Source organism: Oncorhynchus nerka, linkage group LG9a, assembly GCF_034236695.1.
Source record: "Oncorhynchus nerka isolate Pitt River linkage group LG9a, Oner_Uvic_2.0, whole genome shotgun sequence".
In the NCBI taxonomy this organism is placed as follows: domain Eukaryota; kingdom Metazoa; phylum Chordata; class Actinopteri; order Salmoniformes; family Salmonidae; genus Oncorhynchus; species Oncorhynchus nerka.
The window spans coordinates 45,885,340-46,029,518 of NC_088404.1; the positions used below are offsets into that span (position 1 = coordinate 45,885,340).

A 144,179-nucleotide genomic window follows, 5' to 3' on the forward strand; every position below is an offset into this window, starting at 1 on the left:
CTGGTAGGAGCGACCTGTCAGGTAGGACGCAATCAAGCGTGGGCCGCGCCGGAGATGCCCAACTCGGAGAGGGTGGAGAGGAGGATCTGATGGTTCACAGTATCGAAGGCAGCCGATAGGTCTAGAAGGATGAGAGCAGAGGAGAGAGAGTTAGCTTTAGCAGTGCGGAGCGCCTCCGTGATACAGAGAAGAGCAGTCTCAGTTGAATGACTAGTCTTGAAACCTGACTGATTTGGATCAAGAAGGTCATTCTGAGAGAGATAGCGGGAGAGCTGGCCAAGGACGGCACGTTCAAGAGTTTTGGAGAGAAAAGAAAGAAGGGATACTGGTCTGTAGTTGTTGACATCGGAGGGATCGAGTGTAGGTTTTTTTCAGAAGGGTGCAACTCTCGCTCTCTTGAAGACGGGAGGGACGTAGCCAGCGGTCAGGGATGAGTTGATGAGCGAGGTGAGGTAAGGGAGAAGGTCACCGGAGATGGTCTGGAGAAGAGAGGAGGGGATAGGGTCAAGCGGGCAGGTTGTTGGGCGGCCGGCCGTCACAAGACGCGAGATGTCATCTGGAGAGAGAGGGGAGAAAGAGGTCAGAGCACAGGGTAGGGCAGTGTGAGCAGAACCAGCGGTGTCGTTTGACTTAGCAAACGAGGATCGGATGTCGTCGACCTTCTTTTCAAAATGGTTGACGAAGTCATCTGCAGAGATGGAGGAGGGGGGGGGGGAGGAGGATTCAAGAGGGAGGAGAAGGTGGCAAAGAGCTTCCTAGGGTTAGAGGCAGATGCTTGGAATTTAGAGTGGTAGAAAGTGGCTTTAGCAGCAGAGAGAGAGGAGGAAAATGTAGAGAGGAGGGAGTGAAAGGATGCCAGGTCCGCAGGGAGGCGAGTTTTCCTCCATTTCCGCTCGGCTGCCCGGAGCCCTGTTCTGTGAGCTCGCAATGAGTCGTCGAGCCACGGAGCGGGAGGGGAGGACCGAGCCGGCCTGGAGGATAGGGGACATAGAGAGTCAAAGGATGCAGAAAGGGAGGAGAGGAGGGTTGAGGAGGCAGAATCAGGAGATAGGTTGGAGAAGGTTTGAGCAGAGGGAAGAGATGATAGGATGGAAGAGGAGAGAGTAGCGGGGGAGAGAGAGCGAAGGTTGGGACGGCGCGATACCATCCGAGTAGGGGCAGTGTGGGAAGTGTTGGATGAGAGCGAGAGGGAAAAGGATACAAGGTAGTGGTCGGAGACTTGGAGGGGAGTTGCAATGAGGTTAGTGGAGGAACAGCATCTAGTAAAGATGAGGTTGAGCGTATTGCCTGCCTTGTGAGTAGGGGGAAGGTGAGAGGGTGAGGTCAAAAGAGGAGAGGAGTGGAAAGAAGGAGGCAGAGAGGAATGAGTCAAAGGTAGACGTGGGGAGGTTAAAGTCGCCCAGAACTGTGAGAGGTGAGCCGTCCTCAGGAAAGGAGCTTATCAAGGCATCAAGCTCATTGATGAACTCTCCGAGGGAACCTGGAGGGCGATAAATGATAAGGATGTTAAGCTTGAAAGGGCTGGTAACTGTGACAGCATGGAATTCAAAGGAGGCGATAGACAGATGGGTAAGGGGAGAAAGAGAGAATGACCACTTGGGAGAGATGAGGATCCCGGTGCCACCACCCCGCTGACCAGAAGCTCTCGGGGTGTGCGAGAGCACGTGGGCGGACGAAGAGAGAGCAGTAGGAGTAGCGGTGTTGTCTGTGGTGATCCATGTTTCCGTCAGAGCCAAGAAGTCGAGGGACTGGAGGGAGGCATAGGCTGAGATGAACTCTGCCTTGTTGGCCGCAGATCGGCAGTTCCAGAGGCTACCGGAGACCTGGAACTCCACGTGGGTCGTGCGCGCTGGGACCACCAGATTAGGGTGGCTGCGGCCATGCGGTGTGGAGCGTTTGTATGGTCTGTGCAGAGAGGAGAGAACAGGGATAGACAGACACATAGTTGACAGGCTAGAGAAGAGGCTACGCTAATGCAGAGGAGATTGGAATGACAAGTGGACTACACGTCTCGAATGTTCAGAAAGTTAAGCTTACGTAGCAAGAATCTAATTGACTAAAATGATTAAAATGATAGAGTACTGCTGGGGTAGGCTAGCTGCGTTGTTGACACTACCCTAATCAAGTCGTACCGTTGAGTGTGAAGTTTCTACAATGCTGCTTATCGGGAGCTAGCTGGCTAGCTAGCAGTGTTGGTTACGTTACGTTGCGTTAGGAGAACGACAATAGCTGGCTAGCTAACCTAGAAAATCGCTCTAGACTACACAATTATCTTTGAAACAAAGACGGCTATGTAGCTAGCTATGTAGCTAGCTACGATCAAACAAATCACACCGTTGGGACTGTAATGAAATGAAATGAAAAAGTGATACTACCTGTGGAGCGACGGAATGCGACCGGAATGCGAAAGTTCTATTCAGTAGACGTTGGCTGGCTATTGGCTAGCTAGGAGTGTCTCCTACGTTAAGGACGACAAAATAGCTGGCTAGCTAACCTCGGTGAATTAAGATAATCACTCTAAGACTACACACTCTAAACTACACAATTATCTTGGATACGAAGACAGCAAAGACAACTATGTAGCTATCTAATACTACACTAATCAAGTCGTTCGGTTGAGTGTGATAGTTACTACAGTGCTACGGTAGCCGGTGAACGTATGCTAGCTGGCTAGCTGCTAGGCAGATAGGAGGGCGACGAAATACGATAATAACGCAATTATCACTCTAAGACTCCACACTCTAAGCTACACAATTATCTTGGATACGAAGACAGCAAAGACAACTTCCCTTGACCAGCACAAAAACATCCTGTGGCGTACTGCATTACCATCGAATATCCCCCGCGATATGCAACTTTCAGGGAAGTTAGGAACCAATATACACAGGCAGTTAGGAAAGCAAAGGCTAGCTTTTTCAAACAGATGTGCATCCTGTAGCACAAACTCCAAAAAGTTCTGGGACGCTGTAAAGTCCATTGAGAATAAGAGCACCTCACCCATGCTGCCCATTACACTGAGGCTAGGAAACACTGTCAACACTGATAAATCCACAATAATTGAGAATTTCAATAAGCATTTTTCTATGGCTGGCCATGCTTTCCACCTGGATACCCCTACCCCGGTCAACAGCCCTGCACCCCCACAGCAACTTGCCCAAACCTACCCCATTTCTCATTCACCCAAATCCAGATAGCTGATGTTCTGAAAGAGCTGCAAAATCTGGACCCCTACAAATCAGCCAGACTAGACAATCTGGACCCTCTCCTTCTAAAATTATCTGCCAAAATGGTTGCAAACCCTATTACTAGCCTGTTCAACCTCTCTTTCGTATTGTCTGAGATCCCCAAAGATTGGAAAGCTGCCGCGGTCATTCCACTCTTCAAAGCGGGAGACACTCTAGACACAAACTGCTACAGACTACCCTGCCTTTCTAAGGTCTTCGAAAGCCAAGTTAACAAACAGATCACTGACCGTTTCGAATCCCATCGTACCTTCTCCGCCATGCAATCTGGTTTCCGAGCTGGCCATGGGTGCACCTCAGCCACGCTCAAGGTCCTAAACAATATCATAACCGCCATCGATAAGAGACAGTACTGTGCAGCTGTATTCATCGACCTGGCCAAGGCTTTCGACTCTGTCAATCACCACATTCTTATTGGCAGACTCAACAGCCTTGGTTTCTCAAATGACTGCCTCGCCTGGTTCACCAACTACTTCTCAGACAGAGTTCAGTGTGTCAAATCGGAGGGCCTGTTGTCCGGACCTCTGGCAGTCTCTATGGGGGTGCCAAAGGGTTCAATCCTCGGCCGACTCTTTTCTCTGTATACATCAGTGATTTCGCTCTTGCTGCTGGTGATTCTCTGATCCCCCTCTACGCAGACGACACCATTCCGTATGCTTCTGGCCCTTCTTTGGACACTATGTTAACCAACCTCCAGACGAGCTTCAATGCCATACAACTCTCAAACTAAATGCATGCTCTTCAACCGATCGCTGCCCACACCTGCCCGCCCGTCCAGCATCACTACTCTGGATGGTTCTGACCTAGAATATGTGGACAACTACAAATACCTAGGTGTCTGGTTAGACTGCGTTCTCTCCTTCCAGACTCACATTAAGCATCTCCAATCCAAAATTAAATCTAGAATCGGCTTCCTATTTCGCCTCCTTCAGTCATGCTGCCAAACATACCCTCGTAAAACTGACCATCCTACCGATGCTTGACTTCGGCGATGTCTTTTACAAAATAGCCTCCAACACTCTACTCAGCAAATTGGATGCAGTCTATCACAGTGCCATCCGTTTTGTCACCAAAGCCCCATATACTACCCACCACTGCGACCTGTATGCTCTCGTTGGCTGGCCCTCGCTTCATATTCCTCGCCAAACCCACTGGCTCCAGGTCATGTATAAGTCTTTGTTAGGTAAAGCCCCGCCTAATCTCAGCTCACTGGTCACCATAGCAGCACCCACCCGTAGCACCCACTCCAGCAGGTATATTTCACTGGTCACCCCCAATGCAATTTCCTCCTTTGGCTGCCTTTCCTTCCAGTTCTCTGCTTCCAATGACTGGAACAAACTGCAAAAATCACTGAGGCTGGAGACTCATATCTCCCTCACTAGCTTTAAGCACCAGCTGTCAGAGCAGCTCACAGATCACTGCAGCTGTACATAGACCATCTGTAAATAGCCCATCCAACTACCTCATCCCCATACTGTTATTAATTTGATTTATTTTGCTCCATTTCACCCCAGTATCTCTACTTGCACACTCATTTACTACTGCACATCTATCACTCCTGTGTTTAATTGCTATATTGTAATTTTTTCACCACTATGGCATATTTACTGCCTTACCTCCATTCTCCATCCTACTTCCATCCTACCTCATTTGCACATGCTGTATATAGATTTTTTCTATTGTATTATTGACTGTATGTTTGTTTGTTCCATGTGTAACTCTGTGTTGTTGTTTGTGTCGCACTGCTTTGCTTTATCTTGGCCAGATCGCAGTTGTAAATGAGAACTTGTTCTCAACTAGCCTACCTGGTTAAATAAAGGTGAAATAATCGTGCTTTTTTTAATAAACGATGTAATCACCACCACGATGTACCCAGGCAGCAGGGCAGACAGAGGAATCCCACCAGCGCAATGAATGAATAATAGATGTGAAAGGTTAGCCGTGAGGATGTGTACCTCTTACATGCTGTGACTGCTGGTGTCACATCCAAGATGAGCTCTCCTCTCCTTTAACACGCTTTCAAGCTTACATATGTTTTGACAGGACCTCACTCTCACCTCACTGTCCTCATCACAGGAAGTGGGGATGTCTGAGAAGGCAAAGCTCAAGCGGTTTGTCATCATCTGTGTTGATTGAAGATTCAGGTCAAGGAGACCTGGGAGGAGGAGTTTTTGACATTATTGTGACCACAGAATGTGTAGTAAGAGTAATGCTTGGAATCAAATGGATATCAAAGTTCTAGATGAGCAATACAAGAATGTCATGAAAAAAGACAAGCTCAAACAAACTCAATTAATGTAAATGGAAATACTTTATTTCACTATTACACAATAACAAGCCTTGAAATAAATACAAAATGGAAAGTAATCCTACAGAGGACCACAAAATATAGACAACTTTCATAATGTGGCAAATTAAAATGAAGACTAAAACGATCACTACCTAGGATATCATTTAGAGATTAAAAGTTTAGAAATCAGCTAAATGTTTCTACGATGAGCACAGTCATGCCAGCATAATAGTATTTTACAGTGTCATGTTGCAGATGATTCGGGGGTGTTCCTCAATGCACATGGGTCACCCTGATTGGTGAGGCTGAACACAGAGAGGGGGCATGTGGGAAGGCCTACTGTAGTTCATCATCTGTGTTCTATGATACATGTTTGTATTTGGTATAAAGAAGTTGGACAGGAGGGTGGAAAATGCAGGTTGTTTTTACATGGATAACAATGTACAGGGAGGTGCCTTCAGAGCTTCAGGAACTAAAGGCACATGGGGTCCACTGAGCAACAGATATGTCCATTCTGAAAGAGGCGGAGGAGAGAGAGTGAGTCACTGTTAGAATTCAACCACAATACAGTTGTTCTCTTTGAATTGTCTCTACTTCAGAATGAGCTATTTCTACTTTTCTCACTGAAAGGCAAATTTGGTCTGACATTTAGAACTTTGATAGAGTCATGGAGAGTTTGGTACCAATATGGAGGATAGTTGGCCGAAGTCTGCATAGATATAATAAATACCCATGGCTGTTACCTTGCACTGGCAGAGGGTGCATTCAGTGCCATGTTTGACCCAGGAGGAGCCGCTGAAGCGCTGGATGCCGTGCTCGTCCGTGCACGTCTTGGTGATGTCGTTGCGGATGGTGTCGGCCTGGCAGGGGTCGATGATGCAGCGGGCACAGCACTCGCCTTCGGGCACCACCGTGAACTCACAGTCCACTGGCGGGCACGACAAGGGCCAGCAGTCCACCTGACCCTGCTGTGGGAGGGAGAGACAGACAGATATACTAGAGTCATATCACTGGGACAGTAATATATACAGTCAATTATCCCTACAATTTTATAGTTCCTGTCCCTTGTCAAATATTTCAGTATACTTATATACTACCTTGAGGCGACAAGAAATGATCATGTAAAGATAGAGATTTTCGACTCCCGGGTGGCGCAGCGGTCTAAGGCACTGCATCTCAGTGCTAGAGGCGTCACTACAGACCCTGATTCGATTCCAGTCTGTATCACAACCGGCCATGATTGGGAGTCCTATAGGGTGGCTCACAATTGGCTCAGTGTCGTCCAGGTTAGGGTTTGGCTGGAATTATGGTGAGATCATTGTAAATAAGAATTTGTTCTTAACTGACTTACCTAGTTAAATAAAAGGTTAAATAAAATAAATACATTAATACTTGTAAGCAGGAATCAGGCGGATAGAATTATGGTGAGATTTTCCAAATGGATGTGGAGGGAGAGCTTTGTATGCATCTATGTGTGTGGAGTAAAGGTGGTCTAGAGTTTCTTTTCTTCTGGTTGCACATGTGACATGCTGGTAGAAATGAGGTGAAACAGATTTAAGACTCCGGCCTCTAGGAGCGCCGCTTCTGGATGAGCCTTTTCTCGTTTGCTTATGGCCTTATACAGCTTGTTGAGTGTGGTCTTAGTGCCAGCATTGGTTTGTGATGGTAAATAGACAGCTACGAATAATAAATACAAAATGAGTTACAAACAATGTGAAAAAACGAACTAAAATAGAAGCCTGTAAAATGTCAGCCATCCCCTCCGGCGCCATAACTTTGACCAAATACACTATATATACAAAAGTATGTGGAGACCCCTTCAAATTGGTGGATTCTGCTATTTTAGCCACACCCATTGCTGACACGTGTATGAAATCGAGCACACAGCCATACAATCTCCATAGACAAACATGGGCAGTAGAATTGCCTTACTGAAGAGCTCAGTCACTTTCAACATGTCACAGTCACAGGATGCCACGTTTCCAGCAAGTCAGTTAGTCAAATTTCTGCCATGCTAGAGCTGCCCCGGTCAAATGTAAGTGCTGTTATTGTGAAGTGGAAAGGTCTAGGAGCAACAACGGCTCAGCCAAGAAGTGGTAGGCCACACAAGCTCAGAGAAAGAGAGCACAGATTGCTGAAGCCCATGGCGCGCAAAAATTATTTGACCTCGGTTGCAACACTCACTCCCGAGTTCCAAACTGCCTCTGGAATCAACATCAGCACAAGAACCGTTCGTCGGGAGCTTCATAAAATGGGTTTCCATGGTGACGCATTGCCAAGCGTCACCTGGAGTGATGTAAAGCTTCCTGCCATTGAACTCTGGAGCAGTGGAAACGAGTTCTCTTGAGTGATGAATCACGATTCACCATCTGGCTGTCCGACGGACAAATCTGGGTTTGGCGGATGCCAGGAGTACGCTACTTGTCCCAATGAATAATAATACCAACTGTAGTGTTTGGTGGAGGAGGAATAATGGTCTGGGGTTGTTTTTCATGGTTCGTCCTAGGCCCCTTAGATCCAGTGAAGGGAAATCTTAACACTACAGCATACAATGACATTCTCAACGATTCTGTGCTTCCGACTTTGTGGCAACATTTTGGGGAAGGCTTTTTTCTGTTTCGGCATGACAATGCCCAAAGCAAGGTCCTTACAGAAATGGTTTGTCAAGATCAGTGAGGAAGAACTTGACTAGCCTGAACAGAGCCCTGACCTCAACCCCATCGAACACGTTTGGGATGAATTGGAATGCCGACTGCGATCCAGGCCTAATCGCCCGACCTCAGTGCCCGACCTCACTAATGCTCTTGTGGCTGAATGGAAGCAAGAGCCCACAGCAATGTTCCAACATCTAGTGGAAATGTCACGTCCTGACCTTAGAGAGCCTTTTTATTTCTCTATTTGGTTAGGACAGGGTGTGATTTGGGTGGGCATTCTAGTTTTTCTATTTCTTCGTTGGCCGGGTATGGTTCCCAACCAGAGGCAGCTGTCTATCGTTGTCTCTGATTGGGGATCATACTTAGGCAGCCTTTTTTTCCACCTTTAGTTGTGGGATCTTGTTTGTGTGTAGTTGCTTTCTGCACGTAGAGTTACGTTCGTGTTTGTATTTTGTTGTTTTTCGGTGTCATTCTAATAAAAGTACAAATGTACACCTACCACGCTGCACCTTGGTCCAATCCCTCTCTAAACGACCGTGACAGGAAAGCCTTCCCAGAGGAGTGGGGGCTGTTATAGCGGCAAAAAATGGACCATCTACATATTAATGCCCATGATTTTGGAATGAGATGTTTGACAAGCAGGTCCACATACTTTTGGTCATGTAGCGCATCTCTATATTGCGCGTGAGACCAATTTGGAACAGATTTCCAAAATTAAGATAGTAATAATAGTAATAACAGTAATAATAAAAAATATAATTTTTTTTTGCTCAGAAAACTTGGTGGGGGTCAAATGAAATCGTAGTTGGGGAACCCTTATTGGATTTCTCCAGCAGCCGTTTCAATAAGCCAGTGAATACAGGTCATAATGTTGGCCACCTTTCTAGATATGACTCCGCATAACCCAGTTCTGATAACATTTTCATCCCTGAAGTGAGTGGTTTACACCTCTTTGGAAAATGTAAAAATCAGCATGCGCAAGAAAAACACACACACACACACACACACACACACACACACACACACACACACACACACACACACACACACACACACACACACACACACACACACACACACACACACACACACACACACACACAGAAACTCAAAACTGCTTATGAGTTTAGTTTGCTGTAAGTCTCCCATCGGGTTATTTAATATCGCTGGAAATCAGCTAGCTCTGCATTTTACTGATATTGTAGTAAATTAGTGGGCTATAAAATACAGGCACATGCTGTGCTAATGTGTGCTCCCTGCCTTCATTTAGTGAGTAAACATTTTAAGTGTGATTCCCCTGAAGCAGAACTCTTTCCCCATTGCCAGCTTTAGACTATAGGTATTCATGACACAGTTTGGGATGTCATTTAATCACCTTCACATGGGCCCTGGAAGGTGGGTCACAAAAACCTTTTTTTCTAGATCAGAAACTCATTTCTTCAATCTTTACTTTTCTAGTTCAGAAACAGTATTATGAATCTCAGTACACGTCAGAGTCCGTCAAAAAAACGTCTGCGAAGAATGACATTTACTGGTGACATTTGGTTTAGTGAGCCTTGCCAGAGATTTGCCTTGGCTAGACAACCTTTTTTTTTTTTTTTTGTAGGCTAGTTGAGAACAAGTTCTCATTTGCAACTGCGACCTGGCCTACTGCAACCATGTTTCATGTCTCCAGATCTATGGCTAAAAGAGTATCCTATACCCATAACATTCTACACCTATTGTAGCGAGTCAGAGATACGCTATATGACCAAAAGTATGTGGACACCTGCTCATTGAACATATAATTCGATATACATATCACCAACTCCATATTAATGCCCCAAATCATGGGCATTAATATGGAGTCGGTCACCCCTTTGCTGCTATAACAGCCTGCACTCTTCTGGGAAGGCTTTCCACTAGATGTTGGAACATTGCTGCAGGGATTTGCTTCGATTCAGCCACAAGAACATGAGTGAGGTCGGGCACTGATGTTGGGCGATTAGGCCTGGCCGCAGTCGGCGTTCCAATTCATCCCAAAGGTGAATTGGAACGTTGCTTTGTGAACGAGGGCATTGTCATGCTGTTGCCACAAAGTTGGAAGCACAGAATCGTCTAGAATGTCATTGTATGCTGTAGTGTTAAGATTTCCCATCACTGGAACTAAGAGGTGTAACCAGAATCATGAAAAACAGCCCCACACCATTATTCCTCCTCACCAAACTTTACAGTTGACACTATGCATTGGGACAGGTAGTGTTCTCCTGGCATCCCGCCAAACCCAGATTAGTCTGTCGGGCTGCCAGATGAAGAAAGCTTGATTCATCTTACCAGAGAACGCATTTCCACTGCTCCAGTCCAATGGCGCCACTCCAGCCGACGCTTGGCATTGTGCATTGTGATCTTGCAACCAAGGTCAGACGATTTTAAGGCGCTATGCACTTCAGCACTCGGCGGTCCCGTTCAGTGAGCTTGTGTGGCCTACCACTTCGTGGCTGAGCCGTTGTTGCTCCTAGACATTTCCACTTCACAATAACAGCACTTACAGTTGACGGGGGCAGCTCTAGCAGGGCAAATATTTGACATGCTGACTTGTTGGAATGGTGGCATCCTATGATGGTGTCACGTTAAAAGTCAATGAGCTCTTCAGTAAGACCATTCTACTGCCAATGTTTGTCTATGGAGATTGCATGGCTGTGTGCTCGATTGTATACCCCTGTCAGCAGTAGGTGTGGCTGAAATAGCCGAATCCACTAATTTGAAGGGGTGTCCACATACTTTTGTATATATAGTGTACATACGTCAAAGAACATATTCTGTCATTCGCTTGAGTGCACAAGTAAATGTAAAGTAAAAGGTGGCTTGTATCTTTGTCTAAGATTCTAAGCTTGTCCGTTTCCCTGGTGAGCGGAGCCCTATGGTTCTGGCTCTGATAACTATGGAGGCATTCAGGGTCCATTTCACGTCCCTGTCATGCTACTGGATCCCACGCTTATCTCTACGCACCATTCTCCTCCGCTCCTCTCTTTCAAGCGCTGCTGTTTATACCATTTTGACTGGTGGCTGTGTGTGTGTGTGTGTGTGTGTGTGTGTGTGTGTGTGTGTGTGTGTGTGTGTGTGTGTGTGTGTGTGTGTGTGTGTGTGTGTGTGTGTGTGTGTGAGTGTGTGGATATGAGTGCCTGCCTCGGGGAGGGAGAGAGGGAGCAGCCTACATCTACCTGCCTCTCCAACACTTTTCCAGCCCTATAATGGCCTGCTGTAAGTAATCCACCCAAGGCCCTTAAGGACAGCATCACAATGGGAGAAGGGAACAACATTATGCTGCCTACTACTCTAGCTATGGATCTGACTTATGCTGTTTTTCGACTGTAACACCAGTGTATACACCCTTATGTTATATTAGGGAAATTGTGTTTCCATAGCTAGGGCTGACAGTGAGGATTTGTAATGAGCAGAATCATCAACCTCTGCATAATAAAAAACAGTTGTTTTGCGGGCAGGTATTAAAGTTCACAGTTAGACATTGCTACATAAATGACAGTTGAAAAGTACCAGTGCCGTGGTTTTGACCCCAAGTGAGAGCAGGTCCACCGCAGCTATGGCCCAGTGAGAGACGGGTGACAGCCCGCGTAGATGGAAATAGAAAAGTCTGAGCCTTTTGGGTAAAACACCGGGTTAAATCCTGTATGGACCTGCACCATTTATGTCCCTGTATTCATATGCTAATCAGAGAAGGAGAGTGATGTGGCATGGCTGTCTGTGTGTCTGTTCTACAACACTCTGTTTGATCTGAGGGAGAAAATGACCAACAGTAATACCACTCTTCCGGAGGGGACTGGCGGGCGGCAGAGAGAGAGCGCTGACAGAACGATGATTTGTGGGTCGACGCAAAGGCATAGTGACACAAATGCAGCTAAGTGTTGCTTCTCTCTGGGAGCAGAATGGCCAGAGAGAATGCCAACCGTGACATTTGCATTTAATACAAATATATCTGGTTGTAAAGTGCGTCTGAAAGGCGTATCGGAGGGGGTAGGTAGTGATGTTCTGTCAGATTTAGTGTGAAATCCTCATAAAAAAAGCCTTCCTGTTGTTTGAACAGCAGGGATGCGGGAACCTTAGAAAAGGTCGGCACAGTGGAGAGAGTCGATGCAAACAGTGCACATTTCTTCATGGGAGATTCAATAAAGAACGCTCTTGACACGTCATAATTCTGTTTTATATATTGCCAGGACAAGCTAACAAGCTTATCCACAACACTTCTCCGAGGCCACCCACTGTGTGGACACAGGGACCTGCACATGCCCGTAAACACACACCGTTACTATTCCCCTGGCCACCACTCTGATGTCCAGTATCTCCCGTACATTAATTCCTAAAGCGGAGTACAGTGTGTCCTATCTCTCTATAGGCTGTGTATTGTTGGTACTTACCAGACACTGGCACTGCTGGCAGTTCTCCACCCAGGACTCTCCACTGCCGTAGGTCAGCAGGCCGTTCTGGTGCAGACACTGGCTGCTGAGGCGAGGGTCACACTCTGGACAGCAGAACAGGTCAGCTGTGGGGTTCTCACAGTCACACACCATCCTCCTGCACATCACCTGGCCAGTCTGCACAGAGGGGTGGGCAGATGCATGGTCTATCAATCGACACACGACTCGAGTACAGTCTCAAAGTACTGTATTGAGCTCTATAACCCACAAACAATCTTTGCTAGTTGACCTTGGTTATTTGTTAATTACACACACTCAAAATGACCATTGCTCCCTACTAGCTGACCGTGACCGCTCCAAAACAACAACATGTTTATGCTCTCTGTTCACCCAGCCGTTCAATACTGCTAATTTTGACAGGCAGGTTCTCAATTTTTCCAATCAATTAAAATGACTCGTTTCATTTCAACTTAATTTCTGCCCTCCTCCTCTGTAATCAAATTAATAATGTGATGCTTGATCATTCAATACCCATACTAATCCTCTATAATCACCTGCTAGCATTGCCAGACATTATCAAAAATTGAAACACTGAATTACTAAACGTTTCAAGACTGTAGACGTAGAATCATGAGGGAAAATATAGATATTATTTTGGTTCATTTAAAACCAAGTTTTCCAAACAACTGGTTGATGCATTGACATGTTCAGACCTCTGGGTTAAACATATATCAAACTGAATTGATAACCAATCATCATATTGTTTAACATCAACTAATAGAACACCACTGATCTGACCATTGTTTGTGTTATACCCATCTACCTCTCTGTCTCACCTGACAGGAGCAGACGGAGCACCTATCATTGTCCAGCACCCAGATCTGCCTGTTGTGTTTGACTTTGTTGTCAAGGATACAGTCTCCAGTGCAGTTCCTCCCATGGGGGCACCTGCAGTCATAGCCCCCCTCCAAGTTGAAGCACACTGTGTCATTGGCACAGGTGTTCCTCCCCATCTTGCATTCGTTGATATCTGTAGGGAGCAAGAGAGATGACTTCACACATATGCTCAACGCAGTTCAAATACCGTAGCTTATGCATAAATTCACACATCTTACTGCTTAAAAAAAGACAAATGATTCCAAACTAGAACTGAAAAGCTGTAAAAACGGATCACGTGACTCATGACGTGTCTTTGTGCTAGACCTGCTCCGTTGTCAAAGAGCGATTGAGAAATCCGCAAATTGTGGATAAATTCTTTGTTTTATTGAAAGTGTATGGCCAAATGACTTACTTTTATCAAAAGTACTATTGGTTTTGAGTCAGGAAATGTGTACTTTTCCACCTAAAACTATTGCGATTATTTGATATCATTATATTATGTGGCCGACTGCAACAACAGCGGACATGGGTAACAACTGCGCTCTCGTGGGGCAACTCTGTGAGGTGTATGCCGTTATTTGGAGCTTGATGTAACATGTGAGTTTTATAGGAGGGAGAAGGAGCAGGCACAAAAGTTAAAAGATGTATCACAGGTAGCCTAAAGAGATCGGTCCCTGGCTGTACTTGTGTAATAAATCTAGGAAAGAAGGCACATTTCACTGCTTTCCATTGAAAGATACAGACACATGCAGAAGATGGCTACTAGCGATACAAACAGGAAATACGATGTAAACACTCCTACAGCCACCTGTGTGAAGCTAACTATAATAATAAATAAATAATTATATTTTGTTGGATTTAAATAACAACATTCCTACCTCCTATCTTGTTTAGCATTATCTAGTCCAAATATGACATGATTCCACAACTTGTATCCGTTTTAAATCATTTTCAATTGAGGACTTTTATTTTGAAGGCGAACCGCAAATTCCCTTTTGCGGCTAATCCTTATTGTGGCTAGCTTCACACACGTCCTCTGAGAAGAGAAAGCATCAAAGCGAGCGTGTGGACGTATGTATAGTCTAATCATTGCATTTTGAGTTGATCTTATTGTGTTGTAGTCTAGGTGTTCTACCAGTTAGCATATGTTGAGGAGCTAGACAGTAATTGTGTCATCTTACATTGTTATGGACAGTAATTCTTACTTTTTAACTCAGCATTGTTGGGAAAGGGCTCCTAAGTTAGCATTTCATGGTAAAGTCTATACCTGAAGTATTCGGCGCATGTGACAAATACAATTTTATTTTATTGTGCCATTTATCCCGAGTGGCGCAGCGGTCTAAGGCACTGCATCTCAGTGCCAGAGGCGTCACTACAGTCCCTGGTTCGATTCCAGGCTGTATCACATCTGGTCGTGATACAGCCCGGAGGGCGACGCACAATTGGCCCAGCGTCGTCCGGGTTTGGTCGGGGTAGGTCGTCATTGTAAATAAGAATGTGTTCTTAACTGACTTGCCTAGTTAAATAAAGGTTCAATAAAAAATAAATACGTTGAAGAATAGACAGAATAGTGGCCATGAGTATCCTAACAATAGAATTACTTTTAGCCCCATAGCCATAAAAAATGTATTACAGATTATAAGTATATGTTTGTAGGTTGCTGTTTTACTTCATATAACTCATTTGTAATGCTTGGCTACTGTCTTCGCCTCTCCCCCAAAATAGAATCGGGGAAACTAGTTTCAATATATGGGCTCATTTGCGAAATGTTGGATTTTAGGTAAACTTCCCCTTTTGCTGTCTTCGTACCCAAGATAATTGTGTAGTTTAGAGTGTGTAGTTTTATGTCGTCCTTAACATAGGAGACTCTGCTAGCTAGCCAACAGCTAGCCAACGTCTACCGAACAGAACTTCTGCACTCAACAATCCGGTCGCATTTCGCTTCGCTCCACAGGTAGTATCACATTTTTCATTTCATTTCATTACAGTACAACGGCTTGATTTGTTTGATCGTAGCTAGCTACATAGCTAGCTACATAGCCGTCTTTGTATCAAAGATAATTGTGTAGTCTAGAGCGATTTCCTAGGTTAGTTAGCCAGCTATTGTCGTTCTTTTAACGCAACGTAACGTAATCAAACACTGCTAGCTAGCCAGCTAGCCCCGAATAGCAGCACAGTAGAAACTATTACACTCAACGGAACGACTTGATTAGTGTAGTGTCAACAACGCAGCCAATGCCAACTAGCCTACTTAGTCAACAACGCAGCCTCTGCCAGCTAGCCTACTTCAGCAGTACTGTATCATTTTAATCATTTTAGTCAATAAGATTCTTGCTACGTAAGCTTAACTCTCTGAACACTCGTGACGTGTAGTCCACTTGTCATTCCAATCTCCTTTGCATTAGCGTAGCCTCTTGTGTAGCCTGTCAACTATGTGTCTGTCTATCCCTGTTCTCTCCTCTCTGCACAGACCATACAAACGCTCCACACCGCGTGGCCACGGGCCACCCTAATCTGGTGGTCCCAGCGCGCACGACCCACGTGGAGTTCCAGGTCTCCGGTAGCCTCTGGAACTGCCGATCTGCGGCCAACAAGGCAGAGTTCATCTCCGCCTATGTCTCCCTCCAGTCCCTCGACTTCTTGGCACTGACGGAAACATGGATCACCACAGACAACACTGCTACTCCTACTGCTCTCTCTTCGTCTGCCCACGTGTTCTCGCACACCCCGAGAGCTTCTGGTCAGCGGGGTGGTGGCACCGGGATCCTCATCTCTCCCAAGTGGTCATTCTCTCTTTCTCCCCTTACCCATCTGTCTATCGCCTCCTTTGAATTCCATGCTGTCACAGTTACCAGCCCTTTCAAGCTTAACATCCTTATCATTTATCGCCCTCCAGGTTCCCTCGGAGAGTTCATCAATGAGCTTGATGCCTTGATAAGCTCCTTTCCTGAGGACGGCTCACCTCTCACAGTTCTGGGCGACTTTAACCTCCCCACGCCTACCTTTGACTCATTCCTCTCTGCCTCCTTCTTTCCACTCCTCTCCTCTTTTGACCTCACCCTCTCACCTTCCCCCTACTCACAAGGCAGGAAATACGCTCGACCTCATCTTTACTAGATGCTGTTCTTCCACTAACCTCGTTGCAACTCCCCTCCAAGTCTCCGACCACTACCTTGTATCCTTTTCCCTCTCGCTCTCATCCAACACTTCCCACACTGCCCCTACTGGATGGTATCGCGCCGTCCCAACCTTCGCTCTCTCTCCCCCGCTACTCTCTCCTCTTCCATCCTATCATCTCTTCCCTCTGCTCAAACCTTCTCCAACCTATCTCCTGATTCTGCCTCCTCAACCCTCCTCTCCTCCCTTTCTGCATCCTTTGACTCTCTATGTCCCCTATCCTCCAGGCCGGCTCGGTCCTCCCCTCCCGCTCCGTGGCTCGACGACTCATTGCGAGCTCACAGAACAGGGCTCCGGGCAGCCGAGCGGAAATGGAGGAAAACTCGCCTCCCTGCGGACCTGACATCCTTTCACTCCCTCCTCTCTACATTTTCCTCTTCTCTCTCTGCTGCTAAAGCCACTTTCTACCACTCTAAATTCCAAGCATCTGCCTCTAACCCTAGGAAGCTCTTTGCAACCTTCTCCTCCCTCCTGAATCCTCCTCCCCCCCCCCCTCCTCCCTCTCTGCAGATGACTTCGTCAACCATTTTGAAAAGAAGGTCGACGACATCCGATCCTCGTTTGCTAAGTCAAACGACACCGCTGGTTCTGCTCACACTGCCCTACCCTGTGCTCTGACCTCTTTCTCCCCTCTCTCCAGATGAAATCTCGCGTCTTGTGACGGCCGGCCGCCCCTACAACCTGCCCGCTTGACCCTATCCCCTCCTCTCTTCTCCAGACCATTTCCGGAGACCTCCTCCCTTACCTCACCTCGCTCATCAACTCATCCCTGACCGCTGGCTACGTCCCTTCCGTCTTCAAGAGAGCGAGAGTTGCACCCTTCTGAAAAACCTACACTCGATCCCTCCGATGTCAACAACTACAGACCAGTATCCCTTCTTTCTTTTCTCTCCAAAACTCTTGAACGTGCCGTCCTTGGCCAGCTCTCCCGCTATCTCTCTCAGAATGACCTTCTTGATCCAAATCAGTCAGGTTTCAAGACTAGTCATTCAACTGAGACTGCTCTTCTCTGTATCACGGAGGCGCTCCGCACTGCTAAAGCTAACTCTCTCTCCTCTGCTCTCATCCTTCTAGACCTATCGGCTGCCTTCGATACTGTGAACCATCAGATCCTCCTCTCCACCCTCTCCGAGTTGGGCATCTCCGGCGCGGCCCACGCTTGATTTCGTCCTACCTGACAGGTCGCTCCTACCAGGTGGCGTGGCGAGAACCGTCTCCACACCACGTGCTCTCACCACTGGTGTCCCCAGGGCTCTGTTCTAGGCCCTCTCCTATTCTCGCTATACACCAAGTCACTTGGCTCTGTCATAACCTCACATGGTCTCTCCTATCATTGCTATGCAGACGACACACAATTAATCTTCTCCTTTCCCCCTCTGATGACCAGGTGGCGAATCGCATCTCTGCATGTCTGGCAGACATATCCGTGTGGATGACGGATCACCACCTCAAGCTGAACCTCGGCAAGACGGAGCTGCTCTTCCTCCCGGGAAGGACTGCCCGTTCCATGATCTCGCCATCACGGTTGACAACTCCATTGTGTCCTCCTCCCAGAGCGCTAAGAACCTTGGCGTGATCCTGGACAACACCCTGTCGTTCTCAACTAACATCAAGGCGGTGGCCCGTTCCTGTAGGTTCATGCTCTACAACATCCGCAGAGTACGACCCTGCCTCACACAGGAAGCGGCACAGGTCCTAATCCAGGCACTTGTCATCTCCCGTCTGGATTACTGCAACTCGCTGTTGGCTGGGCTCCCTGCCTGTGCCATTAAACCCCTACAACTCATCCAGAACGCCGCAGCCCGTCTGGTGTTCAACCTTCCCAAGTTCTCTCACGTCACCCCGCTCCTCCGCTCCCTCCACTGGCTTCCAGTTGAAGCTCGCATCCGCTACAAGACCATGGTGCTTGCCTACGGAGCTGTGAGGGGAACGGCACCTCAGTACCTCCAGGCTCTGATCAGGCCCTACACCCAAACAAGGGCACTGCGTTCATCCACCTCTGGCCTGCTCGCCTCCCTACCACTGAGGAAGTACAGTTCCCGCTCAGCCCAGTCAAAACTGTTCGCTGCTCTGGCCCCCCAATGGTGGAACAAACTCCCTCACGACGCCAGGACAGCGGAGTCAATCACCACCTTCCGGAGACACCTGAAACCCCACCTCTTTAAGGAATACCTAGGATAGGATAAAGTAATCCCTCTCACCCCCCCCCCTGAAAAGATTTAGATGCACTACTGTTCCACTGGAGGTCATAAGGTGAATGCACCAATTTGTAAGTCGCTCTGGATAAGAGCGTCTGCTAAATGACTTAAATGTAAATGTAAATGTAATGTGCTCTTCCATTGGCTACACACTGAATCAACGTTGAATCAATGTTGAATCAACATTGTTTCCATGTCATTTCAATGAAATTACGTTGAATCAACGTGGAATAGACGTTGAATTGACATCTGTGCCCAGTGGGCTGTGTCGATCAGGTAGACTTGACAGGTAAAATTAGGCTATATAGCAGGCAGACAGACAGAGCTGCAGCACTGTTACTGCTGAGGTGCACTGCTAGATTCAGGGTTTTCTTCCATTTTGACAAGCCCTTGACAGGTTGCTTTAGACTAGAGAATGTTTCAGAAAGATTCCATGAGCAGTAAAAAGGAGACAGGGATTTGGAGGAAAATGAACCAGTAATGGTATGTCCAATAACACTATTACCTGTACCAGACATCTCTTCAATGGTTAGATATGCTGCTATGATCAAAGTTAGAATACACTAGAATAATGGAAACACACAAACTAGTGTGCTAATATACTCTATGCATGGAATTTCAATAGGCATTATCATGTGACGAGCTGAATGAAGTTTGCCTACAACCACGGAGATTCTTTAAGTATTGAGAGAAAAGGGGCAGGTCAACTCACCTATGCACGACTCCCCATTGGCCGAGAACAATCCATTGTCGTGGTAGCCATCACGACACTCGCAGTGGTACCAGCCGGGCAGGTTGACACAGATGGCTTTGTCATTACACTCCACGAACCCATCAGAACACTCATCAATGTCTATCAGGAGAGAGAGAGTGAGAGAGAGAAAGAGAGAGAGAGCGAGAGAGAGAAAAAGAGAGAGAGTGAGAGAGAGAATGAGAGAGAGAGAGCGACAGAAAGAGAGAGCGAGACAGAAAGAGAGAGCGACATGTATGAACATACCTCAATCTCCAATAGTTTTTTTTCTGAATCATGTCAGCAGGAACCGCATACAGAACTTATCTTCATTCTTGCCTGATAGGCTTTTCAACATTCACTGATCCATAATTGATACAAAAGCGTGTCCAGGATTTGATAGGATATGCACGCTGTATCGATCTGGCATGAAAACACAGCGAGAGACGGGTACATTCATCAATAGAAGAAATCAGTTTGTGAACATGGCAATTGTAATGAATCTTACATATTTACTTGATTTTGTTTCATTACAGCACAAAACATATGTCCCCTGAAGAGGGGTGTTAAAAACCCTTGGAAGACCTTGGAAGCTTGTGAATCCATTCTTGCTGTAGGTCTCATTGACAGTAAAGAGCACAGGAGCCAGGCCTCAACCCTGACTCTAATTATGCTCTCCACAATACAGCATTCGTCACATGCTCACAAGTCTTGTATCCCACCCTCTATCTCTCCCACTCTTCTCTTTTCTCATCACTAGCCTATTGTAAACCAATTTATTTCAACGAACAACGAAGGGAGCACCAATTTCTTACAAAGGAACGAGGTGTAAATACATTCAACATCTGAATCAACTGCACCGTATGAGAAAATGCCCTACTATTTAAACCCATATTTAATTAGATGAGAGATGCTAGTGAAAACGGGGTGGGGGCTAAATATGAGGACCCAGGTTTTAGATTGATTAAATGTGTCTGTGTAGGCACTGATGGCTTCTTTATGATTGTGTGCATGTGTGATGCATTATCAGAGTTCCTCATTATGAAAATGGCCCTGCACTGTCAGTGACCTTCCCATTCGATTCCCCCAGACAAAACAGAACCCAGCAGGATCCCCTGGAGAGCACAGCTCAGGCCTCCTCTCCTCATCTTCCCCTCATTCTTTCCTCTCTTCTCTCTCTGGCCTCTCCCTTCTTCTTGTCCTCGTCTCCTCTCTAATCCTTCTCTCCTTTCCACCCCTCTCATCTCTCCTTCTCTCCTTTCCTCCCCTCTCCTTCTCATCTTTTATTTTTTTCTTTATTTCACCTTTATTTAACCAGGTAGGTTAAATAAGTAAGTTCTCATTTACAACTGCGACCTGGCCAACATAAAGACCTGGCCAACATAAACACAAAGCAGTGCCACAAAAACAACAACAACAGAGTTACACATAAACAACCGTACAGTCAATAACACAAAATAAAATACAAATAGAAAAATCTATGTATAGTGTGTGCAAATGTAGAAGAGTAGGGAGGTAGGCAATAAATAGGCCATAGAGGTGAAAATGATTACAATTTAGCATTAATACTGGAGTGATAGATGTGCAGATGATGATTTGCAAGTAGAGATGCTGGGGTGCAAGAGGGTAAGTAATAATATGGGGATGAGGTAGTCCGGTGTGCCATTTACTGATTGGCTGTGTACAGGTACAGTGATCGGTAAGCTGCTCTGACAGCTGATGCTTAAAGTTAGAGAGGGAGATGTAAGACTCCAGCTTCGTTCCAGTCCAGTCAGTCCAGTCGTTCCAGTCATTGGCAGCAGAGAACTGGAAGGAAAGGCGGCCAAAGGAAGTGTTGGCTTCAGGGATGACCAGTGCAATATATCTGCTGGAGCGCATTCTACTGGTGGGTGTTGCTATGGTGACCAGTGAGCTGAGATAAGGCGGGGCTTTACCTAGCAAAGTCTTATAGATGACCTGGAGCCAGTGGGTTTGGCGACGGATATGTAGTGAAGGCCAGCCAACGAGAGCATACAAGTCGCAGTGGTGGGTAGTATATGGGGCTTTGGTGATAAAATGGATGGCACTGTGATAGACTACATCCAATTTGCTGAGTAGAGTGTTGGGGGCTATTTTGTAAATTACATCGCCGAAGTCAAGCATCGGTAGGATAGTCAGTTTTACGAGGGTATGTTTGGCGGCATGAGTGAAGGAGGCTTTGTTGCGAAATAGGCGATTCTAGATTTAATTTTGGATTGGAGATGCTTAATGTGAGTCTGGAAGGAGAGTTTACAGTTTAACCAGACACCTCGGTATTTGTAGTTGTCCACATATTCTAGGTCAGAACCGTCCAGAGTAATGAAGCTCGTCTGGAGGTTTGTTAGCACAGTGTCCAATGAAGGGCCAGATGTATACAGAATGGTGTCGTCTGCGTAGAGGTGGATCAGAGAATCACCAGCAGCAAGAGCGACATCATTGATATATACAGAGAAAAGAGTCAGCCGGAGAATTGAACCCTGTGGCACCCCCATAGAGACTGCCAGAGATCCGGACAACAGGCCCTCCAATTTGACACACTGAACTATATCTGAGAAGTAGTTGGTGAACCAGGCGAGGCAGTCACTTGAGAAGCAAAAGCTATTGAGTCTGCCGATAAGAATGCGGTGATTGACAGAGTCAAAAGCCTTGGCCAGGTCGATGAAGACGGCTGCACAGTACTGTCTTTTATCGATGGCAGTTATGATATCGTTTAGGACCTTGAGCGTGGCTGAGGTGCACCCATAACCAGCTCGGAAACCAGATTGCATAGTGGAGAAGGTACGGTGGGATTCGAAATGGTCGGTGATCTGTTTATTAACTTGGCTTTCGAAGATTTTAGAAAGGCAGGGCAGGATGGATATAGGTCTATAACAGTTTGGGTCTAGAGTGTCTCCCCCTTTGAAGAGGGGGATGACCTCGGCAGCTTTCCAATCTTTGGGGATCTCAGACGATATGAAAGAGAGGTTGAATAGGCTAGTAAAAGGGGTTGCAACAATTTCGGCAGATAATTCTAGAAAGAGAGGGTCCAGATTGTCTTGCCCAGCTGATTTGTAGGGATCCAGATTTTGCATCTCTCCTCTCTCCTTTCCTTTCCTCCCCTCTCATCTCTCCTCTCTCCTTCTCTCCTTTCCTCCCCTATCATCTCTCCTCTCATCTTTCCTTTCCTTTCCTCCCCTCTCATCTCTCCCCGTGTCTTCTCCCTCTGCCACAGCAGTAATAGGATTCAGATCTATCGGCTAATGAGCCTTCAACCCTTTAATAGAATTTCTCCAGCAGATTAACCATTGATCAAATGTCGTGGAGATTAGGCCCTTATCTATTTAAGAGATGTGAACGTTTGTCTAAGTCAAACACAGCAGGTTTTCTGTGCTCCTATACATGACATATTTCAACATGGCTTTAAGGGAACTATATGCATTCATGCTGGGACTCAAAAAGGTGGTGAAACGTTACATGTATACAGTCCTACAGCAGGTAGAGAGATATAGACATCATGTTTAAGTCTAGGGGATGGTGATGTTTTTCCTTCAGGAAATAAGTATTTCGGTCAACTGTGTTTTCTGGATAAAAGCATATCATTTGGTTACACCAAAAGGAATAACTATGCTTGAAATTAAGCATATTCTCTATTCTCTCAGTCATAGTGAAATCTCTCATGCTCTTTGTTGCCAGTGAATGTCAGTTGACAGAGCTTCACACGCTTTGAAATAGAGAAGCAGCATGTGGTCTCGAGCCAAGAAGGGGAAAAAAGCTGAATCTATTTAAAGGCCCAATGCAGCCGTTTTAAATCAATATCAAATAATTTCTCCGTAACAATTAAGTACCTTACTGTAATAGATTTCCATTAAAATGGGCAAAAATAGCTTTTTAGCAAAAAACTATTTCTCAAGCTAAAATTTTGCTAGGACTGGCAGGGAGTGGTCTGAGTGGGGAGGGGGAAACTGAAAACCAGCTGTTATTGGTAGAGAGGTTTGGAACTCTCTTTGTTATTGGCCTATTAACCAATTTACTGCATGGTGATGTCACCATGGAACGCTGAAACTCCCGCCCATACAAACCTGCACATTAGAAGGTCCTATGTAGATTGTATTTTCAACCAGCAACTATAAAGGAAATAACACTGCTAAAAAGCAGCTGTTGCCCAATATGATACAAAATACAGGAAAAACTGAATGTTTACTGCACTGGGCCTTTAAATCATAGTTTATCCAATCTGACTGCATGGAATTGTTCACAGAAAGACAGAGCGGTTAGTCACTACTTATAAACTAGAGGCAATGCAGTTCTAAATATACACAAATGGAACTATTTTCAGCGTATATTCATTAAAACTGTTCTGTTGTTAAGCTTACATGCCCAGGAGGTTACGTTTCCAATGAAACGTTTCACCCTCTACTTCCTTTATGTGACACAGCTGTTGATCACAATTACAGCAAAGTACTTCTGAGGCCTTTGGCAAATTGACAGTGGCTTTAAATATACCTTCTAAAATGGCAAACGCTTCTTATTTAACTGCTTCCTGTCACATCTGAATTGAGATGTCATCACAAATGCAAGGCACGTATTCACAGCTACATCTTTCAATTTTCAATTTACCATTAAGAGCAAAAACAACATGGTGGTTGTGTGTGTAAATTGAATGTACACTGAGTATACCAAACATTAGGAACACCTTCCTAATATTGAGTTGCACCCCCCCCTTTTGCCCTCAGAACAGCCTCAATTCTACGGGGCATGGACTCTAAAAGGTACCGAAGCGTCCCACAGGGGACCATATTGACTCCAATGCTTCCCGCAGTTGTGTCAAGTTGGCTGGATGTCCTTTGGATGGTGGACCATTCTTGATACACACAGGAAGTTGTTGAACGTGAAAAACCCAGCAGCATTGCGATTCTTGACACAAACTGGTGCACCTGGCACCTACTACCTCCTACCATACCACGTTCAAAGGCACTTCAATATTTTGTCTTGCCCATTCACCCTCTGAATGGCACACACACAATCCATGTCTCATTTGTCTTGAGGCTTAAAAATCCTTCTTTAAACTGTCTCCTCCCCTTCATCTACACTGATTGAAGTGGATTGAACAAATGACATACATAAGGGATCATAGCTTTCACCTGGATTAACCTAGTCAGTCTACATACATGTATGTCAGGGAAAGAGTAGGTTTTCTTAATGTTTTGTATAGTCACTGTATAAGAAAGCGTGAGGAATTATGACTGTGAATCCCAATAAGCAGCCAGATTCCAGTCTAAAAATCACATTCTTACAGCTTGGCCGTGAATTGTATAATATGTTATTTTCAGTGAAAAACAGCAACACATAACAGAGAGCTGAGAGTTCCATCTCTCTCTCCAAGCAGGTCAAGGCCAAACACAGGTCTCCTTGGCTACTGAGAGAGAGATAGTGGTGGAGACAGAGAAACAGGGGGAGAGATGGGGATAAAGAAAGAGAGAGGAGAGAGAGACAGGGAGAGAAAGAGCGAGAGGGATGAAGAAGCGAGAGAGAGAGAGAGGGGGAATAAAGAAAGAGAGCGGAAGGGAGGTGGAGAGGGCTGATTGGACAGACATGGTTATTTAGCTCGTTATGGTGAGCGACAGGCTGGAAATAAAGGCTCTATTAAAACTGCTCTCCAAGGACACTCAAATAGTGGGTTGACGTCTTCCCTTCCCTCCTTCTGCTTGTCCTCCTTCTCACCCTCCCTCTCCATCTCTCTCTCCCTCTCTTTTTTCTTTCTTTCTTTCTTTCTTTCTTTCTTTCTTTCTTTCTCTCTCTCTCTCTCTCCTCTCTCTCTATTGCTCTCTTTTCTCACCATCTCTCTCTCTATATGTGCAGAGGCAGATACAGAGGTAGAGGCTCTCTCCTCTCGTCTTGACTGACAGCAGTACCTCAGGGCCTGGACAGTCCTCTATAGGATTCTATCACCCAGAGCACCAGCTGCAGACAGAAGATCTCACATACTGTTCAATATAATTACAATATTCTATTTTTCACAGGGAAATGAAGGATAATCCTGATCTGCTGAACTTGGAGTACATATTATTTGTTACACGTCACTTCCTAATCCCTTTTCAAATATGATTCTGCTGTCGTCTCCTGTATACATGTTTTGGTGTTAAGTGGATTTAAAATTTGGCGTTGACTTGAAAGATTACTGATCCAGGCGAGGTGTCGGGAGAATAGAGTGGTGCGTTAAAGTAGTCTGTACGTACAACGCAACAACAGTAACATCCAGTGGAGGCTGGTGGGAGGGGCTATAGGAGGACGGGCTCATTACTCGGTAACAGGAAAAGCAAGGCGAAGTGAAGTCTATAGATAGATTTCCAGTTCATTATCTGACTGAACACTAACTAGACTTTTTTTTTTAAATGGTGAAATTGACCAACTTGTTTAAAATTCTGGTTCTGCTTGTCTGAGTGCTATGACTGTGTCTGTGCTGAGAAATGATGCTATGCTTATAGCACTGACAGATCAGCTGCTGCTGCAGAAGACAGTGCATTCGTGGTAAGGAGAAAAAATAAAAAGTCACACACTCTGACACAGATTTAGTCTGCTACTGCCAGTTCATATTTTGGCTGTATATCATATGAAATAGTCGGCTAATTAACACTCGGGGGAACTCATATGACAGGAACTAACTTACAATAGCCCAAAAATTATTTTGATCGGCTTTTATAACACATAAGCCAATAGCCATCTATTATTAGACATTAATTACAGTGCTACTGCTTTTTATTAAATTACAAGTCATGTATTACAATGAAACACTGAATTAATGCATAATAATTTCTAAGTAATCCTCTGTTAAAGGTCAATTCGGGGACTGTCTGTGTATTTGAATTGTTTTTATCAATGTTTATTCACTTCTAATTTCTAAATCTCAGTCTCTTTAGTCAGTCTTAGTTTATGAGCTGTAGTAACGAGTGACTCTGTTGTCGGATTACATTGCATAGCCACCGCCACTGGAGGCTGGAAAGTCCCGCCTATTTCATTCGCTGGAACAAGTTGGCACGCCACTGGATGGCCGCCGTTTTGCTCCGGCACAACTATGCTGTTTTGTGATTATGTTGTTGTTTATTTTTACTCTATTTTCACAAAATGTATCCGCTATTATTTCTTACAACCGACAACAACTCTTGAACATCAGATCAGCGGTTACTTACCCCAATAACGGCTTTTACTTCGACTCATCTGCTCTGCTCTCTCTCTCTGTAATACCAACCCAATTTTCGGGCTACCCAAGAGGAAACGGCGGCGTTACAGAGGCAAGCGAGGGGTCATCCTGGTGAGATTAAGGCGAAGTGAAAACCGGCCACCTCTTCCCTCCATTCTACCGGCTGATGTACAATCACTTGATAATAAAATGGATGATCTCCGACCAACGGAGCTCTCGGAACTGCTATATTCTTTGCTTTTCTGAAACATGGCTCTCAGACAAGATACCCCCCACGGCTATCCAACTCAATGGATTCTCCGTTCACCGGGCGGACAGGTCAGTGGAGTCGGGGATATCGATGGGGGGAGGGGTTTGCGTCTTCATCAACTCCAACTGGTGTGCTAATTCCAGCGCGGTGGGAGTGTCAACCCACTGTTCACCTATCCTGAAATATCTATGGTCAAAAGCTGACCCTTCTACCTCCCAAAGGAGTTGTCAGCTGTTATCGTGACTAGGGCTGTGGCGGTCACAACATTTAGTCAGCCGGTGATCGTCAAGCAAGTAACTGTCGGTCTCATGGTAATTGCCGTTAATTAGCATAAACACATTTAGCATCTCCTGGCTTCCACACATTTTAAAAAGTCTAATAAATCCATGTAATATAGCCTACACCTTCACAATAAATCCATATTTATTTTAGACAGGTCTAAAGAAGCATGATATGAAGAAAATGTAGTATATTTCAGAAGAAAATAATAGCATACTCTGAGTTGTCCTTATGTTAGGTCCCGATGTGGTTATGCCAAATGGCTGTGGGCTACACTAGTTGCAGACAAGATTTGCTTATCATTTCCGTGGCATTATTTTATATTATTTTATAGTATGAAGAATACAATTGAACAAAGCTGAATAAAATATAAATATTTTCACCAAACGATTTGAGGGAGTGCGCACATGTGGCTATTCTATGTTGAGCGGTTAAAGAAATAGGTACTCCTATATCATTAATTTAGAATTATTAATGTAACTTTAGTTGTTCCATAAATGGTGGGCTATATGTTTTGATGTTTAATACATTATAAGGCTGCATGATGAGACTTCAATGATGATTTGAAAAAAGTTGCTTGAAAGGCATGAGCTCTGCTTTGTTTTTTTTGCACAGGCTGTACACATTCCAATCGTCTCTCATTCACAATTTGACAAGCACTTGATACTGCCTCGACTTTTACAGCAGCATCCCCTTTGTGGTCGTAATGCACCCTAAAAATATCCATGCCTTTTTCAGCCCGGAGTGCTGCGTTGTGCCCTTCTTCCTGAGTGTGCTGCGCAATCCGAAGTGCGACCCACTCACATGGCTCTCATACACATGATCAAGTCTTTCTCACAGGCTACAAGTGAAGACAGACATGTCGGGGACGCAACTGCACGCATCCTAATCCAAGAACTGTCCAAATATACTTTTCGTCAGCCAAAAAGATTTGTAGGCCTAACGAACAGCAAAAGCACTAGCCTATGTCAATCTACTATCCCTGATAGTCCAAAAGACTATTAGACTATTTCTTCACATTATAAGCGCAGCAATGCGCACATGGTAGTAGGCTATAAGCGCAAGTGCTCCATAAGAGGAAAACACCGTTCTCAAAAGTGACCGCAAATGCATTCATGAATGTAAATGCTTTTATTATAAAGGTGCATTTTTATGGTGAAAATGATCTTCCACAAACTTGAAACTTATTAGTTGTGATACAAACCTTATTAAAATATATAGGCCTATAGGCTAGGCTACATGAGGTGTGCAACTATGATTAGAAAAAGTCACACAAAAAAAGGCATTTCTTCTTATGCTGGGCATCATTCACAAGTGATAATATATTATGATATTATTATTATTAACATTATGCCTTCTAATTGCAGGGCCTGTACTCATAATATACAGGAGAACATTTGCCTTATGGCGAGGATAGCCGTGCTGCAAGCCCAGCTTCAGACACAATCGTTAGTCGAGGGTAATTTAAGTTTAGGAAAGGATGAAACAGAGTCTGTGTCACCAATAAGTACAGATAGTGGTAGAAATCCTCTCACACAGTCCCTGTTGCCGGACAATTTTCTCATGGCTTCTGGAAGGAAATGCTGTAGGAATGCTCAACTGGTGTCGCTCATACAGCCGACAGAAACTTTCAACCGGTTCTCCCCATTAAGCAACGAGTCGGAGTCAGAGTCCGAGTCTTCTCTGGTCTCTCCTCCACCTGTTACAGGGTCATAGACGCCGAAACCTCCCACCATTAGCTCTGACAAATTGAACACCCCATGTCATTGGCGACTCCATTACCCGTAGTATTAGACTTTTTTAAAATCATTCAGCAATCATACACTGTTTACCAGAGGGCAGTGCTACCAACGTGAAGGCTAATCTGAAGATGGTGCTGGCTAAGGCTAAAATTGGGGATATTGTTATCCACGTCGGCACCAACGATGTTAGGATGAAACAGTCAGAGGTCACCAAGCACAACATAGCTTCAGCGTGTAAATCAGCTAGAAAGATGTGTCTGCATCGAGTAATTGTCTCTGGCCCCCTTCCAGTTAGGGGTCTCACAACTCAATCGCTGGTTGAAAACTGTTGTTTTCTTCCCTTCCCAAAAGATAGAATTTATAGATAATTGGCCCTCTTTCTAGGACTCACCCACAAACAGGACCAAGCCTGGCCTGCTGAGGAGTGACGGACTCCATCCTACCTGGAGGGGTGTTCTCATCTTATCTATGAACATAGACATGGCTCTAACTCCTCTAGCTCTACAATGAGATGGGGTGCAGGCCAACCAGCAGGCTGTTAGCCACCCTGCCAGTTTAGTAGAGTCTGCCACTAGCATAATCAGTGTAGTCAGCTCAGCTATCCCCATTGAGACCGTGTCTGTGCCTCGATCTAGGTTGGGCAAAACTAAACATGGCAGTGTTCGCATTAGTAATCTCCCTGGAATAAAGACCTCCACCATTCCTGTCATTATTGACAGAGATTGTGATATTTCACATCTCAAAATAGGGCTACTTAATGTTAGATCCCTCACTTCCAAGGTAGTTACAGTCAATGAACTAATCTCTGATAATAATCATGATGTGATTGACTTGACTGAAACATGGCTTAAGCCTGATGAATTTACTGTGTTAAATGAGCCCTCTCCTCCTGGTTACACTAGTGACCATATCCCCGTGCATCCCGCAAAGGTGGAGGTGTTTCTAACATTTACGATAGCATATTTCAACTTACAAAAAAATGGCTGTGTTGTCGTCTTTTAAGCTTCTAGTCATGAAATCTATGCAGCCTACTCAATCACTTTTTATAGCTACTGTTTACAGGCCTTCTGGGCCATATACAGCGTTCCTCACTGAGTTCCCTGAATTCCTATCGGACCTTGTAGTCATGGCAGATAATATTCACATTTTTGGTGACTTTAATATTCACATGGAAAAGTCCACAGAACCACTCCAAAAGGCTTTCGGAGCCATCATCGACTGAGTGGGTTTTGTCTAGCATGTCTCAGGAACTACTCACTGCCACAGTCATACTCTGGACCAAGTTTTGTCCTGTGGAATAAATATTGTGGATCTTAATGTTTTTCCTCATAATCCTGGACTATCGGACCACCATTTTATTACATTTGTAATCGCAACAAATAATCTGCTCTGACCCCAACCAAGGATCATCAAAAGCCGTTCTATAAATTCTTGGACAACCCAAAGATTCCTAGATGCCCTTCCAGGCTTCCTCCGCCTACCCAAGGACGTCAGAGTACAAAAATTGGTTAAACACCTAACTGAGGAACTAAATGTAACCTTGCGTAATACCCTAGATGCAGTCGCACCCCTAAAAACAAAAAACATTTGTCATAAGAAACTAGCTCCCTGGTATACAGAAAATACCAGAGCCCTGAAGCAAGCTTCCAGAAAATTGGAACGGAAATGGCGCCACACCAAACTGGATGTCTTCCGACTAGCTTGGAAAGACAGTACCATGCAGCTTCGAAGAGCCCTCACTGCTGCTCGATCATCCTATTTTTCCAATTTAATTGAGGAGAATAAGAACAATGCTGTTTTGGACTCTCTCTCTACCGCACCTGCTGTCTCTAACTCTGAATGATCGGCTATGAAAAGCCAACTGACATTTACTCCTGAGGTGCTGACCTGATGCACCCTCTACAACCACTGTGATTATTATTATTATTTGACCCTGCTGGTCATCTATGAACATTTGAACATATTGGCCATGTTCTGTTGTAATCTCTACCCGGCACAGCCAGAAGAGGAGTTTTTCCTAGCCACTGTGCTTCTACATCTGCATTGCTTGCTGTTTGGGGTTTTAGGATGGATTTCTGTATAGCACTTTGTGACATCGGCTGATGTAAAAATGACTTTATAAATACATTTGATTGATTGATTGATTGATGGATATAAACAAGCAAGAAACTTGTTCCTGTTTACAAGCAGAAGCTGAAACAGGAAGTACCCGCGATTCACTCCGTTGAGAAATGGTCACCAGAATCAGAGGGTATGCTACAGGAATGCTTAGCTAGCGCTGATTGGAATATGTTTTTGAGACTCCGACCATGACATTGACGAGCTAACCACCTTCTTGACCGGCTTCATTAGAAAATGCATCGACAACGTTGTACCCATGGTGAGGGTTCGCTGCTTCCCCAATCAAAAGCCAGTCTGTAATCCCCACATGTTTTAAGATGACCACCATCATCCCTGCTCCTAAGAACTCTTAAGGCTTCATGCCACAATGATTACCGCCCTGTACCACTCACTTCTGTAATCATTAAGTGCTTCAAGAGGCTGGTTATGGCACACATTAACGTCACCTTCCCAGCCACCCTAGACCCACTCCAATTTGCATACCGCCCCAACAGATCCAGAGATGACCCAATCTCAATTGCTCTCCACACTGCCCTTACCCACCTAGATAAGAGGAATACCTATGTGAGAATGCTGTTCATTGACTAGAGCTCAGTGTTCATCACCATTATCCCATCCAAGCTCGTCACCAAGCATAGAACTATGTGTCTGAACACCTCCCTCTGCAACTGGGTCCTGGACTTCCTGATGGGCCGACCCCAGGTGGTGAGGGTAGGCAACATCCCCACAGAGGTGTGTGCTTAGTCCCCTCCTGTACTCCCTGCTCCCCCACGACTGTGTGGACAACCACAACTCCAACATCATTATCAAGTTCGCTGATGACACAATGGTAGTAGGCCTGATCACTGGCGACGATGAGTCAGCCTACAGTGACCTGGTAGTGTGGTGCCGGAGCAACAACCTCTCAACGTCAGAAAGACCAAGGAGCTGATAGTGGACTACATTACTGCTTGGTAGGGCAATAGCACCGCCCTCGATCGCATGGCACTACAGATGGTTGTGTGGACAGCCCAGTACATCACTTGGGCCAAGCTCCCTGCCATCCAGGATCTCTATATCAGGCGGTGTGAAAAGAAGGCCTGGAAAATCGTCAAAGACCCCAACCACCCAAGCCATAGACTATTTGCTCTGCTGCTTCACACTAAGAGGTACCGGTGCATCAAGTCTGACACCAACAGGCTCTTGAACAGCTTCTATCCCCAAGCAATACGACTGATAAATAGCTAATTAAAGAGCTACACGGACCAAGTTTACCTTGTATCTTTACTGACCTTTTATTCCAATATTTGCACTGTCTCTATGCCCTCTCACAGGGCCCTACACACTCACACACACGGTCACTCCAACACACACACACACACACACACACACACACACACACACACACACACACACACACACACACACACACACACACACACACACACACACACACACTCCATCATTTGCTCACTCACACATAATATGCACATACATTTACACTGACTCAATACACCCACTCACATGCAAGCTGCTGCTACTCTGTATATCTTATATCCTGTTGCCCAGTCCTCTTAACCCTGTACATATCTACCTCCCCACTCCAGTATCCCTGCACATGTAAATACGCTATTGGAACTGACTTTTTAAATATTTCCTGTATCTTTAATGCTTACATATTTATTCTATTGTGTATTTCATATTTCTTATTTTTCTAGTAATATATTGTTATTGATTATTGCATTGTTGGGTTTTGAGCTTGCAAGAAAGGTATTTCACTGTACTTGTGATATTTAAGCTTGAAATTTGAAAGGCGTCACTTCTTAACAGAAGGATTTGCATACTGTCAAATGAAGCACAACGCTGGAAATCAATCCATCAGTCTATATGTAATATGGGGGGGGGGGGGGGGTGCAACTCAATATTACAAATGTGTTCCTAATGTTTGGTAGAGTCCATGCCCCGGCAAATTGAGGGTTGAGAGCAAAACGGGGTGCATCTCAATATTAGGAAGGAGTTCCTAATGTTTTATACACTCAGTATATATTTGCAATATAAGTAGTTAGGCTTTCATAAGGTATTATGAGCCAAGGGTAATCTATTAGGCATTTATTCTGTATCTAATAAATGTGTTTATTCATTCACAACTAGGATGTTGCTGGGGCCAGCACAGGCAGTGTGGTCCCCTGGTCTTCTGGTACCAGTGCTGTGGGAAAGGATGCTAGTCTTAGCAGAGACAGATCAGAGGTGAGTGTAGTAGAGGTAGGAAGAAAACAGAGAGACATGTGTACGTCCAGTTCCTTAATATGTTGGCAGACAGACAGACAGATCGACTCACAGACTCACAGACAGACAGACAGACTCACAGACAGACAGACAGACTCACAGCCAGACAGACAGACAGACAGACTCACAGACAGACAGACAGACAGACAGACAGACAGACAGACTCACAGACAGACAGACAGACTCACAGACAGACAGACAGACTCACAGACAGACAGACAGACTCACAGACTCACAGACAGACAGACAGACAGACTCACAGCCAGACAGACAGACAGACGGACTCACAGACAGACAGACTCACAGACAGACAGACAGACTCAGACAGACAGATTCACAGACAGACAACAGAGGAGAGGAGAACAATAGGAAGCACAGATAGAAGACGAAGTAAAAGAATGAGAATGGAACCAGGGACCTTGTCTTTCAGTACAGTACAGAGGTGCAGTACAGATGTTTCACAGTGTGAGTACATGCTAATGTCAGCTCAGAAACAGAACAGAACCTGATATCTAAAGGCTTACAGTATAGGACAGCACAGTAAAGTGCAGCTGTGCTTTCCACAGTGCGAGTTGGTAAAAGCTATCAGCTCGAAGCCAAAAACGTACAGTACAGTGATGCTTTCCACAGTACAGTGTTCACAGTATTTGTGTTCTCCCCAGCTCTCCCCCTGTGAGATATGTCATTTAGCCAGCAGCAGCAGCAGGTTGTGCTTAGCTAAACGACAACTCATCAGGCCATTAGTAGGCAGCCTAATTAAAGACGTGCTAATTAACCGTGATGGAGTACTCTTTCATAAGGCTCTAAATAAATAATGAATACAAACAACCCGTTTGAGATCAACTGGAGTGGCACCCCTGAGTCACATGGATACTCATGGGGAGGGAGGGAGGGAGGGAGGGAGGGAGGGAGGGAGGGAGGGAGGGAGGGAGGGAGAAAGCTTCATGGGGGCTATTATAGGGATAGTTCACCCAAATTACAAAATAAAACTTCGCTTTCCTTACCCTGTAAGAAGTCTATGGACAAGGTATGAAAGCAATCCATGCTTTGGTTTATTTTCCTTAGCACTGTTTCCCCATGCAAACGTTTGCTTATACGGTAAGGAAACCAATATGTCATTTGGATGAACTATGCCTTTAAGGGAGGAAAAGCAATCACTGCCATATTGTTCCAACACTCACTCCCTTCTTCAGGAAACAGTGACGTGACTAGAAGAGACTACCCAGCAAACCAAAATTGGTTCTGTGAAGGTTCCCAGAACATCCGTTAGGTCGCGGCAAATGTTCTCATAACACAAAAACTGTCCATTGATGATGGTAGAATGTTTGTACAAAACCATTCACCTGATGTTGGAAGAACGTCCCTAGAACACGTTTGATGTGTTGTGTAGAGGTTCATGGAATGTTGACGGTTGAACTAAATTTGACAACCAATTTTAAATGAAATTAAACATTAATTTTGTTTGGCATATTTTATCATCTCAACCAATGCCATTTAGTAAAATGATCATGTGGTTTCCATGATCAGACTCCAATATGTTTTTTAAACACGCATTCAAGGATGGTTGAAGCAAGGAGCAAAACCACACCTCTACCACTTTTGTACTAACTGTGTATAAAATGGGATATGACAACAATGTACAAATGTTGTTGACCTTTCAAACATCCTTTCAGAATGATTAAATGACTAATATGTTGTTGACCTTTCAAACATCCTTTCAGAATGATTAAATGACTAATATGTTATTGACCTTTCAAACATCCTTTCAGAATGATTAAATGACTAATATGTTGTTGACCTTTCAAACATCCTTTCAGAATGATTAAATGACTAATATGTTGTTGACCTTTCAAACATCCTTTCAGAATGATTAAATGACTAATATGTTGTTGACCTTTCAAACATCCTTTCAGAATGATTAAATGACTAATATGTTGTTGACCTTTCAAACATCCTTTCAGAATGATTAAATGACTAATATGTTGTTGTTTTACAATTTCAGGAACTCTTGCTCTACCAGTCGGTTGAGATGCCCATTAAAGAAATCAAATCAAATCAAACATGTACTTGTCACATGCTTCGTAAACAACAGGTGTAGACTAACAGTGACATGCTTACTTACGGTCCCTTCCCAACAATGCAGAGATAATTTTAAAATATATATATATACAAATTATAAGCTTAGGAAAAAAATCACAATGAGTAACAATAACTTGGCTATATACATGGCGTACCAGTACCGAGTCCATGTGCAAGGGTACGAGGTATTTGAGGTAGATGATTGCATATAGGTAGGGAAAAAGTGACTAGATAACAGGATAGATAATAAACAGTAACAGCAGCATATGTGATGAGTCAAAATAGTTAGTGCAAAAAGGAATGATATTAAGTCAAAGCTAAAGATTGCAGTCTCAAACCCACATATTCTGTAGAAACAAGTGAAATGGAGGCTCAGACATACTTTACTAAAAGAAAGGAGTGTAAAAAACAACATATAATTCCTACTTTGAGACACTTGATATGGCCCCCTTTGTTTATCATGATAAGTGTTCCTAGATCAGCACTCATTAACTTGTAAACTACCTTGTAAATATGGGCCCAAAAGTACACAGCATATAAAGAGGATGGGTGAAGTAATGGTGAATAACCCAGTTATCAGTATTTCCCTCTGTTAGTTATGTCTAAGAAGGCTAAAAAGGAAGCATGGAACTCCTGACTGATCATACGGCCATATACAGGAAAAAGGATTAAAGAGGGGTTCCATGGTGGCCCAGAGGATAAAAGACCTGGCTTGGGAACCTAGCACTGCACTTTCATAACCCCACATGTGCAGATTGTTAACATCTGAAGTGTAAAAACATATGGTTGTGTTTGTATGATTAAATGTTGTCCTGTGAATTAAAGCATATGCAGATGGTCAACATCTGAAGTGTAAAAACATATGGTTGTGTTTGTATGATTAAATGTTGTCCTGTGAATTAAAGCATATGCAGATGGTCAACATCTGAAGTGTAAAAACATATGGTTGTGTTTGTATGATTAAATGTTGTCCTGTGAATTAAAGCATATGCAGATGGTCAACATATGAAGTGTAAAGAAAAATGGCTGTTTCATTCTTACAAAATTAAGGGAGTGTCCTTTGCAACCTAACTTAAACATTGCAGGAATGTCATCACAACTGAGCATATTTTGTTGTAATCTCTTGTAATGTACCCACACTGTTCCCACAATGTAATTTCCTGTTCTGGGAACCTTTAAAAACTCAGAAAGGCTGTTTTGTCAACATTCTTGCAACATCAAAAGCAATGTTTGTGCACCCTGATACAAACATTATCTGAATGTCAGCACAACTGGACAGTTTTTGCGTTTTGGGAACATATCTTTTGGGATGTCCCCACAAAGTTCCCAGCAGACTGTTACCCCAACCTAATGAAACATTCTGGGAACCTTTAAAGAACAGAGGAAATGTGTTCTAGAAACGTTCTTTCAACATCAGGCAAATGTTTTATACAAACATGGAGAATGTTCTGTGGTGGTTGTTACAGATGTTGTGCACAACATTTTAGTGAATGTTAGAACACTCCAAGGATATTTCATCTACAATGGGTCTGTCTGTCTGTCTGTCTGTCTGTCCTCCATGCTAATGAGGTCTGCAGTAACAAATTGTTGGTCTAATTGTCTGCATACATCCACCCACCCACTCCTCTTCCTCCTGGTCGATGTGTCGGAGTGGGCCCTGGGCTCCGGCTATTTTCTCACCGTGTTCAAAGAGGGTTCTGGTCTGGTACAGAGCTGTACTTTATCCTCTCTTCTCTTTCTTTAGCCAGGCAACAAATTGTGTCTGTCATATAAAACAGTGGAGCTGTTGGGAGAACTATGAGGGATTTCCTTTATTAAAAGGGGTTGTTTGCAGGACCCGGACAAGAGCAAGGCTACACAGCCCTAATATGAGAAATGACATTGGGACAAATAACTTGCAACCTTTCTTAATTGAAATGTAGACAGGATAATGCCAAGCTCTTATAACCAGATACAGTACATTATATCCTCTTATGGTCAATAGTACATCTAGATACTGTGGATCACTGTGGAAAACACTACAGTAAAATGAATATTGGTTAACCCAGAACTAAAGTCTTGCCTAATTGGTCAGATGCTCGATTAAGTTCCGGGTCCATATATGTAAGAAAAGAGATATAGCGAGGATCGGAACCGGAACAAAGTGCTCCACCTGTCACGCCCTGGTCGAAGTATGTTGTGTTTATCTTCATGTATTGGGTGATTGTCCTTAGTGTCCTTGTTCCTGTCGCTGTGTTAGTTGACACAAGTATAGGCTGTTTCGGTTTTCGTTACGTTTATTGTTTTGTAGTGTTTGTATTAATTCGTGTTTACGTTTGTTGATTAAACATGGATCGCAATCTACACGCTGCATTTTGGTCCGATCCTTGTTCCACCTCTTCGTCTGAGGAGGAGATAGAAGAGAACCGTTACAGAATCACCCACCACAAACGGACCAAGCAGCGTGTCAACAGGCAGGAGCAGCCCAAAGAGGAGATGCGCAATAAGGATTTCTGGACATGGGAGGAAATCCTCGACGGGAGAGGACCCTGGGCTAAACCAGGGGAGTGTAGCCACCCAAAGGTGCAGCAGGAGAAGAGGCAACAGGAGCAGCCCAAAGAGGAGCACAGTATGGAATATACTTCTTGGGAGGAGATAGACCGGTGGGCGGTCGACCCAGGGAATGTGCCGGTGCCCGCCTGGGATTCGATGGAGCAGTGCGCGGAAGGTTATCGGAGAATGGAGTTGGCGAAGCAAGCACGGCGACGCGGATGGAAGCCTGAGAGTCAGCCCCAAAAATGTCTTGGGGGGAGGCTCACAGGGAGTATGGCTATGCCAGGTAGGAGACCTGCGCAAACTCCCTGTGCTTACCGGGGGGCTAGAGAGACCGGGCAGGCACCGTGTTATGCAGTGGTGCGCAAGGTGTCCCCAGTGCGGGTGCATAGCCCGGTGCGGTATATTCCAGCTCCGCGTATCGGCCAGGCTAGATTGAGCGTCGAGCCAAATGCCATGAAGCCGGCTCTACGCATCTGGTCCCCAGTGCGTCTCCTTGGGCCGGCTTACATGGCACCAGCCTTGCGCTCGGTGTCTCCAGTTCGCCTGCATAGCCCAGTGCGGGCTATTCCACCTCGCCGCACTGGCAGGGCGACCGAGAGCATTCTACCGGGTAAGGTTGAGCAGGCTCGGTGCTCAAGAGCTCCAGTGCGCCTGCACGGTCCGGTCTATCCAGTAGCACCTCCACACTCCAGCCCTCCGGTAGCAGCTCCCCGCACCAGGCTTCCTGTGCGTGTTCTCGGTCCAGTCCCACCAGTGCCAGCACCACGCATCAGGCCTACAGTGCGCCTCGCCTCTCCAGCGCTGCCGGAGTCTCCCGCCTGTTCAGCGCAGCCAGATCTGCCAGCCTGCATGGAGCAGCCAGAGCTGTCAGCCTGCATGGAGCAGCCAGAGCTGTCAGTCTGCATGAAGCAGACAGAGCTGCCAGCCTGCATGGAGCAGTCAGAGCTGTCGGTCTGCATGGAGCAGCCAGAGCTGTCAGTCTGCATGGAGCAGCCAGAGATGTCAGTCTGCATGGAGCAGCCAGAGATGTCAGTCTGCATGAAGCAGCCAGAGCTGCCAGTCTGCAAGGAGCTGCCAGTCTGCCAGGAGCTGTCAGTCTGCAAGGAGCTGCCAGTCTGCAAGGAGCTGCCAGTCTGCAAGGAGCTGTCAGTCTGTAAGGAGCTGCCAGTCTGTAAGGAGCTGCCAGTCTGCAAGGAGCTGCCAGTCTGCACGGAGCCGCCAGAGCTGCCAGTCTGTAAGAAGCCGTCAGAGCTGTCAGCCTACATGGAGCAGCCAGAGCCGCCAGTCAGCGTGAAGCAGCCAGAGCCGCCAGTCAGCATGGAGCAGCCAGATCTTTCAGTCTGCCAGGATCCGCCAGTCAGCCAGACTCTTCTAGATCTGCCAGTCAGCCAGACTCTTCCAGATCCGCCAGTCAGCCAGACTCTTCCAGATCTGCCAGTCAACCAGACTCTTCTAGATCCGCCAGTCAGCCAGACTCTTCCAGATCTGCCAGTCAGCCAGACTCTTCCAGATCTGCCAGTCAACCAGACTCTTCCAGATCTGCCAGTCAACCAGACTCTTCCAGATCTGCCAGAACTTCCAGATCTGCCAGATCTGCCAGTCGGCCAGGATCTGCCAGGATCCGCCAGTCAGCCAGGATCTGCCAGTCAGCCAGGATCTGCTGAGACCACCAGCCAGCCAGGATCTGGTAGATCTATCTACCTGCCTGAGCTTCCTCTCACTCCTGAGCTTCCTCTCACTCCTGAGCTTTCTCTCACTCCCGAGCTTTCTCTCACTCCCGAACTTCCCCTCAGTCCCGAGCTGCCTCAGTCCCGAGCTGTCCTTCAGTCCCGATCTGCTCCTCAGTCCAGTGGGGTTCTGGGTGAGGACTACTAGGCCATGGTCGGCGGCGAGGGTGGACTATCCAGGGACACGAGGAGAGGGGACTAAGACATTGACTGAGTGGGGTCCACGTCCCGCGCCGGAGCCGCCACCATGGACAGACGCCCACCCGGACCCTCCCTATTGTTTTGAGGTGCGTTCGGGAGTCCGCACCTTAGGGTCGAAGTATGTTGTGTTTATCTTCATGTATTGGGTGATTGTCCTTAGTGTCTTTGTTCCTGTCGCTGTGTTAGTTGACACAAGTATAGGCTGTTTCGGTTTTCGTTACGTTTATTGTTTTGTAGTGTTTGTATTAATTCGTGTTTACGTTTGTTGATTAAACATGGATCGCAATCTACACGCTGCATTTTGGTCCGATCCTTGTTCCACCTCTTCGTCAGAGGAGGAGATAGAAGAGAACCGTTACACCACCCTTTCTCTTTGCATGTTACAGGCAAGTCTATGAGCATAATGTCCCCTCATCTTCCGAAATTCTAAACATGCTAACACCTGCCAAATTGTGATTTGTCCAAATAAGTGACAAAAAAACCTAAGCACCGGAACTAATGCTGCTGATCTCACGCATCCCGTTTTATTATGACAGATCCACGGCACCATTTATGTTTACGTCGTCTGTCCACTAAAGATAACAGTAAAAACCAAAATGGTAGATCACTTCTTGAGATGTCACTTCATATATGACATTATAATTTAGCCTGAGTATGAAAGTACTGTAATAGTCTGAAAAACTAGCCTTGAATAGTTAAAAGCTTTTCAAAGCTACCTACCAAGTTGTTCTCCACATAATTAACATCTAAAATAAGTCCTTATTTCTGCATCCTTGAAGCACATTCTTAAGAGTAGCCTGACTACTTTTTTTTGTGTGAAGATGAGTCACAAACAGTAGGAATGAGACAAGTACCAAGACCACTCTTCTTCTGGCTGCTTTCATTGTCTTATTGTATCCACAGAAAACTGCAGCCAAGGGCAACAACGGGTTGCCATTAGTGACTGAAGGCACAGTTGGCAATCTGAGAAGAGAACAAAACAACAATAAAGCCTAACAAGCTTGGAATTACTTTTAACAGAAATGAAAGGAGAATAAAATGAGCTGAAAACAAAATAAAGATTCATCACAATGGAACACCTCGGCAAGTTAGCACATCAATTAAAATGGGCATATTTTATAGGAATAGGTCATGCCTTTAATTAAATAGCAGAATACAAATCATTCAGTTGACAGTGATACTGGTTACAGACAATGGCGATATTGTCTATATAAATGCAGCTGCCACAGTATTGAAGCCATTGGATTCGGTTTATCATACTACCCTACACTAACAACGCCAACAGTGAAACTGAGAAACGTGGCTTTAAAGTTATTTTGAATAGCCAGACAAATATGTTGTAGGTAGACAAGTGATAATGCACTGATGTATAATCTTATTATTAAGTCATTTATGCATCAACCATGACCACTGACTTGACGGCCACACTGTAACACTTTACCTTGTAAATGTACAGCATTGTACAAGAAGCTACGCTAAATACTGTAATTTTGCATTACAGCAGGGATGCTGTAAAAGGTTTTACAGTAAGAAAAATAGTGCTGTATTATACAATACTGCATTATACTGTAAATGAGGCTACTGTAATCATTACAGCAACATAGCTGTATTATATAATGTCAGTAATTTTCTGGCAACTCTGCTGCCAGTATAATGCTGGTCGATCTTCTCAAGGCATTCCTAGTCGATCACCAAATATTTCTGTAGAAAGCCAACGAACAATAAAGGTTTGCGCTACTTTAAAAAAAATCGCGTTGAGCTGTTGCCGGTAGATGCACTTGATTCAAAAGTCCTGGGCGCCGAGCAATCAAAGTGTTCCCATGAGATATACTCCACCTACCTGGCGGACCGGCAAATCTGTGACTAAATCGAGTGCACCTACTACGCTGCCCAATCGGATAGCTCAAATCCCCGTGGCTACAGAGCTTCCATGACCCTGGCAACAACAGGCTACTAGCCTACGTAAGATTTAATAACTTTTAAAACCATGACTACAGATAGACTGTCAACGAATACAGCAAAGAGCTGCTGTTTTTATGAATGAGTTCATGTTTAAGTTTATATTCAGCACTGTCACTGTTTTTATTCAACACTATTACAAAACGCGCTTCTCCGTACTTCCGCTCGGGCTGCAGCTGCAATGAGTGAGTAGCAAAGTATCGATATTGTTATTAGCAGCTCGTCGTGTAGATTTTAATATTAAGGAATATTTAACTTTCTCTGGTCATAGGAACAACATGAATTTGTGCATGAGGCAGATGCGGTGCGACTCGAGATGCGCCATCAGGTGGAGACGGTGTCCCCTCTCTGGTCAGTCTCACCGGAGGAAAGGAAGGAGAGAGCAGGGACCATGAGAGGCGGTTGGGAAAAATACTTTTGAACGGTCATCCAACTCTGAATTCCAAGTCGGAAACTCAGGCATCTTTCTAGAGCTCTGACTTTTCGACCTGAAGATCACTGACATTGTGATTTGACCTCGTTGACCATCCGATGCAGGTACCATCAGTCCAGTAAAATAAAAAATAAAATTATTTCAATTCATGCTCCACAGTGCCTCACAAGTGCTAAACCAACTGATCTATTTTGTTATCAAAGCTCGAGTTTTGAAATATAGTATGGTCTGATTAACAATATTGGCAGGCCAATCATATAGCCAATATGCTGTGATAATGTATTAGGCTTACTGCCCAAACCTCATTCCTACAAAACTGTTTGTGTGAGGTTAATGTAAATAAAAAAATATATATGAGCAGTAGATTTTAGCTTGCTTTTTGACTGCGAAAGTGGTGACCACTGATATAGCATGTTACTGTAATCAGTTTTGCTGTACCAATAATGTCATCTTTATACGGTAATTGTAATGAATAAATTACATTTACTGGGGAGAGACTGGGTTTGTATTACCACAATTGCATGGGATTGGTGCAAGCAGGTTGGCACCAACATAAAGTATCCTAATAGTGTGTTGGGCCACCAAAAGCCAGAACAGCTTCAATGCATCGTGGCATAGATTCTACAAGTGTCTGGGACTCTATTGGAGGGATGCAACACCATTCTTCCACAAGAAATTCCATAATTTGGTGTTTTGTTGATGGTGGTAGAAAATGCGGTCTCAGGCTTCACTCCAGAAGCTCCCATACATGTTCAATTGGGTTGATGCTCATCAAATCCATTTATTGACCACTCGTGCTCTGTGGATGGGTGCATTGTCCTTCTATGGGGGCATAGCCAAAGTGGCCAAAATAATAGCCTGCCTAAGCATTTTTATTCATGACCCTAAGCATGATGGGATGTTAAATGTTTAATTAACTCAGGAACCACAACGGTGTGGAAGCACCTGCTTTCAGTATACCATGTATCCCTCATTTACTCAATTCTTTAAATTATTTTGGCAGTTACATACAGCACCAGTCAAAAGTTTGGACACACCTACTCATTCAAGGGTTTTTCTTTATTTTTACTGTTTTCTACATTGTAGAATAATAGCGAAGACATCAAAACTATAAAATAACACATATGGAATCATGTAGTAACCAAAAAAAGTTTTCAACAAATCAAAATATATTTGAGATTCTTCAAAGTAGCCACCCTTTGCCTTAATGACAGCTTTGCACACTCTTGGCATTCTCTCAACCAGCTTCACATGGAATGCTTTTCCAACAGTCTTGAAGGAGTTCCCACATATGCTGAGCACTTGTTGGGTGTTTTCTCTTCACTCTGCGGTCCGACTCATCCCAAACAATCTCAATTTGGTTGAGGTCGGGTATTTGATATTTGTGGAGGCCAGGTCTTCTGATGCAGCACTCCATCACTCTCCTTCTTGGTCAAATAGCCCTTACACAGCCTGGAGGTGTGTTTTGGGTCATTGGCTTGTTGAAAAACAAATAATAATCCCACTAAGTGCAAACCTGCTGCAGAATGCTGTGGTAGCCATGTTGGTTAAGCGTGCCTTGAAAATGTAATGGCGCCGGAGGAGATGGCAGGGCTCTTAACCAATTGTGATCTTGTGTGTGTTATTTTTCTCACTTTATTTGTAACTTATTTTTACCGAAAAGAGCTTCTGGATATCAGGACAGCGATTACTCCCTTCGTACTGGATGAAGATTTTTTCTTTAACCTCTCTCAGGTATGTGGGATGCTAGCGTCGAATTCAAATACAGAAACAACCATTATAAAAATTCAGAAAACAAAACAAAAACAAAATATTTTACACAGGTTTAAATATGAACTTCTTGTGAATCCAACCACGGTGTGGCTACTTTGAAGAATCTCAAATGTAAAATATATTTTGATTTGTTTAACACTTTTGGTTACTACATGATTCCATATGTGTTATTTCATAGGTTTGATGTCTTCACAATTATTCTACAATGTAGAAATAAAGAAAACCCCTTGAATGAGTATGTGTGTTCAAACATTTGACTGGTACTGTATATAAACAGTGCATTCAGACCCCTTGACTTTTTTCACATTTTGTTACGTTACAGCCTTATTCTAAAATGGATAATTTTAATCTACACACAATACCCTATAATGACAAATATATTTTTTGCAAAAATAAAAAACAGAAATACCTTATTTAAATAGGTATCCGGACCCTTTGCTATGAGACTCGAAATTGAGCTCAGGTGCATCCTGTTTCCATTGACCATCCTTGAGATGTTTCTACAACTTGATTGGAGTCGACCTGTGGTAAATTCAATTGATTGGACATGATTTGGAAAGGCACACACCTGTCTATGTAAGGTAACACAGTTGACAGTGCATGTCAGAGCAAAAACCAAGCCAGGTCGAAGGAATTGTGTTGAGGCACAGATCTGGTGAATGGTGCCAAAAATGTCTGCAGCATTGAAGGTCCCTAAGAACACAGTGGCCTCCATAATTCTTAAATGGAAAAAGTTTGAAACCACCAAGACTAGAGCTGGCCGCCCGGCCACACTGAGCAATTGGGGGAGAAGGTTCTTGGTCAGGGAGGTGACCAAGAACCCGATGGTCACTCTGACAGAGCTTTAGAGTTCCTCTGTGGAGATGTGAAAACCTTCCAAAAGGACAACCATCTCTGCAGCACTCCACCAATCAAGCCTTTATGGTAGATTGGCCAGACGAAAGCCACTCCTCAGTAAAAGGCACATGAAGGCCCGCTTGGCACGTAAAGACTCTCAGACCATGAGAAACAAGATTCTTCAATCTCATGAAACCAAGATTGAACTCTTTGGCCTGAATGCCAAGTGCCAAGTCCGGAGGAAACCTGGCACCATCCCTATGGTGAAGCATGGTGGTGGCAGAATCATGCTGTGGGGACGTTTTTCAGGGACTGGTACACTAGTCAGGATCGAGGGAAAGATGAACAGAGAAAAGTACAGAGAGATCCTTGATGAAAACCTGCTCTAGAGCACTCAGGATCTCAGACGGGGGTGAAGGTTCACCTTCCACAGGACAACGACCATAAGCACACAGCCAAGACAACGCAGGAGTGGCTTCGGGGCAAGTCTCTGAATGTCTTTGAGTGGCCCAGCCAGAGCCTGGACATGAACCTGATCGAACATCTCTGGAGAGACCTGAAAATAGCTGTGCAGCGACGCTCCCCATCCAACCTGACAGAGCTTGAGAGGATCTGTAGAGAAGAATGGGAGAAACTCCCCAAATACAGGTGTGCCAAGTTTGTAGAGTAATACTCAAGAAGACTCAATGCTGTAATCGCTGCCAAAGGTGCTTCAACAAAGTACATAAAGGGTCTGAATACTTATTTAAATGTAATATCTGTTTTTTATCTTGAATTTTTGTCATTATGGGGTATTGTGTGTAGATTGATGAGGGAATAAATAAAACATCTATTTTAGAATAAGGCTGTAACATAAAATGTACTGGGCATAACAGACCAAGGACATGGCACATACTCCACTATTAAATGTTTTCGACTCACTTCCACTCCAATCTGTCCCCTATACACATTTACTGTTGGTGCCACATACCAGTTCAATTGGTACAGCACTCTCACTCACGGGTAAAACAAATGTAGCATCTTACAAGGCACTCCTCAAAATATGTTAATGAGCCCGAAACAACAATAGCATGCAAACACTAGTGGTCAAAAGGTTTTTGGTGGTCCAAAAATACGGTAGGGTACTGTATTCTGTGGGTTGGAATTACAGTACTATTTCAAATCCAGTACTTCTTTAAAGTAATGATCTGTTAAACCAACATTTCATTGAAATTTACTGTATAATTTACCAGTTACATCTAAAATCACCCAGAGTGCATTGCGATTTAGGTCAATTTACTGAAATGAATTATACGGTACATTGCTGTTAGTTTTATTGTATAATAGTCCACTGTAAAAACAACAAGATTTTTTAACAGTGTTGCCATAGAATGAAAAAATGTTGCTCCTGTATTATGGGTCATATCTTTTGAACTGTTTGGGCTATAAACAAGACATTTTCTCTATAGCAATGGTGCAAACATAACTGTCACTGATCTGATATAAATGTTTTTTTTTTCTCACTATGGCACCCAGAAGCTGCAGTACAGCAAAGCCTAATCATTACAACCATTTATTATCTAGGTGATTTTATTTGTATTACTAAAATGGACTGAGTTTACCTGACAGCATGAGATTGACGCCTTAAACTGAAAATGTTAATCTACTGTAGGCATAAACTATTACTGTAAAGAAATAAAGTATGTTAGAGTCATTTTTACAATGCTTATTTTACCCATAATGCAATGTGATCTATAGGATTAATTCTGTAAAACACATTTAAGGTATTTTACAGTGATTTCTACCGTGTGTTATTGTTAAATTACAGAAAAGTTTTACAGTGCATATCAACCAACTATGCAATATGCCAGCCAGTATGCCATGGTCACTCCTGTACATCCCTAGCTGTAAGTAGCCTCCCCATAGCAGCCATATGCTGAATAATGCATGATGTGTCAGAGTTGTCAGTCTGTTGCTGTCTGTCAGTGCAATGTGCCACCGGCCATCACTTTGTTGTACAGGGATGATATGCCACAGAGACACACACACACACACACACACTAGTGATGCATGGGTTATATTCGCGAGGGCGGTCGAGTTTAGTGTTATGAAATATTGGGTGGGTGGCGGGCGGGTTGAATAAATGGAAAATAATACATAAAAAAACATGAATGTATCAATCTTGTGCAAAATCTATTGGCTACATTGAGGTTTTTCTTTCATTCTTTTTAAGATATCTGGCCTTAGTGCATAAGCCTAAGCTTTAGGGTCTCACTGTATGCCTGTAAAATAACCTACACGTGAATAGCCAATGGTTTTGGGAATGGGCTGAAAAAGTAAGGACAATGTCAGAGCTGAATGCAATAAGAGAAAAGCTGTGAAATGGAGATTTGACAATAAAGAGAAGGGAGGGCCAGAAAAGTCATGTTTGGGAAAGATTTGGTGAAGTTGTAAAAGAGGATGTTATGTGTGATGATTGTGAGGCGCTGTATAAATCCCACAGTCACAAGACGGGACTTCAAATAGGCCTATGGCACGTCAAGGGAACTGTTCAGATGGGTTAAATGGAAACTGAAATCTGGCCACTGACTCTAGATCTATAACCTCTCACATAGCCTTAATATTAACTCCTGCAGAATGAAGCATTTCTTGCAATAAAATGATAAACCAAATGTACACTTTCCCTCGGGAACAGGAATGGAGAAATATGACTTATTTCTTTCAGAGAATGCAAAGGCACAGTTATGCAGAGGTGCTCTCTTTATCAGCATCATAAACGGTGATAGTATTTCAACCACATCAAATATGAAACCAAGCTCAATTTAAATCTTATCAGAGACATGTTGGGTCATTTTCTCAGCTTTCAATTGCCATTCAACCGGTCACTTGGACATTTTGTACAATAATTTTTGGGGGTATTTTTTTTGTGTGCATTTTCTCACCGGTCCCTAAATGTCTTTGCTCTGCGAAAGAAGCAGAGATGACAGAGAAAACTTTACCGATGTCAACTAAATTGAAGCATTGATTTCATTCTAGTGATTTATTACATTATTCTGGTGAGCAAGGGTTTATTTTGTTTTCTAGGGCAACATACATGAGAAGCTGCATGTATCTAATAATAGGCAAGTTGACTAACAAACAGCCTACCAAAATGTCAGAAACATCTTATTTGGCAAAGAATCCTACACCCGCTGTAAAATAAACGTTCTGCCATTTTTGACTGTAGTTTCAGCACATTTGTTCTATATTTGCAGGTGAGAGTTGGGTGCGGGCCTCAGATTTTCACTTTATCACATGTAGTTGGGCGGTTGAGGAAGGATTATTAGAAATTATGGGAAGGTGCAGGTGAACAAACAGCTGACCCATGCACCACTAACACACACAAAGGTGACATCATGGGCTCTGAGGACTCCAGCTCTTGGCTGTAAGATGTGTGTGTGTGTGTGTGTGTGTGTGTGTGTGTGTGTGTGTGTGCAGGCGTCCGTGTGTGTGTGTATGTGTGTGTCTATACTCACTCTGTGTTTTAGGACCTCTCTCTCAGCTGTCATAGGCAGGCAGCCTACCACTGTTCTTGAGTCAGTGTGTGTCCCAGGGGGGAACTAAAAGCAGCACAGTGGGTCGGTGGGGGGGAGCGGGCCGCTGTGAAAGCTTTTCCATGTTCAGCCACCGCCTTACTCGACCTCGCCTCGCCCTCCAGGCAGGATGAAGGGAGCTAACCCTAGCGCCCACCTCTCCCTAGTCTCTCTCTCTCACTTTCTCTCTCTTTCTCAGTTTCTCCCCCTTTCTCCCTCACGCTCTCTCTTTCCATCACTCTCTCTTTCTCTGTTTCTACCCCTCTTTGTTCTTTCGCTCTCTCTGCTCTCTCTCCATCCCTCTATTTCTCTCCTAGAGTGAGTACTGGGGAGTTTTACATTAGGAGTGGGAACAGTGTGAACTCCAGTATGAACTGCTCCTATCCAGCAGAGTGAGTTCTCTCTGGGAGCACGTCACTGCGTTAAGAGACACATGGCGACTCGGACTGACTCCTCCAGTCTATCCACGGACTGACTGTCCGGTGAGGTCTCTGCAGTACAGTAGCAGTGGCTAGAGGCCTCCAGAGGTGGCTCCAGCTCTGTGTTGAGGGCACTCAGGGCAAGAGCTGTCACAAGCCTGACGGGGCTGGAGACAGAGTGGAAAGGCGGGAAAGACTATCGGAGGGGAAATGCACAGCTCTGGAGATAGAAGAGAAAGACAGCTGCAGAAGTGGTGACAAACGCCTTGTCAACTGAGGCACCCTCTCTGGGAATCTTTTTGAGTGTGTTTGTGTTCTCAAACCTTTACTGTTTGAATTATAATCAACGTTGATGATTAACTGTTGGGAAGATAGGAGCCCAAAATAAACAGAGGCCTGAGCTCAACAACATCGTCACAGTTTCCCCTCATTCTGTGATTAGACTGACAGTCATTCTGCTCCACAACTGTTTGTTTGTCACTAATTACACTCTGAGAATTCCATTCTAAATGGTTCTATTAAGCAAAAAAAGAACATCTCACAATTTCCCCTTTTAGCAGCTGTTCCTTGTCCACAGTACAGAATGTTCCAGATTCTATAGAGGAAAAATTGTGAAGGCGAAGCCCAGCCTAGTGAAGGTAATGAAATGGTTGAGAGCTCTGACCGTATCATTACTAGGATACATGGTCATCAGAGCTGGTCCACTACAGAGGTGGATAAGAGATCATGGTTATTATGCTCCTAACACCAGCCAGCTTTCCAGCATTCCATTCAGCCGTCCTCAGCATCACAGAACAGGACAGAACAGCACCTTGAGAAAAGTAATTTGCTTTAAGACAGGCAGTAAAATGGTACGCCTCATAAAGGTCCTTTATGTGCAATCAATACCTGCAGCTCAGCAGCTCTCTGTTTCTGCCCTGTCTGGGAGCTTGAGAAACAGAGTCTCAAACTGTCATGTCTCTGATTTCTATTAGCTTTCACTGTTGTCTTGTCCTGACAGCTATTCTCCTATGTACGACATGCTGAAAGCAAAGTATCTGTTGTATAGATCAGGTATAAGGAGCTGCTATATGAGCCCCTTTCCCATGATGCTCCCACATAAGCCACTACAGATGGAAATATCTACGAAAACAGAATACAATCAATGGATATAGGATGAGTTGTTTGCATAGCGGTACATCTGTACATCCTTGAGAGAGGACATCAGTTCTGTATGGTGAATCCATGATAACAATGACGGAGAAATCTCAACATGAGACCTGGATGGAGTCTGAGGACAAAGTAAGGGAAATAATCTCGGAGAAACTGAAGATGGACCACAGGAAGATTGAGGTGGAGTGCGCACACAGGATTGGAAAACCCACCACCGGCCCAGGAGACAGGCCCAGGACGATAGTGGTCAAGGTCCTGAAGTTCAAGGACAATGTAGATGTTCTGGAAAGAGCCAAGAACTTGAGAGGAATGTACATCTTCCTCAATGAGGACTATCTTGAAGCTGTGAGCCAGAAGAGGAAACAACTTATCCCAGCAATGAAAGCTGCTTGAGCATGTGGGGACATGGCTACATCCTCAATGACAGGCTCATTGTCCACCATCCCTCCCAAAAGCCTCGAAGAGATGAGCGAGCCAAGCCTATGGGTTCGTAGCTTCAACCCCACAGCACACACCAACTGATTAATGGACTGCTGAATGTAGATATGTTTTTCTCTTACTTTGTTTGCTATTTTGCATATTATCATAAGGTACCCAGGAAAGGGCTGAAAATAGCTCATATTGTATGTATCTTTAGAAATAAGGTTCATGAAATCAATAACTTGCTAAGATCAGATAACATTCATATATTAGCGATTTATGATACTCACTGAGATAATCATTTGATGATACAGCAGTAGCAATACAAGGATATAACATCTATAGAAGTGACAGAAATGCTTATGGGGAGGTGTTACTGTATACAGTGCCTTTGGAAAGTATTCAGACCCCTCATTATAAACTGATAATCTTTTTTTTCACTCATTAATCTATACACAATGCCCCACAATGCCAAAGCAAAAATAGTTTTTTTAAAATTTTGCTAATTTATTAAAAATAAAAACTGAAAAATCACATTTATTTAAGTATTCAGACCCTTCACTCAGTACTTTGTTGAAGCACCATTGGCAGCGATTACAGCCTTGAGTCTTCTTGGGTATGACGCTACAAGCTTGTCACACATGTATTTGGAGAGTTTCTCCCATTCTTCTCTGCAGATCCTCTCAAGCTCTGTCAGGTTGGATGGGGAGCGCCTAGTGGTTAGAACGTTGGACTAGTAACCGAAAGGTTGCAAGATAGAATCCCCGAGCTGACAAGGTACAAAATCTGTCTTTCTGCGCCTGAACAAGGCAGTTAACCCACTGTTCCTAGGTCAACATTGAAAATAAGAATTTGTTCTTAACTGACTTGCCTAGTTAAATAAAGGTAAAATAAAAAATTAGGTGCCTTTTGGCAAACTCCAAGCGGGCTGTCATATGCCTTTCACTGAGGAGTGGCTTCCGTCTGGCCACTCTACCGTAAAGGCCTGATTGGTGGAGTGCTGCAGAGATGGTTGTCCTTCTGGAAGGTTCTCCCATCTTGATCACCTCCCTGAACAAGGCCATTTTCCCCCGATTGCTCAGTTTGGCTGGGCGGCCAGCTCTAGGAAGTCTTGGTTACAAACTTCTTCCATTTAAGAATGATGGAGGCCACTGTGTTCTTTGGGAACTTCAATGCTGCATTTTTTGGTACCCTTCCCCAGATCTGTGCCTCGACACAATCCTATCGCAGAGCTCTACGGACAATTCCTTCGACCTCATGGCTTGGTTTTGGTCTGACATGCACTTTCAACTGTGGGACCTTATATAGACAAGTGTGTGCTGTTTCTGTTTTTAATTTCTAAAAACTTGGTTTTTGCTTTGTCATTATGGGGTATTGTGTATAGATTGCTGAGGATTTTTTATAAATTTAATCCATTTTAGAATAAGGCTGACAGTCAGTATCAAAATAATATGTGTGAAATGCCTGTAAGAGATGTAAACAGAGAGGTCTACTTTCTTAGGGACCTGAATATTGACTGGTTTACATCAAGCTGTCCGCTCAAGAGGAAGCTTCTCACTGTAAACAATGCCTGTAATCTGGTTCAGGTTATTAATCAAACTCACAGGGTGTTTACAAACATTACTAATATTGTAAAACTTTGTTCTAAAGCTGTATCCGTACCCATTGGATGCAGTGATCACAATATAGTGAATATTTCCAGGAAAGCCAAAGTTCCAAAAGCTGTGACTCTTACGTGGAAGATGTTAAAAATATTTATGAAATTGCTTCTTCCAATTATTGATAAACATGCACATCTTAAGAAACTGACTGTTAGAACTGTTTTAATGCCCCATAAATTGATGAGGAATTTAAAAACTGTATATTTGAAAGAGATGGGGCAAAAGAATTTGCTAATAAGTCTGGCTGCACATCTGACTGGCCGACTTACTGCGAATTGAGAAATGTTGTGACTGAACTAAACCAACAGAAAAAGAAACTGTATTATATAGTCAAGGTCAATGACATAAAGAATGATGGAAAACAACTTTAGAGTACTTTAAATGCAATTATGGGCAGAAGGACAAAGAGAAAATGAGAAAATGTACATTTGAGAAAATGTATGTGTTATGGCTTTTCAACCTCTGCCATATCGTGGATTCAGAGCTGTCTATCTAATATAACTCAGATGGTTGTCTTTAATGGAAGCTTCCCTAATGTCACACATGTAAAGTGTGGTGCACAGGGCAGCTCTCTAGGCCCTCTACTCTTTTCTATTTTTACCAATGACCTGCCACTGGCATAAAAAAATGCACGGGTGTCCATGTATGCTGATGATTCAACCATATACACATCAGCAACCACAGCTAATGAAGTCACTGAAATCCTTAACAAAGAGTTTGTCTGTTTCGTAATGGGTGGCCAGTAATAAAATTATTCTGAACATCTCTAAAACTAAGAGCATTGTATGTGGTACAAATCATTCCCTAAGATCTAGACCTCAGCTGAATCTGGTAATAAATTGTGGGGCTGTTGAACAAGTTGAGGAGACTAAATTACTTAGTGTTAACAATCATATAGGTTCAATGGTTGTAAAGATGGGGAGAGGTCTGTCTGTAATAAAGAGATGCCCTGCTTTTTTGACACCACACTCCACAAAGCAAGTCCTACAGGCTCTTATCTTGATTATTGTCCAGTCATATAGTCAAGTACTGCAAAGAAAGACCTAGTTAAGTTGCAGCTGGTCCAGAACAGAATTGCACGTCTTGCTCTTCATTGCAATCAGAGGGCTAATATTAATACTATGCATGCCAGTCTCTCTTGGCTAATAGTTGAGGAAAGACTGGTTGCGTCACTTCTTGTTTTTATAAGAAAATTAATGTTTTGGAAATTCTTGTTTGCATACTCAACTTACACACACCGCTGACACACACACCAGACATGCCACCAGGGGTCTTTTCACAGTCCCCAGATCCAGAACAAATTCAAGGAAACGTACAGTATTATTCAGAGCCATGAGTGCATGGAACTCCCATCTTATATAGCGCAAGTGAACAGAACCTGGTTTCAAAAAACAAATAAAGCAACACCTCACGGCACAATGACTCTCCCCCATGTGACCTACTTATTGTGTGCATGCACTGACGTGTATGTGTAACTGATAGATACACACACTACATGGTAATGATTTTAAATGTCACATGTATGTGAATTGTAAAGTATTTTGTCTGTAATGTATTTTTCGTTATGTGTCAGACCCCAGTAAGACTAGCTGTCGCTACTGGCGTCGGCTATTGGGGATCCTAATAAATCAAATATAATACTTGGCAAAGACAAAGATAAAAATTATGCACTATAACGAACAGTGCATCAGTGTCAGTGTGCTATTGTAATTAATATCAGGTGTGATGCAGACAGAGTCATTCCCATAGTGCTACAACTGCAGTTCAAATCCTCAAATGGCCCATTAGAACAGGAACTAGCTCATTAGTCACCACAGAACAGAACCCAGCCACACAGGGGATAAAGGAGAATGAACAGGCGAAATGGGGAAAGTAAGAGCCATGTATTTATGGATAATGGTTCTGGGGAAACTGAAGACTGGTGCTTTTTGTGAAAACAACAGCTGGTGAATAGTGGAAATAGCTCAGTAACACTTTAGTTATACACTCTAAAAATTAGGGGTTCAACAAGATTCCTTCTAAAATCCTCAAAGTTCTTCAAAGAACCTTAGGGTACTTGGCACTGAAAATTGCCCCCAAAAGGTTTTTCCAAGAACCCAATAGGAGGTGGGGTTCATCGAGGAACCTCCTAAGTTGGTGGTGGTTCTTGCAGGAACCTAACTGCCCAACTGAAACATTTGTATTTTAATTTGAAAGGACTGAAAAATGTAAAGATCTCCTCAATTTAAGGTAAGGGTTGTCCCTTGTATGAACTAAATTAAAGGGTTATTCAAATAACTTATTTCAATTTGAAGAACCTCTAAAGGATACTCCAGCAACCTTTGCTTTTTAAAGTGTATCACATGTCATTTTTACAGTGAGCGTGTAAAGACGGTCAGTAAGGGCCAACACTTACAATGGAAATCAGTCTCATTTGATGTCTCAGTCAAATGCCTTCCAATAGAACACAAGACAATTGCAAGTTGCTACAATAAGTATTTTAAACAAGCATGCAGATGACATCATGGGCTCTGAGGATCCGAGCTCAGGCTGTTCTATTGAGAGAACTAAATAAATTCTGACACCAAAGTGATGATAACACTGAAAGTATCATCTTAAGATTTTTTTTAGCAAACAACGTCTCATCTTGAGTCATTCCTTCTTCAAATACAAATCAAATCTATCTGAAGAACTCCACAGCTCACCTCTTCCCTCCTACTTTATATTCTGTGTAGTCTTGATGCAGTGTTTTAATTAGAGGACTGCAGACTAGACAGAGAGGAAGTCTTACCTGTCTCACACCTCTTCCCTGTGAAGCCTTGCTGGCAGATGCAGTTGTTTGGGGAGATGCAGGTTCCTCCATTCTGGCACAGGCCATCGCACATCGCTAGAGGACCACAGGTATCACACAGCCATTATTCAATATTAACTTAGATAGATTACAATTTTAATTAGGACTGTAGTATGTATTTGGATACAGTTGATGGGCTCATTTACTAATGTGATTTAATATATCATTACAGTTCTTAAACATTTTTCTTAGTAATGATTAATGTAATTGAGAGAGATAAAATAATGACGTACTTTTTGGACGTTAGTAATGGTCTACAAGAGACTATCTGTACTTTATCTGTCTGTGTGTGGTTCTGGTCAGTGGAGCTTACCTTTGCAGACGGTGCCATTACCAGTGTATCCTGGCTTACAGGAGCAACTGTGCCCTCCCACCTTGTTGAAACAGAGGGCATTCTGGTCGCAGCTGTGTAGTCCACTCACACACTCATCATGCTCTGGAACAGAAAAACAAACAGACAGAACAGCACCTTTAAGACCAAAACAAAACTTCACCTTACACAGGTCAATCACACCGTAACAGCACCTGAGCCAAACTAAACGTCACCTTACACAAGTCAATAACACCATAACAGCACCTTTAAGACCAAAACAAAACCTTACCTGGCCCTCTATTTTACAGAGGTCAATCACACCTTAACAGCACCTTTGAGACCAAAACAAAACCCCCTTAGATAGGTGAATCACACCTTAGCAACACCTTTAAGACCAAAACTAAACTTCACCTGGCCTTCTTTATGTGACTCGTTTCAGAAAACTAGTTGTATGTTGCACGTCACTACTTCACAGAAGCGGCATTTGAACGTAAACATTTATTATTTTATAAAAATGTGTTTTGGCATAAATACCTTCTGGAACATGTGAACTTTCATGTGTCTTAACAACAAACATGTATTCCATCCATAAAAACGATTCAAATTGTTAAATTACGAGGCTAGTTGGTTTAGCCACAGGAAAAGACAGGAACCTTCCCGCTAGCAATGATTGGCTGAGATAATGGATGGGCTGGACATGCCCATCTGGAGATGAGTTTGGATTGGTCTTCCATGTTCCATGTTTCTGTCTGTAATGTGAGCTGTTCAGTATGTGTTGACAGTCCTTTCTACCGTGACGTTTTTGAAAGATATAACATTAGACATCGAGAACTACAAAAGTTTAGCTAATTTTCCCAACAACATTGATGCCCTGAATTTAGCAGGCTCTATCGACAGATCAGTTACATTCTGAACACGCCACGGTCAGTGTGAACTGGAGTGACTTGACACAATGCTGGCCAAACAAGATGTATCTAGAAACAAAACAGAGTTAAATGGTGCCAGTCTGCCATGAAGCATTCATCCAGCTGCGTGTATTTTACCATGTGGTTCAGAGGAGAAACCAAACTGCCACGAATGACTTATCATCGAATAGATATGTGAAAAACACCTTGAGGATTGATTCTAAACAACATTTGCCATGTTTCTGTCGATATTATGGAGTTAATTTGGAAAAAAGTTTGGCGTTGTAATGACTGAATTTTCGGGGGTTTTTCTTAGCCAAACGTGATGAGCGATTTCTCCTACACAAATCATCTTTTTGGAAAAACTGAACATTTGCTATCTAACTGAGAGTCTCCTCATTGAAAACATCCGAAGTTCTTCAAAGGTAAATGATTTTATTTGAATGCTTTTCTTGTTTTTGTGAAAATGCTGCCTGCTGAATGCTAGGCTTAATGCTATGCTAGCTATCAATACTCTTACACAAATGCTTGTGTAGCTATGGTTGAAAAGCATATTTTGAAAATCTGTGATGACAGTGTTGTTAACAAAAGGCTAAGCTTGTGAGCCAATATATTTATTTCATTTCATTTGCGATTTTCATGAATAGTTAACGTTGCGTTATGGTAATGAGCTTGAGGCTATAAATACGCTCCCGGATACGGGATTGCTCGACGCAACAGGTTAAGAGGGTGTGAACAATGCTGAATGGGTGTTGACAAAGAAGAGCTTTCCAGTAGGTGTACCAAAACATACAAGGGCCATTTTCTCAAAAGTGGGGTTACAAGTTGATCAACTTTCAAAGTATAATTACTTTCCCATTGTTCCTCAATTGCAGTGTATGATATACAATTTTCTAGCTCTGATTCTCTACTTTTATCCAATGTTAAAAACACCATTTCAAATGTGGCTACATAAGATTGAATCGAGGTGGTCGGTCACATTTTGCAGAGGCCAATCACACCTTAACAGCACCTTGGAGACAAAAACAAAAACTTCACACTTCCCCTCTATCCAGAGACCAATCACATGTTAACAGCAGGAGACAGAGGCAGACAAACCTGTATCTGACTCCCACCCACGCAAATCTCGGGAATCTATCTATCCTCCCTCACTCACATTGCAAAGTTGAACGAGCAATTTCTGCTGCATGCCCTCGAACTGACCATGAACACACAGTGAGATTTTTATACCACGGGCACAGGAATACATCTATTCTGTGTGGAGCTTTGCAGAGGTTTTATAATTGCTTCTTCGTGATAAGTATTTGCTTACTGTATACTACTTAAGGCAGTTGGTTACTAAACTTTTTGGCATTGTGACTTTCCAAAAACTACTGGAAACTTCATGTGAACCATTATTCCATGAACAAAACTAAACTTAGATGACTCAGTCTCTAGAATGACACAAAAAAGTTAGGTCCCAAAGGACGCAAACCTGGCATTAGTTATCCAACTATCCATCTCCTTTTGGCAGAGAGAATGTTCTAATCCTGATTGAGTCTGCTCTGCAGTGTGAAATGACAGAACCACAAATAGTTGATCAAATCTATCAGTAATAATAGAGGAAAACCTATGGGACATAACATTGTATTGCTTATCTCTGGCTAACAGTTTGTCCTCTTTCCACTTGTGTTAGTGGATTTCTGGGCCATCCTAAGCCTGGCAGGGGACTAAAATATCACATTCAGCTCTCTCTCCTGTGCTCACGCACGGACTAGCTCTCATGAATCTTACTAAACAATGAGAATAAATAACAGTATTCATATATTTTGTAGCCCTTTACACTCGTACCCCTATTTACGGCTGAAGTCGGAGGTTTACATGCACTTAGGTTTTTCAACCACTCCACAAATTTCTTGTTGACAAACTATTATTTTGTCAAGTTGGTTAGGACATCTACTTTGTGCATGACACAAGTAATGTTTCCAACAATTGTTTACAGACAGATTATTTCACTTATAATTCACTGTATCACAATTCCAGTGGGTCAGAAGTTTACATACACTAAATTGACTGTGCCTTTAAACAGCTTGGAAAATTCCAGAAAATTATGTCGGGGCTTTAGAAGCTTCTGACAGGCAAATTGACATCATTTGAGTCAATTGGAGGTGTACCTGTGGATGTATTTCAAGGCCTACCTTCAAACTCAGTGCCTCTTTGCTTGACATCATGGGAAAATCTAAAGAAATCAGCCATCGTTATGTTTAATGTACATGTTTAAAGGTTGTTCGTAACAGAATAAGCCTGTGTTTGTCAATTGTGATGGAAGTTTGCCATGGCACACGCAGCTGAATGCACTCATGGCTCCTTTCTATGCGTACCAAAATGTGGATCTGTTTTCCTCAATTACATTGTGAAAGCTATTGTGAATTTTCCAGTACAATGCTCCGGTATTTGTGAAATACGATATAACCACGACAAAGCCTAACACTGTAACATCATATTTTAAAACTTAGCTAGTCATGTTGGAAATAGAATAGGCTTTCAAATTATGCCCACCTGACCCAGATTGCGATTTATAATGGACCGTTTTTGTATTTACGTAAACAACAACAGTAATTGTCTTGTGTCGGAGATGCAGCGCTGTGTTCCAAACAAAACAATTACAAGTGTGCTCTAGTTCCTCAACGGCACAACTAGAAGAGAAAAAATAAATGTGTATGTGTTACACCTGTGCTGGCTTGTCCATCTCGTTAGTTGGAAGGTGTTTCACCTGTTCTGGCCCAGGTGATATTTAAGAGTGGCTGGCCCAATGTTCCAGTTGTCTTGAAAGATGTGGAGAGTCTTTTAGCTCCCTAGTTGATTGCTAGAAAAGCATTCCTTTGTCTAACGGTTTTTGTTTTCCTGAACTTTTTTAGTTTGCTTCCTGTCTCTAAGTTTGGTATGGGTTTTTCTTTTGTTTGGCTCTTAGGGGCAAATTTGATGGGTGCCCATGGTGGGTGTCTTTTAGGTCCCAGTTGTTGTTGCTATGCAACTTTCAGTGGACACCCCAATTACTGTCTTTCAGAGCCCCTCCTAAAACCCCACCTGTTTCGTTTAGCCTGTTGTCAGTGACTCTTTGTTAGTTCACCCTTCTGTTTGAGTGACATTTTTGGTTTTCTTACTGGGGAACGTAACTTAGTTGAAGACTCTTCTTTAAGTCATAATAGTGCATTGAAATTACTTAGGAACTGTGCACACTTTGGAGAGGTGTGTGGCCACTCGGAGACACCAGTTAGTCCTCTCACTCAAACTCTTGTTATTTTTTTAATTTTAGGGAGTGGTTGAAATGTACATAATTGTTATCCGGAGGAAAATGGAGAAGGTCATGCTTTTTCAATTTTATTTTATTTTGTCCAGGGGAGGGTTTGTAATTGATTAAATGTCATATTGCTCAGTGTTTGAGAATTAGTTGCTCATTATATCTTCATGTGTGCCTGATGCTGCCCCTCACCCCTGATGCTCCAATGGGCGCGCAACAATCAAGCGTGTCTAGTATGATCTCAATCAAATTATTCATAGCCTATACTATAGACCTGGACTATACGAAGTGCATGCTCGGGGAGAAGCACAGGGCAAAGTTATATTTTTACAAAAATATCATTCCCATTTTGCGCTGCTGGGATGGTGTATATAAAACTAGACTACACTACATTACACTGCAATGGATAGGCTATCCCAATCATAAGCCCTGCTCTTGCTGATGTAAATAAACCCTTTGATTCGCTTCTTTAGGCAGCACAGAAGGCTTCCACCCCAAAAAATAAATATATTAAGTTTGAGAGGGAGCGCCCGAAGATGAGGACCTGCGGTAAAGCCTGCTAGTGCTATAATAGAGTTGAATAAAAACAATGTTTCGGTACCCACAATGAAGCTCTTTATCAGAGTTATTGACCTCACAATAAGCTATATTCAAGTAATTTACATAGCTATGAAGTGGCAGCCATGGAGATGGACAGCACATAGGTGCTGAAAGTAGGCTAATTTGATAAGGCCTAATTCATTTAAAAATGCATCATTTGACTTTAGGCTACTAACAACAAGAGCACTTTGTACTGGAGTCTATTTCTTCCTACTCAAGAAATAAGAGGTAGGCCGACCTGTTTGACAGACAAAATCAGTCTGCTATCCATAGATTTTATCAGTCAATTATTTCAGTCACCATGCACTCCTTAAATACTTCCCGTGTCAGTGAAGGGCTTGGTGTGTTAAGTTAAAACCAGGGCTCAAATTGAAGGGGTATGCGAGGGTATTGTGGCTTTTGTGAAATAAAATGTCTAAAAGCGTAGGCTACCCCTTGTTAGCTTACAAGTTTAAAAAAATGTAATGGACCTGGTTTATATGAAGCGATCTATGACGACGCTTTAGTCTGCAACGCTAGAAACAACCCATATAACGCAGAGGAAAGACGTGAGTCCGACGCACATGGGATTTATTTTGTTTGTCTCTTTGCCATTCAGAGGCTGCGCTACAACCTTCTATAGTTGAGGAGACAAATTTTTTTTACTTTTTTTGCTTGAGAAGTAATGTGTGATTTGGGTCACTATCAACTGACGTTCAATACCTTCAAAGGCTATTAAACAACATACTTAACTCTCAATCAGTCAGGAGCAAGTCAGGTCGCCTAAGGAGGAATGTGTGTCAAGAACTGCAACGCAGCTGGGTTTTTCACACTCAACAGTTTTCCGTGTGTGTCGAGAATGGTCAACCACCCAACAGACATCCAGCAAACTTGACACAACTGTGGGAAGCAATGGAGTCAACATGGGCCAGCATCCCTGTGGAACACTTGACACCTTGTAGGGTCCATGCCCTGACCAATTGAGGCTGTTATGAGGGCCAAAGGGTGTGCAACTCAATGTTAGAAAGGGGTTCCTAATGTTTTGTACACTCAGTGTAGTAGGCCTACCCGATATCTGGCTGCTAAGTAAACAAAGTAGCCAGGTAGCCTATAAAGTGTAATATTGGGATGCAAACTCAAAATATTATACATTTCAACTCTATATCTGACATGGTACAGGTGTCTTTTTCTGCCCATATCCATGTGTGTGAGGTGTATACTTTTGTTTCAAGGTAGATTTGTTTAAGACTACAATAGCCCGTATAGAAGTTAAAACGTGCTTTTGTGGTATTAAAAAACATTCTACTTGTCTCCAGTTATGATAATTACGTAGAATTTGATGAAATGCGTTCATAAAAGGCTATTTTTTTTTCTCAGGCTGCAAATAAGATGATAGATAATGGAGATCTTTTCACCCTTACCATGGACAGGGTGGTCTGCGAATCCACAACCTTCTGTTTACTTTGCCATGTAATGCTGACAAAATGAAGAGCTGTTTTTAAAACGGTATATCTAAGGCTCTGGTCTGTGCTAGGAGGGTAAACGGTGGGCACGTTCTCTTCTATCCACTATGTTTTAATGATTATTTCAGGTATAGGGGAGGGTCACTTGTTTGCCTTCAAGCGTTCAGGGAGGTTCTGGTAAAAATACATTTTACTGAAGGGATGGCCATCCATTTTCATTTCAAAGGTCCGATTTTCTCCAGGTAACCCTCATTATAAATAACGTACAGTCCAGTCCCTATGTTGCACCTACCCCACATTCTCCAGGAACAGTCTTATCGTATTACTGAATGTAGCCAGATTATTTTCATATTTTGCTTTCAACAAATGCAACAAAAAATACAGCAAATGTAAAATGCACATAAAATCAAGTGTAATGTTTGAATTCAGTCTTGTGCCAGGTGAACTGTTGTGTCCTCACCTTTCATCTAAATGTTTCCATATACGACAGATTTCTACAATTGTACTATACAGCTAACCCAACAAATGCAGGACCCTCAAACTTGAACGTCTTGTATGTGAGAAGGATGGATGGGATGTGAGTCAGAATGCGTGCCACGGGAGAGACCTGAGCTCCATCCATTTCATTGTCATCATCCCATCCATTACATCTCCTGAACAGTATCGGGCTCAAACAAATTGAAAGTGACATGGTGATGAGCTCCTCCTTTGAGCATATGATGTATATATGACAGAGTGAAGGACGTGGAGGAAGACTGGTCCTGCTGTTGCACTATATCACACCTGCTGATGTCCTGAATTAAAACCTGCCTGGGGTGGCTCCCAAATGACACCCTATTCCCCATATAGCACACTATTTGCACATTTACCCTGTCCAAAAGGAGTGTACTATAAAGGGAGTAGGGTGCCATTTGGGATGCATCCCTGGTCTGAGTCCCCACCGAGACAGGCAGCATATAAAACTGTAATATAAGAGGGGAGTAAAAGAGAGGAGATTTGCCCAAGGTCACATCTGTCTATGCCTGCCGGGCCCAGTAGAGCAGCGTGCCATCACTCTGAATCGTCAGGACAGAGGGATTGGCAGACAAGGTGTGTGTGTGTGTGTGTGTCTCTGTGTAAGGTTTTTCTTCCTGACTTGTGCTGCTCATGCTGCAGACAGATAAACAATCAATTATTTACAGGCTGTCACCAGGGATCCCTTGGTAGCGTGCTGCTGTCCTCTTCTCCATCTCCTGCTGCTACAGCACACTGGCTAGCTGACTGGCTGACTAGAGCCTCAGCCCAGCCCAGCCCGGAGCCTACTCAACCTTTGTCCAACAAACTGACTGACACACTGTCTCTAAAACTGCATCAGGCCGTGGGAAAACAGTCACTGTAACAGTTAATCGAGATACTTACAAACCCATGGACAACTCTGCGAGAGACTCATTGATCTTTATGCTAAATGTAGATATTCTGGGGCCTTGACAGGCACATCATAATAACATGTCTAAATTTGAAGGCTGTGTTGAAACAGTGTTCATTTTCGTTTTCCATATTTGAGAGAGTATCAAATTCATCATTAGATTCACTATCTGAGATGGAATAGATTGTGAACAAAGCGTGAAAGGACAGGGAAGAGAGACAGGGGCCAAGGCACACTATTTTCCCATAATCCTCTGCCAGGCCCTTTGCCTTCACACAGTGGATGTCATCCTCTCTAATCTTCACTGCCCACCGATCCCCACCTCCGCCCTTCCTCCATCCCCCCTCCGCCCTCCTTTTCTCATTCCCTCCCTCCCTTTCTTCTAGCTTTGAGGCCAGAGCTGGTCTGGTTATCATAGGATTAGAGTGGGGGCACATACACACCCCTCACACCCCTCCACACACAACTCAGGACAGCAGCACTCTAATAACATTCAAAGGCCGCAGCACACAGCCAATCTGCCACCTTTCATGGATAAGCCACTAATCTCTAGGAGCGAGGGGCACGCTCCAGGCACTTTGGGGAGGGAGGAAGAGAGAAGGGCTATCTTGACCTTCAACATCAAGGGTAAAATGCTAGTCAAAGAGCAGGGGAACGTTGGATGCTCCTTTCTTTCATGGTTCTATTGGACTTGGAGGAAAGGGGTTGTGTTGAGGCTTTGGTAATACATATTTCATTTGGAGAAGAACATGAAGTCAGTGTGGCTGCGGAGTGAGTCTGTCGCCGGCTGGGAATTGAAATAGTGACCTCCTTCACTGCAGGGTGCATTATGTAAATTTAATGTCCACTTCAACCCACTGGCTCCAAAGACCCAGGGACATGTGAACCCAGAACCTTATGCTGTTACTGTAGAACATCTCCTGGGTTTAGCCTTGTAGGCAGTTTAGCCTTTCCTGCAGTCAAATGATAAAATCGCCCTCTAGTGGCATCATGGGTGGAATGTTATTCATATTTTTCATAATTTCATAATTAATAAACATGTATTTATTTTGTACCCCGAAAATATGGTGTTTCTATGTCAGTGCAATATTCAGATTCAAGCTCAAAATTGAATACATTTAAACTCTATATGTGACAGTACGGATGCCTTCTTTTTTTTGAAGCCCATAACAATGTGTGTGAGGTGTATACTTTTGTTTCAAAGTAGATTTGTTTAAGACTACCAAGAAACACTCTGTGTGACCCTGATTCATCCCACTGTAGTCAAATGTTATTCCAGAATTACTGTTAAAATTGTAGAGTAACTAAATTAAACAAGTGTCGTCTTTCTTACTCACTATACCTGTATGTGTAACTGTAATATTTTCTTTCTCAATGTGCGGACTAGTATAGCTACACTAGTAAAGATACATGCACTTATGGAGAAATAAGGGTGTCGTTAGGCAACTTGTACATTATTTATGCTGAGTGTACAATCTATTAATTGCTAAAAATCCATGGAGAATAAGAAAGATCCTCATATTTCATCCAAATGAGTTATTATAATGGACGTGGGAGATATATGGTTAGTTTAGTGTTTTGTTGAGCTGGTGCAATATTTATTTTCTAAGCCACTTGGGGAATAGCCCATTACCTATGGACCTTGTTCAAACAGAAACAGATGTTTGATTGCCATTAATAACGAACAGAACCCTCTGGCTAGCTTAGAGCACAACCCTATCTCAAATATATCACTGAACAACAGGAATGGGGGAGATAGCCTACTCTGGATCTAAACATGAATCTATTGTAGGACGGAGTGCCTTTTGTGTATGTTCTCTAACGTTATCAAATGTCGGTTTGATTTGATTTCGACACATATGGGTCCTCGGACACGTTTTGAATTAAGTCAAATTTAACCATAATTCACCTTTTTAATATTGGAATAAGAGGTGGAGAGTAGCTCTATATGAACGATTCTATAGCATGCGCTGAGGCAATGATTGTGAATGTACACTGATAGTCCAATAACTCAGAGAGATTACGACAATAACTTTACTGTAGTAGGCAGAAAGTCATTACATCAGCCCCCCTGAATACGCCTCAGTTTAATCATGAAATTGGCTTTTATAGGGAAATGCACGACTGAATTTTGACTTGAAGGCATTTTAATAAGAATCTATGTGTAATACATAGTTACAAAAATATATCCACTGGGCTATGGTATTAATCATCCTTGTAAATCGGTGAAACAAATGGGTTGCAGAAGAGGAGACATATTACTTAGACAATAACATTTGCATCCGGCTCATAGATACATAGAAATATAACTGTGAGTGGAATATAAATTCCGGGTGTGTCTAAGGAAAACACATGGAAAAAGACTGAGTAGGCAAGGTGTGTCTCTTCTTCACTGAATAAATCACAGAACAAAAGATGAGTGAGAATTCTCCTGATTATTCCTTCTGAAACATTTCTGAAATACACAGACAGCCTCAAACCCCCTATTAACATATCCTCTTCTCATTCCCATTCCCATTCCCATTGACGAGGGAAAAACTCCACCAGAGGTATGGATAGATGGCAGGCAGGAAATGTAAAAACTCTGCCATGTTGTTGCATTATCTTGGTGGGACTTAGACTCTTACTGCTTCAGTCAAAGCCAGAAGCTCAGCCGGGAGGGGTGGCTGGGGGGAGGGAAGCAGCACTGCAGCGGGCCTGAATCCTCTCTCTCTGCATCCCAAATGGCACCATTGGTACTACGGTACTCTAGTAAAAAGTAGCACATTATAAAGGGAATACGGTGCCATTTAGGACCAGCCCTTCTCTCTGGCATGTCTCAACCCAGGCAGGCAGCTCCTCGCATTCTGCCTCCTTCCTTCTCTTCCCTCTCTGCCTCCTCTCCTCCTTGCTGAGTTAGTGTGCATTAGTGCAAATTGTTTTTTAAATTACAGATGGAGAAGGAATGTGTTGTGCAGCCTCCACTTCAGAGATGGCACACACAGGGATCTACTTAGCCTTGTAACTCACACTGTAAGCAACTCCCAAAAATCATGACGACCACACCCCATACTGTACCTACAGTGGCAAGAAAAAGTAAGTGAACCCTGAATTTCTGCATAAATTGGTCATAAAATTTGATCTGATCTTCATCTTAAGTCACAACAATAGAAAAACACTGTGTGCAAACTTAGTAAATCTGGCCTAACACAGCAAAAGGCCATGCACTTTTAAGTCCTTCTAGAACTTTCAGAGGACAAAAGTAAACCGCACAAATGAACCACACTTGGAGCGTTTTTAACAGCGAATCATGACATTGTTATCAACTCTATATACGACATAACAGAAGAGAAAAGCCGACAAAATAGGCGGAATGAACACAAAGATAATTGTAGATTTTGTCAGTATAATCATGGTCAGATGCACATTAATGCTGAGTTCTCGCTCAATCTACCATTGGAATTGAATGGTGTAATTGTGGCGTTTCTCAACCATTCAGTTATTACATTACGCAATGTATTCAGCAATCTGCTTTGTAATCAGCACAGAGCAAACGCAGCCAATAGCTTCCCAAAATCAATACTAATTCATACCAGTTTTCATCTAAGATGCACCGGCCCGGGCTAATGCCAACTAATTCTACCACACTATAAAGCAGCAAAGTGGACAGAATTACAAACATTCCTTTTTGATTTGTGTGCATATGACTCATGTGGCCTGCGGTAATCGGACCAAATCCAATAGGAGCGACTCAAACCCTGACATTCATTTCTATACATGAGCATTAAATTAATGAGCTATGCATAATTACTGTAGCCTACTGAGGCAACAGATTCCGTCACTGATAGCGTCCGTGGCTATGCAGTGTTTAAAGTGTTTCTCACATGATATGTTCTGCAGGTGTTATAAAAAGCCTCACAATCATGAGTCACACGCAAACACATCCGCGCACACACACACACGCAAACACACACACACACACTCCCTCCCAATGCCGCTTTCAACAGTTTAGTGTGAAGCCATAAGCATGAAACAAGTACAGTATGGGTTTCTGGTAGCAGCTATAAGACAGTCTGCCAGAAGAAAGAACTCACCTGTGCAGGAGTAGTCATCGATCCTGATGTATCCCCTGTGACAGATGCACATGAAGGATCCGGGGGTGTTGACACACACGGTGTTCTCCCTGCAGTAGTGCTTCCCCTCCGCACACTCGTCGATATCTACAGTGAGGAGAGAGGGAGAACGGGGTGAGCAGGTCACGCATGGTCAACACTAGGCTCCTCTAACTGGGGCTCCACTAAAGACCTAGTTCAGACCCCAGTTCAGCCTTAATGCCTCATAGAGGGAGACAGGGAGAGCCCATGGATAGTTTATTTTTATCAGTGGAGACCCTGGGGGAAATAAGGGGGAGGAGAGGGACACACTGGAGGCAGCTGTGGTTCTACTGTAGATGTTCCATGTACTCAAAGAAGAACATCCTTTACTCTTACTGTGGTCTACGTACTGTGTTTAATGGGGTAGTCAGGTAGTCAATTCCCATTTGGTCCAACCTCCCAAAACTCTATATATCTTTTACTTATGCATCATGACACTCCACAAGGCAGTAGATTCAATATTTTATTAATTTATTCATAATCCCATTAGCTGCTAACCTTTAGTAACAGCAACTCTTCGTGGTCCACAAAGAAACAGCCAAGTTGAAAGCATCTTACACGAGACGCTGTATCTCCATGAAACTGACGGGGCTAAACAGACGTTCCCACGGTGATGCAACGGAGTGCAATGCAAACAGAGCTCAACTGTATTAATATGGCAGTGCTGCTGTAGATTGCAATACGCCAAATGGAAATAGACCAACTGTGAAAACCCAACTGGAGTTGAGATAGAGGTCCTTGACCTGAAGCAATTTATTCACTCTGTATTTAAACACATGTGCACCTTCGGCTACTCACTCTCTGCTTCCTTGCCAACCATATTTGAAAACATCATCATTTGATATGAAAATGCATTGTATATGCATCTCATTCACCCGCTTACATGTCCTTGGTTGCCTCTTCCAACCACCACAGCATACACCATCTCTGGCTGTGCTGTATTCAAATCCACTCTACTTGACACTCTGCTTTGCCCCCAGCTCTTAATCAGTCCTTCCATTCAACCATCCACTGAATACCAGATAAAACACAATGAATCCCACCAATTATTGAACAAGTCGCCCACTAAATGAGTTGGCCTTCACTAAATGAACCATGTTACTGGCTGTGAGAGGGGGATGGAGAGTGAGATGAGGGGGGGAGAGAGAGAGAGGTACGGACTGTTTCTCCACAGCGGGCAGCTATAGTGGGCGGTAACCTTGAGCGGTGGCCCTAGGTGACACTTGTTCGGGCTTGCGATTGGCTGTCTATGCGGGGGCTTTGATTTAGAGCCTATTAACTGTAGGACGTCATCCGTCTTCCCCCCCGTGACACGCATAACGCTCGATGAAACAATATGTTGGAACGTGCCTGCGTAGTGGACGACGGGGCCAAGCGGCCAGCGAGGGAGCATGAACAATCTCCATCTCCATTAGTCCAGTCCATTTCCTTGATTGGCCTGTCACTACAGCGACATGCGATGTGCCACCCTAAAAGAATAGCAGAGTCACCGGCGGCTTTTATCTCTCAATGGAACGATCTGGATCAAGTCATTGGCACGCTGGATGGATGGGCAGAGAATGACTTTCGTTTATCTCACCCCCCCACCCCTCCACCCCCCACCCCCTCTCTACAAAGGCTGAATCCATCACAATCATACGTAGATGAGTCAGAGGTTCATTTGTTTAAGAGGACAGTCTTATATACTCGTATGTACAGGATACATATGGCATACACTGTTTACTGGCAGGTTCCTTCGCGACAATGCAACAACAATAAAAAAATAAGCAAAGATAAGAATGCGAAACATAATTGTAAGCAGTATCATTTCAACTCAATAGCCGGAGTAGTTTATTTGTCATTACATTAAAACATAACAGTGGCAGGCATAATATGTAGACTCAGTCATATCAATTCAGATAGAAATCATATTCCAGTTGTTGCACATCCTGGTCATTTCAGAGCCATAAAACGCCCCTGTGGATTCCTAATGTGGAGCGGCCTCCTATCTGTGAACCATACTGCTGTGTGGAAGTCTGGGAGTCAGGAGATAACAGTGGCGTCCCTGTTGGAGGGCCGACAAAGACTCCCAGACCACCCCATGCTGCCAACAGCCTCTCTCTGCTGCCTGGGCTCATTTACCCAAACAGTTGATGTAAAATCTCTGCTACTGCTACTGAAATGGGCTGCCAGATTGTTTGCTGATATTCTCACACAGTTCCCAGAGTCCCCCACCACGGCAGGGCTAGTAGTCAGAGGAAAGACAACGGCTGTGTGTCTCAACAGACTGAGCAGTAAAGCAACTCAATGAAACCACAGCACAGTTAGCTAGCCCTCGACTGTGAACGGAGTAGAAAGACAGGCTTCTCTGTTTGGAGAGATTTTAAGTAGACGTTTCTGTCTTTCAGACAATTCACTACGTGCTTACTGTATGTATTATGTTCCTAACGATTCTATGTATTATGATAACAAAAGAGGTGCTCAATATGTCTAGGCAGTACCCCACTTATTGTGATACTATTGCCTCAACAGTAGGAGGGAGAGTCAATGTAACTCCATTTTCTCTATTTAGCAAACTCTGCTGCTGTAATTGATAAAGGAGTGAACAATTTTTTAATCCACTTGTTTCTTTATTGTTAAAATCCCCAGAGCCTCCGATTATTTCCAAACTACATGTTTTATTCACTCTACCCAAACGGGCCTCTCAGTAAAACAACTAGGAAGCCATTACTATCTCTTCAGAACAATTACCTAAACATTGGTAGGGAGATGATATGCTTTGCTGCTTGTGTTTTAATGGGCAAGATGCAAGAAAATGTGGTGCTCAACATCTCTTCATCTCTTCCAAACACCAGGTAATTATTTCCTCAATGAGTGATCTTTTAAAAAGACCAAAACAAACATGGAAAAAACTCAAACTGTTTTGGGAAGCGAGACAATTAACACAATGGATTGAAAAGAAGCACATTAGGATGCAACAACAGATCCGTCTCCTCTTAAAAAGCAGAGGCATTGTCTTTTTAGCAGGGCAATAACCACAAGTGATAAATCACAGGGCAAATGAAGTGAGAGGAATTAGCCCAGTACAGTACCTGAGTTTAGAATAATGGACTGGTATGAACAAACTCACCAGACAATGAGGAATGCAGTGTGTGTGTGTGTGTGTGTGTGTGTGTGTGTGTGTGTGTGTGTGTGTGTGTGTGTGTGTGTGTGTGTGTGTGTGTGTGTGTGTGTGTGTGTGTGTGTGTGTGTGTGTGTGTGTGTGTGTGTGTGTGTGTGTGTGTGTGTGTGTGTGTGTGTGTGTGTATGTGTGTGTGTGTGTGTGCCACAACAAGCTAGATTAATGCTAATGTGTTTTATGGAATAAACTCCTTGCTTAGGCTATCAAACATCCCCCTGGGCAAAAACTGGTTGAATGAACATTGTTTCCACGTCATTTCAACAACAAAAATCCTATGTGATGACGGTGAATCAATGTGGGAAATGGATTGGACTTGCAAAACGTCATCAACGTAAGAGAAGTTAGTCTTTTTCTCACCCACATTTTAACCTAAATACATAGTAATTGTTTTTGTTCGATTCACATTCGTTGACAACTCAACCAAATGTAAATCAAAACTATCTGTGACCAGTGGGATGTTAGGAAATGATGATGACATTTGGCTGACGGAGTGAGTGGGCTTACTCTCCTTCCTGACACGCATTAATCTTGAGGAGATTTGCCTCTTTGCATGAATCAATGAATCCCCACCATCATCTGTCATCCTTCTCTCTGCGTCCCAGAGAAGGGGCAGAGGTCTAACCAATGAATAAGGTGCTAGTAGCGCTAGGTAATGCTGACAAACAGAGGGAAGTGTCTCTGCCTGGTGATTTTTGAGGGATAGGAGCGCTGTTGTTGTCGTGTACTGTTACTATTTCCACACTGGCCTGGTTTTCAGCACGGCAGGGTTTTTGTCAGCTCTTGTGGTGTTTGCACGCTCACACACAGAGAGTGTTTGGTGTTGCTGGCACACAGCGGGTTCGGGATGGTGGAGTTTGTGTGTGTGTGTGTGTGTGTGTTTGTGTGTCAGACCTCAGGCTCATCCCAGCAGTGATTGTGATGTGGGATGAGCCATCCCACTGGGTATACACTGGTTGAATCAATGTTGTTTCCACATTTCAATGAAATGACGTTGAATCAACTTTGAAAAGACGTTTAACTGGCGCCTGTGCCTAGTAGGATGCTCTTTGGTAAATGCCAATTAGCCCCCCTCCATCTTGTGACATTACAACAAACAGCAATATGCCACAGGCTACCTAGTTATCACTGGATGGGACACAACCAGTGCTTCATTTAATCCGTCACTTCTCAGTTTTGGCCTGTTTTGTCTCCGGTAGCTCTCATGGCATGAAAATTAATTGTCCTTGTTTGCAATGTTAACATTATAACTAAAGCAATCAGAGTTCATTCGAGTTGCCTCCTCTGTAATTCTCTTGTCTAATGTGAAAACATAGCTTTTCAGCCCACGCCTGATATTCTAAGTATTGATTCGGGTTGGGTCAGCCCAGGTTTATGGTTTCCTCAACATTGTAGCCTAGAGACCAACGTGTGGCCGTTGCTGTGGTGAGAGAGAAGCGCGCCTGTATCTCACAGAACTAGAATGAGATTCACTGTCTATGATCTCTCTCTGCTCTGATAGACATGAGCCTGCAACTCTCATCTTTCCAGTGTTGCGCTTCATCCAGGTGGTGAGGGTAGGCAACAACATCTCCACCCCGCTGATCCTCAACACTGGGGCCCCACAAGGGTGCGTTCTGAGCCCTCTCCTGCACTCCCTGTTCACCCACGACTGCGTGGCCACACACGCCTCCAACTCAATCATCAAGTTTGCGAACGACACATCAGTGGTAGGCTTGATTACCAACAACGATGAGACGGCCTACAGGGAGGAGGTGAGGGCCCTCGGAGTGTGGTGTCAGGAAAATAACCTCACACTCAACGTCAACAAAACTAAGGAGATGATTGTGGACTTCAGGAAACAGCAGAGGGAACACCCCCCTATCCACATCGATGGAACAGTAGTGGAGAGGGTAGTAAGTTTTAAGTTCCTCGGCGTACACATCACAGACAAACTGAATTGGTCCACCCACACAGACAGCATCGTGAAGAAGGCGCAGCAGCGCCTCTTCAACCTCAGGAGGCTGAAGAAATTCGGCTTGTCACCAAAAGCACTCACAAACTTCTACAGATGCACAATCGAGAGCATCCTGTCGGGCTGTATCACCGCCTGGTACGGCAACTGCTCCGCCCACAACCGTAAGGCTCTCCAGAGGGTAGTGAGGTCTGCACAACGCATCACCGGGGGCAAACTACCTGCCCTCCAGGACACCTACACCACCCGATGTCACAGGAAGGCCATAAAGATCACCAAGGACAGCAACCACCCGAGCCACTGCCTGTTGACCCCGCTATCATCCAGAAGGCGAGGTCAGTACAGGTGCATCAAAGCTGGGACCGAGAGACTGAAAAACAGCTTCTATCTCAAGGCCATCAGACTGTTAAACAGCCACCACTAACATTGAGTGGCTGCTGCCAACACACTGACTCAACTCCAGCCACTTTAATAATGGGAATTGATGGGAAATGATGTAAAATATATCACTAGCCATTTTAAACAATGCTACCTAATATAATGTTTACATACCCTACATTATTCATCTCATATGTATACGTATATACTGTACTCTATATCATCTACTGCATCCTTATGTAATACATGTATCACTAGCCACTTTAACTATGCCACTTTGTTTACATACTCATCTCATATGTATACACTGCACTCAATACCATCTACTGTATCTTGCCTACGCCGCTCTGTACCATCACTCATTCATATATCTTTATGTACATATTCTTTATCCCCTTACACTTGTGTCTATAAGGTAGTAGTTTTGGAATTGTTAGCTAGATTACTTGTTGGTTATTACTGCATTGTCGGAACTAGAAGCATAAGCATTTCGCTACACTCGCAATAACATCTGCTAACCATGTGTATGTGACAAATAAAATTTGATTTGATTTGATCATTTATTTCCTTATAGAATCAGAGCTGCTGGAAGGATGCTGGAGGTGCTGCAGCATCCCAGATGAGTTGAAATGTATTTGCCGAAGTTATAGAATTACAGTACTATTGTCTGTTCAGAAATAAATGAAATAATTCAGAATAGTACTAGGCCTATAATTTAACCACAGAGGTTAACAAAAAATTGCCTAGCTGTGGATTGTGTGTGGCCCAATCACAAAGCATAGCGTATAGTTGAGAGCACACAGCAAATCTATCAGTGAACAAGCCTTTCGCAATTTTTTCAGATAAAATCAAGGGAAAACACCGGTTGGAAAGCAAATGGCTCCTGCTGAAAAGAGAAGACTCTAATCTGTCTGTAGGCTATCAAAATAGTGTATCAACTTCCAAATAGGCCTATTTAGTGAACAGCATGGTTTGAGACAGTAAAACAAGAGATTTTTGCATGAGCGCATCGGCCATCAACGGTGAGGGAGCTGCACATCATTGGGTGAGTCAGTGAAACGGCAAAGCTTTTTTAGGACTATAATTTCCTCCTCATATTGTATAATATATGTGTCTCCACACACCTGGCCTACACTATTGATGGATTAAAGACAAGGTCGTTTTAATTGACCTCGGGAGCTCAGTTTGTCGGTGTCAAAGTAGCCTGTCATTTTGATCATTTGTGCGATATTAAAAAAGATTCTGCCGAACACTCCAGTCAAGTAAAATGACTTAGAATTGCATGGAATTCGTTTATAAAAAGGCCACTTTTTCCCCCAGAGCCCAGCCTAAAAATGTGCCCATGTGTGCAACCCCTGCAAGCGCCCGACTCTACTACTCTATGCCGCTCCACGAATGCAATGATATGCATGCAAAACATACACCAGTTGAACCAATGTGATTTGGTTTGCATTTGAATGCCACCAATGTGCAAATCAGCAATAGTCAAAACGGAGAAGCATTTAGAACAATGTCCTTTTGATCTCGGGACAAAATGGTGTAAATAAGCCTGTGTGAGTGAATCATCTGAATAAAGGAGGTCTTTGAAGAAAAGAGACACTATACTCATTTTCAGATATGCCATAAAATTATACGAAAACAATTATTTGAGTATAAGAAAACAATGCGAGCTGCTCCGTCCCTTTTCTCCTGTGGTACTAGAGTACTAATATTAGCTTCAACCTTGGGCGCTTTACAGATGACTCAATCTAGAGACAATCACAGTCTGTCACTTGGCCACAGCAGCTTGGCTTTCACTCTAATAGAGATGTTTAATACACTACCCATCACATGGATCCGTGTTGGAAAATACGCCTTCTACATGACTGCCTTCTGAGGGGATGGGGCCCTGTGCTTTTCTGTCTGAGAGAACAGCACTCTATGAGCAGAGAGAGGCTGGGAGAGGAGAGTCTCCCCCTGAGGCTCTGCTACCACTGCTTCTATGAAACATTTACACAGGAGTGATCTCATAGGCTATGTTCAGCACATCAGTGACCTAGGACTGTTTTAAAGAGCCAGTGTATGTATTTTCCTGAGATACCACACCGATCTGATGCCAACCAGATGGCTGAAGGGAATTGTACGTGTACACGGCATACTTTATTTACATTATGTATATTGTGTACATTATGTATATTGTGTGTAGCACATGAGCCTGTCTATTGGAATCCATCTCATGTGTTCTGTGGTCTGATACTGAGGCTGACAAACAGCTATTCCATCTGTATACTGATGCATACCAACCCTCAACAGCAAAATGGTGTTACTACCTTTGTCCCGACTATTATAGGAACACCAACATTCTCTCAGACACTTGTGTGATCCTCAAAACAACTATGTTGGCGGTTCCGATTCTTTTTGCAGGGCACAATACTCATAGTGTAAATGATTTCCAGAAGCCCCTCAAAAAAATCAATTGCTTTTGTGAGAACATCAGAAAATTGAGTCAATTTTGTCCCTCCGCATTTTCAGAAGTAACCCTCTTCACACCCCCATCCAATTTCATACAGGGACCTGGGTCGCTCTCGAGATGAGTCTGGTTCTAACCACCACTGTGTTGAATGGAATGGCTGGCATTGAAACAACTATAGATCTTATTCATTTCCAAACATGTCACAATACTGCTGTTGGGTGTTTCAGCATCTTCTCTCAGGGGATACTGGATGCAACTACATGTAAGTGAAATAGAGACAAAACCTATATTGAAATAGGCACACAACTTCGACCTTCGCGTTTACCCTGGGTGTACAGGAACTTGGACACGTCTTCCTCCTAGATTTACAAGTATTTACCAAACTCCTTCCCTCCAACTTAGAGTGGGCAAAAGCACCCGTCTCTGCTGGCTTGAGAAGTGGTGCAGCCAGTACGCAGCGGAGGGAGGTGGAGGTGGTGAGTTTAGGTGGTGAGTTGAGGTGGAGGTGGTGAGTTTAGGTGGTGAGTTGAGGTGGAGGTGGTGAGTTGAGGTGGTGAGTTGAGGTGGAGGTGGTGAGTCGAGGTGGTGAGTTGAGGTGGTAAGTTTAGGTGTTGAGTTGAGGTGGTGAGTGAGTTTAGGTGGAGGTGGTGAGTTTAGGTGGAGGTGGTGAGTTTAGGTGGAGGTGGTGAGTTGAGGTGGAGGTGGTGAGTTGAGTTGAGGTGGTGAGTTGAGTTGAGGTGGTGAGTTGAGGTGGAGGTGGTGAGTTTAGGTGGTGAGTTGAGGTGGAGGTGGTGAGTTTAGGTGGTGAGTTGAGGTGGAGGTGGTGAGTTGAGGTGGAGGTGGTCAATTTAGGTGGTGAGTTTAGGTGGAGGTGGTGAGTTGAGATGGAGATGGTGCCATGCGGCAGGAGCTTAACCTGCAGCCCAGAGACCTTTATACTCCATTAATTGGAGACAGGGGGCTGATAGCATCTTCAATTATGCAAATTCCCTGAGACATTATAATTACCTGACCAACTGATCATATTTAGCATGTTAAAACAGACTGAGAGGAGGTCAGGAATGGCTGTTATCTTCTTAACACATGCCTTTCCCCTCCTGGTTATTAGAGCCAATGAACATGTAACCAAAGACATCGCACTGATTGCTGGTGAAGGTGACAGAAGAGAGAAGTTGGAGGGAATTCATCAGCTTGGTAAAAGTAGGGCATGTATGCATACCGGCACGGAGTGAAGCAACGAGGATGAAAGGGATATGGAGTCGAGATTTGATGGCTTATTTGCGCTTGTCATCAACGTCATCCATAGATTTAGCTCCCGGAACCCCACATGTATTACTATGAGTTGGGTGAACATTGTAGATTTTATAGCACCGCAGATGGAGAAGTCACTTCTCTGATCATCCCAGGAAGATTCCGTAGAGTAAGAAGCAAATACGTATGTGGGAATTTCCACTGAGGAAGGGAAGGACCGGCGAAGATATCTATATTCACAGTTTGTTTATATAATGTTTTTTTGCATGTATTTTAGTAGGCAGTCCATGTGATTAAATGTCCTTGAAGTATTGACACATTTTCCAATCTTCAAAAGTGGAGGGCCAAATCGCCATAGAGTATAAAACATATCAGCATCTGTTATATAAGAAAACAATCATGAAAAGATCAAACGCATTGGGTGTATGGCAACCAACAGGCGGAACGTAGCGATGTGCTACGCATTACAGCTGGATTTCTTCAAACGCTAATAACAGGGAGATTACATGCACTAGTGTGTTAAAGCAGACTTGCTTGCAACCAAAAACCCACAAGAAAAAAAACCACCGAGATCATTTGATCTCTTGTTGTTTCCGTGTCAAGTGATTATGATATCAGACAGCTGCGTCTGCTCTCTACTCCCGCCCCCAGTGAAATATCGACCTATCAGGAGCACCGGAAACCGTAAGGCTGATGAATGTAAACAAAATCGCATTTGAGTACAAGAATATAGACGTAATAGGTCTTATTCATTCAAACGTTTCACCTTAAATGGCTAAATAATATAATATATATTCATTTGAAATAACTATTAGCCTGCATTTTTCATTTGATTAAAAAAATACAGATTGTAAAACTCAATCGACTTGATTTAGTTACACATTTCAAATAGTCCCGGATGGATTACATGAACTGAATGGATTACATGAACTGAAAACAAATAAAATAATATGAGCTACACCAGCATTAGTTTTCCATTCATACAACGTGTCGGTACATTGCCACAGCTAATGAGGAAATACTTTATTTCATTTGTACAGGATGATTGTCAAATAGATCAACCGCCCTTAGTCTTCTCAAAAAGTAGGTCCCAAGTTGTTTTTGATGATAACACCCACAAGAGGCTGAAAATATCTCGAAAGACTTTGGTAGCACGCAAGACTAAGTTAACGCCGACATCATCTTTCAGGGAGCGATAATGTGGCAACCAATAATGGTTGCAAATAAGATCAGCTGTGCGGGTGAATTTAGCGCGTATTGATGGTTTAACGAGAGATCAGCTGGGAATAATATAGTAGCCGTCGATGGCTGCAATTGGCCCCGTTTGTTTTACTAGAGTTAACACCATGGCCTGAAACATCAGTGTGACATGCAATCAGCAATGAATATTTCCGCATTCATGATGAATAGCACTACGTATGAGGGTCTCTGCTCATCATGCGTTCTTGGCAGTGAGACAAACACAGCTAGGGAGCATTCTGTATGTTCATGTCAATACACAGTAGAGACTGACCGAAAGCAGACAAAAGCATACAGTGATTTGACTGTCGGTGAAAGTAAGTCCCTGGATCGGACACTTTCCGACTTGCTAACTGGTTGAACGCAGCACATACTGTATATAAACTACAATCACTTAGCAAGTCGGAAATTTCAGAGTGTCCTAGTTCCGAGTAGCACGTGAACGCACAATCCGTACCTATGACTAATACCTCTACACAAATTACAGCAGACAGTCTGTCCAACAGTATGTCATCTCTCAATGTGTTGGAAGACTTTCTTCTTTCAATTTTTGCAACCTCAAAATGATGCTGTCACAAAGCCCTTGCAGTTCGACCTAAGTTCACAAAATGAAAAGAGATTCTGCCACTCTTGGAGAGAAACAGTTCAATCGAAGGTGTTTTATCAATTCTAGTGTTATTCTACTAGAATCCTTTGTGTACCTTCGCAGTATGCGTTGTCATCTCGGAGCGGGCGGAAGCCATCCTTGCAGCTGCAGCGGGCCCCAGCCTCCAAGTTAATACAGTCAGAGTGCTCCACGCAGCCGTGGCCCTCCGCACAGAAATCATGGCCTAGGGCACAGAGGTCAGAGGTTACACACAGGGCACTCCTCGCAGACTGAGTCCAGGTGTTTTTTTGTTGTTGCAATGATTCCTGTAATGATTTGCTGATTCTTTTTAGGTTTGTAATCTGTTTTGTAGAGCAGTGGTTCCCAACATTATTTAGTTACTGTACCACCAACTGAATATTGCCTATAGTCTCATTAGTTTTATTAAGTACCCCCTGTTGATAAGCCAAGTACCCCCAGGGGTCCTAGTACCTCTGGTTGGAAACCACTGATATAGAGTTTTACGTTTTAATGTACAGTGAAATGCCTTTATAGGCAGGAGTGTGTATTTTCCCATACCTCTGCAGACTTTGCAGCACCTGTCGGTGAGGTTGACTTGCTCGGACTCTGGACAGTTGAGCTCAGGACAGGGGGTAGTCATGACGACCCGATGCATAGCCGTCTCCTAGTAACAGGGAAACAATGAGAAACAATATGAGACACAACCTCATTAGGGTTAGATTAGCTCAGCTGCTGGTTTCCCACAGATTTGATAAGGCACAAATTTAATCAGAGGCAATTAGGCATCCATGGTGTGCTTCCCTCTCTACTGTGCACAACTTCCCGACTAAAATGACATAATGATGGTCAATAGCAGTAATGTATACATATTTCAGGTTAGTGTTAAGTGCTGCTGCGCTGTAGTAAGACTCTGCATGTTGATTCTCTTATCTAGTGAGGTTTATGATAACAAATTGAACAGAGAAGGATATGAAACCAGTGCAATTGTCCCCGATTGTGTGATTAGACGGAGTAAATGTAATTAGGGGGCTCCCTCTCCCACCATCTCTTTAACAGCCATCTTTAATGCCTTGACTCCTCTCCACCCTGTCTACCTGACTGATGCTGATTCATGATCCTTAATAACATCATTAACACACAACCGAGAAACACTCAGCCAGAGAAATACCAATCAAACAAACCAACTCAGAACACATCTATGACGAGCTACGTTCCACACAGGGTGAGGTCAGCCACTATAAAGATAAATCAAATAGTTGTGTCTCTATGTTTGTATCCCCCCCCCCCCCAAACAACAACAAAAACTCCCAAAACCAGCAGCACACTGCAAAAAGTCACATCTAATCAAGACTAGACTAAATATCTTAAATTGAGTGATAATTCACTTAAAGTATTCTTTTAGCTAAATGATCTAACGTCATTGGCAGATAAGGCTTTTTTTAGGTCAACATAAGCAAAATGAAGACAGGTAATTCATTTTTTCCCCAGATATTTTTAAAGATATTTTACCTCAATCATGTTATTTAACCTTAAACATCTTATTAGGTCAAATATCTAGAAGAATATGTTGAAATAAGATATATTACTTGTATTAGGTCATTGTCAGGTTAATATAAAAGCAAAATGATGTGCCAATGATAATTTAGCTTGGTAAGAAAAATGAAAGAAAAACAATTATCACTCAATTTAAGATACTTAGGCTTGCTTACCCAGACGGCCATCCTGCTTAAGACTGTAGGACCAGGATGTCTCACACTGTCCCCATTACACAGCCCTTTGATCTGCAGCCTATGTCTGGGACTGCTTCCGTGTCCGTCTGTGCCTATGTGTCTATACGTGTCTGTAGCTATGTCAGTCCCTGTGTCTGTATAAGACAGCAGTTGCAGTCAGAAAGCAAGGGCTGCCAATGGGCCAGGTGTCTGATCTCACCATACAGCCATCAGTCTCACACTGCACAATCTATATGGTCATACAGGAATATAGGAGCTATATTTGATGATGATTGATCGAAACAGTGATTGTCATGCTGTGACGGGTTTGGGCCCCTCCTGGAAACTCAATTACTCAGTTCTGCCCATTTACTTTCCCCATAGAGCGCATAGGAAAAAACAGATCAATAAATTTAGCTGATGTTGACGGCCGACTGCAGTCTCTCATTCAGGCTTGATTTAGCCTCTGGCCTGATGAGAGCAACTCTAGTCTGGAATCACTATTTAACGAGGCTGTCCTACACCTTGTGATGAAAATTAATACACTGTAAGTGCCTGGTTGCTTGAATTATTGTCTTTTCGTGGCAGTTGTGGGAGTTTGTTTAAACCAAGTAGTGATGTAGGTAGGAAAACACCAATAGCATGCTTTCATAAGGGCTGTGTACTCACCCTACACTCGGACAGCTGGCATCTGCCGGAGTTGTCGCGTACCGCTTTCTGATCTCCCTCCACCAACTCTTCTTTTTTGAACAGGCATACCACTGGAAATAGACGCACACACATACACACACACACACACACACACACACACACACACAAAACGGCAGCGCACAAAAAAAGGTGATATTCACTATACTGTGGCAGTCTGTGGCAACCTACTGCAGTGAAGCCACATAAGAAAGATTTTCATGTCTGTCCCTATCTGAAAACAGAGTGGGAGCATTGGACTTCAACGTGACACAGTATGACTGGATGATCTTACTTGGGCAGAAAATCCTATTAAATATGTCAGTTTGATGTGGAGGTTTGAGTGGATAGGCTACCTGATTATCAGAATTGCTAGAGAAAACGTATATAGGCCAAACCCTAACCCCCAAGCCATTTCACCCGTCAATCAAACTGTGAATTATTATATCGGCACAAGAACCAGTAAAACGAACTAAATTGATTACCAGGAAAAGCATTGATGAAGTTTTGAAAAAGCTATTAAAAACATTGTGCTTGACAAGTCATCCGAACCAGAACCTAGCTCCCTGCCTCCCGCTCCGTGAGGAGGTAATGTACAGTAGGTGAACAGATAAGGTTTGCATTTGGAGAGGGAGTCTTCTTTTGAGTCTCTAACACCAAAGCAAGCTTAATGAGCCCTGTCTTTGTCTACCTCAGTGCTGTACACAGAGACACAGAGGTGGCAGAGTTAAGGAGGATTTATACCAGTGTGTTGATGTCAGATTAGGATGCTTAAAGGCCTTTCAACCCCCTGCGCCTGTCACAACGCAGTGCAGAGTTGGGTAGGGAGAGGGAGTGTTTATGCCAACACAGCATGATTAGCGAGCTAAGCTAATGGATTCCCTTTGATAAAGAGTCAAACCGAATGTGGTATGAATAGTTTGACTGAGTCTGATTCCCATGGATCAGCTTGCGCGTGTTTATGTGTGTGTTGATGGTGTGTGTGTGTGTGTGTGTGTGTGTGTGTGTGTGTGTGTGTGTGTGTGTGTGTGTGTGTGTGTGTGTGTGTGTGTGTGTGTGTGTGTGTGTGTGTGTGTGTGTGTGTGTGTGAGAGTATGGCAGTGAGTTTAAATTGAATTCAATTTACACTTGAAAAGATGTACTGTGTAATCCAGGCCTCTAAAAATATATAGTATGCCACACGTTATACAGTGGAACTAGCTATTCTTAGTAATAACAAGAGGCTTATTGAGACCAAACACAATGTTGAGAGAACCTTGGAATGTTGTGACGTACAGCATGGAATGTCATCTCAGGAACTATACTGCTTCTATTGCTTTTGAAAGGTAAACACATCACTCACTATGGAGCTAATATTCTCTCAAATCCATCTCTATGTTGAAAACAGAAAATGAGGAAATATAAGTGGTCTGCTAGAAAAAACCTCTGTGTAGATACGTGATGAAACAGAATTATTTATCTGAAAAGAACACATCCACGGGCTAAGCGGTTATTGATCAAATAAAACAGACAGACATTTATCTTAATGTTTCATGGTCTGCTCAGCCAGACACAAGGCTACTCCAACGGTATCCTGCATCCATCTCATAATTCCCTTTTCTTTCTCCAGATAAACATGTTTTTCATGTTGTTTTTCCTCAACTTCAAATACGTTTATTTATTTATTTTAATTCGATTTGAAAGTCCATGATGAGCTCCCCCGCCTCATACAGTAGCATCATCCTGTCTAGTGTAAACAGGAACTAGTTCATCTCACATCCTGCGGAACCTGTTTCCCGTTTGTGTCAATGTAGCCACCTGTGTTGATAAGCTGGCTGTTAAATAATTGGTCCATGTATATGCAAAAGGACGGAGCATCTCAGGGAGCAGTTTAGCAATGCAGAGCTGTGGTCAGTTGTCAGGCAGCCTTTATGGAGTGTTTTTGTGTGTGCATGCGCATGTGTCCGTGTCCGTGTCCGTGTGTGTTTGTCCATCTGTGTTTGTACGTCCATCTGTGTGTACGTCCATCTGTGCATGTGTATGTGTGTGTGTTAAGACATTTCACTCACGTTGGCACTCCATGCAGCAGGCGCCCTTCACGTAGGCAGGCGTGGTGCCCGCTGGGCACTGAGGGGATGGGCAGGAGATGGTCTCACACTGCACTGTGCCATTCTGTGGGAGAGAGAAATGACAGGAAGTCACTGAAACTGACAGGCAGCAGTATTAAACACAACCTTCTTCCACTGACCTCAATTGGGAGTTGCGGATGCCTGCGAGAGGAAGGGAGGCTGTTTGTAATGTCCGGCTCGCTTTATGGAGAGCAGAGATCTGCATATAATGACGAGATGCTCATGTCTCCGCCCTAACAATAGAAGTCGTTGACCCAAAGGCGGGAAGGCAAGGCGACAAGCTTAGGACCAAAATAAGCCCATAGAAATGCATTGGGCTTATTTTGGACAGATTTGGGCGAGAATGAAACCTTTCGCTTCACATCTTCCTCTCTGTGGGAAAGCACATCGACACAGCTGCAGGGACCAGCAGGACTTTTTCTCAACACATTGCAGAGGTAAAGATGGCTGTAGTAGAAGGCTTTGGCTAAGGGAACTGCTGTTTGACTAGACATGAAAATAACTAAAGTTGTAATCCCGGTGCTGAGCTAGTGCATAAGCAGGCAGCTGTTTGTAGAATGTTCAGTCCCTATTGACTGAGGTGAATAGAGCTACAGCTACTGTACACGGTGATAATGGATGGAGTCCATTTTGCTTGTTTTTGCGGCTCTCCAAATGGCATTTTAGAGTTTTTAAATTGTGTAGAAATGCAGTAAATGAGCATTAAAAAAATGTTTGCCATAACCTAGGTTAAGATGAAATGATGCCCCGGCCTTCTTCCCCTAGAGTCTATAAGATATTCAGTCTTAAGAATTGAATAAGTACGAGGTGCTTCTACCTCTGTAACTCACCCACATTCCTCCCTGAGAACTGAACTCTACTTAAAGAAACACGGACTGACTCATCCACTATATTTGATACCATCTTAATGCTGTGACCTTTTAGTTTGAAAGGTTGCGGCTAATTGCCACACGTAACGTAACGAACATGTCTATCTAATAGCGTAATTGCAGTCTTCATCGATGACACGACAAGTCTATGAGCACCGACGATTCATTGGACGAGTGGGTGAAACAAATCGCTGTTGATAATGATCATCTGTGGAGAGTAATTAGGTGAAAGATATGTACATTCACAGTGTTCCTGAGTGGCGCAGCGGTCTAAGACACTGCATCTCAGTGCAAGAGGTATCACTACAGTAGCTGGTTCGAATCCAAGCTACATCACATCTGGCTGGGATTGGGAGTTCCATAGGGTGGCGCACAATAGGCCATCATTGTAAATAAGAATTTGTTCTTAATGGACTTGCCTAGTTGAATAAAAAATGATACTCACATTATACCAATATAATGTACTAAGCAATACGGGATCTCATCAGCTGGCGCAGATCCACTCATTTGAGGAGTTCATTGTAGGGATATTCACAGTTATTTTTCGAATATCCGAACGGACGTTAGTATTCGAATACTGAATATTGTATTCATTTATGCCTATTTTAAAGGCCCAGTGCAGTCAAAAAACATGATTTCCCTGGGTTTTAGATATATTTACACACTGATGAGGGAATAATACTGTGAAATTGTGAACAAGCTGTTGGAAAAGACATCCTGAAATGTTAGCCTGTTTTGGTGGGATGGAGTTTTGGCCTGCCTGATGACATCACCAGGCGGTAAAGGAGTTGATAGAACAATAATAAAGAGAGTTCTAAACGTCTCTGCCAATAACAGCTAGTTTTCAGTTTTCCCTCACAACTCAGACCACTCCCAGACAGTCCTAGAAAAATTGTGTGAGAAATAAACAATCACATTAAGGTACTTAATTGCTACCCAGAAATGATTTTATATTGAGATAAAAACAGCTGCATTGGACCTTTAAACGTAAATAAAAAATATCCATGTGACATTGTTACATACAAGGATATAACATTACATTTCAAATTATTCATTTAATAAAACAAAAAACGTTTCAAAGTAGTTTTTATGATGTGCGCCCCATAAAAAGTCCGGCAGCCCACAGGTAGCCTTCACGTGTGTTGATTGTTGTTTATGTTGGTCAGTCAAAGTGGCTCAATGTGTAGCAAGTGGAGAGAGAGTTCACTAATGCAATGCAAGATGGAATAACATTTCGGAATTAAAGGTTTGTGAAATGAGGGGTAGGCTCCAATGAGCAAGCAATAGCTAGGCTGTTGTTTTATCTGAATGGGGTTGGGGTGAAAGGGCAGCATTTGGCCTCAATTAGCCTAGCTAGCTATAGCTGGTTAACTTAGCTAGTTGTCTGGCTTCTCTAGTCTACTCCAGCCAAGACAGGCACTGTAATATGGGATGATAAATAACATTATGGCTGCTACAAGTTAGCTCGTCTTGGCTGTAGCCGAGTCGGCTACTGCGTCTCTCTCTCTCTCTCCCTTCGTCTCCTCGCTCCCACACACAGCCCCTCCACAGCTGCAGGAATAGAGTGCCAACCTCTCTCCCTTGCCAACCTCTCTCCCTTGCGCAGCAGTGCTCAAGTTAAAAACTTAAAAAATATATACCTTCTAAAATATCTGGATATCTGACAAAAAATAATATTACTCGAATGGTGAAATGATTCCAAACCCCCATCCCTAGTTCAGTGGCATAGAGAGGAATTGGTGTCTTATAGCTGGTAGAATGACAGGGGGTGAAATATGTCTGTTGATGTGGTATATAGTTATGCTCATAACTTCATTTTCTAATCATTCTTGCTTGGTGAAAAGGAAAGTAGACCCTAGAGAGGGTATGTCCAGCATGGCAGTCCTGCAGCTCTATCTGTATAATCCAAGTTACTGCGTACATTTTCTATCCTTCTTGTTTTCTGTCCTGTTTTATTTAGGAATCTAGGGCAACACTCTTTTCAATCCAATGCAGTAATGAGAACATAAGCCATCAACAATGGGGTATGGCCCCACCTCCCCACCAACACTTGATGAACTGAAGCCCAAAACAAAGGCAGGGTCTACAATGGGGCCATTGAAACACACACACACACACACACACACACACACACACACACACACACACACACACACACACACACACACACACACACACACACACACACACACACACACATAGCCCACCGTGCAAGTGCAGTTCCTGCAGCCATCTGTCCAGGACTCGTCCTCTCTGTAGACGACCCCCTTGACACTGCAGGTCCTCTCACAATAGCATCCATCCAGACCATTCATCTTCTCCTCCGCCCTGGACAGCTGGCCACGCCAAGCCCAGATACAAAGGGAGGAAGGGGGAGGGAGAGGGGGAGTGAGCCTCAGATCGGTGCATATCATCCATCTCTATACACAAGTCCTACTTCAAGCCCTGCTACAGTCGACCATGCACTAAAGGAGATCTTCACAGTATAACATTATCAAAGTAGATTCATATAAGAAGGTAGACCATAGCCAGTATGGTTGCATCTTTGATGGTGAAGGAAACATGTTGAAGCAGAAACGAATAGCCCAAGTAGCCCAAGCTATCACCCTTGACAACAAAGGTGTATAACCAGGATACATCCCAGTACCTTGCTGGATGTCTTGGCTAAGATATCCTGCAGTTCCATGATCTTCTGCACCAGTCCGTGGAAGTCATTGCAGGTTGGGCATGCTAGAAAAGAAAAAGAACCGACCACAGATCCAACATGTGTAGACATGCCTTAATGTTACAGGTGAATAACATTACAATACAATAGGTGTGGACTCACTCCGGTTGAGATCTGGGCACTGAGAGATGAATCCCTGAGGCAGGACTAGTATCTGAACATCCTGCATTACACCCTGCAGACACACACCCACACAGAAAAAAACCCAGACTTAGTTACAGCCAGCACAGAGCATACTGTCTCTTCAGACTAAATGTGTCCTACTTGATCACAGATAGCACCTGAAATGAGAGGATAGCCATCATCAATGCAGTGGATGGTGTTATATAAAGAGAAGCTAAGGAAACTAATGCGCAATAGGTTGAGGAGAGATAACAGAGATGAAACATGGTCTAGTTTATTGTTCATTTACTGTGGCATGCAGGCACATACGCACGCACGCACACATACACACACACACACGCAATTTATCATCTTCAAATCTTGCACAACCTCAATAAATACTGTTATCAGAAAACAAATGTATGAAATATTTAGTGAATGTTACTGGAAATGTGTGTTTCAATATCGGGGAGGCAGTCTGACAAGTTTATTCTGAGTTATGTGTTCTCTGGACTGGTACAGTCTGTGTGGTGAGATAATTGGACTGAAATTGGATGCAAAGTGAACCAATGATACGGGAGTCATGAATGTAATAGCGATTTCTGTTTTCTCCTGATTCCCTTTGATAAGCATAACTATGAGATACAGTTTCAATTTGATTCATAGGTCTCTTAATTTGATAGCCTTTCGTCCTGTGGCCGAACCGCACATCCAGACACTCGGTAACCATGGAAACCTGGCCTCTTCCATTCCTTGAGTGGATTTTTTGGAGCCGCGCAACTTATGAGAAATTGTTTTTTTAAATTGTCTTGCTACTTCAATTTACTGGCCATACATTCAAATCGAAAGAACCCAATTCGCTGATTCCTCATGGCAACGTCAGGTCAGATGGAAGCAGGCATGAGTCATGTTTCGTTAAACATGTTTCCATCTCCCGGTAATTTAGACTCTGACTCAGTGGAAGGCTGAAAAACCGCCAGACTAGGGAAGATAACGCATGTACGTATCACTGATGAATGTATGCATGACGTGTTAAATGTTATTGAGCAGATGATTACTGTCAAAACGAGCTGCTTCCCAGACATAGCCTACAGGGGTAAACCGTTCAAAGTGTCTGGTAATGAAAGATTAGGATCTAAGTGCAACTTAATTAGTCGTCAATTGTGAGTCATCTTAAGGAGGTGTTCCTGATGTTTTGTATACTCAGTGTATGAAGGATGTATAATATTGAACTGCTGAATGGGCATCATCCATTTCTGTGATAAAAGTGTCTGCCACTAGACTGTTATGGAAGCAACTTTTTTTTTGGTTCCTCTAAACCCCTATACAAACAGAGACAAAGAGAGAGTGTCTGATATGTTAATTAAGGTTTTTTTTTTTCGTTAGAAGAGATGTGGCTTTCCTTTCCCAGGACTAATCAGGGAGGGAAAGGTGTGGTGGGCACACGACAAGACTAGTGGGTGACCTCCAAGTCTTCTTTCATCTGCCAATTAACGCTGAGGGAAATGCAACAGCCAGAAGCGACACACACACACACACACACAGACCGTACCTACACACACGGAGGCAATATGTACACAGACACAGACACACACACACACGCACATACACACATTCTGGTGATCAGTTTGTCCCAACAGCAGACACAAAGCACCACCAGTGTCGTTAAAAGCAGATGAGAGGACAATATACTCTAACTTATCCCTGTGGGAAGGTGTTCCTGTGGGGATTAAACCTGTGTGAGGGGCGATACATCTTCTAGTCTGATATAACAATGGGGCATGTTTAGTGAGCACGGTCCATTCCAAAGGCCTTTACAGATTTCTAGCAAATCAGTGTTTCTGGGATAATTACGCCGGCTATGCACAGCAGCAGTAAACAAGGGGGGGACACAATATATGGGACAAACATGTCCATTCATTCTTAATATGAGGGAGGGGAGAGAAATAATGTAACATTTACATTGGCAAACTTGAGAAATGTGACCAATTCAATTCCCAGATTCCCAGATAAATAAAGTCAATGGTTAAACAGCCAAGGATGGGAAGTGGGTGTGGAGTGCGTGGATTGTGGGAAAACAAGGTCCACGAGCCAACGCGTTTCATTTTCTCCTCAATGATTTGAATAATTTATCAAGCAGCATCATCACCGTTTATGACGCACCGTCAAACACAGGCCACCGTGAAGAGTTTTCAGCTTTACAAAACATGTCATATTTACCTTGAAGAAGCCATGGGCGCTGTTCCTCTGTCCCAGCCAGAAAGTTGCGTCATCAGGTATGTCCATGAACGGGATCTCCACCACCCTCTCATAGATCCTACAAAGACAGAAAGAGAGAAACAGGTCAAAACAACACAGAAGGTCAGCAAAAAATGATTACCGCTGATCATTAAACATAATTGCCAACTACAACACACCTTCTCTTACTACTACCACTAAAACAATAATATTTGAATAAACGGAATAGTAATAATGGCCCTAACACTAAAAACACCCTGTTCTGTCATCTTACTTAGCCTCGGGGCTGGGCGATATGGCCAAAATATCATATCACAGATTTTTTCTAATTTTTGACCATATTTTATGTTTCTGAATAATACAAGTTCTAAATATGCTCTACGGGTAGTGCATGGCAACAAATACATTCTAAGTGGTTTTATTGGCCTTTCTCCATGCTGACTGTTTTACTGTTCAAACAAAAAGAATAAAAGGACAAAACTAACAGTGAAGTATTCCTATTAGTAGAACGTTGCATAGGAATCAAAATCCTATTTTGTAGCCTCTCGTTCAATTTCAGAATTCAGTTCCAGAATTTTCATAAATGTCTTAATATCGTGCACTAATTTGTTATCATTTACACATTGTGTCACATTTCTTTTGTCTTAGTGTGGCTCTATTTCATCAAACAAACGTTTCCTTCATGAGAAGAATGCTTCTCCTCTTTGACTGACTCGGGTTGCACTTTTTACTTTCGCCACTAGGGGTAGTCAGATTTCTCTGGATCTATTTTGCAAGCTTGCCCTCCCGAAGTTGTTGACTTGTGCTGGAAAGTTAGCTAGCAGTTCTCAACTTAGCAGTTGTTTTACAACAATAAAAACTGATGTTTTCCATAATTGTTTTGAGTCATTAAGGAATTATTTATTGCAAACAAATCAAACATTAAAATATTGTTATAGAAGGTAAAGTAAACATCCTAAACGGACAATGAATGAACACTGATACTGATACTGGAATAAATTAAACCTGATTAGTTTCATTATTATGGCACTGTTTATGAAGCGTACCTGTTGCAGTCAACGTGCAATATGATGTGGGAGGCGCTGACTGCCACAGAGACCTTGTGCCACTGTCCGTCTGCCAGGCTGTAGGGAAACACCTCAGTGTGGGCCTGCTGACCCTTGGTGCGGTAGTGGAGACGCACCTCACTGCGTTGCCCACTGCTCTCCAACTCCAGGAACCTGAATGGACAAGGGGACAGAATATGGAGAAAGGAATTGATTTAGACATACAGTACCAGTCAAAAGGTTTGGACACACCTATTCATTCAAGGGTCTTTCTTTACTTTTACTATTTTCTACACTGTAGAATAACAGTAAAGACGTCAAAACTATGAAATAACACATATGGAATCATGTAGTAACCAAAAAAGTGTTAAAAGGTGTTAAATGAATATTTGAGAATCTTCAAAGTAGCCACCCTTTGCCTTGATGACAGCTTTTCACACTCTTAGCATTCTCTCAACCAGCTTCATGAGGTAGTCACCTGGAATGCATTTCAATTAAAAGGTGTGCCTTGTTAAAAGTTCATTTTCTTTCCTCCTTAATGCGTTTGAGCCAATCAGCTGTGTTGAAAAGGTAGAGGTGGTATACAGAAGACAGCCCTATTTGGTAAAAGACCAAGTCCATATTATGGCAAGAACAACTCAAATAAGCAAAGAGAAATGACAGTCCATCATTACTTTAATTAAGACATGAAGGTCAGTCAATCTGGAAAATTTCAAATACTTTGAAAGTTTCTTCAAGTCCAGTCGCAAAACTCAACAAGTGCTATGATGAAACTGGCTCTCATGAGGACCGCCACAGGAAGACCCAGAATTACCTCTGCTCTAGAGGATAAGTTCATTAGAGTTAACTACACCTCAGATTGCAACCCAAATAAATGCTTCACAGAGTACAAGTAATAGACACATCTCAACATCAACAGTTCAGAAGAAACTGTATGAATCAGGCCTTCATGGTCGAATTGCTGCAAAGAAACCACTACTAAAGGACACCAATAAGAAAAATAGACTTACTTGGGCCAAGAAACATGAGCAATAGACATTAGACCGGTGGAAATCTGTCCTTTGGTCTGATGAGTCCAAATTTGAGATTTTTGGTTCCAACCGCTGTGTCTTTGTGAGATGCAGAGTAGGTGAACGGATTATCTCCACATGTGTGGTTCCCAGCGGAGGAGAAGGTGTGATGGTGTGGAGGTGCTTTGCTGGTGACATTGTCTGTGTTATTTAGAATTCAAGGCACACTTAACCAGCATGGCTACCACAGCATTCTGCAGCAATACGCCATCCAAACTATTTTTGCGCTTAGTGGGACTATAATTTGTTTCTCAACGGGATAATGATCTAAAACATATTTTGATTTGTTTAACACTTTTTTGGTTATTACATGATTCCATATTTGTGATTGTTAAAAATATAGCAAAAATAAAGAAAAACCCTTGAATGAGTATGTGTGTCCAAACTTTTGACTGGAACTTTGAGTTTGTCTCGTGTGGAACCAGGAATAATGAGCAGATGGAATATGGAGAGGGGAATTGCTATTCGCACACACATATACACACACACACACACACACACACATACACACACACACACCAACACACACCAACACACACACGCATCCCTTTCTACCCAATTCAACATCTCTAACAGAGGTAAAAGGCAGTACAATAGAGGACTGACCACACCCATAGTTCTACAGACAGCTGAACAGTTCCTCTTCATTCCCAGAATCCTTTCAGTAAAGTAGATCTCTCACCTCACACCCCATGGTGAAATATAACTGCCTCACCCTGTTTCAAAGAATCATGGTCTCTCTAGGTCTGATAACCCTTTCAAGATTCAATCCCAGGAATATGTGCAAGCTTAATGCTACTCGATGGCTGTTAATGAGAGCTTCAGTGAGCCACAACACCAAACACTAGTACAACCATGTGATGTGAGTGAGAGGAGTAAACTCATGGGGACAGGGGTACATTGGTATTTCAGGAAACCCCTGCCTTCCATCTATCCAGTCCATAGAGATTCCCTATATGAAGTGACACTAATGGAAAGAGCTGCCCGAGTTGCCAATAAAGAGTCATCAGCTCTGGCTTTAAAGACAGAGATTTCTTTGGAGCTACTCGCTTCAAAGTATTATTCAAAAGAAAAACAACCAGTTAGAAGAGGAACTGTACTGAAGAGGAACTGGAGTTGATTTATCTACAAACCGATATAATGAGTTATTCTGCCCCAGCCATGCACAATATACCAGCTGCACAAATCCAGTAACTCTGCCTGCCGGGATCACTCAGCAAACCATTTCTAAACCAAGTGAAACAGTGAAGCGAGCCTGTAGCGTGCAGTGAACACACAGCCTGGCTGGGCTTATCAGAGCTGGGGAAAGTCATTAACATTACAGTGAGGTCTTTACTTTGCGCTGACTTTAATGTACACAGTTCAATCAACACATTATGTGGCATTCTGATTACCAGTCTGATCTGCTGGCTGCACAGCTAGCTAATGGAAAACAGATCAGCATGCTAACTAACTGGGAAGGGGAGGGAGGCTCATCACCTTTCTGTTCACAACCACAATGGGCCTATGTTTGCTTTAGTGCTGCACTAGGAATAAAATGTGATCGTGCCGTACACGGTCATTTACTAAGTCTGGTCTTGTCACGATTTCCGCCGAAGTCGGTCCCTCTCCTTGTTCAGGCGGTGTTCGGTGGTCGAAGTCACCAGCCTTCTAGCCATCACTGATCCATTTTTAATTTCCCATTGGTTTTGTCTTGTCTTCCTTCACACCTGGGTCCAATCCCATCAATTACATGTTGTGTATTTAACCGTCTGTTTCCCCTCATGTCCTTGTCGGAGATTGTTTGCTTGTATGTGATGTGCATGTATTATGTTGGTGTTTGACGGGTTTTGTACCCACTTTTGTTATTTTGTACATTTTGGTTTTTGGAGTTTTATCAGTATTTATTAAACAACTGTGTTTTTACCAAGTTCGTTCTCCTACGCCTGACTTCACTGCCACCAACACACACCCATTACAGGTCTGTTAGTGCTGCAGGTATCAAATCAGTATTATAAAAAATTATTAGGACCCCCATTAGCCGACGCCAGTAGCGACAGCTAGTCTTACTGGGGTCCGACACATAACGGAAAATACATTAAAGACAAAATACTTTAAAATGTACATACATTTAAACAAATTCATGTGTGTGTGTGTGTGTGTGTGTGTGTGTGTGTGTGTGTGTGTGTGTGTGTGTGTGTGTGTGTGTGTGTGTGTGTGTGTGTGTGTGTGTGTGTGTGTGTGCATCAGTTACACAAAAACACAAACATACTGTATGTACCCTCAACACATTCTACACACAAATGACACTCCCATGTTTTAAGAAGACTTCACCGCAAAGGTGAGCCATTCATACTCTGATTAGTGTGCTTTGTGAGATCTCTGACATTGGGTTCGGTGTGTATTGTGAGGACTCCAGCATTGTATTCAGTAAGTATTGTAAGAAATCTGGCCGTACCTCTGTTCAGAGTGGTGGATGGAGAGGATGACCCCAGAGTTGAGGTGCTCCTGTTTCAGGGTGACCAGCACGGTGAACTCAGTCCGGCCCCTCAACTTCTGGAGAATCCGCGCAGACACATCCTCAGGGGCCTTCACCTCCCTGGACGAACCTGGGAAAGAACAAGTGGCAGTTTGATAATTAAAAAGACAATATTGTAGTAGCACTTGAGAATTCAAAGACATTAGCATTATTAATTTACGCATTTCATTTCCATGTGTTTCCATTCATTAGAGGTTATCTATCATTGTTGCAGATTGGTTATCCTTGATATTATTACCTCATTGCATGTTACATACAGATGCAGGAACTTAATTTGACCAGTTTCTCCCACAGCAGGAAAATTATTCTGCAGCAACCGGAAATGTGAATTATTGTGTGGATTATAATTAATGGACATTTTTGGAGGGGTTGATACATGTTTCGTTAGGGCAAATCAATTCTGAAAGTGTAAATTACAAACTTCAGAAGCCTTTTTAAACCGTGAATACACTATACATTTGCATTTCCTGCTGTACAGGACATTTCCTGCAACAACAGGGTGACCAGATTAAGATCCTACATCTGAGCAAAGAATGTTCATGATAGCTCAACCGTAATGCTATCTCAGATATGTCTATTATTTCTGGCATAATGTGTATTAATGACAGGGAGACCAGTGTTACTCTGTCACTGAAACTTTACAGCTTCGGAGCTGCACCTTTGGATTGCAGCTTTATCTGCCAGCCAAGACAAATATATATATATATATATATATATATATATACATATATATATATATATATATATATATATATATAACACAGAGCCGCTGCGTTCTTCTTCTTCTTCTTATTCACTTATATTGTAAGACATGGAAGTGAAGAATGCGTTCTTCTTCTTCACTTCCATGTCTTACAATATAAGTGAATAAGAAGAAGAAGAAGAACGCAGGGGCTCTTTGTGGTGGACACATATACATACTGTATATATGTATGTGTGTATGTATGTATGTATATATATGTATATGTATATACATATATAACACAGAGCCGCTGCGTTCTTCTTCTTCTTCACTTCCATGTCTTTCTATCGATTTGTCTCGGCTGGCAGATAAAGCTGAAACCCAAAGGTGGAGCTCTGAAGCTGCCTGTCGGAGATTGATCAGAGGTTTTGAGGAGCTGAAATAGCCAGCTGTGTTCTGCTGTAATTTCAAGAGTGGATTGTTTCTTTTGCCTGTCTGTACCAACAACTGAGGCATCGTGAATTGTTTGTGGCTTGTTTAATTTTCCTGCATCCTACTGTCTTTATGTAAAGTTTCAGTGACAGAGTAACACCGGTCTCCCTGTCATTAATACACATTATGCCAGAAATAATGGATATGTCTGAGATAGAATTACGGTTGAGCAAACATGAACATTCTTTGCTCAGATGTAGGATCTTAATCTGGTCACCCTGCTGTTGAAGGAAATTTCCTGTGAAATGCAAAATTATATATATATATACACTGCATGACCAAGAGTATGTGGACACCTGGTTGTCAAATATCTCATTCCAAAATCCTGGGCATTAATATGGAGTTAGTCCTCCTTTGCTGCTATAACAGCCTCCACTCTTCTGGGAAGGCTTTCCACTAGATGTTGGAACATTGCTGCGGGGACTTGCTGCGGGCACTGATGTTGGGTGATTAGGCCTGGCTTGCAGTCGGCGTTCCAATTCATCCCAAATGTGTTTTTATGGGGTTGAGGTCAGAGCTCTGCACAGGCCAGTCAAGTTCTTCTACACCGATCTCAACAAACCATTTCTGTACGGACCTCGCTTTTTGCACAGGGGCATTGTCATGCTGAAACAGGTAAGGGCCTTCCCCAAACTGTTGCCACATTTGGAATCCCAGTATCGTCTAGAATGTCATTGTATGCTGTAGCGTTAAGATTTCCCTTCACTGGAATTAAGGGGCCTAGCCCAAACCATGAAAACAGCCCCAGACCATTATTCCTCCTCCACCAAACTTTACAGTCGGCACTAAGAATTGGGGCGGGTAGCGTTCTCCTTCACCAGATGGTGAAGTGTGATTCGTCACTCCAGAGAACGTGTTTCTACTGCAACAGAATCCAATGGCGGCAAGCTTTACACCACTCCAGCAGACGCTTGGCATTGTGCATGGTGATCTGCATGGCTACCGCAGTATTCTGCAGCAAAATGCCATCCCATCTGGTTTACACTTAGTGGGACTATCAGTTGTTTTTCAACAGGACAATGACCCAACACACCTCCAGGCTGTGTAAGGGCTATTTGACCAAGAAGGAGAGTGATGGAGTGCTGCATCAGATGACTTGGCCTCCACAATCACCTGACCTCAACCCAATTGAGTTGATTTGGGATGAGGTGGACCGCAGAGTGAAGAAAAAGCAGCCATCAAGTGCTTAGCATATGTGGGAACTCCTTCAAGACTGTTGGAAAAGCATTCCAGGTGAAGTTGGTTGAGAGAATGCCAAGAGTGTGCAAAGCTGTCATGAAGGCAAGGGTAGCTACGTTGAAGAATCTAAATCTAAAATCAATTTTGATTTGTTTAACAATTTTTTGGTTACTACATGATTCCATATGTGTTATTTCATAGTTTTGATGTCTGCACTATTTTCTGACAATGTAGAAAATAGTACAAATAAACCCTTGAATGAGTAAGTGTGTCCAAACTTTTGACTGGTACTGTATATATACAGTATATTACATATTATTTTCAGATCTCTGTGTAGCCTAGCTAGCCTTCTGTAGCTAGTCTTCAGTTCTCCAGTCCCACCAGTGTGCCACCCTCTCCCCTGACTCTCCCCAAACGTCTATGCTACTTTAATGGAAGCATCAATAAATGATGACATTTCTCAGAAGCGATCACATCAAAGGGTTCACTCCTGCCAGGGGACGCATGCAGGATGGCATTCTTTAGCACTACGGGAAGCTAAGCTAGCATCGCTGCCTCTCCTCAGCGCATAAACATTTAACTTCCAGCTGGTGGGAGTAGACAATTAACACAATGCAATCTGCAAACACTACCAAGGCCACGATGAAGCCTGGCACTGTGCAGGGAGAGCATGTAGAGTAGTCGACGATGCGTGTGATAGGAGACAAGCACGTTATACAGTCTTCAGGGAACGAGTGTAACGTGTGCTGCTAGCATTAGCATCTGTCGGATGCTGGCTAGGCTACTCCATGGGGAGGCCATGTTTTGAGTCGTTTCTGTCAACAACAAAAAAGGTTGTCTGGTTTTTAGGTCCACTAGACAGATGCAACGCTAGACTGCGTCCTCTCACCACAGCTGGTGTCATTAAAGTGTCATTGGCTGAGGTGGGACAGATGCAACGGTGACATGTACCAGATTAGTCTGCCCAGCAGTAACCTGATGGTAGCAACAGAAAGCCTCTGAATGAATAATTAAATCTAAGTGGCCACTCTTCATAATAATGTAGGACATTGGGGGAAATTATTAATGCTTTGAGGTGTCTTAGTGGACTACCTCATTGAATCGTAATTACAGATCAAATAGGGTGACGCATAATGGTTTAGTGACTTTTCCCTACAACAGAAATACAATGAGCCATTTGTCAGACTTGAAAAACAAAACTGAACCCAAGCAAAAGGCTCTGGCCCGCAGATGGTACAGTGCTGTGCTTGTCAGTCACGTGCCAGACATCAGCATGGCGGGTGTGACAGACCAAGACAAGGGTACCACACTGATATCTCAATCCCAGGCACAATGGAGGGGCATAATGAAGGTGAGGTTGGGGACAGTTTGGGCCGAGGGGCCGAGGGACTGAGCCCGGGGTTCCACAGCAAGCCAACAGCCTGTGATCTGGTGGTAACCTCTCCTCTTCAGAACACATCCTGCTTCCCCATGGGGGGTTGTGAGTGTCAAATGGGGGGAGGGACTGGTTGGGAGGATGGGGTAGGGTGTGGCTTTAGGGAGCTAGATGGACCCCTCTCTCAGACTTACTGATGAGCACGGCTGTGTTTGGAGACGCCCGCATCAAAAGCATAGAGATAGGACCTCTGTGTCGGTACTGCTCACTCAGGGCATAAGATTAGCCCCAGACAGTACCCTACCAGTAACCCTCACAAAAACCCTCCACATGAAAGAGGAGTGGATGAAAGGGCCAGATTCCCCCGCTCTCTGCCAAATCAATACCCTAGGCCCCATCCCCATGCACTGCACTGCAAGGCAGGAGCCATCAGAAGCCATCAGTCGATTAGGTATTGGCAGGCGCCTGCATGGGGCGACCACCTGCTTTTAATGACCACTCTAACATGGGCAAAACAGACATTAAGTAGCCTGGAAAGGAACATCCATGTCATACCTTATCTCACATCGGCATCGCTTTCAATGCTATCATTGAACTAACGGACACAGATTAATTAAGGGGGAAAAACACTCATTTTCAGGCATCAAGAAATGCATTGACAAAGTGAGAAGTACAAAGCATCAGGCTCAGAGAGGGTTCCTGGAAAGCAGAGCTTTGTGGTAGCCTAGCCAGCACACTAATCTCATCTGCAGAATGTATACAGCTTTAATGGTTTCACACCAGGTGATTGACTCTAATCTCTAACTGAGTAATGCTACTTTTTTCTATCAGTCTGAACTCCAAGTGTGTGCACAACGGTGAATGCTCCCCTCCAATTGTATAAGAAATATTATTATTATGAGGCTAATCAAATCCCATTTTATTCGTCACATACTTCGTAAACAACAAGTGTCTACTTACTTTTACGTGCCCTTCCCAAAAATGCAGAGAGAAAAATGTAAATATAATAGAAAGATAATAACACAAGGAATAAATACACAATGACTAATGATAACTTGGCTATATACACAGGGTACCTGTACTGAGTTTATCTCCGATCTACAGGGGTGCGTGAGGTCGATACGTATATATAGGTAGGGGTAAAGTGACTAGGCAACAGGACAGATAGTAAACAGTAGCAGCAGCGTATGTGATGAGTCAAAAGAGTTAGTGCAAAAAGGGTCAATGCAGATAGTCCGGGTAGCTATTTGGTTAACTATTTAGAAACGCATGGGGGTAATGCCAATCTAATCAATGGTTCATAGGTTTACCATTTGGAACAGGTGCCTTTAGAGCTCCAAACCTGGCCTAGCTATCACACAATCCTTCCACACTGCTCCCATATCTTCCAGTATTTTCAGAATGAACTCCTTAAGTGTACACTGTACAGGGATGTAAACAGCCTCTCAAGGACAAGATTCATTCAGTGGGTAACATCTATAGATTACATAGATAATATAGATATTTATTTTTTCATCATTCCGTAAGAGTTGCGCGGGCCCTAATTTACAATGATGAAGATGCCTGACTTGACCCAGAACAGAGTCCAACAATAATAGCAAGTTAAAGATCACAGCTAGGGATGGACGATATATCGGTGAGCATATCGGAATCGGACGATATTAGCTAAAAATGCCGGCATCGGCCCGATGTCTAATTTAACACTGATGTGCAAAACTGTCAAAGCTGACGTGCATACCTATATAACGTAGGTAGATGACGTGCATACCTATATAACGTAGGTAGTTGACGTGCATACCTATATAACATAGGTAGATGACGTGCATACCTATATAACAGCCAAGTCAACAAACAGGTCACTGACCATCTCGAATCCCACCGTACCTTCTCCGCTGTGCAATCTGGTTTCCGAGCCGGTCACAGGTGCACCTCAGCCACGCTCAAGGTACTAAACGATATCATAACCGCCATCGATAAAAGACAGTACTGTGCAGCCGTCTTCATCGACCTTGCCAAGGCTTTCGACTCTGTCAATCACCACATTCTTATCGGCAGACTCAGTAGCCTCGGTTTTTCTGATGACTGCCTTGCCTGGTTCACCAACTACTTTGCAGACAGAGTTCAGTGTGTCAAATCGGAGGGCATGCTGTCCGGTCCTCTGGCAGTCTCTATGGGGGTACCACATGGTTCAATTCTCGGGCCGACTCTTTTCGCTGTATATATCAATGATGTTGCTCTTGCTGCGGGCGATTCCCTGATCCACCTCTACGCAGACGACACCATTCTGTATACTTCCGGCCCGTCCTTGGACACTGTGCTATCTAACCTCCAAACAAGCTTCAATGGCATACAACACTCCTTCCGTGGCCTCCAACTGCTCTTAAATGCTAGTAAAACCAAATGCATGCTTTTCAACCGTTCGCTGCCTGCACCTGCACGCCCGACTAGCATCACCACCCTGGATGGTTCCGACCTTGAATATGTGGACATCTATAAGTACCTAGGTGTCTGGCTAGACTGTAAACTCTCCTTCCAGACTCATATCAAACATCTCCAATCGAAAATCAAATCAAGAGTCGGCTTTGTATTCCGCAACAAAGCCTCCTTCACTCACGCCGCCAAACTTACCCTAGTAAAACTGACTATCCTACCGATCCTCGACTTCGGCGATGTTATCTACAAAATAGCTTCCAACACTCTACTCAGCAAACTGGATGCAGTTTATCACAGTGCCATCTGTTTTGTCACTAAAGCACCTTATACCACCCACCACTGCGACCTGTATGCTCTAGTCGGCTGGCCCTCGCTACATATTTGTCGCCAGACCCACTGGCTCCAGGTCATCTACAAGTCCATGCTAGGTAAAGCTTCGCCTTATCTCAGTTCACTGGTCATGATGGCAACACCCACCCGTAGCACGCGCTCCAGCAGGTGTATGTCACTGATCATCCCTAAAGCCAACACCTCATTTGGCCGCCTTTCGTTCCAGTTCTCTGCTGCCTGTGACTGGAACGAACTGCAAAAATTGCTGAAGTTGGAGACTTTTATCTCCCTCACCAACTTCACTATCTGAGCAGCCAACCGATCGCTGCAGCTGTACATAGTCTATCGGTAAATAGCCCACCCATTTTTACCTCATCCCCATACTGTTTTTATTTATTTACTTTTCTACTCTTTTGCACACCTATATCTCTACCTGTACATGACCATCTGATCTTTTATCACTCCAGTGTTAATCTGCAAAATTGTAATTATTCGCCTACCTCCTCATGCCTTTTGCACACAATGTATATAGACTCTTTTTTTTCTTTTTTCTACTGTGTTATTGACTTGTTAATTGTTTACTCCATGTGTAACTCTGTGTTGTCTGTTCACACTGCTATGCTTTATCTTGGCCAGGTCGCAGTTGCAAATGAGAACTTGTTCTCAACTAGCTTACCTGGTTAAATAAAGGTGAAATAAAAAAAATATTAAAAAATAACGTAGGTAGATGACGTGCATACCTATATAACGTAGGTAGATGACGTGCATACCTATATAACGTAGGTAGATGACGTGCATACCTATATAACGTAGGTAGATGACGTGCATACCTATATAACGTAGGTAGATGACGTGCATACCTATATAACGTAGATAGATGACGTGCATACCTATATAACGTAGGTAGATGACGTGCATACCTATATAACGTAGGTAGATGACGTGCATACCTATATAACGTAGGTATATGACGTGCATACCTATATAACGTAGGTAGATGACGTGCATACCTATATAACGTAGGTAGATGACGTGCATACCTATATAACGTAGGTAGATGACGTGCATACCTATATAACGTAGGCAGATGACGTGCATACCTATATAACGTAGGCAGATGACGTGCATACCTATATAACGTAGGCAGATGACGTGCATACCTATATAACGTAGGTAGATGACGTGCATACCTATATAACGTAGGTAGATGACGTGCATACCTATATAACGTAGGTAGATGACGTAATGATGCCACTAAAAATACAGCGCTACACAGAACAAAAGCAGAAAAATACTAAGCGCACACTTCCAACAACTAAACAAGTTCAAGTTCAGCAGTCATTTGAAAGAGTAAGAACATTTCAGCGAGACAACTCAAAGGTAAAATCCATTAACGCCAAGATAATGGCATTCATTGCCCTTGACAATCAACTGTCCTCTGTCGTGGATGATGTTGGCTTTCACCGACTGGTTGAGCCCCGGTACACACTATTTTTCAGATGTTGCCCTACCGGAGTTACACAGTATTGTTGAAATGTACATCTATGAGCCACTTGCTATGGGTGTTAGTGCTATTAGCTTCACGACTGACATTTTGAACAGCGATGTCCGCCCCATGAGCATGCTGAGTCTGACAGCACAGTGGGTGGACGAGGATTTGGTACTGAGGAAAGACGTATTGCTCAGGAATGTGCTGGTTCTCATACCGCTGCAGCCATTTCAATGGCCATTGAGAACATGTTAGAAACTTGGAAACATGAACACACTCCTAGCGCCATTCGAACAACTGACTCAAGAAATAAGTTAATCAACTGCAACTGCAGCAGATGTGATACCCTCTGTCATGGTATTGAAACGCCTGCTCAACAAAATGCTGACAGAGACCGTGGGTTTAAAACTTACAAAAGTACTCGAGGTTGTGAACAAGCAATTTGGTGGCATTCTCTCTGAGCCTCTTTACTGTGTCGCCACCATGCTTAATACTAGGTACAAGGACCACTACTTCGATGCAGACAAGAAACAGGGTTTACGTGAAATGTTACATACACAGCTGGAAAAGATGAAAATGGACACAGTGACTGTGCTCACCGAGGAAGAGAGGCCACGGTTGAAACTTCACTGCTTGACATGTATGATGAAATCCTGGTTAAGAATTAAACGACTGAACAAATGAACAACCAAACAGCACAGCAAGTAAGTGAAAGAAGTAGGTTTTGATTATGCTTTACTGGTAATGGGGACATACGTGAACGCCAACAAAATAACATTTTGGTCAGTGGTGTGTGTGTGTAACCTTTAACTAGGCAAGTCAGTTAAGAACAAATTCTTATTTACAATGACGGCCTCCCCCGGGCCAAACACGGACGATGCTGGGCCAATTGTGCGCCGCCCTATGGGACTCCCAATCACGGCCGGATGTGATACAACGAGGATTCGAACCAGGGATTGTAGTGATGCTTCTTGCACTGAGATGCAGTGCCATAGACCGCTGTGTCCATGTGTGTGTTAACTATTTAATTGTACTAGAATGCTTAAAAAGATGCTAAATGTTAAATATCGGTTATCGGAATTGTGTTTTTTTGGCAAGAAAAATATTGGATATCGGTATCGGCCAAAAATGTCAAATCGGTGCATCCCTAATCACAGCGATGTTTTGATCTAAATAATGAGGATAGTGTTAACTTCATCAAGTGGACTACTGGAACAAAATAGCACTGGCCACGTATTTAAAACAACTCCTCTCTAACATTTCACAAATATGCAATCTCTTCAGCTCTCAAAATTTAACCATGCATAAAATATGTTTAGCACAGAATGACCAAGTGGGACCAGTCAGTCCAAACATCTAAAAATCCCCAAACAAAGAGAACAAATAAGGAAATATACCACAGATAAAGATATAGCAGATAAATACATTCCTGCCTCACTCAACATTGCGTAACACCGCCAGTTAGAAAATGACATAGAATTTTCCCCAAACACCCTTTGTTTTAAACATTGGAGGTGAGGCTGAGGTATCTGCGTGGGAGGGTTGGATCCGAGAACGTCTCTTTTGGGACATAACAGTATGATAAACTCAACAGCAACTCCAAACCCTCCATTACCCCCCTTTGGCTAGCAAGCTTCTAACTGAATAATCCAATACCAGCGCCGGCTCCGGCAATCTGCATTTGGAAGATGGTCTATCCCTCTACTGTGTGTCCGCTCTACTGGAACAAACACTAAACTGAGCCAAGGGCACCTCCAGGACTGCTGGGGCAGCACTGTCTCCAAAACTCTCTGATCGACTCTGCACTGCCGTCAGTCCGCCAGCCACTGACTGTCTGACATTCAGAGTCTTTGAGCTGGTGTCAGCCAGCCACCAGTCCTTTATCTATGTAAATGTATGGTGTATGGTGGCCCAGAGGTGACAGAAATAACCCCCAACCACCATCAGCACTTCTGGAACAAAGCATCAGGTTGGCTTGACAGGGCAAAAAACACCTTGATTTGTGGGCCAAGTTACTGTCACAAGTCCTTCCACATAGAAACAGTCAAATCAAATCAAATCAAATCAAATTTGATTTGTCATATACACATGGTTAGCAGATGTTAATGCGAGTGTAGCGAAATGCTTGTGCTTCTAGTTCCGACAATGCAGTGATAACCAACAAGTAATCTAACTAACAATTCCAAAACTACTGTCTTGTACACAGTGTAAGGGGATAAGGAATATGTACATAAGGATATATGAATGAGTGATGGTACAGAGCAGCATACAGTAGATGGTATCGAGTACAGTATATACATATGAGATGAGTATGTAGACAAAGTAAACAAAGTGGCATAGTTAAAGTGGCTAGTGACATAAGAATGCAGTCGATGATCTAGAGTACAGTATATACATATGCATATGAGATGAATAATGTAGGTTAAGTAACATTATATAAGGTAGCATTGTTTAAAGTGGCTAGTGATATATTTACATCATTTCCCATCAATTCCCATTATTAAAGTGGCTGGAGTTGGGTCAGTGTCAATGACAGTGTGTTGGCAGCAGCCACTCAATGTTAGTGGTGGCTGTTTAACAGTCTGATGGCCTTGAGATAGAAGCTGTTTTTCAGTCTCTCGGTCCCAGCTTTGATGCACCTGTACTGACCTCGCCTTCTGGATGATAGCGGGGTGAACAGGCAGTGGTTCGGGTGGTTGATGTCCTTGATGATCTTTATGGCCTTCCTGTAATATCGGGTGGTGTAGGTGTCCTGGAGGGCAGGTAGTTTGCCCCGGTGATGCGTTGTGCAGACCTCACTACCCTCTGGAGAGCCTTACGGTTGAGGGCGGAGCAGTTGCCGTACCAGGCGGTGATATAGCCCGCCAGGATGCTCTCGATTGTGCATCTGTAGAAGTTTGTGAGTGCTTTTGGTGACAAGCCGAATTTCTTCAGCCTCCTGAGGTTGAAGAGGCGCTGCTGCGCCTTCTTCACGACGCTGTCAGTGTGAGTGGACCAATTCAGTTTGTCTGTGATGTGTATGCCGAGGAACTTAAAACTTGCTACCCTCTCCACTACTGATCCATCGATGTGGATAGGGGGTGTTCCCTCTGCTGTTTCCTGAAGTCCACAATCATCTCCTTAGTTTTGTTGACGTTGAGTGTGAGGTTATTTTCCTGACACCACACTCCGAGGGCCCTCACCTCCTCCCTGTAGGCCGTCTCGTCGTTGTTGGTAATCAAGCCTACCACTGTTGTGTCGTCCGCAAACTTGATGATTGAGTTGGAGGCGTGCGTGGCCACGCAGTCGTGGGTGAACAGGGAGTACAGCAGAGGGCTCAGAACGCACCCTTGTGGGGCCCCGTGTTGAGGATCAGCGGGGAGGAGATGTTGTTGCCTACCCTCACCACCTGGGGGCGGCCCGTCAGGAAGTCCAGTACCCAGTTGCACAGGGCGGGGTCGAGACCCAGGGTCTCGAGCTTGATGACGAGCTTGGAGGGTACTATGGTATTGAATGCCGAGCTGTAGTCGATGAACAGCATTCTCACATAGGTATTCCTCTTGTCCAGGTGGGTTAGGGCAGTGTGCAGTGTGGTTGAGATTGCATCGTCTGTGGACCTATTTGGGCGGTAAGCAAATTGGAGTGGGTCTAGGGTGTCAGGTAGGGTGGAGGTGATATGGTCCTTGACTAGTCTCTCAAAGCACTTCATGATGACGGAAGTGAGTGCTACGGGGCGGTAGTCGTTTAGCTCAGTTACCTTAGCTTTCTTGGGAACAGGAACAATGGTGGCCCTCTTGAAGCATGTGGGAACAGCAGACTGGTATAGGGATTGATTGAATATGTCCGTAAACACACCGGCCAGCTGGTCTGCGCATGCTCTGAGGGCGCGGCTGGGGATGCCGTCTGGGCCTGCAGCCTTGCGAGGGTTAACACGTTTAAATGTCTTACTCACCTCACCTCGGCTGCAGTGAAGGAGAGACCGCATGTTTTCGTTGCAGGGTGTCAGTGGCACTGTATTGTCCTCAAAGCGGGCAAAAAAGTTATTTAGTCTGCCTGGGAGCAAGACATCCTGGTCCGTGACTGGGCTGGGTTTCTTCTTGTAGTCCGTGATTGACTGTAGACCCTGCCACATGCCTCTTGTGTCTGAGCCATTGAATTGAGATTCCACTTAGTCTCTGTACTGACGCTTAGCTTGTTTAATAGCCTTGCGGAGGGAATAGCTGCATTGTTTATATTCGGACATGTTACCAGACACCTTGCCCTGATTAAAAGCAGTGGTTCGCGCTTTCAGTTTCACGCGAATGCTGCCATCAATCCACGGTTTCTGGTTTGGGAATGTTTTTATCGTTGCTATGGGAACGACATCTTCGACGCACGTTCTAATGAACTCGCACACCGAATCAGCGTATTCGTCAATATTTCCATCTGACGCAATACGAAACATGTCCCAGTCCACGTGATGGAAGCAGTCTTGGAGTGTGGAGTCAGCTTGGTCTGACCAGCGTTGGACAGATGCGAATGCTGTGTTTCTGCCGGAATAGCTTTAGTAGCTGTCTGTAGCCCCAGAGGTTAGCCTATTAGATGCCTCCTGTTTGGTTGGTAGACACACACACACACAGAGAGAGACAAAGACACACACAGGGAGTGCTGCTCTATAATAAATGAGTCTCTTCCATCCCACAAGAACTAATGCCTCTCTGACACAGCTCTGGCTGGCTGGTGACACAAAAGCATCACACGGCACGCAGGGCTCTGGGTTCACGCGCATGCAGCATTGTGGATAGGACATCGCTCGCTGACCGCTTACTGTCGTGACCATGGCAGGCTGCTTTTCCAGCATCAGTTACTGTATTAAGACAGTGTCCAATAGGAGTTCAGTGCTGTTTGTGGGTGTGCTTCGTATGTACCACAGAGGGATCTACTCTGAACCCTATTTTAATCATGAAGATGTCTTGTTTGCAACCAAAACATAGGATGAACAAAGTTCCTTCTGCAGGGTGCCACCTGCCCCAATTAGGTGTGACTGATATAGCCAGGGGCATTCCTTCCTCCAGCTTTACCATACCAGTCCCTGAGGCATGCCTCTCTATCTGAACTGCGCTTTGCTGTACTGCTGACATATACCTTCAAAGACGATCCGCTGCAGGGGGGGGTCGTTCTAAAATGCGATCCCATCCTCCCTCTCTCTCTCACAAACACACGTGCATGCAAGCTAGCACACACACATTCCCTATCTTCCTCCCCTCCTTTACCACCTCCAGAATCCTCTCTTCTCCTCGCCTTCGCCCACCTCCTAGAGATACCAGCCATCCCCATGGGCAGGCAGGCAGAGAAACAGGCAGCCACAGCCCTGTATACATTCAGATTGGTTTCTAATGAGCGTAGGAATGACCCCATGCAGCCATGTTAGCCGAGCCAGAGTCACACATCTGGATTACAGTCTATCAGCCCCAATCAGACAGACAGCTCTATATCCAGTGAATACACTACAGAGGCCAGAAGGTTTGGCTGCCGCTCCGCACCGCGCCTCCACCCAGCATCACTTACTTAACAGAGACATCCTAAATGAATGATGTCAGCAGGCAGAAGCAGCCATAAATAACGCAGCGCTTTCCTTTCTGCTGGGTGGGTAATTGAATGTGCTTAAACTCTGCTCAAAGGTAATCCAGAGAAATAAGGGCTGTATTGACAGAGGTACACTGAAGAATGTACGGGGGAGTCTGAGTCATGTTTCCATTTTGTGACACCAATGGCGAACTGGAGGAGAGAGGGTGGCATAGTAGAGGATGGGACGTTACAAAGAGGAGAAGGGGCTCTAGCTGCAGACATTGATGCACTATGCGTAAATGTGCTGGCAGGGTCATGGTTAGAAGGGATACAGCTTTTGTCAAATTAACCCTTTTCCTAACCTTAACCTAATTCTCCTAACCTGCTACGTTAATTCTCCTAACATGATGAATACGTTATCCTAACCTGCTACGAAAAGTCAAATCTGATGTGAATTTGACAAAAGCTGGATCTCTTTTAGCCATGACCTGCTGGGCAGGGCTACAGAGCAGTAGATTTAAATGAGAGGATAGACATGAGGTATGTGTAGTAGAAGGATTTGGAAATGAGGTATTCCTATAACATCAATGTTCATCCTTTTAGTATTGGATGATATGCTATAAGATGCCAAATGTTCCTTTTGAAGGCATAACTCCACATTTGGTAGACATTGATCTGGATGCATAGAGCTTTATCTGTTCATGTGTACGTACAGGTTGATATTCTTCTCCAGAGAACTTTACCATGGAAACACCTATGGGTGAATCCATTTGAATTCAATCATTTTTTTGACAGCATTCCTTTTGATTTAAGGAATTCTTTCCATGTATGTTTGCACATGGTAGAAGTGGTCAGAAAGGGACATTTTGGAGCCGAATGCCAAAACATTCAGAAGATAAAGGTGTTCAATGTTGACCCATTATGCATTCCCCACCATCCATGTTTTTGCCACTGGAAAATATAAACGGCTGAGTTTGATGTCATTTAAAAGCTTTTAAAAAAGTGTTGTCAAACGATTTGATTATTTCTTGAAAAAAAAAAGTTTTTTTTATAAAAGTAAACATTTAATGTCAATGATGTAAAAACGCGTAAACGCGTAAACATTTTTTGTTGTTGTAGCTTCGACCCTATTTCACATCATCAGAGGTTTCTGTGTTGTGCCCGCCATCAGCTGAGACACAACATGCTCTGAACACAGGTTGGGTGTCATTTCAATCATAGAAACATATTTCACCTATCCTTTCAGACTACTGCAATTTAGCTGGTACACCATTGAAATGTAAATTTGACTGAAATTGTACTGTAACTTCTAATTACGACCACAAATATGACAGCAAATGATCTATTGGGGGATTGACAGTATAATTTAAAACAACAGATATTCCCATTCAAGTCAACATTTTCTGACGTGTGGATCTACAATCATCTTTGTGGTACCACTTGAAAGTTGACATTTCAAATGTATTCCCATTTTAGTACATTTATCAGCCAAAACATGACACCCACCCTGTACTGAAGAGCATGTTTTGTCTCAACCCGGGGGCGGACACAACACAAACACCTTAGATGATGTAAAACAGGGGCTAAGCTACAACATACGTGAATATGACAACAATGGGAGTTTGTGCGTTTTTAGATCATTAGCAACAACACCCCGGGTGGGTCAAAAAATGGGTCAAATTTGTGTACCTTTACATCTTAACTGCTTTGGCATTCAGGTCCAAAAAGTCACTTTCTTAGCACTTCTACAATGGCCAAATGGGTATGGAAGGTTTTGTTCGAAACAAAATAGGTGCTGTCAAAAAGTGATTGAATTCAAATGGATTTACCCTCATTTAAAATGATGTATTATTTAGTGCTATTTTAAAAGGTGCGAGGGCAGAGCAGTGAAACCTACAACTAGAGCGCGACACCAGCAGAACTCCTGTGACAAACGGCATTTCTCTGTCCAATACACCACCACTTTGCCATGTTAAGACAGGACAAACGTGGAGATTGCTTCTAGTGATATTCTTACTAATGGCTCCTATCTCTGACAAACTAATACAGGTTCAGACTAGACAACCCATAATCAAATCAAATATAATCAAATATACTTCAGACACCGGGGGATCATTGAAGGACCAGTCTGACTAGGGTCCATAGAGCCGTCGTCCACGCTCCATACATCTCCACCAGCCCGGGGTGTTGTTGCTGACTAATCTCATTATGCCGTCTTTCCATCATTATTTGCATGTCTGTGTCTGCCCCGATCTGTGTCACCCCCCCCCCCCCCCCCCCCCTTCTCTCTATTATGGGAACCATTGCCTTTGTTATGGGCAGGTGGCATCCTGGGCCCCTGGCCTGACTCAAAGAGAAAATGACAACACAATGCTACTGTATGTCAAAAGAGATGGTTGTGCAAACAGGTTGTATTGTGCAGAAGATGCATAAATTGAATGGTTTCATTTTTTTGTGAGAGCTTCTAAGAGCATCAACGCCCATTTACCATTAGTCAATCTAATATTATATAGTACAAAACAAGTGTTTCCCCTTACCATGTTTGATGAGTTTGGACTTCATTCTTATGAAGAAAAACTGCAAACAATCATTGTTGCCCTGTCTCCTTCAGCCCAACGCAGCATATAGGATGTCTTTATGGCAGCATCTTACCTTGAAAGTGGAACGCCCGAGACTCGCTGTGAAAGCCCTGGACTTGAGTAACTCCATCAAAACCCTCTCCAAGCGTCAATTCATCGAACACGTTGATGCGTAGAGCAGGATCAACCCCGAAACCTAAAACTTATTGATAGAAAAACAAACACAATAGGCTACGCATGAAGGACAAAATTCATAGCATATTCCGTGACCTGTCCTGAAAGGTTATTGATGCTGGGTAGATGCGCATCTAAGTGTTCAGAAATATATCTGACATTTACAACTGCAATTTTTAATAATAGCTGAAAGTGGATAGGAGAAATAGTAAATTACACGACAATGACAACCCAGTTAGATGATAGCCTACAATCATGTATGTTGTAAAGTGGGTGTCTCAAGTCGTTGACATTAATTAGCTACGTGACATTATAATCAATGGCAAATGTGTGTCCTACCTGAGGTGACGCAGAATAAACCGAGGACAAGAAATAGTTTTAATCCCATTGTGAATCAAAATTAGTCCATGTTTTGTCCACTTCCAAGAGGCAGTACTGTTCAATCCAACGATGTCACAACAGCTCAGTAGCCTTTTACAAATCCCACATTTGTGATAACCGGATCACCAAGAGATATTATTCCATTCAGTGCGAGCTACCTTATACATGTTATATGTTATACTACTGGCATCGGTCAGTCGGCGACACAGGTGGGTAGGCAATAGAGGTTGTAACAAAGCAATCTTCCCAGTCCCTGAAACGCTCCTCTGTTCAGCAGTCTGCACGAGTGCGACAGAGGAGAGGAGAGGAGAGGACAGGAGAGAGACGGTACCCGCTTTCAGGGTGTGAAGGAAAGCAGAACGAAGCGAATGGATCAATAAACCCCCTTGTGGTCTTGGTTGAAAATGCCTTGATAATCCCAAACGCGCACTGAAATACTGTAGTCGTTATTCACAGTATACAAAACATTAACAAGAACACCAAACAAACACTGTATAGCCTCAAAACATAGTTAAATCTATCCATTTTTATATCATGGATGGTTGGTCCTTGTATCTAATGTACTATGACTTTGATTGTGGTTACATATCTCCAGCCCTATACCTCCGTTTTTTACCAAACAAAGTGGTGTTTTGTCGCATTGTTATGGTTTCAACTGCGGATAGACCCTTTAATGACAGGGATACTTGTTGTGTGTGTTGATTCCTCCATCAATCCACTCAAACCTTATTTTCCCAAGTTACTGTAGTTTCTCGCATGTGATCCATCATCGTGTGGAGAAGTGGAATGCTCGGCTCTGACAGGAATCTGTTGTTCATTTTCATAGACCACCACAGATGCTTTGTGCTCCACAAATGTGTTGATACCACTTAGCTCTTTCTCCTCCATGGGAGCAATCGCAATATGAAACACTTAGTATACAGCGAGCTGTGCCAGTAAATACAGTGCCTTGCAAAAGTATTCAGACTCTGGATGTCTTCACATTTTATTGTGTTACAAAGTGGGATTAAATGGATTTAATTGTCATTTGTTTCTTAACAATAGACACAACGTACTCTAATGTGAAAGTGGAATATGTTTTCCATGAAAAATAAAAGCTGGAGAAAAAAAAACATAGTAAATGTATAAGTATTCAGCCCCGTTGTTTAGGAAATAGTACATTAGTTCAGGAGTACATTTTGGCTTAACAAATGACATAAGAAGTTACATGGACTCACTCTGTGTGAAACAATAGGGGTTGACATTATTTTTAAATGAATAACCCTTCCTCTGTCCCCCGTGTATACTACATCTGTAAGATCCCTCAGTCATCAAGTATTGAATTTCAAGCACAGATTCAAACAGCCTCGTACAAAAAGGTTAGTAATTGGTAGATGGGTAACAATAACAAATCAGACATTAAATATCTATTTAAACGTGGTCTAGTTAATAATTATGCCGTGCATTATGTATTAAACCACCCAGAAGCCTCAAAGATACAGTCATGCTTCTGAACTGAGCTGCAGGAGAGGAAGGAAACTGGTCAGCGATGTTACCAAGTTCAATGGCTGTGATGAGATAGAACTGTGGATGGCTCAGCAACAATGTATTGACTCCACTATAATGACCTAAATGACAGTGAAAAGAAGAACACAAATATACAAAATATTCCAAAACATGCATCTTGTATGCAACAAGGCACTAAAGTAGTACTGCAAAAAAACATAACAAAGAAATACATTTTTTTGACCTAAATGTAAAAGCTCTATGTTTGTGGTAAATCCAAGACATGGAGGTGGCAGCATCATCGTATGAGTAGGCTTGACAAATACTGGGGAGATTTTCAGGATAAACATTTATTTTCTTCCACTTTGACATTAGTGCAGTTTGAGTAGATTGTTGACAGAAATGTTTCAATTAAATTCCTTTTAATCCAACTTTCTAACACAATAACGTGAAAGAAATCCAAGGGGGCTGAATAATTTTGCAAGGCACTGTATGTTAATTCTCCCCAAATCTGGATAAACACTGTTTTGAGTTGCAAAGAATCCGAATAAACCGACTGCCAGATGGACATTAATAAAATAATTTTTTCAACAGACAGTTCTGATTCTTAAGCAATCTCAACTGCAAGATGGTTTGGCCAAACGTCGGATCTCAGTGAAAATCTCTTGGATTACTGTGTGTCTAGCTGGGCTGACTGGAAGACGACAGTCACAGGATAGTGTTGCTATCCAAGAGCCAGAAGATTCTATTCTGGGGACATTCCCAAAACCAATCCCAGATCTTCCCACATGAAAGTATACTACTATGGTTAAATACTACAGTATTAATACATGTATATAATATATTCACTGTAATGTTTTTGCATACGTCTGTAGTATTCTATGGTATTTCATTTATTGCTTTTGCAGACTTTAATGTAGTCTTTTTGCATTTTTGACTGTAGTATACTGTAAATCAAATCAAAGTTTATTGTTTGCTTACACAGATTTGCAGATGTAGCAAAATGCTTGTGTTTCATGAAAACAGCCCCAGACCAATATTTCTCCACCAAACTTTACAGTTGGCACTATGCATTGGGGCAGGTAGCATTCGCCTGGCATCTACCAAACCCAGATTCATCCGATGGACTGCCAAATGGTGAAGCGTGATTCATCACTCCAAAGAACACATTTCCACCACAGGAGGTTGGTGACACCTTAATTGGGGAGGACGGGATCTTAGTAATGGCTGCAATGGAAAAATGGAATGGTATCCAACTCATCAAAAGCATGGTTTTCATGTGTTTGATACCATTCCATTCACTCCATTCCAGTCATTATACAAGCTGTCATCCCCTCAGTGGCCTCCTGTGTTTTCCACTGCTCCAATGGCGGCGAGCTTTACACCACTCCAGCCGACGCTTGGCATTGTGTATGGGGATCTTAGGCTTGTATGCGTCTGCTCGGCCATGGAAACCCATTTCTTGAAGCTCCTGATGAACAGTTATTGTGCTGATGTTGCTTCCAGAGGCAGTTTGGAACTTGGCATTGAGTGTTGCAACCGAAAACAGACTATTTTTTACATGCTTCAGCACTCAGCGGTCCAGTTCTGTGAGCTTGTGTGGCCTATCACTTTTGCGGCTGATCCATTGTTGTTCCTAGACGTTTCCACTTCACGATAACAGCACTTACAGTTGACCGGGGCAGCTCTAGCAGGGCAAAATTTGACAAACTAACTTGTTGGATAGGTGGCATCCTATGACAGTGCCATGTTGAAAGTCGCTGAGCTCTTCAGTAAGGCCATTCAACTGCCAGTCTCAACATCAACAGTGAAGAGGCAATTCCGGGATGCTGGCCTTCTAGGCAGAGTTACAAAGAAAAAGTGAAAAACTGTCCAATAAAAGGAAAGATTGGCAAAAGAACACCCACACTGGACAGAGTAAGATTGGAAAAATGTGTTATGGACAGACAAATCTAAGTTTGAGATGTTCGGATCACAAAGAAGAACATTTGTGAGATGCAGAAAAAATGAAAAGATGCAGAAGGATTGCTTGACGCCATCTGTCAAGCATGGTGGAGGCAATGGGGTGGCAGGGTAGCCTAGTGGTTAGAGCATTGGACTAGTAACCGAAGGTTGCAAGTTCAAATCCCCGAGCTGACAAGGTACAAAATCTGTCATTCTGCCCCTGAACAGGCAGTTAACCCACTGTTCCTAGGCCGTCATTGAAAATAAGAATTTGTTCTTAACTGACTTGCCTAGTAAAATAAAGGTAAAATAAAAAAATGTGATGGTCTGGGGGTGCTTTCGTGGTGGTAAAGTGGGAGATTTGTGCAAAGTAAAAGGGATCTTTAAGAAGGAAGGCTATCACTCCATTTTGCAACGCCATGCCATATCCTGTGGACGGCGTTTAATTGGAGCCAATTTCCTCCTAGAACAGGACAATGACCCAAAGCACAGCTCCAAACTATGCAAGAACTATTTAGGGAAGAAGCAGTCAGCTGGTATTCTGTCTATAATGGAGAGGCCAGCACAGTCACCGGATCTCAACCCTATTGAGCTGTTGTGGGAGCAGCTTGACTGTAAGAAGTGCCCATCAAGTCAATCCAATTTATGGGAGGGAGGTGCTTCAGGAAGCATTGGCTGAAATCTCTTCAGATTACCTCAACAAGTTGACAACTAGAATGCCAAAGGTCTGCAAGGCTGTAATTGTGGCAAATGGAGGATTCTTTGGCAAAAGCCAAGTTTGAAGGACAATTATTATTTAAATTAAAAATCATGATTTATAACCTTGTCAATGTCTTGACTATGTTTCCTATACATTTTGCAACTCATTTCATATATGTTTTCATGGAAAACAAGGACATATTTCTAAGTGACCCCAAACTTTGAATGGTAGTGTATACAGTATATGTATATATATATATACAGTACCTGTCAAAAGTTTGGACACACCTACTCATTCAATTATTTTTAATATTTCTAGATTGTAGAATAATAGTGAAGACATCAAAACTATGAAATAACACATGGAATCATGTAGTAACCAAAAAAGTGTTAAACAAATCAAAAATATATTTGATATTTGATATTCTTCAAAGTAGCCACCCTTTGCCTTCTAAATATATCACAGACAGTGTCACCAGCAATATTACTGCACATTTTCTACCAGAAGGTATAACCCCCTCACTCCAAATCTTATTAAATAATACCAGCAGAGCATGTATGACCTCATCAGGTCGATGATTAAACATTCCATAGCACAATTGATCATGACCCGGGGCTGTATATCCACAGCCTATTATGGCTGAACGCATTTCATGTATAGTAAAAACAGCATCCAAAGAAGAGTCAACAGTATCCCTTTTCTGATCCACATTAACATGAGGATTTAAAATCTCACACCTGCGTTGCTTATATTACTTCATCCAAAGTAACCCCACTGTGTACCCTACCAAATGTCTTCCCCAACAAGTCAGCTTTTTCTTTTATCAGTTACGGACATTTTTAACCCACAACCAAAACTGCAATTCGAGTGGACTTCCTTCTTCAAGACAGCATGGTCACAAAATGGTTGCGTACAGAAATAAACCAACATCCCCAACACTATACAGCCTATACACACAAAGGCCCTTCCAAGTAGAACGCTCTCACCTGAACATGACAAAGGCGTGCCTTTATACATTTCCTGCATGTCCTCCCCTAATAAAGGGAAACTGACCAAAACTTTGGTTCCTAGCCTGTCACAATATTCTTCAGTTACACGATTGTAACTGATTGAAGTTTAGGTGAGGGTTATGGTGATGCCCATCTACCGTGGGACTCCTGTTAAAGAGCAGGTGGAGGCAGAGATGCAGTTCAGTTTAAGAGTCTTTATAGATTCAGGTAATGGAGATGATACAGGGCAGAGAATGATTGACCGTTGTATGGTTTATCTAAAAGGAGACAGAAAGGTGCAAACAATAACGGACAATAACAGCAATGAACATACACAATTAATAGGCTGTTATTAATGGCAATAATCAATGAAAATATAAATGCAATAAGCATATAAATTGGTAACCCTATGCATAAATATAGCAGCAGTTAACAATGAATGGCCAGAAAGGGGGTTCAATAGCATGCTGCAGCAGGCTAATTTATCAATGGCTACATAGCATAGCATGGCAAGTAAGTAAGCAAAATAAAGCTAACAAAAGTATCAAGCATAGCAATAAAAACAAGCCTAGTTAGCATTAACAGGTGTCCATTAACAGTACAAGTGCCAAGTAGAACAGATCAATAGACTCAAAATGGCTGCTTGACTGAGCCCCTAGCATTTCACAGTCATTAGGAGACAATATCAATTATACAAAAAAAACTGGTGAGAGTCCTCTTCTTCTCCTCTTTTATACAACATATAAAATCAACATGTAAAGTGTGGGTCCCATGATTTATGAGCTGAAATAAAAAATAGCAGAAATGTTCCATATGCACAAAAAGCGTATTTATCTATTTTTTTGCAGAAATGTGTTTACATCCCTGTTAGTGAGCATTTCTCCTTTGCCAAGATAATCCATCCACCTGACAGGTGTGGCATATCAAGAAGCTGATTAAACAGCATGATCATTACACAGGTGCACCTTGTGCTGGGGATACACCAGCCCCTCCAGTGGTTAGAGTGTTGGGCCAGTAACCGAAAGGTTGCTGGATCGAATCCCCGAGCTGACAAGATAAAAATCTGTAATTTTGCCCCTGAGCAAGGCAGTTAACCCACTGTTCCCCGGGTGCCGAAGATGTGGATGTTGATTAAGGCAGCCCCCCGCACTTCTCTGATTCGGAGGGGTTGGGTAAAAAGTGGAAGACACATTTCAGTTGAAGGCATTCAGTTGTACAACTGACTAGGTATCCCCCTTTCCCTTTCCACATCCGGCTTCTTCACCTATGGGATCGTCTGCGACCAGCCAACCGGACAGCTGATGAAACTGTGGGTTTGCACAACCAAAGAGCTTCTGGACAATCTGTCAGAAACTGGCTCAGGGATGCTGGTCGTCCTCACTAGGGTCTTGACCTGACTGCAGTTTGTCTTCGTAACCTACTTCAGTGAGCAAATGCTCACCTTGGATGGCCACTGGCACGCTGGAGAAGTGTGCTCTTCATGGATTATTCCCGGTTTCAAGTGTAACTGTCAAATGGCAGACAGCGTGTATGTTGTCATGTGGGTGAGCGGTTTGCTGATGTCAAGGTTGTGAACAGAGTGCCCTATGGTGGCTGTAACGTTATGGTATGGGGAGGCATAAGCTAGCAACACAATTGCAATTTATTAATGGCAAATTGAATGCACAGAGATAACGTGATGAGATCCTAAGGCCCATTGTCGTGCCATTCATCCTCCACCATCACCTCATGTTTCAGCATGATAATGTTCAACATCTGCTTTTGACAGCAAAAGTCAGATTTTAAAACAGTTTTGGTATTTTTGAATTCGATTTTCATACTAGCAAGCTAGGACTAATGGTTTGGTTAGCTACATTAGCAAGTCTGTTAGTTTACCACTGCAACTACTGTAGCTATCTAGTAAACTTCCTAGCTACTTCAGTGGATGTTGAACACATTTCTACCTGAAAATGAACACAAATGTGATAAATTAGAGCTGTGGTATGAATGGGATAATCAACTCTGGGCTCTGTGCATTTTCTGGAAAATAATGCAACTCTGTGGAAGGTCCGTTCCACTCTGCTCGTGCTTTGTGGAAAACTCACCTTCCATGTAGTTAATTATTTTCCATAGAATGGTTAGCCCCTCGTTGATTATCCCTTAGTTGTTGTATAGTATTCTACACAGTATACTAAAACACTCTAAAGTAATCACTACATGATTAAGGGCAGTGGTGGAAAAAGTATGCAAATATCACACTTGAGTAAAAGTAAAGATACCAATAGAAAAAAACTCAAGTGAAAGTGAAAGTCACCCAATAAAATATTACTTGAGTAGAAGTCTTAAAGTATTTGGTTTTAAATATACTTACGTATCAAAACTAAACGTAATTGAGAAAATATACTTAAGTGTCAAAAGTAAAAGTTAGTATAAATCATTTCAAATTAAGCAAACCAGACTGCACAATTTGTCTTTCCTTTTATTGACGGATAGCCAGGGACACACTCCAACACACAGGAATAATTTACAAACAAAGCATTTGTGTTTAGTGAGTCCACCAGATCAGAGGCAGTAGAGATGACCAGGGATGTTCTCTTGATAAGTGTGTGAATTGGACCATTTTCCTGTCCTGCTAAGCATTCAAAATGTAACAAATACTTTTGGGTGTCAGGGAAAATGTATGGAGTAAAATAGGGAAGTAAAAGTTCAAATAATCAAAAATATAAATAGTAAAGTAAAGTACAGATACCCCCCAAAACGACTTTAAGTAGAACTTTAAAGTATTTTTACTTAAGTACTTTACACCACTGATCAAGAGATCAAGGCATCAGTGGCAGTCGGTGTCGTTTATGATGAGAGAGGATGATTTTTCCATTTTTATGAGCATGACCTTATTTCTATTAGCTACAGCATATTGGATGACTGGCATTAATATTCCATTCACCCAGTTCAATGTAACATCGATAGGTTTAGGCAACTACATGATACTCAAATTTGCCCTATACCCATCATGAGGTGTCACGCCTTGGTCTTAGTATTTTGTGTTTTCTTTAGTTATTTGGTCAGGCCAGGGTGTGACATGGGTTTATTGTGTTGGGGTTTTAGTAGGCATTGGGATTGTGGCTGAGTAGGGGTGTCTAGCATAGGCTATGGCTGCCTGAGGCGGTTCTCAATCAGAGTCAGGTGATTCTCGTTGTCTCTGATTGGGAACCATATTTAGGTAGCCTGGGTTTCACTGTGTGTTTGTGGGTGATTGTTCCTGTCTTTGTGTTAGTTGTCACTAGATAGGCTGTATAGGTTTTTGCGTTTCGTTTGTTGTTTTGTAAATTTATTGTTATTTCATGTATCGTTCATTTTTCATTAAAGAACATGAGTAACCACCACGCCGCATTTTGGTCCGCTTCTCTTTCAACAGACGAACGCCGTTACATGAGGTTGCTACAACCTAGCCGACAAATGAAAGTTTACAATGTAGGTGCACAGGTTGATATAATTTATTTTGTAATCAAGGTGGCAGTGACACATTGAATATCGTCTTGCACACCCTTGCCTACATCTAGCTGATGCATACTCATTAGTCCAACAGTTGCAAATAAGAGTTTCTATTAGACAAATTCAGTTATGTTTCGTTCCCGTTTGCTTCTGCTTAAGATACATTTTTCAACAGAATCGGCGGAATGAATACACCCCTGATCATCTGCAAACCCAGTTCACTTTCATAGCAGCCACCAAAAAACGGCCTCATCACTTTGCTCATTGTATAATTCCTTCTCACTCTTCTCCTCTCACCTTATTCCTTCGCTTATGGACTTCAGTTCACAACACAAAAGCTGTCTGTGACCAGGCAAAAAAAACTTTCCAAACCAAACCTTCATACCATAACCACTAACTGCTACACTCAGCCTACATCGTTGTCAGCATATTAGCTAACGTCATAGTCACCATACAGTAGCTACTAGTCATAGTCAACATAGCTACTAGAACTAGCACGTTAGTAAACCCGCTACAGTCATGCAGTACAGCTAGCAGTTACACAGACGGGCCCCAGTGGCAATAAATTAATAAAACCAAAAGTTTTCCTTGACTTGGAAGTGTTCCAGTGTTGGATAGCCATAGCCAGCTAGCTAACATAGCAACCCTCTCTATTTAAGACGGGTGTTTTGAGTAGGCTAAACTAGCTAGCTGCATTCACTAGCTAAGTAAGTGAAAGGGAAACAAATACAACGAAATATAGCTCTCTCTCTCTCCCTCTCTCCCCCTCTTACTTCTCCTTCATTTTTGAATAAACATTTTTTAAACTATTGTCTTTCTCTCTCTTTGACTCAACTACTCACCACATTTTATGCACTGCAGTGTTAGCTAGCTGTAGCTTATGCTTTCAGAACTAGATTCATCCTCTGATCCTTTGATTGGGTGGACAACATGTTAGTTCGTGCTGCAAGAGCTCTGATAGGTTTGAGGACGTCCTCCGGAAGTTGTCGCAGTTACTGAGTAAGTCTATGGAAGGGGGTGAGAACCATAAGCCGGAAACTAGCTGTCCTCCGGCTACACCATGGTGCTACCCCAGAGAGTGCTATTGAGGCTACTGTAGACCTTCATTGCAAAACACTGTTTTAATCAATTATTTGGTGACGTGAATATATTTTGTAGAGTTTTATCTAAAAAATATAACTGTTTTAATGTTTCACTATTTAAATGTTTCAGAAATTCACTGAGGATGATCCTCTCCTTCCTCCTGTTAGGAGCCTCCACTGCAAGTGATAATACCGTGTGTTATCTATAACACTAAAGCTTTGACGGGAATTTAACGCACCGTCTCGACACTTAGGCTACATCACAATAAAGAGAAGAAAGATCATTTTGATGGTGGTCATTTTTTGGCGGAATTAAAAATGTGTATAATTTAATACAGTTGAAATGTTTACAAATTAGATGCGCTGAAATCAAACTTCTGAAAATGCACACTTGGATTATAGTGATATAATGTTTGATCGCACAAACAATGTAAAGGTGTGTTTAGATAGGTGTAATCTAGAGCCAAGCGTGTTGATTTTTAATCAGAGGGTATCCTGCTATTGATACATTTGGCGAGTTATACACGAGAATGTGACAACAACAGGCAGTCCAGACAGCACAGTGAGTGCAGGTAGGGTGGACAGAGCAGGTAGGCTAGACAGAGCGGGTAGAGTAGACAGAGCAGGTAGGGTAGACAGAGTGGGAGGGTAGACAGAGCAGGTAGGGTGGACTGAGCAGGTAGGGTAGACAGAGCGGGTAGGGTAGACAGATCAGGTAGGGTGGACAGAGCAGGTAGGGTAGACAGAGCAGGTAGGGTAGACAGAGCGGGAGGGTAGACAGAGCAGGTAGGGTGGACTGAGCAGGTAGGGTAGACAGATCAGGTAGGGTAGACAGAGCGGGTAGGGTAGACAGAGCGGGTAGGATAGACAGAGCAGGTAGGGTAGACAGAGCAGGTAGGGTAGACAGAGCAGGTAGGGTAGACAGAGCAGGTAGGGTAGACAGAGCAGGTAGGGTAGACAGAGCAAATGTTTGGTGTTTGCAGCCCTGCTCCACCCCTCTATTCTTTATTGATTCATATTTGCAAATACACCTGCAATATTTAGCAAATTAAGCACATATAATTGTCTATATTTTAACGCGAAATGTACAAAATAATACCTGATTCAATAATAAAGTGTGTAGTACCTTCTAAGAAAATGTCATGTCCTGACCTTAGTTCCTTTTTTTATGTCTCTATTTTAGGTTGGTCAGGGCGTGAGTTGGGGTGGGCATTCTATGTTTTGTTCTATGTTTGTATTTCTATGTGTTTGGCCTGGTATGGTTCCCAATCACAGGCAGCTGTCAATCGTTGTCTCTGATTGAGAACCATACTTAGGCAGCCTGTTTTCGACCTTGAGTTGTGGGTAGTTGTTTTCTGTCTCTGTCTCTGTACCAGACAGGACTGTTTCGTTTGTTCCGTTTTGTTTTGTTTTGTTATATTTGTTATAGTGTTCAGTGTAATGAAAAGATCATGAACATGTACAACGCTGCACCTTGGGTCTCTCCTTCTTCCACCTACGACAGCCGTTACAGAAAAAAGTTTAATACCTGAATTCCCACCAAAATCCCTGAACTCCATTCATGATTTGTCTGCGCCAGAAAAATGTTTTATGTGCTATAATTTAGTCAATATCTGATGGATTATAAAAATTCCAAAAAATGTGGGCTATCTTCATCCATTATCCAACTGTTGTATTTATTAGAATTGTTTTAACACTTCATTGCTACTGTCTTGATTGGAATTGTTTTAACACTTCATTGCTACTGTCTTGATTGGAATTGTTGTAACACTTCATTGCTACTGTCTTGATTGGAATTGTTTTAACACTTCATTGCTACTGTCTTGATTGGAATTGTTGCTTCACAGTTATGTTTTGAGCTTTGTTGTGAATCTATGGCAAATACTCTCCATACTCCAACTTTTAGCTGTCTGTATTTATCTAACTTAGTTATCTACTCTTCAACCTATCTTTGGTAACACTGGGCAGCCGTTGTGAATATAACCAAGTTATTGTTTCCAATACGACAACCGTGCCAAGGAAGCACATCTGCTGTATGAGAGAGCTTCCAACTCTCAATTCATTATTAATACTGAATCTCATCTGGGTCAAGGCACAGGAAATGTAATTACTTTGTAATGCCCACATGTCATCATTTCCTAAAGTGCTGTCAGGAAAATAAAGTAATTCAAACATGTGGCCATGCAGCCAAAAATAAACAACAATGCAAACAACCTCTTATGACAATGACAGAGAGAGTAGGCAGATGGAGGATGCATAGCCTGCCGTTCACTTGGGAACTCACCCACTCTCTATAATCTTGGCAACTAGCAATACAAATATCAAAAAGGCTACAGCATTAAGCAGTCATAGTCAGTGTTGGTAGCTACTTCAGGGTATTTGTGTTTGAAACTAGCTTGGGGAAATGGCTATTCTCGGCCCCCAGTGCTCCTTTCAGCTCCTATGGGATATTATACTGTAACCTGATACTGTACAAGCTTCGTAGTGACAGTTCTCCTTGACTGTTACATAAATCACTTCTAATACTAGACTTGTTGTGATTTTACAATCTTCATTTGTCCTGTGCAGGAGCCATGACAATTGACTTGTCTGGAAAACATGTATTTGAATAATTGGGATAAGACATATGATTTCAAGTCTGGAAAACACGTATTTGAAGAATTGAGATAAGGCATATGATATCAAGCCTGAAGCATTCCAAGTCAGGCATTATCCAAAATGGTGAGAGATCATATAAATACAGACAATGTTCCTATTGCTAAGATACATTCATTCACAGTATGGTGAGTAATTAATAAGCCTATGGACTTGTTACCTACAAGCTTCAAGTTTACAATACAGCTCAATGGAAAGTACAAATCCTGCTTTTGCAGTGGAACACTTGATTTTGGTCTGATTTATATTTCTTGGTGCCATCTAGTGAGCATGGATGGGAATTACAGAGATTTGACCCATATATTAATAGAAGTACTGGATCAGAACATGTGGCGTCACTGTGGTTCCACTGTATGGAGGCTGGGGAGAGTTGATACTTTGGTCTTATGTACACGGAACAAAAATATAAATGCAACATATAAAGTGTTGGTCCTGCTATTTCATGATCTGAAATAAAAAAAATCCCCAAAATGTTCCATAAAAAAAGCTTATTTCTCTCATATTTTGTGTTTACATTTGTTTACATCCCTTTTAGTGAGCATTTCTCCTTTGCCAAGATAATCCATCCAGCTGAGAGGTGCACCTTGTGCTGGGGAAAATAAAAGGCCTCGCTAAAATGTGCCGTTTTGTCACACAACACAATGCCACTGATGTCTCGAGTTTTGAGGGAGCGTGCAATTGGAATGCTGACTGCAGGAATGTCCAACAGAGCTGTTGCCAGATAATATGATTGTTAATTGATCTACCATAAGCCGCCTCCAACGTTGTTTCAGAGAATTTAGAAGTACATCCAACCGGCCTTACAACCACAGACCACGTGCACCACGCCAGCCCAGGACCTCCACATCCGACTCCTTCATCTGCCGGATCGTCTGAGGAGGAGGCGGGTGCTGCTGTCTGTAATAAAGCCCTTTTGGAGTGGAAAAACACATTCTGATTGGCTAGGTCTGGCTCCCCAGTGGGTGGACCTGACTCCAAAGTGGGTGGGTCTATGCCCTCTCAGGCCCACCCATGGCTGCACCCCTGCCCAGTCGTTTGAGAACTCCATTGATTAGGGATTTCAATTGACTGATTTCCTTCTATGAACTGTAACTCAGTAAAATCTTTGAAATTATTACATGTTGCATTTACATTTTTTGTTCAGTATATATTCTACATTCAGCCATATATTTTATGACATCTAGTTTTTCAGTTTAGAGAGAGTGTAAACCTAAGAATAAAAGTCTTAGATTTACACACCTTACTCAAGACAGTATTTTGAATCAGTTCCTATTGGGCAAAACATAATCTCCCGGAATCACAATTAAAACAATCTGTAAACACATCCAACGAGTTTGTTGAGTCACAAGCTTGATTGATGTAGTCATTACGGGCTCGGAATAAGGGCCAAATACTATATTTCTGACTACTTTATAACCCTCTACTGCACATCGTTGCCATCAGGCAACAGAAAACCTGTTTACTCCTCACACAACCCCATATTATTATTTTTTAAATCCTACACATGACAATACGTGATGACATGTCTTTAAACAATCCAATGAGGTGCAGAAGTTGGTATTTAAGGGATGGGACCTTCTTTCAGGAAGCAGAGCAACATAAGCGCATGGTGTGAGTGAAGGGTAAGATACATTGCTCTAAAGAAGCGTATTTGATTTAATATATATTTCAAAAATGTCGTTTTCCTGTTTCCTCAGGACAATGTTGTGCAGTTAGGCAGCTTTTCTGTTGGCTCAGGGCAATGTTGTTCAGTTCAGTTTTAGGGCAATGTCATTCTCAATGATAGACATGTAATTTGATGTAAAATGATGGCTTGGTCAATATCTTTGCTAAAATACCCACTGACATTCACATGCAATGGACACAGCGACATTCTATGGGCGAAAGGATCCTAATGGAGCAGTTAGGATCACCCTCTGATAGTGAGGACAGTGAGCTGGAGGACAGTGAGCTGGAGGACAGTGACAGCGAGGAAGAATCAGGTTTGAGAGGCAGTGAAATACTAGTTTATGCCCCCAACTTGTATTTCCTTAATTTTTTAATATATTTTTTTATTTAACCAGGTAGGCTGTTTATGAAAACAGTGCTTGTTTCTATTATATTTCACTCAATAAATGTTTCCCGAAAAGATCTAATTTTCCTTGGTGTTTCAGTAACCTGATGGCACGGTGTTGAGGCAACACACTGGGTGTGTGGGTAAAAGTGACCCTTTATATTATTGCTACATTATCAGTCTGATGAGGCAGCCTTAGTCTCACCGCCATTTTAAAAGGTATTTCAAATGTATTTTGAATGAAGTTAAGAGTAAAGCTACAGTATACACATGTGGGGTTTGGATAAAGTGCCCTAGTCGATTGCAATGCATAGCTATCTACCAGTGTAGATGTTCCTGTCCTTAACTGTTTGCTACCGTATTGGTTGCTCAGGTTTAAGCAAAGTGTTGTTGAGTTAGATAACCAGCGTGCAATTCAGCCATGCTTTCAGTCTCCCTGAGTAGTAGTTCTAATCATGTTCTATTTGATGTAGCTCTGTCTTTTAAACTAAAGTTTACTTGACTAAATATGGTAATTTAAACAAATGAATGCAATTAACTTAAATCATGTTTTCCATATAGTGTTACCTGGTCTAATAAACAACGTAAAGTTATTCTAATGAAATGCTCTTTCTCATTGGTTAATAAGTGTGGGCGGGTTCGAGGGGCAAAGGTATATATGCTGTGCTCAGGTTGAACACCATTTTGCAATGTGCTCCATAGCAGTTTGTTTGTTGTGTCCCGTATGTATAGGCAGTTGATTTAGGCTATTCCCAATAAGGAGAGCGTTAGGTTCTGTTTAGAGCTGGAAAGGGGTAATTCCTTGTTATGCTGTTTAGCATTTAGGCCTTGTCTTAGCTACAGCAGGAACCCCATTGAGGGGCTGAGCTTTAGACTCGCTGTCATTTTTGTCCGTTTTCATATCCTGAATGTTGGTGCTAAGGTGACAAGCCATGTATCCTGAAACCTTGGATCTGTAATAAATTCAAGTATTGTTTTTGTACAATCATGGGTCCCAGCTATCACCTCCTTTGGCTATTCTGGGTCTATAATCAGAAAGACTTCATCTTCCAAAAAATCATATGGAATTGTTTTTCCATTTAAAACCAAAATGTGTGCAGTAGAGGTTAAGTGGATTTGGCCAAATACTTATGACTTCTTCAAATGAGGGGGGACTAGATACATAAAGTGCTTTCATTTTTAAACAGTAAAACAGATATTGATTTTTTTAAATGTTAATTGACATTCAAATTAAAGGTACTGTCGCCTCATGAAACATTTGATCTCAATTCCAAAATGCTGTAGTATAGAGCCAAATCAGAATACGTAGCTTCACTCTCCAAATAAATACGGACGGGAGTGTATACCTACTGCACAAAAGCTGTAAACCCAGGGCTAACATGTGCAGACTTTATGGAGATGGAGAGAACATCAAACAAATATAATGGGTTGAGTTCTCCCACAGCTTTATGCACTGTCAGATTCAAACACTCTGCTATGAGGTCTGCAGCTCACCCAGTGTTTCACTTTATCATAATACATTACAGCTTACGTGTTGGCTCACTACCTTCTGAGTGCATATCAAGAAGGGGACTGCGGCTCATAGACCACATCGGTGTTGTTTTAGAATAAAGGGTGCTGTAGATCTGCGGGTGTTGCTAATCTGTCTGTCTGGATTATGGGCTCGGGGAGAGAGCAGAGGGATCAGAGAGAGTTTCATCGAGAGCCAACCGACTAAAGCTACAGAGACGACTTGCAAACAGACATGCAGCCAGACAATTACAATCCCTGACATCTGGACCGTGCTGAAAGAACTAAGCAACATGGTGATGGAATGGAGAACAGAGCTGAGGAACACGGAAGCCAGACTGAAGGACAGCGAGGACCAGGCGGAGGAGCAACGACTTTAGCTTAGGCTGACCAAGGAGGATGTGGAGGAGCTGAAGACAGGAAATGCAGCCCAAGCTGATGAACTGTCAGCTATGGAGGCCAGAGTCACAGTCAGTGAGAGTGGGAACACAGCCTTGGAGGCCAGAGTCACAGTCAGTGAGAGTGGGAACACAGCCTTGGAGGCCAGAGTCACAGTCAGTGAGAGTGGGAACACAGCCTTGGAGGCCAGAGTCACAGTCAGTGAGAGTGGGAACACAGCCTTGAAGGCCAGAGTCACAGTCAGTGAGAGTGGGAACACAGCCTTGAAGGCCAGAGTCACAGTCAGTGAGAGGGAGGTGGAGGAGCTAAAGGCAGAGAGCCCAGTCAGACCAAAGGTGGCCTTCTCTGCTAGTTGGGCTAATTTAGGACAAGTAGGACCATTCAATAATGAATATTGGTATACAGTAGAGTCTTCAACACTGGCATGACCTACAACCCAACTGCAAGCATCTTCACAGCACCAGTGAAAAAAGTGTACTACTTCAGATGTACAGCCCATGATTACCACACTATACAGTACATTACCGTTTTCCTCCACCACAATAATCAGAGCGTTCTGGATAATTCTATATATGATTCTAATGGATATGATGCACGTGTGTCTAATACATTGTCTTTAGAGCTGGAGGAGGGCGATGTGGTCTCGATACGTCTCCCCAAAGACCACGGAGTCCATTGCAATGGTTCCCAAACCACGTTCAGTGGCTTCCTACTCTGCCCTATGTGAGGGGAGCACCATACTGTACTGCTGCAATGAACCGCTGTAGCAAAAAGCTTTCAGGTGTGAGCAGTTCTGGGGTTAAGATGTTCCTTCATAATCACTAAGAAGTCATTTAAAACTAATGCTGGTGGTTGTGTTATTTTCTTGAAGGGTGAATGTCTTCAGAGCATTGAGTTGATTGATTTCCCCGGTGTCTTTATTCCAACTTCCATACATTTTTACCCCATTTCAGTTGGATACAGACTTAATTATGGTGATTGTGAAGCGGAATGCTTCAGCGGCTGTGACGATGATGTCCGGTCCTTAGACTCGTGAATGACAGTCATGAGAGTCTGAGGAGACATGAGCCTTATGTCATTGTGACGTTCTGGGACTACAGCAGATAGACGACAAACAGACATGCACACACAGACACATACACACACACACACAAGCAATATCTGTCAGACCATGAGACATCCTGAAAATTGGTCCTCTCACAAAATCGCCTGTAGCGTCCTAACAGTTTGGCCTACAAACTATTATGGCCCTTCTATGGGGTTACAGCAGATAGGCACACACACACACACACACACACACACACACACACACACACACACACACACACACACACACACACACACACACACACACACACACACACACACACACACACACACACACACACACGTCAGAAGCTGCTACTTACTGTCTGTAATAGTGACTCAGTCCCATCAGGGTGTGCATGGCTGAGCTCCCTGAAAGCTCAAACAAATAACATTGTTCTTTGTTTACTATAATAACACATTACCAGTGACAGTAACGTTAATTATATGTACATTCAATTCAGTCAAAACAATGAAACCACACATTTCAGTATTTACCTACTAGGCACAAAGTGGTTGAATAAACGTTGTTTCAATGTCCTTTGTCAACATATTGTGATGAGGAATTTACGCAGGGAATACATTGGATTTGAAAAAAGTAATCAACTGTTGTTTTGAGGGTGACATTTCAACCAAAGGATTATGTCATCATGGTAACCAAATTTCAACATAGACAAACCTTGCATAAAATATGTTGAAATTGTGACTTTCAGATCGCCAGCAATAGGCTGGGCATGTACTCCTACTGGAGAATTGATCTACTGTATCTACAGATACCATCTGGTCTCCCGTTCAGGGTTTAACTAAGCCCAGCCCTGATATTATATTTGTCCCTGACTACTACCAATGAGCTATCTTGAGAGTGACCATTGAGAGATCACCACTTAAAAACGAAACAGATTCACTGTTGCAAAGTCATTCCAAAGGGTAGGTATAACAGAGCAAATGAAATGTGACCATACTTTCTCACTCATATATTATCAATGATGCTGTTTTGTATAGCATTTGGGAAGTCATCAACAGCTTTTGTTTCAATTCATCACAGAATTCAACTAAATATAGACAACACAATAGGGCCAGGGTTTCAAGCTCTGGTTGATTTCAAATGTAATGATATGCAGTGATATTGCTTGTGGTTGTCAACACAGACAAATGTCAACATTTGAAACATCTGCCTGGATAGTTCCATCTGTGCCACTGACTTAGTCTGTCTTTTAATTCCAGTTTGTCTACATATTAATAATTGATATGTTGGATTTACGTCTCCATCTCAACCAAGAATGTAAGTTAAAGAATAGGACTAAATCACATCAAACTTTATTTAAAGCACATTTGAAGTTAGATTTGATTTAGTCCTATTTTTGTCTTTGATTTTTGGTTGAGCTGGAGACGTGAAATCAGCATATAAGTCATTCATTTGACATGACTGTAACTATAAATATCTTCTTATGTAATCAAATAAAGCTTGCGCTGTGTACTTTTAATGTAATCTCAACTGGAATCCGGGTCATTTGGTTCTGCCATTAGATGAAGGACAGTGACAACACATTCATCTGTTGTATAAATAAACTAAACATCTGACATTGTGTTCCTATTTGAACTTTGCTTTTAAATGGTTGAATGCGCGGTGATAGACATTTGGGTGACAACTAAACCAAAAATCAGACATTGTTTTTTTTTGCACTGGAATTTGGCTGTGCATTTTAGATGGTTTAAAGCATAGTGAGAACATACTGAACATGTGTCCAACTTTTATCTAAATTAATCTAACTAATCTAACACCTGTTTGAGTGGGTGAATATAGGTTATAATGTGATCAACGTCTCAACCCGATATTACCCAATTATCCCCGTTGAAATGACGTGGTGTGCCCACTGGGTATTCAGAGTGGGGTTATATTTGATATATCTCTTTCTCGTTGTCTTGCTATATATTACAGACTGTCATAGCTTTGCTTGGCAGTGTTCCTGCAGTGCAGTGCCTGCCTGCCTCCCCTCATCTGGGTTCCATTGTGTGGGTGTGCACAGAGCTGGCTCTGAATGGGCTTGACCATTCATCCTCCACGCTGAAGCTCATTAGAACTCTATAGAAGCACAATTGTGAGCCTCACATTAGACACTTCCTCGCTGCTGCCACAGACACCACACAAAGTGCCAGTTTGCTGCTAAGCTAAGCGCATTGTCTTCTGATTCATAGAGTCTGGCCCTCCATTCATGATATTAAGTTCGAGTGGTGGAATATCAATTGAGTGTGTAATGGCCCGGTATCTTTTTAAGAGGCCAGGGACAGAAAGGACCTCAGCTGGTCTGCACAGTGCTGGATCTCAACAGGACCATTGTGGAGCTCTGAATGGGGGACCCCACTTTTTCCCTCCAATAGAAAGTAGAATGGACATCAAATAAATTCACATGAACTTGCTTTCAGGGTATTTTCAAGAACTGCATTCCCAATGGCTCAATTATACCTCCCTCCCTTGGAATGCTACCTACGGAATCTGGCCCGTTAACAAGTTGTGAATCCTAACGAAGCTTTTCATTCCAAATATCAAGTCTTACAAGATTACAAGCCATGCACAATCCGTTTGTTTATAAGCGTAGTCAAAATCATCAAGGAAATGAAATGGAAATGAAATGGAAATGGAACAACAACAAACATACACGTTACATCAGCAGCTTCTCAAATGACACCTCTCTTACACAAACAACATAGCACTCATCTTGCAGCCATTATCCGAAGCGCTGCAGTGTGCTTTATGAAGGTAATACTTTGCTTTTGCAGTATCTATTTATGTGGAGATGAATTGTCTCACACTGCTGCCTGTGGCTCAGCCTGTGCATCACTGTGTCATGAACAAATGGCTCCCTTCCGCACCAGACAAAAGCCTATGGCTGTATCACAAACAGCGGCCTATGTGGAGCATGTAAACTCGCATTAGGTACACACAGAGGTAGATAGCACAGCCTGAGCCCACTAACACCCCTCACACGAGACACCACAGTCGCTTTCTCCACTAGTCTGGTGAATATAAAACCTCAAATTTGATTACAAGCAACCTTTGGCTCCCTGGTGGCCAGACAATGGGCCCGGCTGTCTGGAGCAATTTCCATGCCCAGCATGAGGTGTCCCCCGAACCGTGCCCCCCCACTCGCACTGCCCGGACATGCTTGTTTACTGTCCCCCGATGTTGTTTCATTTCAGTCGGCCTCCTTTTCCCCAGCTCCTCTATTATGAGGCTGAGTATCATTAGCAGGAGCAGTCAGATCAGGGTTACATGGTTACACGTGACGCCAGCCACCCATTGGCTAATATATACCACACCCAACCTCACTGTGTTTGTGTGTCTGTAGGCTTCAACTGTGCCTCTGAAATTCAATGAATGTATAACAACAGGTCTGGGTTTGAGTCCCAGTTTGGCTACTCCTGAATTCGCCGCAATATTATATACAGTGATAAACTGCAGCCGCTTGTCTAATTCTTCTTACATAACCACTTCATTTGATCTTTGATATTTCAACTCCACCGTACAGTAGGAGTGGAGTCTATAGTTTTGATCTCTTACCAAGAGTCTCTCCCTTCCGTCCACACCAGAACCTGGCGTTAACTGCTGTAGATCCTTCACATACAGTACTGTATCAGCTTTGTGCATATTTCTGTCAAGCTGGACGGTAAGTCTTTTTAAAACAGACAGAATCTGGCAATTGGGGGCAGAGTAATTTTCTATCTTAAGCAGGAACCAATAGGCCTGTCAAATATGTGAGTGACAAGCCATAGTGGAGTGGTCCAAATAGTCACTGAAAAGAGGAGGGAAGTGGCTGGAGAATAGCACTTAGGCCATTACTGAGGCAATCTGAAAGAGGTATTAATTGGTTTGAGTTCATGGAGTCAGAAGTTGAATATGAATGACCTGATGAGTCTGACATTTGACTAGAAAACAAAGGGGGGAAAAATGTTCATTTAAATGTCAAGGATATTTCAGTTCTATGTCACACTTGGACAGTATTACACCATCAGAATAATTATACAATTATTGACTTTTGAAAAATGTATTAATGAGAACGCAATGTGCAGAATCACATTCTATGTGGGCATTAGCTTTTTTTCTAGTTGGTCATCGCGCAACAAACTTAACACAAACGGTGACTTAGATCAGACCAAACCAAATACTATTATTGTGCACTGTGTGAACGAAGCTGCAACTATTTAATTGCCTCCATGCCTTTCTATGAGACACAATGGGTGCTCTGAAGGTGGCTGCAGAAAATAGAAAACTATTTACTGCAAGACTGAGAAATACATTTGGTCCACGTTAAACTTTGGCCAGCAGTCCATTGTCTCGGGTGTCTATCATTTAATAGGCAAGTTGACATAATGAATGGAGACGGACACACCTTCTGCCACTCCAGAAGGGACCCAGTCTTATCTGAATTGAGAATCACATTAGAGCCTCTTAGCCAATCACACGGCAGCCCCGGAGCAAACTGCAGACCCTGGAGAAGAGAAGGAGAGCAGAGAAGAAGAGAGTTAGAGAGAACTTTTGTTTTCCTGGGACTTTAATGAAGTTGGCCCTGGTTAGTCTTGGAGGGATTATAGCTCAGACTGGAGTCACTTGTGTTACTTGGCCCTGTGACTGCTGTGCTGTGAGCTGAGTGAGGGTGCTTTCCTTAGGGTCACATGAAGGGGATGATCGCAGGGCAGAAGCAGAGCGGGAAGAAGACCATGAATATGGCGGCAGTTTCACCTACTCACCCAGGCTTCGGGAGATCAGGGAAGAGCTTCCTCATCGACAATCTGCTGCGCTCGGCGGGGCCATCCTCTTCCTCATCCTCGCCCAACTCAGATGGACCAACAGGTGGGTTCTTCAGGGGTCCACTGACCGGCCACCACAGGAGAACCTGGGGCCCTCAGCATGTTGTCTACGAGGGCCAGAGTCAGAACTGTAAACGAGTCAAAGACAGGGTGCTCCCTCCTCGGTCACACTCAGGTAAAAGCCTCATATGATACAAAACATCATGATGAGTATTATGTGTGCTATTCTATCATATTATTGATTGTGAGATCTAGCCTGTAGACATTTGAAACCACACTTGGGGATAATGCACGTTATTTTTATTTCATGCGTTCAGTTCAGATATAATATTTATTTTTATGAACATAATATCAGATCAAAATGTATACACTGTACTGGCTTTTTCTTAATTTGCTTTATTTTTTGTAAATATAATTCTAAAACATTAGAAATTGTATTCATCAAAACGTTTACAGAAGAATGCTCATGTTTAAGATCTATTCTAAGAAATAAGACATAACATAGCACTACACATGTAAAACATTGTATTAGTCACAGTCAAAGTAGAATATTAAAACGGTAATCAACAGTTGAAACAATAACAAAGAAATGTCCCCACCCTTGTTTTGGTAAATAGCTGGGTCTAGGATGGGTCTGGAGAAATGTAACCACCCTTGTTTTGGTAAATAGCTGGGTCTAGGATGGGTCTGGAGAAATGTAACCACCCTTGTTTTGGTAAATAGCTGGGTCTGGGATGGGTCTGGAGAAATGTAACCACCCTTGTTTTGGTAAATAGCTGGGTCTGGGATGGGTCTGGAGAAATGTAACCACCCTTGTTTTTGTAAATAGCTGGGTCTAGGATGGGTCTGGAGAAATGTAACCACCCTTGTTTTGGTAAATAGCTGGGTCTAGGATGGGTCTGGAGAAATGTAACCACCCTTGTTTTGGTAAATAGCTGGGTCTGGGATGGGTCTGGAGAAATGTAACCACCCTTGTTTTGGTAAATAGGTGGGTCTAGGATGGGTCTGGAGAAATGTAACCACCCTTGTTTTGGTAAATAGCTGGGTCTAGGATGGGTCTGGAGAAATGTAACCACTCTCAAATTCCTAGACAGAGCTATGGATGCAAGGATTAACCGTCCATGCTATCAAATCATAGTTTTAACCATTTATTGAGGCTATATAGTGCTTTGTTTACAAAGATTTGACTTAAACAAGCTTATATTTTGTTTTCTGATGGGGTACAACAGTTGAACTAAGCTCATGAGACATATATAATATTCTTCAAGAATCATTGAGCATGTATCATTAATTTATAAGTCCAAAAATGGATGTAGCAAACTACAGATTGCCCCTTTAATGACCGTATAACCAGATGCTGATATGTTCTACCACATTTCATTTCACATTAATTTATTTTTAATACATTTCATTTCCAGACGATAATCATTTGGCTACTCAAAACATGATGTATGTAATTGTTTTTACACTGAGTGGATGGTTTAGCAGAAAAATATACTTCCACCGCAGTTCATTCATGGATTTTCCCCTACCAGCATTTATTCTACATTTACAGTGTAATTTCATGAAACTCCCTCCCTCCCTCCTCTCTACAGGCCTGTTGAGCAGTGTGTTTCTACGAGGCCCTCAGTATCTACTGGCAGCAGTGTGCTGTGGTGGGTCCAGCCCTCCGTCTGTCTTCTCCGGTGAGTGTTTTATGCTTCATCAGCGATGCCTCAGCTCCTCTCTAAGCATTAACAGCAGGGTCTCCCATATTCTCTACGGCTAATTACTGATGCAATGCCAGGGAGCTAATTCTCCACTCAACTCTCTGCACTGCTATTCATGACCATTCACAGCTATTTAGACCCAGAGGGTGGGGTGGGGAGGAGGTTATGGAGCGGTGGGGGGGGTTATGGAGCGGTGGGGGGTTATGGAGCGGTGGGGAGGAGGTTATGGAGCGATGGGGGGTTATGGAGCGGTGGGGGGTTATGGAGCGGTGGTGGTGGTGGGGGTTTATGGAGCGGTGGTGGTGGGGTGGGGGGTTATGGAGCGGTGTGTGGGGGGGGTTATGGAGCGGTGGGGGGGGTTATGGAGCGGTGGGGGGGGTTATGGAGCGGTGGTGGTGGGGGGGGTTATGGAGCGGTGGGTGGGGGGTTATGGAGCGGTGGTGGGGGGTTATGGAGCGGTGGGGGGTTATGGAGCGGTGGTGGTGGGGGGTTATGGAGCGGTGTGGGGGGTTATGGAGCGGTGGGGGGGGCGTAGAGGCCCCATTTGCACTCATATAGATACACACACCGACTCACTCAAATATGCAGAGCTAATAAACATTTTGTCTCGGTCAGATTAGGACTGTAATGATCAATGAGATGCCACTGTAACAGTCTGTTATTGGTCTCTGTGTGACATTTTTATTGCCTCTTAGTGGCATTGAGCTCAGACTCAGCAAAAAGGAACGTTTGGCTGATAGTTGATCCTACTGTGATAATTGGTCCAGTGTGAGGAAACTGTTTATGATCCTTGCCAAAGGAGGGGATTGTTTGTGTTTATAATGAGGCTCTGAAGATGATTTCCTGTAGCTGATTATCTGAAAAATGCACATCAAACCAGAATCTATATCCCCTGGAATATGAATATGAATTAAATTATGTAATTGCATTGGTTGTGAAGTCTGTATTAACCTTTTCATAGGGAAGTCTCATTATGTGGACAATATCGATTTATCCTAACTTCTGTCAGGGTTGTGATGCTAGTTTGCTAAGTCCTGTGACTTCTGACAAGTGAGGCAGCAAATAGCATCCCTCAGTAAATACCCCCTGGTCCCTCTTAGTGGGCTGACACTTTCCCACAGTGCCCAGCAACAGGACAATGCCATGCCCGGCCGTGACCAATCGGCACTTTCACTCCACCATCCACACGCGACCCCGCTGCAATTTTTCCCCGCAGCAATGAATTCTGCGAAGCACAAAAACACAGAAAACACAGCCATTCCTCTGCAGAAAGGGGGCTGTGCCCGGGAACAGCCCACTAACCCTTTGTGTGGCCAAAGAACCCCGTTTCCCGACTCCCTCCTTTCTCCTGTCACCTCACTCTCATTCCTGCCCATTTAAAGTTACCTTAATGGGACATAAAGAACTCAATGAAAGTGACTTTTATAGACTTATTCGAGCTCATCTTCCCATAGAACCGGGCCCATACCTGCAAGAGAAAAGATTTAGTGAGGAGCGCTGAGCCAGCAAGAGTAGTGGCCTTTCAACGAACAGTCTCTTTTGTGGTGGGTCCCTCAGGGTTGTGAGCTCAGACCAAGGGGGCAGACACACACGTAGCCCCCGGGAGTGACCTGTTAATCGTCCGTTTAAGTGGAAGCCATTGAGGCCCAATGGAGGCCTGAGGAGCATGTCTAAACCAGTTACTCGCTCCCCCGAGGTGGTCTGTGTGCAGATTTGTCGTACAGATTAAAAAGGCATTGCTCAATGGTATTTGGTCAATTGTTCCACTTGACTTTTGTTGTGCGTGCACCTGTGAGTGAGGCAGCGTGGGATTGCTCCTCAGAGTTCACCAAATCCCTTTCTCCCCGGTGAAAACGGGTCTCCATTCTCTCTTTAGTCACCCCCATTTTGTTAAATTAGACAGATTGACGCAAGTGGAGAGTAAGCGTGTATAAGATTGGCTACAGTAGATGGGCACAATCCATGTAGATAGTGAGTCAGGAAGTGAGCCATTTAGTGGATGAGTGAGTCTGCCTTTTATCATCAGTATGAGGATATATTCAGTGCTTTGGACTGGACTGGACATGATAAACCAGAATGATGCTGCAGATCATTTCCCCATTTATTATTTGGATGATTTTCTAATTCGGTCTGCTTGATATGGAAATAATACATTTATTTTCTTATTCAAATGCATGCTTGTTATTGACCTTATTTAAGTTAGATCCATTTCCATATTCAATAATTGGTACTTGTCTCTAGTAGTGCAATGTGCCATTGCCTTCCTGCAACAGAGAATATACGTCAATGAAAATGAGTTAACTCATCCATAATCCTGTGCCATTTCCCTTTCAGGTTATTATTAGATGGAATAAAAACATTAATATGAATGATTTTGACCTCTGACCTTCCAGAGGGAGCCAACATTCCCATGTGGTCCCCAGATACGAGCCCCAAATCCCGGCGAGGGATCCTGAGGAGGGCGGTGTTCTCTGAGGAACAGAGGAAGGAGCTGGAGAAAACGTTCAAGAGACAGAAGTACATCAGCAAGACAGACAGGAACAAACTGGCAGCAGATCTCAGCCTGAAGGAGTCTCAGGTAGGATACCATATAACTCCTGTCTAGGTCGGTGCCCATAACAACCTCCTTTAACATCCCATGCTACATTATAGGCCTTCTCATCTCGCCTCTTCATTGCATGCAAACAGATTATTTGGGTGCTCCAGCCTAGATTGAGTAAATATCTAGAGTCACTTCTATTGTAAGTGTTCCTCATCTTAAAATGCTATTACAGTACGGCTTTCACTACTATGATAATTGCAAGTAGATCAAATAGATCATGCTCTCTGCTGTATCATAGACTTAGATTTGACTAAACAAAATTAATGGCACCTCAGTCTGAACCTCTCACTGACCTGTGTGTCTACTGTAGGTGAAGATCTGGTTCCAGAACCGGAGGATGAAGTGGAGGAACTGTAAGGAGAAGGAGGCCCACAGCGGCCGCTCCCCCATGGAAGAGCTCATGTCCCGGGGCTGCAAACAGGAAGAGGAGGCACCAGAGAGCACGGGCACGGCATTAGACAGATCATCATCACAGCAGTGGGACAGGGAAACAGGAGTTACCATAGAGAAAGAGCCATGCAAGAAACGTGTGACTTTGATACAGCCAATGAGTCTGCACAGACACACTATGACCTCTGACCCCTGAGAGGATGAAAGACTGAGGGAAACCACTGGGCAAAAACTGGTTGAATCAACGTTGTCTCCACATTATTTCAACAACAAAAATGATACATGATGTTGAATCAACATGGAAACTGATTGGATTGGAAAAAAGTCATCAACATAAAAGGCAATTGAGTCTTTTTTTCATCCAACGTTTTACCTAAATCCAACGGCATGGTAACATTTTTTGTTGATTTCACATTGAATTCATGTTAGTTGACAACTCAACCAAATGTAAACCAAAACTAGAAGTTGAAATGACGTCTGTGCCCAGTGGGAAGATGAGGGTCAGTGTTGTGAGGCATGATTGAAAAGGGACTGTCTGAGCATTGGATAAAACGACTAACACTCCATAACAATAAAATACTCATCATTTTAATATTGTGTGGGTTGCTATTGTGTAGCAACATTTTGTAGACTGACTAAAAGTGTTTTTGAATGTGTTTTTGGAAAGTGTTTTTGAATGATCAATACAAATCTCAAAAACAAAACATTTATTAGAGCATACATTGTATATTAACACACATTGAAGGTTAGTCAGCTACACACAACCATAAATGCTTTAATTAACATGTAATATTGTTTTCAGAATGTTTGTTTTACTCCTAACTGGAAAAAAATCTGTAAATAACATATTCATTAAATGCTGAGTTCTTCATTCCATGTTAATATTCAAGACGCTGAGCATCCCATAGTAATACAAGACAAACTTAATTTCTTAATAACTTAAGACTTAAGTTAGTCTTTAATATTTACAAAAATACAGTTCATCACTAAAGATAGTGCTTTTAAGAAACACAGAATTAAACAGAACAGAAATGTGCTATTTGTTAAGTATTAATCACAAACTATTAATATCAAACAAACCAGGTAAATATTGACTCTTTGGATCAACTTCATTGAATTGTCAATAAAAGCCTTTGACACTTGAAATGAAATGCTTGTAATTATACTTCAGTATTCCATAGTAACATCTGACAAAAAAACAAACCTTGTGGAAATGAATATTTGGCATTCTCAAAACTTTTGGCCACGACTGTAGTTCTTATTTCACTTTGTAAAACAGTGCTGCTCACTCAATATACCTATTTGGAAGTTGATAACTTGGCAGCCTAGTAACAGATTAGTCTTCTCTTTTCAGCAGGAGCCATTTGCTTTCCAACCTATTGTATTTGATTGTATTTGAACCGATTGTATTTGAATTATTGCAAAAGGCCTGTTTTGGCTGCATGCTGTTCACTGACAGATTTGCCACGCATTCCTGACTGTAGGCTTGCCTTGTGATTGGGCTACACACAATCCACAGCTAGACATTTGTTATAAACTATAGCTCGATCCTCTATGGTTATATTATAGACTTACTCTTGGCGTAGTATTCTGAATGATTTCATTTATTTCTGAACACACATAACTTGGCAAATGTCATTCAATTTACCAGGGATGCTGCAGCACCTCCAGCACACTTCCTGCGGCTCTGATTCTATGAGGAAATAAATGAAGTACAACACTGGAGAGGTGAGGGTTGCAGGCTCATGTCTATCAGAGCCGAGAGAGGGATAGACGTGAGGGTTGCAGGCTCATGTCTATCAGAGCCGAGAGAGGGATAGACGTGAGGGTTGCAGGTTCATGTCTATCAGAGCCGAGAGAGGGATAGACGTGAGGGTTGCAGGCTCATGTCTATCAGAGCCGAGAGAGGGATAGACGTGAGGGTTGCAGGCTCATGTCTATCAGAGCCGAGAGAGGGATAGACGTGAGGGTTGCAGGCTCATGTCTATCAGAGCCGAGAGAGGGATAGACGTGAGGGTTGCAGGCTCATGTCTATCAGAGCCGAGAGAGGGATAGACGTGAGGTTGCAGGCTCATGTCTATCAGAGCCGAGAGAGGATAGACGTGAGGGTTGCAGGCTCATGTCTATCAGAGCCGAGAGAGGGATAGACGTGAGGGTTGCAGGCTCATGTCTATCAGAGCCGAGAGAGGGATAGACGTGAGGGTTGCAGGCTCATGTCTATCAGTGCCGAGAGAGGGATAGACGTGAGGGTTGCAGGCTCATGTCTATCAGAGCCGAGAGAGGGATAGACGTGAGGGTTGCAGGCTCATGTCTATCAGAGCCGAGAGAGGATAGACGTGAGGGTTGCAGGCTCATGTCTATCAGAGCCGAGAGAGGGATAGACGTGAGGGTTGCAGGCTCATGTCTATCAGAGCCGAGAGAGGGATAGACGTGAGGGTTGCAGGCTCATGTCTATCAGAGCCGAGAGAGGGATAGACGTGAGGGTTGCAGGCTCATGTCTATCAGAGCCGAGAGAGGGATAGACGTGAGGGTTGCAGGCTCATGTCTATCAGAGCCGAGAGAGGGATAGACGTGAGGGTTGCAGGCTCATGTCTATCAGAGCCGAGAGAGGGATAGACGTGAGGGTTGCAGGCTCATGTCTATCAGAGCCGAGAGAGGGATAGACGTGAGGGTTGCAGGCTCATGTCTATCAGAGCCGAGAGAGGGATAGACGTGAGGGTTGCAGGCTCATGTCTATCAGAGCCGAGAGAGGGATAGACGTGAGGGTTGCAGGCTCATGTCTATCAGAGCCGAGAGGGATAGAGGGGTTGCATAGACGTGAGGGGATTGCAGGCTCATGTCTATCAGAGCCGAGAGAGGGATAGACGTGAGGGTTGCAGGCTCATGTCTATCAGAGCCGAGAGAGGATAGACGTGAGGGTTGCAGGCTCATGTCTATCAGAGCCGAGAGAGGATAGACGTGAGGGTTGCAGGCTCATGTCTATCAGAGCCGAGAGAGGGATAGACGTGAGGGTTGCAGGCTCATGTCTATCAGAGCCGAGAGAGGGATAGACGTGAGGGTTGCAGGCTCATGTCTATCAGAGCCGAGAGAGGGATAGACGTGAGGGTTGCAGGCTCATGTCTATCAGAGCCGAGAGAGGGATAGACGTGAGGGTTGCAGGCTCATGTCTATCAGAGCCGAGAGAGGGATAGACGTGAGGGTTGCAGGCTCATGTCTATCAGAGCCGAGAGAGGGATAGACGTGAGGGTTGCAGGCTCATGTCTATCAGAGCCGAGAGAGGGATAGAGATCATATAAAGTTCACCTCATTTTAGTTCTGTGAGAGATACAGGCACGCTTCTCCCTCTCACAACAGCAATGTCCAAGCGTTGGTCTATATAGGCTACAATGTTGTGCAAACCATAAAACCGGGCTGGCCCAACATTCGAATATCCGGCACGCTTTCACATGACGTTTTATAAGGGGCAGGTGAATTACAGAGGAGTCCATTTGAATGATCTCTGACTGCTTTTAATGTTTCAAATGTTTCATGCCACGAGACAAGGCATTTGGCAAATGGGTTTCGGAACGAAACAGTCCAAAACTGAGAGAATCCAGCAGAATCCGGCCCAAATTAAGTCCATCATTCTATAATGACTCATGATCTTTTTATAGCTCCACTAAGCATAGGCCCACCCACTGGATGCAAAACCATGTGACAATCATAACAATTCCCTTGCACTTCATTCAACCTAGAGTCAAAAGAGATCCCCAACGTCTATGCCCCTCGCACACACTGCCATCTCGCGGTAGCAGCTTCCCCATGCAAAATTGGGGAGCTGACTCAAATGTTATGCATTCATGGTCCATAATATGACCATACTTTTACAGCATACACTGACATTATAGACAATTCTGTGCTTCCAACTTTGTGGAAACAGTCCTGCACAGAACCCTGACCTCAACCCCATCAAACACTTTTGGGATGAATTGGAACACTGACTGCAAGCTAGGCCTAATCACCCAACATCATTGCCTGACCTCACCAATGCTCTTCTGGCTGAATGGAAGCAAGTCCCTGCAGTAATGTTCCAACATCTAGTAGAAAGCTTTTAGATGTTTTTTTATTTTACTTGGCAAGTCAGTTATGAACAAACATACAATTTACAATGACAGCTTACACCAGACAATTGTGCACCCCAATCACAGCCAGTTGTGAAACAGCCTGGCTTTGAACAAGAGTGTCTGTAGTTACCCATCTAGCACTGAGACACAGTGCCTTAGAACACTGCACCACTCGGGAGCCCACCTTCAACAGGTACCTGCCTTGTCCTGGTTCTAGGAAGGATCCGTTCTGTGTCACTAAGTGTTGATCTCTGTTCCTTTAGCATAGATAACGTGTGACAGGTTGACAGTATACAGGTTGACAGTATATGGATTATGTATGATGATGTTTGTGTTGACAGTATATGGATTATGTATGATGATGTTTGTGTTGACAGTATATGGATTATGTATGATGATGTTTGTGTTGACAGTATATGGATTATGTATGATGTTTGTGTTGACAGTATATGGATTATGTATGATGATGTTTGTGTTGACAGTATATGGATTATGTATGATGATGTTTGTGTTGACAGTATATGGATTATGTATGATGATGTTTGTGTTGACAGTATATGGATTATGTATGATGATGTTTGTGTTGACAGTATATGGATTATGTATGATGTTTGTGTTGACAGTATATAGATTATGTATGATGTTTGTGTTGACAGTATATGGATTATGTATGATGATGTTTGTGTTGATAGTATATGGATTATGTATGATGATGTTTGTGTTGACAGTATATGGATTATGTATGATGATGTTTGTGTTGACAGTATATGGATTATGTATTATGTTTGTGTTGACAGTATGTTTATATGGATTATGTATGATGTTTGTGTTGACAGTATATGGATTATGTATGATGATGTTTGTGTTGACAGTATATGGATTATGTATGATGATGTTTGTGTTGATAGTATATGGATTATGTATGATGATGTTTGTGTTGACAGTATATGGATTATGTATGATGATGTTTGTGTTGATAGTATATGGATTATGTATGATGATGTTTGTGTTGACAGTATATTGATTATGTATGATGACGTTTGTGTTGACGGTATATTGATTATGTATGATGACGTTTGTGTTGACAGTATATTGATTATGTATGATGATGTTTGCGTTGACAGGTTGTCCATGAGGCGATGCCACTTAGCACTGGACCAGAACAAGCACTTTGAAGAGAATGGTGATCTTGGCTTTTGTTTCTCAATCCCATTTCCAACATGTGTTGTATTTAGTCAACTATTTATTCTTCTCCTCTCTCTCCCGATCCACAGTCTCCTGTCTGGTCTGGTCCACCCCTGATTGTGCGTCCTCTCTTCCCAGTGTTTTCCCCCCAAAGCTGTGATGCTTCAGGCCCTTCTATGAAGTGTAAATCTAAGCTCTGTTAAAAGTATACTTAAGAAAAACTTTTATTGATCATAGTGATTCATGAGTATCATTAAAACAGGTTAATATGCCCCCCATCAACATAAGACAACTATAAAGAAATTAAACAAGTCAATCAAATCAATGATGAGAGAAGAGTCAGAATAACAGCTAGCTGACACAGACAAGGTGGCGTAGCAGGAAGATCAGAGTACTGTGAATGAAGCAGTTGTGAGTTCAAATCCCAAGTGAAGACATGCTGAATACTAATTAAAGTGTAAATGAACACACCCAATATAATCATGTATGTCAATTTAAAACACTTCATGTTAAGAAGCCCTGTATGTGTAATCCTTAACCAGCTAGGACTGGATCTGTGGTTCATCAATCAGGTCTTTGATTGGCTCAGCCACAGTACCTTAATGTGTTCTTTCAATGTTCCTATGAAATGTGTCTAGAACATTCATATATTATGTTCTGGGAACATGGCAACCATTCTCTGTGTATGTTTGGTGGGATGTTGATGGAATGTTCTCCTAACCCACAGAAAACTGGACACATAAACTCAGCAAAAAAAGAAATGTCCCTTTTTCAGGACCCTGTCTTTCAAAGATAATTCGTAAAAATCCAAATAACTTCACAGGTCTTCATTGTAAAGAGTTTAAACACTGTTTCCCATGCTTGTTCAATGAACCATAAACAATTAATGAACATGCACCTGTGGAACGGTCGTAAGACACTAACAGCTTACAGACGGTAGGCAATTAAGGTCACAGTTATGAAAACTTAGGACACTAAAGAGGCCTTTCTACTGACTCTGAAAAACACAAAAAGAAAGTTGCCCAAGGTCCCTGCTCATCTGCGTGAACGTGCCTTAGGCATGCTGCAAGGAGGCATGAGGACTGCAGATGTGGCCAGGGCAATAAATTGCAATGTTTGTACTGTGAGACGCCTAAGACAGCACTACATGGAGACAGGACAGACAGCTGATCGTCCTCGTAGTGGCAGACCACGTGTAACAACACCTGCACAGGATCGGTACATCCGAACATCACACCTGCGGGACAGGTATAGGATGGCAACAACAACTGCCTGAGTTACACCAGGAACACACAATCCCCTTATCAGTGCTCAGACTGTCTGAAATAGGCTGAGAGAGGCTGGACTGAGGGCTTGTAGGCCTGTTGTAAGGCCTGTCACCGGCAACAACGTCGCCTATGGGCACAAACCCACTGTCGCTGGACCAGACAGGACTGGCAAAAAGTGCTTTTCACTGACAAGTTGCGGTTTTGTCTCACCAGGGGTGATGGTCAGATTTGCGTCTATCGTCGAAGGAATGAGCGTTACACCGAGGCCTGTACTCTGGAGCGGGATCGATTTGGAGGTGGAGGGTCCATCATGGTCTGGGCCGGTGTATCACAGCATCATCGGACTGAGCTTGTTGTCATTACAGGCAATCTCAAACTGTGCGTTTACAGGGAAGACATTCTCCTCCCTCCCTGCAGGCTCATCCTGACATGACCCTCCAGCATGACAATGCCACCAGCCATACAGCTCCTTCTGTCAACTGACATTAACTCCCGAGGTGCTGGCCTTATGCGCCCTTAACAAGTGTGATTATTATTTGACCCTGCTGGTCTTCTATGAACATTTGAACATCTCGAAGAATAATCTGGCCTTAATGGCAACTCTTAAAATCGTAACTCGGCACAGCCAGAAGAGGACTGGCCACCCCTTAGAGCCTGGTTCCTCTCTAGGTTTCTTCCTAGGTTCCTGCCTTTCTTGGGAGGACTTCCTAGCCACGTGCTTCTACATCTGCATTGCTTGTTGTTTGGGGTTTTAGGCTGGGTTTCTGTATAAGCACTTTGTGACAACTGGTGTTGTAAAAAGGACTATAAATACATTTGATTGACTGAATGTGTTAACTTGAAAGTATATTCAGGTAATACTTGTTTGTTGTACATAATACATCTTACACTTGGACATCTTACA

The 144,179-nt window shown here is 43.2% G+C and overlaps 2 protein-coding genes across 2 annotated transcripts; one reads left to right on the plus strand and one right to left on the minus strand.

Moving 5' to 3' along the window:
• Nucleotides 1–5,534: 5,534 nt before the first annotated feature.
• LOC115134411 (protein kinase C-binding protein NELL2a-like) lies at nt 5,535–110,167 on the minus strand. Its single transcript, XM_029668345.2, has 20 exons — nt 109,798–110,167; nt 109,358–109,486; nt 93,119–93,269; nt 89,612–89,785; nt 88,548–88,644; nt 86,328–86,400; nt 86,148–86,230; nt 85,708–85,836; nt 82,572–82,674; nt 80,506–80,597; nt 78,686–78,791; nt 78,222–78,350; nt 67,030–67,155; nt 55,325–55,447; nt 54,952–55,047; nt 19,565–19,705; nt 13,435–13,628; nt 12,599–12,775; nt 6,276–6,500; nt 5,535–6,046 (listed from the first exon to the last, which is right to left on the minus strand). Exons 1-20 carry the CDS (start codon nt 109,844–109,846, stop codon nt 6,005–6,007), a joined length of 2,439 nt encoding a protein of 812 aa, XP_029524205.1. The 5' UTR covers nt 109,847–110,167; the 3' UTR covers nt 5,535–6,004.
• Nucleotides 110,168–131,892: 21,725 nt separating this feature from the next.
• LOC135573280 (homeobox protein DBX2-like) lies at nt 131,893–136,915 on the plus strand. Its single transcript, XM_065022128.1, has 4 exons — nt 131,893–132,193; nt 133,614–133,703; nt 136,121–136,305; nt 136,640–136,915. The coding sequence occupies exons 1-4, from the start codon at nt 131,893–131,895 to the stop codon at nt 136,913–136,915; spliced, it is 852 nt and encodes a 283-aa protein (XP_064878200.1).
• The last annotated feature ends 7,264 nt before the right edge of the window (nt 136,916–144,179 follow it).

Bases quoted from the DNA above. Each gene is read 5' to 3' on its own strand.
- LOC115134411 (XM_029668345.2), bottom strand. From the start codon at position 109,846: ATGGGATTAAAACTATTTCTTGTCCTCGGTTTATTCTGCGTCACCTCA. The intron at 67,156-78,221 runs GTACACAAAGGA...TCCTCACTGTAG, and splicing joins TGACAACGCATACTGCGAAG to ATATCGACGAGTGTGCGGAG. The intron at 55,448-67,029 runs GTGAGTTCTTTC...TTTCTGTTCCAG, and splicing joins CGATGACTACTCCTGCACAG to AGCATGATGAGTGTGTGAGT.
- LOC135573280 (XM_065022128.1), top strand. From the start codon at position 131,893: ATGATCGCAGGGCAGAAGCAGAGCGGGAAGAAGACCATGAATATGGCG. The intron at 132,194-133,613 runs GTAAAAGCCTCA...TCCTCTCTACAG, and splicing joins CCCTCCTCGGTCACACTCAG to GCCTGTTGAGCAGTGTGTTT. The intron at 136,306-136,639 runs GTAGGATACCAT...TGTCTACTGTAG, and splicing joins TCAGCCTGAAGGAGTCTCAG to GTGAAGATCTGGTTCCAGAA.